General features: G+C 38.2%; 12 protein-coding genes and 4 pseudogenes across 13 annotated transcripts; 3 read left to right on the top strand and 13 right to left on the bottom strand.

Moving 5' to 3' along the window:
* Positions 1-3897: 3897 nt before the first annotated feature.
* LOC148929764 (bicyclo-germacrene synthase-like) lies at positions 3898-6256 on the bottom strand. The gene is made up of 7 exons (XM_089069672.1): positions 6131-6256; positions 5774-6050; positions 5322-5700; positions 5014-5229; positions 4774-4915; positions 4362-4610; positions 3898-4176 (listed from the first exon to the last, which is right to left on the bottom strand). The coding sequence occupies exons 1-7, from the start codon at positions 6254-6256 to the stop codon at positions 3898-3900; spliced, it is 1668 nt and encodes a 555-aa protein (XP_088925798.1).
* Positions 6257-10249: 3993 nt separating this feature from the next.
* On the bottom strand, positions 10250-17842 carry LOC125197069 (putative inactive disease susceptibility protein LOV1). The gene is made up of 3 exons (XM_089057016.1): positions 17818-17842; positions 16452-17210; positions 10250-12006 (listed from the first exon to the last, which is right to left on the bottom strand). The coding sequence occupies exons 1-3, from the start codon at positions 17840-17842 to the stop codon at positions 10250-10252; spliced, it is 2541 nt and encodes an 846-aa protein (XP_088913142.1).
* A 2521-nt stretch (positions 17843-20363) lies between these two features.
* LOC148929763 (bicyclo-germacrene synthase-like) lies at positions 20364-22895 on the bottom strand. Its single transcript, XM_089069587.1, has 7 exons — positions 22770-22895; positions 22237-22513; positions 21788-22166; positions 21480-21695; positions 21245-21386; positions 20826-21074; positions 20364-20642 (listed from the first exon to the last, which is right to left on the bottom strand). Exons 1-7 carry the CDS (start codon positions 22893-22895, stop codon positions 20364-20366), a joined length of 1668 nt encoding a protein of 555 aa, XP_088925713.1.
* Positions 22896-25705: 2810 nt separating this feature from the next.
* LOC148929762 (uncharacterized) lies at positions 25706-26383 on the bottom strand. The gene has a single exon (XM_089057015.1). It carries the CDS (start codon positions 26381-26383, stop codon positions 25706-25708), a length of 678 nt encoding a protein of 225 aa, XP_088913141.1.
* A 2175-nt stretch (positions 26384-28558) lies between these two features.
* Positions 28559-31771, bottom strand: LOC148929761 (putative inactive disease susceptibility protein LOV1). The gene is made up of 2 exons (XM_089057014.1): positions 30988-31771; positions 28559-30559 (listed from the first exon to the last, which is right to left on the bottom strand). Exons 1-2 carry the CDS (start codon positions 31769-31771, stop codon positions 28779-28781), a joined length of 2565 nt encoding a protein of 854 aa, XP_088913140.1. The 3' UTR covers positions 28559-28778.
* Positions 31772-47193: 15422 nt separating this feature from the next.
* Positions 47194-48912, bottom strand: LOC148929760 (disease susceptibility protein LOV1-like; annotated as a pseudogene).
* Positions 48913-49378: 466 nt separating this feature from the next.
* LOC148929759 (disease resistance protein RPP13-like) lies at positions 49379-50215 on the bottom strand. Its single transcript, XM_089057013.1, has one exon. The coding sequence runs from the start codon at positions 50213-50215 to the stop codon at positions 49379-49381; it is 837 nt and encodes a 278-aa protein (XP_088913139.1).
* A 4796-nt stretch (positions 50216-55011) lies between these two features.
* LOC148929758 (bicyclo-germacrene synthase-like) lies at positions 55012-57569 on the bottom strand (annotated as a pseudogene).
* Positions 57570-60706: 3137 nt separating this feature from the next.
* Positions 60707-62309, top strand: LOC148929757 (uncharacterized; annotated as a pseudogene).
* Positions 62310-65836: 3527 nt separating this feature from the next.
* LOC148929756 (disease resistance protein RPP8-like) lies at positions 65837-68962 on the bottom strand. Its single transcript, XM_089069857.1, has 2 exons — positions 68177-68962; positions 65837-67732 (listed from the first exon to the last, which is right to left on the bottom strand). The coding sequence occupies exons 1-2, from the start codon at positions 68955-68957 to the stop codon at positions 66003-66005; spliced, it is 2511 nt and encodes an 836-aa protein (XP_088925983.1). The 5' UTR covers positions 68958-68962; the 3' UTR covers positions 65837-66002.
* Positions 68963-77083: 8121 nt separating this feature from the next.
* LOC148929755 (bicyclo-germacrene synthase-like) lies at positions 77084-81556 on the bottom strand (annotated as a pseudogene).
* Positions 81557-84467: 2911 nt separating this feature from the next.
* On the bottom strand, positions 84468-89290 carry LOC125193437 (putative disease resistance RPP13-like protein 3). Its single transcript, XM_089069856.1, has 3 exons — positions 89253-89290; positions 87477-88330; positions 84468-86550 (listed from the first exon to the last, which is right to left on the bottom strand). Exons 2-3 carry the CDS (start codon positions 88315-88317, stop codon positions 84722-84724), a joined length of 2670 nt encoding a protein of 889 aa, XP_088925982.1. The 5' UTR covers positions 88318-88330; positions 89253-89290; the 3' UTR covers positions 84468-84721.
* An 8644-nt stretch (positions 89291-97934) lies between these two features.
* LOC148929754 (putative inactive disease susceptibility protein LOV1) lies at positions 97935-101214 on the bottom strand. The gene is made up of 2 exons (XM_089069506.1): positions 100416-101214; positions 97935-100001 (listed from the first exon to the last, which is right to left on the bottom strand). The coding sequence occupies exons 1-2, from the start codon at positions 101203-101205 to the stop codon at positions 98203-98205; spliced, it is 2589 nt and encodes an 862-aa protein (XP_088925632.1). The 5' UTR covers positions 101206-101214; the 3' UTR covers positions 97935-98202.
* Positions 101215-105678: 4464 nt separating this feature from the next.
* On the top strand, positions 105679-106053 carry LOC148929753 (uncharacterized). The gene has a single exon (XM_089057012.1). It carries the CDS (start codon positions 105679-105681, stop codon positions 106051-106053), a length of 375 nt encoding a protein of 124 aa, XP_088913138.1.
* Positions 106054-106138: 85 nt separating this feature from the next.
* LOC125195631 (disease resistance protein RPP8-like) lies at positions 106139-111067 on the bottom strand. 2 transcript variants are annotated; one of them, XM_089070059.1, is made up of 3 exons: positions 110955-111067; positions 108785-109581; positions 106139-108319 (listed from the first exon to the last, which is right to left on the bottom strand). In XM_089070059.1, the coding sequence occupies exons 2-3, from the start codon at positions 109566-109568 to the stop codon at positions 106590-106592; spliced, it is 2514 nt and encodes an 837-aa protein (XP_088926185.1). In that variant the 5' UTR covers positions 109569-109581; positions 110955-111067; the 3' UTR covers positions 106139-106589. The 2 variants fall into 2 exon arrangements, with proteins under 2 accessions (XP_088926185.1, XP_088926186.1); XM_089070060.1 differs by lacking the exon at positions 110955-111067 and having other exon boundaries at positions 108785-109345; positions 109452-110688.
* A 3237-nt stretch (positions 111068-114304) lies between these two features.
* LOC125191889 (uncharacterized) lies at positions 114305-116014 on the top strand. Its single transcript, XM_048089316.2, has 3 exons — positions 114305-114943; positions 115025-115690; positions 115777-116014. The coding sequence occupies exons 1-3, from the start codon at positions 114305-114307 to the stop codon at positions 115873-115875; spliced, it is 1404 nt and encodes a 467-aa protein (XP_047945273.2). The 3' UTR covers positions 115876-116014.
* Positions 116015-125283: the final 9269 nt, after the last annotated feature.

Raw genomic sequence — 125283 nt, 5'->3', positions numbered from 1 at the left:
TGATTTTTCAAGAAAAACGTGGGTATACTTCTTGAAGCAGAAATCAGAAGCATTTGACGCATTCAAGAAGTTCAAGGCTGCCGTCGAGAAAGAAAGCGGTCTACAAATCAAAGCAATGAGGACCGACCGAGGTGGAGAATTCACATCTAGGGAGTTTCAAGAGTTTTGCAAAGAAAACGGAATTCGGCGGCTATTGACGGTCCCAAGATCCCCCCAGCAGAATGGAGTTGCCGAACGAAAGAACAGGACTATCGTCGAGATGACTCAAAGTATGCTGAAGACGAAGAATTTGCCCAAAGAGCTATGGGCAGAAGCAGTGGCGTGCGCCGTATACCTGTCTAACAGGTCTCCAACAAAAAGTGTCTGGGGAATGACTCCTCAAGAAGCTTGGAGCGGGAGAAAACCAGGGATCGCCCACTTGAGAGTGTTCGGGAGCAAAGCTTATGCACATGTACCGGATCAAACGAGGAGTAAACTCGATGATAAAAGCAAGCCATTCATCTTCATCGGGTATGACTCTAACACTAAGGGCTATAATTTGTATGATCCAACTTCGCAGAAAACCATGATTAGCCGAGATGTGGAGTTCGATGAAGAAGGAGTATGGGATTTCGGCTCAGACAATGACTTCACCTTCATATCACCATTTGGAGAGCAAAGAACAGGTGAGCAGACCGGAGAGGAGCACCAAGAACAAACAACTCCACCTACATCTCCCACATCAGCTGTCAGAGACTCGCCACCATCTTTCTTGAATGAAAGAGCCACATAACGCATACGAAGTTTGGATGGAGTGTATGACGACACAGAAAGGTTAGAAGATCTCACCTTACTTTGTCTATTTGCTGATTGTGAACCAGTTAGCTTTGAAGAAGCTACAACAAGTGAAAATTGGCGAGTCGCGATGGATGAAGAGATCAAAGCCATCGAGAAGAATGACACGTGGGAGCTAGTGTCACTACCAAAGGGACACAAGTCCATTGGAGTCAAGCGGGTGTACAAAATCAAGAAGAATTCCAACGGTGAAGTTGAAAGATATAAAGCTAGACTCGTCGCAAAAGGATATAGCCAAAGAGCTGGAATCGATTATGACGAGGTATTTGCTTCTGTCGCTCGCTTGGAAACTATTAGACTAATACTATCTCTTGCAGCCCAGAATAGATGGAAGATTTATCAAATGGATGTAAAGTCGGCTTTCTTGAATGGATTTTTTGATAAAGAAGTCTACATCAAGCAACCTGATGGTTACATGGTGAAAGGCCAAGAAGACAAAGTGTTGAGGTTGAAGAAAGCCTTGTACGGGCTAAAGCAAGCACCGAGAGCGTGGAATACCAGGATCGACAAATATCTTGAAGATAACGGCTTCACCAAATGCCCACATGAGCACGCGCTCTATGTGAAAAGTAAAGGAAATGATATCTTAATAGTGTGCTTGTATGTGGATGATCTCATTTTTACAGGAAACAATCCAAAAATGTTCGAGGAATTCAAGAAGGCCATGACTAAAGAATTTGAGATGACAGACATCGGGCTGATGGCATACTACCTCGGAGTGGAGGTAAAGCAACGAGAAGATGGAATATTCATTACACAAGAACACTACGCAAAGGAGATCCTGAAGAAGTCCAAAATGAAGGACTGCAAACCAATCAATACACCGGTGGAATGCGGGATCAAGCTATCAAAGAACGATAAAGAAGAAAATGTGGATCCGACGCTATACAAGAGCTTGGTTGGAAGCCTACGGTACTTAACTTGCACAAGGCCAGATATATTGTACGCTACAGGACTCATAAGTCGCTACATGGAGAATCCAACCACTACCCACTTCAAGGCAGCAAAGAGAATACTTCGATATCTCAAAGGTACGATCGACTATGGCCTATTATATTCAGCTGCTAACGATTATAGACATGTTGGCTACAGTGATAGTGATTGGGCTGGAGACAACGATGACCGAAAGAGTACAAGTGGATATGTGTTTTACATGGGAGACACAGCCTTCACTTGGATGTCTAAGAAGCAGCCCATTGTCACATTATCAACATGCGAAGCCGAATATGTGGCAGCCACCTTCAGTGTTTGTCATGCAGTATGGCTCAGAAGTTCATTATCGGAGCTCAGGTAGCCACAAAAGGAGCCAACAACTATTTGTGTGGATAACAAGTCGGTGATTGCGCTATCCAAAAATCCAGTATTCCACAACCGAAGCAAGCACATCGACACCCGCTGCCACTACATCAGAGACTGCGTTGCAAATCAGGAGATCCAAGTCGAGTATGTGAAATCGCAAGATCAAGTTGCCGATATTTTCACAAAGCCCTCAAGTACGAAGACTTTATCAAGATCAGGAGGTTGCTCGGAATGACAAATCAAGTTTAAGGGGGGGTATTGGAATAAATAATTAAACTTGATTTTGTAGTAGAATTATCTAGATATTAGTAGGTATTAAAATATTTAGATATTTTAAGAGAATTCTCTAGATTATAGATATTTTGTAGAATTCTCTAGAATTAGGATGTATTAAAATATTAAGATATTTTAGTAGAATTTCCTAGAATGTTAGGAAAATAACTAGATTTTTATGGAGAAAAAATCTAGATATAAAATATTATAGAGAATTCTAGAATATGAATTGAATCCCTATAAATAGGGGAGAGTTGTAACATTTTGGATAAGTTGAGAAGTTGTGAAGTTGAGAAAGTTTGAGAAATTGAGTGTTCTTTCCTTCCCCACATCAAAACATCTCCTAAACCATTTCCTAAATATTCCACCCATCCTCCTCCCAAATATTTCCTCCAAACTAAATTATTCCTCCAACATATATCCTATATATTTCCAATAGATGTCAATGTAGCCCGCAACCAGTGGGCTGGCCCGAATAGCCCGCTAAATTTATAGGGTTATGGTCGAAAATTTTTAGCCCGGTAAAAATAAAATCCGATAAGCCCGCACCCGATTAACCCGCAACACGTTAGGGCCAGGCCTGAAAACCCGATGGGCTGGCCTGATAACCCGCTAAAATTTATATTTTTCAATTTTTTACTCCTAATTCAACACTTCGTTGACTAATTTTATGACATAGATAACTAAAAAAAGATAACTTTCAATTTTATGGTAAATATATAAATTATATATTAAATTTTTATTAATATAATAATTGTTAAATAAATTAATCTCACTAAAAGAATATTTAAATTTTTAACATGCATTAAAATTTCACGAAATATCAAAAATATTAGTATTTTATGATTGAGTTTAAGCATATATATCAAATTTATCATAATTAAATATTTTATATTTTATAAATATAACTAATTTTCATCATGATTTATTGGATTGTTCGAGCCTTAACCTTATCGGTAGCAACCCGATTAACCCGTCGGGCGAGCCCGAAACCCGAGCTTTTAGGGTTAGGGCCGAACTTTTACAACCCGAAAGAAATCACAACCCGGCAAGCCCGCACCCGATTGACCCGCAACCCGAGTAGGGTTGGCCCTAAACCCGATGGGCCAGCCCGATTGACGTCCCTAGTGATTAGGTATGTCGTTAGAAAGATAGAGACATGTTTTGGTTTGTTGTCTAAAACATTACATCGTTCATAGAGACGATGAAGCCTAACATAGTTAGGTAGGTCGATATATCATTAACATTCTCCTTTAAGAAAAAGAGAATACAAGTAATAAAATTAAACATAAAATCAAATTAAATCTCAAATTGATATACAGTCCAAAGTTTGGTATTCATTTTGATATAAATTAAACTTCAGCTGCCATTATGATACATGAGTCATACTTTGATAACCATTTATGAAATTAACCACAATCATAGTAGTACATTTATTTGTGTAATCTTTTATTGAAAAGCAGTTACATAATAACTCCAAGATTCATGTCTTCAAATTGTCACGGCCTCGACAAGCACTAGCTTTACCCATTCTTTGCATTTGTTGGGATCGGAATAGCAATCCGCGTCCGAATAGAGAAGGTGTACGACACGAGCAAGATTGACAACGCGCGTGAGGATTGGAATGGATGCCGGTGTTGGCTCAAGGAATTCTTGATTCATATCTTTCCATGCGTTCTTCACTCGTTGTTTAAGCTGAGCACAAGCATCATCCTCCGACACGCCATATTGTTTCATGTAGCAATGTATTGCTGAGGGTTTCTCCTCATACTACATGAATTAAATCCATAAATAAGACACAATGCAAATGTAACATATGCATAACACATGCATATGTTATAGTACGTGCTTAGCGCCTAAGCACTAAAGCGCGCACACACATGCTTAACACAACCAATAAGAAATTTTTGGTTTAATTTATATACTACACACACACATATATATACACGACATACCTCGTCTCCAACTAAGTCATCCATTAATCGACCAACTACGGATGATGCTCGTACTATTAGAGGTTCCTTTGTAATCCAATCGAAATCTTTTTGACTAACTTGATCTCCCATACCCACCAAAGAAGTTGTTGATGCCATCATGTAACCAGCAGACTCGAGGGACACTTTCATATACTCGTCTAGTGTTGGAATATAATTATTATACAACCATTTCGCCTCCTCAAAATATGCCATTGCTAACTTTTTCATCTACAAACAAATTCAAAAACCTCGTTAAATAAAATGTTGGCAAATTGTCAGAAAAACCATAAAATTTGGTCATGAATATTGTTTAGGGTTTAGGGATTAGTTAAATTTTGACCAAACTTCATGATTTTTTTGACAGTTTCGTTTACTATGGAAAGATGAATACTTCTTGTGACGCATATTGGACGCGGTATGATTCTTCGATTTTCTCCATTTCATCTTCTATTTCAGTATAAGTATCAATAAGGCTTCGGTAGCACATTTGGATGTATGGTGGTGAACCCTCCAAGGTCTCATTAACATCCCAACTGAAAGAAGATAATAAAAACACATTTGTTAATTAGGTCAAATTTATTCAAAACAATTGTACTAGTATGTAAAAACTAACTGAAAATTTGCATCCAACCATTGAACACTGTCTGTTAGAATCTGTAGTTCATCTAGCGTTGCATATTCATACGTGTCGTCAAGAATCGAAGCCATACAAATGGCTTTCAGTAATATTCTTCTTGCTTTAGCATAGCTTGGCTCAAAGAAGACTCCTACCATCCGCAGGTACAATTCTGTAACCCTATCTCTTGCATAAGGCATTTTATTCTTCACGTCCAATTTCTTCCACCACCTATTTCAATTAAATGGAATATAAATTTAAATAACTGCAATCAAATTATAGAATTATAATAAAATGAAATCACAATAATTAAATATATGTACCTTGTAGCATCACTAAGCTCTCTCTGGTGCATCTTTTGCACTAGATTGAAATCCAATTTCGCGAAATTCAGTAGTATTTCATTATGTGACTCGTCTTCTTGGTACACGGAAATGAACTTTCTGGCACCTAGTCTTGTGACACTCAACCGGTTTGGCATCCTCAGAGCTTCGTTAATACGTTTGGAGAGAGACACATCAGCCTCCATATTTTGGAGTGAAGCATGAAGATGAGACGAACAAAACCCTATTGCTTTGTCCAGAATTTCCTCGTCGTGTTTGAGAAGATGAGCCGCCTCGTATAAGCTCAACAAACCTTCAACGTTGTTTTTCAGTGACGCCCCATAATTTCCTTCTTCATCAGTGAATTTGCAAAACACATCTGTTGAAGTAAACTAGTTAGTAATCATATTTCTCAACGAGAAAGGTGTGGTTGTAGCATGTAAGAATCTTACCACATGGGATGTTGTAACCTTGTTGTCTAAGCAAACGAAAGCGAAGTGCCACAATGCGTAGATCATCATTGTCTTTGCTATTTTGCTGCATGTAACTGTCATGAATATATTTCAAGGATTCCGCGACTTCTTTTTCAAAATGGTATTCCACACCCAGGCGCTGGATCTCATCGATGAGTTCCAGTTTAGACGATGAATCGTTTGGAGTTTGAGTTAGCATTTTTCTGACCAGTTCTTTCTGCTTTGCGAGCTCTTCTTTTTCAGCATCAGTGATTTTCTACAAAAATAATAAGTACATTAGAATTATACTATAACACACTATATGAAATAACAATTGTTATGTAATTAGATATATACCGTGTTATCGGAATCATATTTAAGAAAGAAGTCTCCCCAAATGGAAGGATGAAATGTCGCAGATTTGCGAATTTCATCTAAGCTCTTGCCGTTCTTGATTGGAACAAGTGGTGAACACATTTCCATCTTACTGTATATATGTTTCTAAGAAAATGTTTGTGTGTGTGAGTGAGAGAGAGAGATAGATAGATGGCCGATGATTTGGTGTTTCATTTGAAGAATGTGAAGGTATTTATAGGTCTTCGTTGGTGTAAACTCTACTCAAAATAACTTTTTTTATTGCTTAGTTCTCCTTCTCAATAGATGCTTATATTCATCGTGTTTCTTTCTTGGATAGCGGTAGTTTTGTGGCGTTCTTTCTTATTAATTTATCAATAAATTAGGTGCATGTGTAAAGATATGATTGTTTAGATAAAATAAAAAACAGAAGATTTGTTCTTTCTTATTAATTTATCAATAAATTAGGTGCATGTGTAAAGATATTATTGTTTAGATAAAAAAAAACCTGTTTATTTTGGCGTTCCATGCCTTAATTTTTATATGTTCACGTCTCTCTGTCGGAGCATTATAGTATTACTACATTGTCAGGTGTTTATTTGGGGTCCAGCACCATCTTATTGACTGTTTTATTACTATCTAAATTATTATGTGTCTTTCTTGTTCTTGTCTCAACCGAATTTAGAAGTATAACAAAGACCAAATTTAACCACAAGATCTTGTAATCTAATGGACAATAAAATATTTTGTTAGTTATTTTATGGTCATTTCCATAATGATGTACATTCAATATAATAATTGTTGTAATGCAAATGCAAGATGAAGTACTGTCAATGTTATATATCTTCGAATTAATTCGAATCTGTTGAAATATATCCGTATCAACTTCCCAATGTTGAAATACACGTTGTCTTCTTTTCTAAACTATTTTGATCTCACATAGGGTGTTGGAGGAAAGTTAGAGGGTGTATATAATTCCTGTCCCCTTTTTATCCCTTTTTGTAGTGACCTAAAAACAAATTCGTCAAAGCGGACAGTATCAAACTAATGTTACAGTCAACGATCCTAACAATAATATCCTTGTTGGTGTGGAAAAATGTGTTGACTTTTACTAAAAAGGAAAATGATTTTATTACTATGGAATGTACCAAAATGGCAAAATGACTCTATTACTATGGAACGGAGTAAGTAGTATTTAGGTGTCTTTTACTTTCTACATTCAATTCTTTTTCTTATTAAAATATAGTAGTATTCAGGTGTCTTTTTCTTATGATGCAAAAACTTTAGAATTAAGAATGTAACGAATGACAAATTTTCTTAAGAATATACCAACCGTTATATCTGAATTATATTTGAGAAAGAATTCTCCCCAAATGTCGGATTTCCGAATTTCATCTAAGCTCTTGCCATTCTTGACCGGAACCGGTGGTGAACATCTTTCCATCTTACTCAGAGCTTCTAAGCAAATGTGCTTGTGTGTGAGAGATAGAGAGGAGAGTAGATGATTGGTGCTTTATTTGAAGAAAACATGAAGAAATTTATAAGATTTTGTTGTCCCAAACTCTACTTTTTTTCAACACTCTTAACAATATTCCAAAACACGAAATCCATATGCTTAGTTTGTCGTATTTCCATCTCATAGTATCCTTGGGAAGGAATATGCCACATGCATAAGTGAATCACTTATAACAAAATTATCATTAATATCACATTGTATAGCACGAGATAACCCTAAATAAGATAATTATTTGGACGTTAATTATGCATGTATCCCATTTTCTCAATAAATTATTTGGTCATTAGCATTTGAATTGACATTCAATTAAGTGTGTTGTCGAAATTCCTAAAACGGACGTTGCTTCTCATTGAAAACAATGAGTTTATTTATTGCAGGCTAACTATTTTTTTAATATTTATTCTATACTAATTAAAGTCTATTTGGATTTGACTATTAGAGTATCATATAAAGAAACTCTCTCAATATATAACAAAAAATAAACAGAGTTTTCCAACAAATATTTATCAAATGCTTCATGATGCAATATCCATAAACTTGAATTTTCGGCAAAAATAATATTAAGTTGCAATAGTTCTTCCAATATATTGTTAATTGAATATGTAACATACTTGCATTAATAAACAAGGTTTGAACATTAGCATTATAACCATTGGAATCTTTCCAACGACAAGTTGTAGCGCAACTTCAGTTTTGACTAAGTGTAGATAGCGACTTTTATTTTTAATTTTCCTCTTGATTGTGTAAAATAAATTGCTACATTTATTAATATTAGTAGTCTTTTATGTAACAACCTAGTTTTGAAATGGTTCCCATTAGGTTATTCCATCAATTGGAAAGTGACGTACATCAATTGGATCACTTATAAACTACTGTCCCTCAATATATAATTTTGCAACTCGCATGAATTAATTGAACCATCAAATTTACCTAATTCAAACATGCAACAAGGTGATGGTATACGCTAACGATCATCTTCATAAATCCTATACTGTTACATGCTAGACAATGTAAGGAATTTCAGTACAAAACGCCTCAAATAGCAAGAAATCGTTTGCTCCTCTTTTTCCTCGACATCACAATGCATCATGCATATCGTAAAGTCCTCAACAGATAAATTACCGTTACAGAGATATAATGAAATAGAAATTAAAAAGAAATACTATAGTGAAATTACGGAAATTATTAAAAAACTCAAAAAAATTACGAGTTGTTAAACAATGCCAGATGATCAAAACCATGAGTTTGGCTTGTCAACCAGTTTTCCAAGCACCGCACAAATTTTTATTCATTCCCACACAATTGCATATTGGGCGGTGTCGATCGATGGACTTGATGAAAGATTACTTTAAATGTTGAGGATTGTTTCCTTGTTTAGTTATATGCTGATTCACTTTCCTAGATTAGAGTGCGCATGAGTCCTATAAACAGCTCCTCTTTAAAAGAGCTAGATATCTCGGAAAATTAAGTGTATTAGGATGGTATCAACCGAAGGCCTCTTTGGAAGTTTATCTTGGCCTCTTCGAAGGATTGTTCTTCTTTTATATTGAATTCCAGTTCTTGTTTTGCTTTGGCCTCCCACTCCATATTACAACCTGAATTATACACGTGTAGTTCTCATTGCTTCATTTTTTATTTACAGTATAATTCACTTTTGGTTACTTGTTCATAAGTGTTGCTCGTTAGATTATGGATTTGCTCAGGGCATCTATGATTTCCCAGACTCCGTTGTCAGATGTCTTACTCAATAAATACATTCTATATGTCCTCGATCCTCTGCAGTCTCGATCAACCTGTATCTGATGTGATGGAATTGGAGATGGAAATTGGCTTGGAAGAGGTAAGTCAATTTGTATTCTTGTTCCATTCATCCACAAAATAAATAGATGTGATTGGAGATGAAATTCTTGGTTGCAGGCTTTAAGCATATTGAAAGTTTCTCTAACATCGAATTCTGCTTTGACCAAAGGTCTACTGAATTGCTTACCAAGCAAACAATCAAAGGTTCCCTTTCGACTTTCATAGGAATAATTTCGACTTTCGAATTCTGGTTTTAAAGCAAATTTCAAAGCAGATTCTAGCTTGTATTACCCTTTATTTGTAGGATATATGTGCTTCTTTGTGTAAATTGAGGCCGAATTATAGTGTTTTAAAATCTTTTCAGGAGAAGGAGAAAAGTATGACGACGTGTACTTCAGATTAGTTAGTTTGAACTGGGTTTATGTTATACAATTAAAAACTCGGAGTTAGAACAGTTTGAATGCACTCTGTTTAATCTAAAATCTGATAGCAATAGGATCTTCTAACATGATGAATTGATATGACATTGTTAAGATTGTATAAATTTATTTGTCTCTTGCTTCCTTAAACACAACTAGATCCAAAGAAAAAAAACCGACAAAGAAACTCCGGAATAGGAAAAGGATTAACAAATGAAATAAGGAAACTAAAACCGACTCCATCCTAAGCTAATATGGACTTGCTTCAGCTCAACACAATTGTGAAATATAAAGCGACCTTCTTGCTTGACGTTGGGGTCGAATTTTCTGGCAGTTGATGTGAGAGCCGATGAGCAAGCTTGTGGTTGTTCAATGTGGTTGACCGAATTATGGACTGATATCCACTTCCACTATTTTAGAGACCAAACCTGAATTTTTGATCTTTGTTGCAATGTGTTTGGTTGTTACCATCGTAAACTTTTGCAGACGACGCATCGACCGAATTTCTTGTGGGAGTGTCTCTAGATGTGGACAATTCATGATTTCTAGTTGCTCAAGGTCAGCATTTTCACATTCTTCAAATCGTACTTCTCTCAGATTCCACAACTCACTGATGCACAAGATTTGAAGTTTTCTCATCTTGAACACCAATTCTCGACCATTGTATGCATTCCGCAGTTTGAGGCGCCTTAGGTTGGACAACTCCTTTAGTATTGGCATGTGGTTTTCATCAAGACAAGTATTTACCAAAGCCAAGTACTTTATGTAACCAGGGAAACTATCAGCACTTGGTAGCCTAGCTATGCATCCATCAAGCCTCAGTGTGCTTATGCTGTAATGCCTACGTAGAACACGAATCTCGTCCAAACAAGACATCATTCTGAAGCGAAACCCTCTCAAAATAAGGTGAGTAAGTTCCTTTAACTTATCTAGTGCTGGAAAGAGCTCGCTTACATCCGAGTTTTCATCAATTTCTTCAATACCCAGTTTATACAGCCTAGTCATCTTCTCCAAGTTCGAGGCTTCATATGTCCAAGAATATATAGACATGAAGGTCAGGGTCTCAAGATTTTGTAGTGCATCTACTTCCAAAGGCTTCCAGTAAATTACATGAGACATGTAGAGATGACGAAGGCTGCTCATATCCTTGATAATATCCGGCACCTCCACCATAAAGTTTAAAGCTATATCCAGAACCTCAAGCCTTTTCAAGCCCCCCAACGAGTGTGGGATCTCTTCCACATAATTGTTTCTCAATCCCAAATACCTTAACTCGGTCAATGTCCCGATAGATTCTGATAAAGTCTTCGCCCCAAAATCTTCCATGTCGAGTATTTTGAGGAGTTCAAAACTCTTCCAATAAGACTGGCCTGCGTCGTCCAAGTATCGACCACCTCCATGGAAGATGAGAGAAACAAGATACTTGTCTTGATTCGTAGAGTGATTAAATTTGTCTTGATTTGTGGAGTGATTAAACTTGGCTCTGCCACAATGAATAACACGATGGCAAGGTCTCTCTAAGGGTCGATTATTTCCATTGTTCCTTAAGATCTCAAGGCCTATTTCCTCCTCTGCTTTTTTGATGGATAGCATGTGTAGTAGAGGATTCATGCGACACCTTTTCACTCTATAGATTTCTGGGTACGGGTGGACGACTTCAATAATGGATTGACCAGCTAACATGGCACATACTGTATCTCCGGTTCTTAGTCCATTTGCAGCCCAAATATGGTGCAACTTCTCTTCTCTCATTATTGCATTTTCCTTAAAAAAGGACATATGCAAGAAACATGCCTTCAGTTCTTCATCCAATTCAAGATACACCGGTTCCAACAATTTCAATGTTTTACTCAAATTAATTGAATCAAAAAATTCTTCCCATTCAATCCCTAAAAGTCTTTGCTTTGCTTTCTCCTTTCCAACATCTATTATAGCTATTGGCAAACCCCCACATTTCTTCAGCATCTCTTTCGCCTTCCTCTCCAACTCCTTTGAGAATTTGTTGTCATCACTTGTAAATTTATTAATTGTTTGCAAAAACAATTGCCAGCTCTTATCATAATCCAAAGCATTCATCTCATGAGTGTAAATCTCTTCATAGTCAATCTGATGGCAACTGGTGATCAACAATCTACATTCATGCCCTGATTATATACCATGTTAAGAACTTAATGCAATAAGGGAGACAAAGAAGGATGTTGAAGTGTGAAATTAGGAAATCCTACATTGAGCGTGTACATATACTTCTGAAGAATTAGTTTTTGTTTCGTAACGTATTTTGACTGAGTTAAATATGGGCCGAAACATATTGTCAGAACCAAAAGCTAACACACTTTAAATGTGTAGGACCAAAATGGTTTTTTATGCAATTGTACAAGACCAATTTTGGAGTTTAGTCTTTGATATATTAGTGTTGGAAATATATAGGATATAAGTTGGAGGAATAATTTAGTTTGGAGGAAATATTTGAGAGGAGGATGGGTGGAATATGTAGAAAATGGTTTAGGAGATGTTTTGATGTGGGGAAGGAAAGAACACTCAATTTCTCAAACTTTCTCAACTTCTCAAATTCTCAACTTCTTCAACTTGTACAAAATGTTACAACTTTCTCATATTTATAGACATCCCCTTCCTATTCTAGAATCATCTACTTCATAATTTTATATTCTAAATATCTAGATTTTTATCTATAAAAATCTAGATATTTCTTATATAAATATCTATTAATCTAGACTATTCTCCCTAAATATCTAGATATTCTCCTACTTAATACTTTTATATTCTAAATATCTATATTCTAGAGAATTCTATCTCTAGTTAATTCTACCAAAATATCTAGATATTTCTCTCCCCCAATTCTAGATAATTCTACATAATATCTAGATATTTATGATATCTAGATAATTCTACTACAAAAATCAAGTTTAATTATTTTTATTCCAACACCCCCCCCCCTTAAACTTGATTTGTCATCCCGAGCAACATCCTTAACTTGATAAAGTCTTCGTACTTGAGGGGCTTTGTGAAAATATCGGCAACTTGATCTTGCGATTTCACATACTCGACTTGAATCTCCTGGTTTGCAACGCATTCTCTTACGGTAGCGGGTGTCGATATACTTGCTTCGGTTGTGGAACACTGGCTTCTTGGTTAGTGCAATCGCCGACTTGTTATCCACACAAATAGTTGTTCGCTCCTTTTGGCCACCCGAGCTCCGACGTGTCATTATTCTCTTTGGCTTGATCTCTTCATCCATCGCAACTCGCCAAATTTCCCTTGTTGTAGCTTTTTCTGGTTTACAATCAGCAGATAAGCAAAATAAGGTGAGATCTTCTAACCTTGGGGTGTCATCATACACTTCGCCCAAACTTCGTGTGCGTTGTGTTGCTCTTTCATTCAAGAAAGATGGTGGCGAGTCTCTGACAGTTGATGTGGGAGATGTAGGTGGAGTTGTTTGTTCTTGTTGCTCCTCTCCCGTCTGCTCGCCTGTTATTTGATCTCCAAACGGTGGTATGAAGGTGTAGTCATTGTTTGAGCCGAAATCCCATACTCCTTCTTCATCGAACTCCACATCTCGGCTAATCATGGTTTTCAGCGAAGTTGGATCATATAACTTATAGCCCTTAGTGTTAGAGTCGTACCCGATGAAGATGAATGGCTTGCTTTTATCATCGAGTTTACTCCTCGTTTGATCCGGTACATGTGCATAAGCTTTGCTCCCGAACACTCTCAAGTGGGCGATCCCTGGTTGTTTCCCGCTCCAAGCTTCTTGAGGAGTCATTCCCCAGACACTTTTTGTTGGAGACCTGTTAGACAGGTATACGGCGCACGCCACTGCTTCTGCCCATAGCTCTTTGGGCAAATTCTTCGTCTTCAGCATACTTTGAGTCATCTCGACGATAGTCCTGTTCTTTCGTTCGGCAACTCCATTCTGCTGGGGGGATCTTGGGACCGTCAATAGCCGCCGAATTCCGTTTTCTTTGCAAAACTCTTGAAACTCCCTAGATGTGAATTCTCCACCTCGGTCGGTCCTCATTGCTTTGATTTGTAGACCGCTTTCTTTCTCGACGGCAGCCTTGAACTTCTTGAATGCGTCAAATGCTTCTGATTTCTGCTTCAAGAAGTATACCCACGTTTTTCTTGAAAAATCATCAATGAAAAGTAGGAAATAATTATTTTTACCGAGGGAGCTTGGCTTGATTGGTCCACACACGTCTGCATGGATTAACTCCAATGGCTTTTGAGCTCTCGAACTTGACTCCTTTGGGAACGGCTTTCTGAAGTGCTTCCCAATTAAGCATCCTTCACAGAGTTGATCGGGGTGCTCAATGGGTGGTAATCCTCGTACCATTTCTTTATTTGATAGCAATTTCAAGCTACCAAAATTCAGGTGCCCAAATCGAAGATGCCATAGCCAAGACTTATCTTTATAACATGCTTGAAGGCACTTCACCACATCATTTTGAACATTTAATAAAAACATCCTATTCTTGGACATAGGCACTTTGGCAATTAATTCATTTTTGCCATCTCTTATTGAAAGGCTATAATCTTTCATGTGAATGTTATAACCTTTCTCTAAGAGTTGTCCAAGACTCAGTATATTGTTTCTCATGTTGGGCACGTAATATACGTTAGAAATAAAATCATGAGCTCCATTCTTCAAACGAATTAGAATCTTGCCTTTTCCTTTAACTGGAATTTTAGATTCATCACCAAAGGAGACGTTACCACTTACTGATTCATCAAGCTCCACGAACATGCTCCTGTTTCCGCACATATGATTGCTCGCTCCCGTGTCGAGGTACCACATATCATCTTTTCTTCCAGCTTCTCCTTTATAAGCTAGAAGAACACATCCATTTTCTTCATTCGTATTCTCCACGTAATTGGCCTTCTCTTCAACTTTTGATTTTTTCTCTCTGCACTCGGAAGCATAATGCTCATATCTATGACAATTATAACACTCTATTGAAGATTTATCGTACCTCGATTGTGGATTGCTCCTTCCTCGTCCTATATTTGGGAACTCCTTTCTTTCTTCATTGTTGGAAAAATATCCTCGTCCACGTCCACGTCCATGAGCATATCCTCGACCACGACCACGATCTTGTCTTTGTCCGCGACCTCTTCCTTGTGGGCCACCACCATTACTCGAGCTTTCTTCTTTCTCCTTTGGGCTTACTTGCAACTTCAAAAGTTGCTCCAAAATTTCTTGTTTCTTCTTTTGTTTCTCCTCATATGCTTGTAGCGAACCCAATAAGTGATCGATGGTCATTTCCTCCAAATCTTTTGTTTCTTCTATTGTAACTACTATGTGCTCAAAATTAGGGGTTAGAGAGCGCAATATTTTCTCCATGATTCTAACATCCTCCAATTTTTCACCATTTCTTTTCATTTGATTTGACACCGCCAAGACTCTTGAAAAATAATCCGAAATTGATTCGGACTCTTTCATATGTAAAGATTCAAATTCCCCTCTTAAAGTTTGGAGGCGTACCTTCTTTACTCGCTCCGCACCAACACATAGCCATTCTTCCACGCTTCTTTGGCGGTGCTTGCACTCGAGATCTTCTCGAAATCGTCGTCCCCTAGAGCTTGGTAGATGAGATAGAGAGCCTTCTTGTCTCTCTTTCTCGCATCTCGCAATCTATCCCTTTGTTGTTGGGATAGATTGGTCTCATCTTGCGGCTCCTCGTAGCCATTCTCCACGATCTTCCAAACGTCGTGGGCTCCTAATAACGCTTTCATCTTGATACTCCAATTATCGAAACTGCTCTTATTGAGCATGGGGACTTGGAACGACGACAAGTTAGCCATACTACAGGTAGGAACTTATGGCTCTGGTACCACTTTGTTGGAAATATATAGGATATAAGTTGGAGGAATAATTTAGTTTGGAGGAAATATTTGAGAGGAGGATGGGTGGAATATGTAGAAAATGGTTTAGGAGATGTTTTGATGTGGGGAAGGAAAGAACACTCAATTTCTCAAACTTTCTCAACTTCTCAAATTCTCAACTTCTTCAACTTGTACAAAATGTTACAACTTTCTCATATTTATAGACATCCCCTTCCTATTCTAGAATCATCTACTTCATAATTTTATATTCTAAATATCTAGATTTTTATCTATAAAAATCAAGATATTTCTTATATAAATATCTATTAATCTAGACTATTCTCCCTAAATATCTAGATATTCTCCTACTTAATACTTTTATATTCTAAATATCTATATTCTAGAGAATTCTATCTCTAGTTAATTCTAACAAAATATCTAGATATTTCTCTCCCCCAGTTCTAGATAATTCTACATAATATCTAGATATTTATGATATCTAGATAATTCTACTACAAAAATCAAGTTTAATTATTTTTATTCCAACAATTAGTTCAACCAATTATATGTCTAATATGATAAGTTTTGTGGGTGACAGGTAGAATTATATTAAAACAACATAAATTATAATCTAGTTTGAAAGATTTCTATGCCTTGTAAAAGCATTTCAAAATCTATTTCTATCTATAAAGGTGAATAAGTTTAAGCATGCAGAATTAATTCTAACATAAAAAGTAAAGAAGCATACTTGGCTTTGAGAGGCGTGCAAGGTCTAGCAAGGATTCGTAGAGCATTTCTGGCCGCACGTTGTCGAGAACTATAAACCATGGCGGCATTTCTTCCAGGTGCCGGAGAAGCATCTGTTGGAGACTCTTGTTGTCCATCTCCTCCGGAAACAACGAATCTTCATCAAGTGTCACCAACTGGCGTATCAGTTCCACAAGCACCTCATGTTTACTTGTGTAACTAGAAAGGCTTACCCAAGCACGGCCCCGCTTGAATTTTTCAATGACGGCCGCATGCTTGTATACTTGTCTCGCAAGAGTTGTCTTTCCTATACCAACCATGCCTTTGATAAGAATAGGCATATGAATAAGCCACTCCTCTTCACTAAGAATCACTTTAAACATAAGCTGTTGCACGTCTTTCTCCAAGCCCACCACGACACCTTCGTCTCCTTCTTCTCCACCACTTTGTGAACTACTCACCGCCTTACCAACTCCAAACTCCATCATGCGCTTTTTCATCTCCCTCAGCGCATCTAGGTCCTCGGAGATATCATAAGGGCTCAGCCGCGATTTGTGTTCGGCTGAAACTTGAGCCACCTCAGCAAAGTCAGCTAGCAAATATTTTAGCCTGCTCATCTCTTCAGATTTATTGTCTCTGAAGAAGTCCAACATCATTCCGAGCTCTTTTATTACCTCTTTCAGGGCTACTAGTGTTTCAGGCTCGTAATCAATAAAGTCATCAGTCCTCGGTAACTCGATCAGAAAGCTCTCCAGTTCCCCTATCAGAAAGCCTTCGTTTTGAAAGTTGAGTATATATAAATATTACTACCTTGTAATTCAAATCACATTATGAACTTTTTGCTAAGTTTGGTTGTTACCATCTTTAACTTCCTCATATGCTTTATTAATTGTTTAGCATAAAAAAATAATATGCCATCTGTTCCTAAAAAAGAGACAATATTTGAAACGATGTGAGTTTTAATGCACAATTGATAAAGTAAGAGAGAAATAGAAAAAAAAAAGTGGTTGTAGTATTATTGGAGAATATTTTTTAAAATAAAATTGATTTATTTTTAAGGGACGTTCTAAAATGACAAATATGCTTTATTTTTAAGGGATGGAAGGAGTGTTAAATGGGTGGCTTAGACAAGTAGATTCAGCCACTTGCTATTGTTATTAGTAGATAGATTTATAATTTTATAATGTGTAATCAAATTAAATCCCAAATTGATATAAAGTCCAAATTTTGATACAAATTAAACTTTTGCTGCCATTATGATGTTGAATATTGGTGGACTATATTTTGTTGGATTTGTGTATTTATTCAGTTGGGCTGACCCTGATTGATTTAATGCAGAGGCCCAATGTTTGAGGTCCATCACTTACCTAGCTGCACCGATGGCTGCCACATGGATGTTTCACCCGGATCTTGAGTTGGGGCCGTTGGATCCAGGGTTGTGTATTAAGTGAGCATCGCCTCACTTCAGTCACTTATTCTAGACACTTCTCTCTCTCTCTCTCTCGTTCCTGAGACTCTCTCTGCATTCTCTCTTCGTTCTCTCTCTTCACTTATCAGGCTATTTCGCCGGTGAACTCCTCAAATCTTCAGTTTCCTCCGATTAATCCTTGTTTTAGTAGGATCTATCGATATAGATCATGAGTTTGGAGACTTTCTCAGTTTCCTTCGGAGTGTTCGGTCAATTCTAACCTAGGGTTGGAATCTGACGAAGTTTGGTGTTGAAGAAGTGAGAACTTGTGAAGACCTTGTGAGTTCTGTGAGTTTAGGGTTGTGAGCTGAATAGGCGGATAGATTCTGGTGGTTGTGAGCTGAATAGGCGGTTTGGTGGCAGTCGGTGTAGCTAGGGTTTCTGACCTAGAGTTTGACGGTTTCCCATCTTGTGACTTGTGGTAGAAGCGTGTGGGGAGGTCCTTGTTAGGTTTGGTATACTGAAAAGCATGTTTCGAGCAAGTTTCGCTCGAATAGAATCTTGCTTGTATACGTAAAACTCTATAATCCACTTTTAACCCGATTCAGTATTATTCGAGCAGTTTCGCACGAATAGAATCAATATATTATTACATTGTGTTTGCTTGTGTATTTAGAAGATGTTTTATAAACATTTGAATGTATAAGAAGCAAACAAAGTCTAAGTCTTTTGCTTAGTAGACTGGTTGTGGGCGTCGTCCACTTTAAGGTAACACAGTCGGTTCTATGCAATGCTTTGCAAAAGAAAAAGAAGAATTTCACAACCCAGATAGGCTTAGACTACCTATCGTGAAAGGTTGCAATGTCAGTCCGATTATTTCTAAGCCTTTCTGAAATAAGATGACGTTGGTGTGGTATAGCACTGAATGGATCTAAAAGCAAGACGTGTCTTTATGCTATCTACTGAAAGACTAGGTCTTGATAAATGACTATTTCTTAATCTACATACGTTAGCATTGAGCATACAGTATTGATTATGCACTACTTTGACTTATCAAATTGTGCGGGTTTTTCGCAACCCAATAATCCTGATATATTGGGTAGTGGTGATTAATATGTAGCGGTGCTAGGATTGCTATTATGTTGAATCGTGCGTGAGGTGAGTCTCATTTGATAATGTCCTCAAGAGGAGCTTGAACAAGGTTTTATTATTCGGAAAACTGGCCAGTTGGAGTTTTATTACTCTATGAATAATAAGTAAGTGTTTCTTGCTAAGTCCACTCTTGGAAATTAATAAGATGTTAATTAATTAAGTCCATAGCAGACATTAATTAATTAATGGACATTTATATTTTAAGCGCAGGAAATAAATAATATAAATAATAGAAACCCGGATTACTTGTAATTTCGGATTTGGATGGGGAGTGCAATATTACTTCTGTAGTGGCTGCTCGTAATATTCCAATATAAGCTTGTATTAAATTGTGGGTTCAATTTAATTAGTAAAAAGCTAATTGGGCAAGCCCATATCCAAAACCTTCCATAGATCCCTGTCTGGGCCCAAAAGGAACTTAATATAAATAGGAGAATAAATGAGACAGAATGATCACAATTTTGATTCTCAAAATTTTTGAAAATTTTGAACTCTCCAGCTGAAGGAGATTTCGAATTCTACTCCTATTCCCAAAAGGATTTCTTCTGTCTTCTTTATTTAAGTCCTAGTATTCTAGTGAGATCAGCCCACACTGATATTGGAATACAGTTTGGGAACTAGAGAGAAGATCCGTGGTCTAGTATTGAAAATCATCACGTGGAGAAGGCGCAAGCAATCGTCGATTATTTGGAGAATCAAATCGGTAACTCTAAACCGTAGAATTCATGTTTAGGATTTACTTTCTTTGAGCATGAATTTATTTGCGTTCTAGCATGCAATTATCTGTTTAACATGTGAATTGATTGATCCCATAATCGGTCAAATAGATCCTTATCTGATTTATTTGTTTTGTACAAGTCTTCCGCTGTGCAAGGGGCTCCAAACCCCAACAGTCCTTGGCCTGGTAGTCACTGTTGTTACCTAAGCTATATCCTTACTTGTTCTTTCTTGGTTACTGGTTGTCTATTTCTCTTGTTTAGATCCGAGTGGATCTTGTGTTTGGTTTACTAATACTTCTACTTAGTGTGCAGATAGTCGAAGGAGCTGGAGCCTCAAATCTGGTAGAAGACTTGAGAATAGCTAGGGTTTCGATTAGTCAGCTCTATAATAAGTAGACTTGTATTCGTGTTTTCCCTTTGTATCTTGGCTTGCATTTTTGAGATTAGTCATCTCAGATCAATATCAATAAAAGAGGTAACGGTAATTAGTGAATCCCGAGTGATTTGATCCCTACATGATACATGAGTCATACTTTGATAACCATATATGAAATTAACCCCAATCACAGTAGTACATTTAATTGTATAATCTTTTATTGAAAGCGGTTACATAATAACTCCAAGATTCATGTCTTCAAATTGTCACGGCCTCGACAAGCACCATCTTTACCCATTCTTTGCATTTGTTGGGATCGGAATAGCAATCCGCGTCCGAATAGAGAAGATGTACGACACGAGCAAGATTGACAACACGCGTGAGGATTGGCATGGATGCCGGTGTTGGCTCAAGGCATTCTTGATTCATATCTTTCCATGCGTTCTTCACTCGTTGTTTAAGTTGAGCACGAGCATCATCCTCCGACACGCCATATTGTTTCATGTAGCAATGTATTGCTGAGGGTTTCTCCTCATACTACATGAATTAAATCCATAAATAAGAGACAATGCAAATGTAACATATGCATAACACGTGCATATGTTATAGTACGTGCTTAGCGCCTAAGCACTAAAGCGCGCACACACATGCTTAACACAACCTATAAGAATTTTTTGATTTTATATACGATACACACGCACATATATATGTACGACATACCTCGTCTCCAACTAAGTCATCCATTAATCGACCAACTACGGATGATGCTGGCACTATCAGAGGTTCCGTTGTAATCCAATCGAAATCTCTTTGACTAACTTGATCTCCCATACCCACCAAAGAAGTTGTTGATGCCATCATGTAACCAGCAGACTCGAGGGACACCTTCATATACTCGTCTAGTGTTGGAATATAATCGTTATACAACCATTTCGCCTCCTCAAAATATGCCATTGCTAACTTTTTCATCTGCAAACAAATTCAAAAAACTCGTTAAATAAAATGTGGGTAAATTGTCAGAAAAACCATGAAATTTGGTCACGAATATTGTTTTTAATATTAATGTTGCGGGATTCGTTAAATTTTGACCAAACTTCATGACTTTTTGACAGTTTAGTTTACTATGGAAAGATGAATACTTCTTGTATTGCATATTGGACGCGGTATGATTCTTCGATTTTCTCCATTTCATCTTCTATCTCAGTATAAGTATCAATAAGGCTTCGGTAGCACATTTGGATGTATGGTGGTGAATCCTCCAACGTCTCATTAGCATCCCAACTGAAACAAGAAAATAAAACACATTTGTTAGGTCAAATTTATTCAAAACAATTGTAATAGTAAGTAAAAACTAACTGAAAATTTGCATCCAACCATTGAACACTGTCTGTTAGAATCTGTAGTTCATCTAGCGTTGCATATTCATATGTGTCGTCAAGAATCGAAGCCATACAAATGGCTTTCAGTAATATTCTTCTTGCTTCAGCATAGCTTGGCTCAAAGAAGACTCCTACCATCCACAGGTACAATTCTGTAACCCTATCTCTTGCATAAGGCATTTTATTCTTCACGTCCAATTTCTTCCACCACCTATTTCAATTAAATGGAATATAAATTTAAATAACTGCAATCAAATTATAGAATTATAATAAAATGAAATCACAATAATTAAATATAAGTACCTTGTAGCATCACTGAGCTCTCTCTGGTGCATCTTCTGCACTAGGTTGAAATCCAATTTCGCAAAATTCAGTAGTATTTCATTATGTGACTCGTCTTCTTGGTACACGGAAATGAACTTTCTGGCACCTAATCTTGTGACACTCAAGGGGTTTGGCATCCTCAGAGCTTCGTGAATACGTTTGGAGAGAGACACATCAGCCTCCATATTTTGGAGTGAAGCATGAAGATGAGACGAACAAAACCCTATTGCTTTGTCCAAAATTTCCTCGTCGTGTTTGAGAAGATGAGCCGCCTCGTATAAGCTCAACAAACCTTCAACGTTGTTTTTCAGTGACGCCCCATAATTTCCTTCACCATCAGTGAATTTGCGAAACACATCTGTTGAAGTAAACTGTCAGTAATCATATTTCACAACGAAAGGTGTGGTTGTAGCATGTAAGAATCTTACCACATGGGACGTTGTAACCTTGTTGTCTAAGCAAACGAAAGCGAAGAGCCACAATGCATAGATCATCATTGTCTTTGCTATTTTGCTGCATGTAACGGTCATGAATATATTTCAAGGATTCTTCAATTTCTTTTTCGAAGTGATATTCCACTCCCAAGCGTTGGATCACATCGATGAGTTCCAGTTTATACGTTGAATCATCTGGAGTTTGAGTTAGAATTTTTCTGACCATTTCTTTCCGCTTTGTGAGCTCTTCTTTTTCAGCATCAGTGATTTTCTACAATGGAATGAAGAGATATATATGATTGATGAAGGAAATATTCAAGACAACAATTAGAGATTATTTACTTTCCCTTTAATGTATAATGAGAATTGGATGTAACAAAGTTGGTTATCTAATAGTACAATTGGTGTACTTTATTTTCTACATTCAATTTTTTTTTTTAGTTTTATCAAAATGTAGTATATTATGATGCAAAAACATTAGATTTAAGAATGTAATGAATGACAAATTTTCTTAAGAATATACCGACCGTTATATCTGAATTATATTTGAGAAAGAAGTCTCCCCAAATGGATGGATGAGCTTTTGCGGATTTCCGAATTTCATCTAAGTTCTTGCCATTCTTGACCGGAGCCGGTGGTGAACATCTTTCCATCTTACTCAGATCTTCTAAGCAAATGTGCTTGTGTGTGAGAGATAGATGAAGAAACATGAAGGAATTTATAAGATTTTGTTGTCCCAAACTCTACTATTTTTTCAACACTCAAATAATATTCCAAAACACGAAATCCATATGCTAAGCTTTATTTAATTTGTCGTATTTTCCATCTCACAGTATCCTTGGGAAGGAATATGCCACATGCATAAGTGAATAACTAACAAAAATTATCATTAATATCAGTACATTGTATAGCACGAGATAACCCTTATAAATAAGATAATTATTTGGACGTTATCTATGCATGTATCCTATTTTCTCAACATATTATTTGGGCATTATGAGAACATAATTTAATCCAAAATCTCTTCTAAATAATACTAGTACTAGAGTAGCTGTGAATTGACTCGATTAAATTGTGTCGTCGATCGAAATTCTTAAATTGGATGTTGCTTCTCATGGGATACAATGATTTAATTATTGCAGGCCAACTATTTTTTATTATATTTATTCTATACTAATTTAAGTCTACTTGGATTTGACTATTAGTGTACCATATAAAGAAACTCTCTTAAACAAAAAATAAACAGAGTTTACCAACAAATTTTTATCAAATGCTTCATGATGCAATATCCAGCTTGAATTTTCGGCAAAAAAAATAAATAAAAAAAATACTTAAGTTGCAATAGTTCTTTCAATATATGTAAAATACTTGCATTAATATTAAACAACGTTTGAACATTAATAGCATATAACCATTGGAATCTTTCCAACGACAAGTTGTAGCGCAACTTCAGTTTTGACTAAGTGATGATGCCGACTTTTATTTTTAATTTTCCTCTTGTGGAGTAAAATAAATTGCTACATTGATTAACATTAGTAGTCTTTTATGTAACAACCTAGTTTTGAAATGGTTCCCATTAGGTTGTTACATCAATTGGAAAGTAACGCACATCAATTGGATCACTAAACTATTGTCCCTCAAATATAATTTTTGCAACTCGCATGAATTAATTGAACCATCAAACTTACCTAATTCAAACGTGCAACAAGGTGATGGTATAGGCTTATGATCATCTTCATAAATCCAAGATTGTTACATGCTAGACAATGTAAGGAATTTCAGTACAAAACGCCTCAAATAGCAAAAAATCGCATGCTCCTCTTTTTCTGCGACGTCACAATGTATATCGTAAAGTCCTCAAAAAATAAATTACCGTTACAGAGATACAACGACAAAGAATTTTAAAAGCAAAACTATAGTGAAATAATGAAAATTATTGAAAAAACTCGAAAGAAATGACGAGCCTCTTAAACGATGTCAGGTGATCAAAACCATGGGTTTGACTTATCAAACAACCTGATAGAGATCATGATCTCCATTATCTCTTGAAGATCATTTTCATTATTGTGGAGATTGATGAAAGATTACTTTAAATGTTGAGGATTGTTTCCTTGTTTAGTTGTATGCTGATTCACTTTCCTAGATTAGAGTGCGTATGAGTCCTATAAACAGCTCTTCTTTAAAAGAGCTAGATATCTCGGGAAATTAAGTGTATTAGGACGGTATCAACCGAAGGCCTCTTTGTAAGATTATCTTGGCCTCTTCGAAGGATTGTTCTTTTATATTGAATTCCAGTTCTTGTTTTACTTCCACCTCCCACTCCATATTACAACCAGAATTATACACGTGTAGTTCTCATTGCTTGATTTTTTATTTACAGTATAATTCTCTTTTGGTTACTTGTTCATAAGTGTTTCTCGTTAGATTTGGATTTGCTCAGGGCATCTATGATTCCCAGACTCCGTTGTCAGATGTCTTACTCAATAAATACATTCTATATTTCCTCGATCCTCTGCAGTCTCGATCAACCTGTATCTGATGTGATGGAATTGGAGACGGAAATCGGCTTGGAAGAGGTATGTCAATTTGTATTCTTGTTCCATTCATCCAAAAAATAAATAGATGTGATGGAATTGGAGATGAAATTCTAGGTTGCAGGCTTTAAGCATATCATCGAATTCTGCTTTGACCAAAGGTCTACTGAATTGCTTACCAAGCAAACAATCAAAGGTTCCCTTTCGACTTTCATAGTATTTTAAGTGTTATACTAGTTCTAAAGCAAATTTCGAAGTAGAGGGGAAAAAACAACAAGATCCAGGGAATAAAACCGACAAAGAAAATCCGGAATAGGAAAGGGATTAACAAATGGGCCACTCACCCCTTAAAAGGCCTCATAAGGGGGAGGGTTATGCATCCTTATATAGAAGAGATAGGATGCATAACCCTCCCCCTTACGAGGCCTTTTAAGGGGTGAGTGGCCCATTTCTAATATGGTATCAGAGCGGGCCCAAGTCGATGATGGATTTCTCTTTATTTCTTATCTACCTCACGAGTGGAAAACCGATGTCCTTTCCGGCCCACATCGATGATGGTTCTCTCTTATCTCTTGCATTGCCCACTGTTACAGACGTGCTCCGTAACGAGGCCGGTTAACTAACTTCTCGGAGGGATAAGGTGATCGAACCTTCGACGTTCTCGAAAGATGGACCACGAATTGCTGATTTTCGGACGTTCTCCGACGAACAACAACTAGGGACGAAAGATAATATTCTTGTTGCTCAAAACAAGTTTAGGAAAAGTATTTCATTGATAATTGATTGATTCCAAATGATAACAAGATGACCTATTTATAAGTCTAGAATTCTAACCTAACTTATTGAGCAAGAAAATAAATATATATGGGAATGATATGGTGAATCAAAATTAACTAAATAGAATAATATTCTATGGATATTCCCTAATACTAATATGTAAAGGATGATCGTATCAACTCCCCCACGGTTGAAATCCACCTTGTCCTCAAGGTGGGAACTACGAAGAAACTAAGAGAGTTGAAAGCCGACTTTGGCGAGGCATCTCCTCCTGGATCAAACACACACCGAACAGCTGAGCGTCTCCCTTCATCACCTCCGTAAAAAATCAATATAGGCAGACTGATGTGTTCATCCAAATTCAATGCTAAAATGGAAAGCTCCGCCACACATCCCTGAATGTGCAAACACAACTTGTTATTTCGCGGAGGAATCAACCTTGCATCGGCGTTGAGCGATGGTAATCGAGGATTCATATTTGGAACATCACTGACACTCAAATCCACATAGACACAAGCAAGTCCCTGCGAACCGGTGTGAGCATCTCCTGTCTTATCCAATTCTTCCGCTTGTAACTTAAGCACATCCTCGAACAACCTTCGCTTCTCTTCCAGTTCCACTTGACTGTCCTGCTTCTTCATATCAAATCCAGCCTTATTGTCATCAACAAGGTTTTGAATCTCCATGCTCTCTCTCTTGCTCGGCTTTTTAGTCAACACAATGAAATCGTTTTCTTTCGTCGCTAAACCAGGTCGAAGGGCTTCAACTGTATTCTCTTTCTCGAGCAGCTGCAAAAAAGTGTTATTGACCTCTTCTTCTCTTTTGGCCATATAGTCATTCCACAAACTAGTAAATACGATCAACTTCTCCTCCCTCTTCTCTTCACAATTATGCGAATCAATTTCCCACTCATTTTTCCTTGAGCTTGAGACACCCGCTTGCAGTTGATGAGGAGAGGCGCATAATGGAGCTTTCACGGACAACGATAGCAAGGGCTGGCAAGGACTCAATGCGGCGTAGGGCGGAAGCTCTATAGTCGATGTTGTACTTGGCTGTTTTAGCGGATGATCTGACTGCAGCGGTGGCTTCTGGTCGAGCACGAGCTGCGGTCGTGTGGGGGTACGGGAGCTTGGGAACGTGGGTCGCTGGTTCTGGTTTTGGGGCTGCTGGCACAGCAGGTCTGGTGGAGTCGGCTGTGGCGGAGGTTCTGGCAGCGGGGAAGTGCGAATATCTTCAATACGGCAACCGGACGTTTGGGAGGGTGGACACCAGCAAGTCTGCCTTTTCGCATCCAGAAATTGCTGCTGATGCGATTCTGGAGAAAACCAACCCGAGTTCGGGCTTTGACGTGCGCAATGCGGCTGTCGGAGTGGCCGTTCCTGCTCCACAAACTGATCCCTAGAGGGGAAGGCATTGCGCGGCGGCTGATAGGCATTCTGTCGGGTGGAACACCGGCGAGCAGGTAGCGGCTCATATGCGGCCCGACCGAACTGTTGCCGATAGCCCGGAGGGTCCCAGCAAGGCAGCGAATAGTACCGCAGATCTTGAGCCGGCTGTGGCTGTGGCTCCGGCAGCGGACGAGGGCAAAGCTTTCTGCGGGAATCGGAGCACGCATAGGGCTGCTGTGTATATGTTGCTTTTGACGTATGCAAGTTTGTAACACGCCGTTCGATTTTGTCACAACGTGATTCCAACCTGGAGATAGCGGCATCCAATTGATCGAACAATTGTTCATAACGCCCCAATCCGGTGTAGTTGCGTGACATGATGACGTTGAACGGCGGCGGTGAAGCTCGGGGCTGACTTTTTTTCTTCGGTATTTGGGGAATATGGATGAATAAGATGGACGATTTGGTGTGGCTGTGGGGTAGTGCAGAGGCTGATTTTTTTTTTTTTTTTTTTTTTTTTGATATTGGTGAATAATTTGGGGATATAGATGGAACTAAGATATAGGAAGAGTTCGGAATGAAAGCACCAGTTGTTACAGACGTGCTCCGTAACGAGGCCGGTTAACTAACTTCTCGGAGGGATAAGGTGATCGAACCTTCGACGTTCTCGAAAGATGGACCACGAATTGCTGATTTTCGGACGTTCTCCGACGAACAACAACTAGGGACGAAAGATAATATTCTTGTTGCTCAAAACAAGTTTAGGAAAAGTATTTCATTGATAATTGATTGATTCCAAATGATAACAAGATGACATATTTATAAGTCTAGAATTCTAACCTAACTTATTGAGCAAGAAAATAAATATATATGGGAATGATATGGTGAATCAAAATTAACTAAATAGAATAATATTCTATGGATATTCCCTAATACTAATATGTAAAGGATGATCGTATCACCCACCCACGTGATGGAAGACCGATGTCCTTTCCGGCCCACACGTGAGGGGGCGTGTTAAATTCTCTCAATTCTGTCCCACACCGACTTGGTGATGATCCAATCTAATCTATATAAGTGTGGATAACCCTCCCCCTTATGAGGCCTTTTAAGGGGTGAGTAGCCAATTTCTAATAAAATGAAATAAGGAAACTAAAACAAACTCCATTCTAAGCTAATAAGGACTTGCTTCAGCTAAACATAATTGTGAAAGATAAAGCGGCCTTCTTGCTTGACGTTGGGGTCGAATTTGCTGGCAGTTGATGTGAGAGCTGATGAGTGAGCTTGTGGTTGTTGGATATGGTGTAAGCGAAGTGACCTCCTGTTAAGAGGTTTGAACTCTCAACAAGGATACGAACGATAACATGGAGTCGCAAGGACGTAGAATCTCGACGATCAACCCAAATTGACAGATTAGTAGAGAAAATAAAAGACAAAAATAATGCAAAGTTGTTATTTCATAGTAGGGAATAGAGAAACAACACGGCCTTTAAATACTAAGGACCCTAGGGTTGATTCGACCTACGATTCGGGAAAGAATCAATAAAGAAAACCCGAAAAGGAGCTTTAATTATGCTCGACCCAAAAATAGTGTTTAATTTAAAGGAAACAATCTAAGCAGAAAATAATTAGCAAAACTAGATTATGGAAATTAACTAAATAAAGTCTTCTAGATGCTTTGGCTTCTTCCGAGCTCGTTAGAGTCGTGATGGCCTTGCATCTGTTGATTTCTCTGGAGCCAATCTCTCCACGGTGTCGTAGACGCTTCCGGCTCCAGCTCCGGCAATGACGACTCTTCTAACTCGGCTGCAACCACTGATCTCGTATCCACTTCAAATTATGGACTGATATCCACTTCCACTATTTTGGAGAGCAAGCCTGAATTTTTTATCTTTGTTGCAATGTGTTTAGTTGTTACCATCTTAAACTTTTGCAGTGAACTCATCGACTGAATTTCTTGTGGGAGTGTCTCCAGATGTGGACAATTCATGATTTCTAGTTGCTCGAGGTCAGCATCTTCACATTCTTCAAATCGTACTTCTCTCAGATTCCACAACTCACGGATGCACAAGATTTGAAGTTTCATCATCTTGAACACCAATTCTCGACCATTGTATGCATTCCGCAGTTTGAGGCGCCTTAGGCTGGACAACTTCATTAGTATCGGCATGGGGTCCTCATCAAGACAAGTATTTACCAAAGCCAAGTACTCTATCTCGAGAGGGAAACTATAGGCACTTGGTAGCCTAGCTATGCATCCATCAAGCCTCAGAGTGCGTATCTCTTCAAGCCTCAGTGTGCATATCTCGTTATGCCTACCTAGAACATGAATCTCGTCCAAACAAAACATCATTCTGAAGCGAAACCCTCTCAAAATAAGGTGAGTAAGATTCTTCAACTTAGCTAGTGATCGAAAGAGCTCGCTTACATCCGAGTTTTCATCAATTTCTTCAATACCCAATTTATCTAGACTAGTCATCTTCTTCAAGTTCGAGGCTTCATATGTCCAAGAATATATAGACACGAAGGTCAGGGTCTCAAGATTTTGTAGTGCATCTACTTTCAAAGGCTTTCTGCAAATCACATCAGACATGTAGAGATTACGAAGGCTGCTCATATCCTTGATAATATCCGGCACCTCCACCATAAAATTTAGAGCTATATCGAGAACCTCAAGCCTTTTCAAGGCCCCCAACGAGTGTGGGATCTCTTCCACATAATTGTTTCTCAATCCCAAATACCTTAACTCGGTCAATGTCCCGATAGATTCTGATAAAGTCTTCGCCCCAAAATCATCCATGTCGAGCATTTTGAGGAGTTCAAAACTCTTCCAATAAGACTGGCCTGCGTCGTCCAAGTATCGACCACCTCCATGGAAGATGAGAGAAACAAGATACTTGTCTTGATTCGTAGAGTGATTAAATTTGTCTTGATTTGTGGATTGATTAAACTTGGCTCTGCCACAATGAATAACACGATGACGAGGGCTCTCTAAGGGTCGATTATTTCCATTGTTCCTTAAGATCTCAAGGCCTATTTCCTCCTCTGCTTTTTTGATGGATAGCATGTGCAGTAGAGGATTCATGCGACACCTTTTCACACTATACATTTCTGGGTACGGGTGGACGACTTCAATAATGGATTGATCAGCTAAACGGCCACATGGTATAAATCCTGCTTCTACACCATTTGCATCCCAAATATGGTGCAACTTCTTTTCTCTAATTATTGCATTTTCCTTACAAAAGGACATATGCAAGAAACAAGACTTGAGTTGTTCATCCAAGCCATTATACATCGGTTCCAACAACTTCAGTGTTTTACTCAAATCAATTGAATCAAAAAGTTCTTCCCATTTAATCCCTAAAAGTCGTTGGTTTGCTTTCTCCCTTCCAACATCTATTATAGCAAGCGGCAAACCCCCACATTTTTTCAACATCTCCCTGCCCTTCCTCTCCAAGTCCTTTGAGAATTTGTTCTCATTACTTGTGAATTTATCAACTATTTTCACAAACAATTGCCAACTCTTATCAGAATCCAAAGCTTTCATATCATGAGTGTAAAACAGCTCTTTTTGAATCTGATGGCAACTGGTGATCAACAATCTACATGTATGCCCTGATTATATACCATGTTAAGAACATAATGCAATAAGGGAGACAAAGAAGAATATTGAAGTGTGAAATTAGGAAGTCCTACATTGTGCGGTTACATATACTTCTGAAGAATTAGTTTTTGTTTCGTAACATATTTTGATTGAGTTAAATATGGACCGAAACATATTTTCAGGACCGAAAGCTAACACACTTAAAATGTGTAGGACCAAAATGATTTTTATGAAATTTTACAAGACCAATATTAGCTCAACCAATTATATGTTTAATGTGATAAGTTTTGGTGGGTGACAAGTAGAATTATATTAAAACAACTTAAATTATAATATTGTTTGAAATTGTAAAAGCATATTAAAATCTATTTCTATCTAAAAAGGTGAATAGGTTTAAGCATGCAGAATTGATTCTAACATAAGAAATAAAGAAGCATACTTGGCTTTGAGAGGTGTGCAAGGTCTAGCAAGAAGGAGTTGAAGCACATTTCTGGCAGCACGTTGTCGAGAACTATAAACCATGGTGGCATTTCTTTCAGCTGCTGGAAAAGCATCTGTTGGAGACTCTGGTTGTCCATCTCCTCCAGCCACAACGAATCTCCATCAAGTGTCACCAACTGGCGTATCAGTTCCACAAGCACCTCATGTTTACTTGTAAAACTAGAAAGGCTCACCCATGCACGGCAGCCCTTGAATTTTTCAGTGACGGCCGCATGGTTGTATACTTGTCTAGCCAGAGTTGTCTTTCCCATACCAACCATCCCTTTGATAAGAATAGGTTTATCAATAAGCCACTCCTCTTCACTAAGAATCACTTTAAACACAAGCTGTTGCACGTCTTTCTGCAAGCCCACCACGACACCTTCGTCTCCTTCTCCACCACTTTGTGAACTACTCATCGCCTTACCAACTCCAAACTCCATCATGCGCTTTTTTATCATCCTCAGCGTATCTAGATCCCTGGAGATAGCAAAAGGCCACAACTGCGATTTGTGTTTCGCTGAAACTTGAGCCATCTCAGCAAAGTCAGCTAGCAAATTTTTTAGCTTGCTCATCTCTTTAGATTTATTGTCTCTGAAGAAGTCCAACATCATTCTGAGCTCTTCTATTACCTCGTTCAGGGCTTCTAGTGTTTCAGGATAGTTATCAATAAAGTTCATCGGCAACTCAATCAGAAAGCTCTCCAGTTCCCCTATCACCCCTAAGATGATGGCCTCCGACATGCTTATTGGCAAACTGCACGTACGAAAATTGACATTATTTACTCTGTAATGGTTATCTCAGATTTTGCTTCATTTTTACCAAATGGATATTTTAGTAATATTAACTCTGAAGAAAAGCACTAAGATAATATTAACTCGTAAGGAGTTAGGGGAGTTAGGGTCAGCTTCTGATATTTCTTTTTCCACTGAAGGATTGGCACGGAGTATAACAAAATTCTTTACTAGAAGAACATCCTCGCGTACATCCAAAGGGATAGCTGCAAACAAGTTTACACCAAGTAGTTACAAGTAGTTTGTGGTTGTTTGTTAGACGTACACATTTGTGATATTTTACTAAATCTATTTAATTTTTAATCAGTTTTCTACATTTAAATGATTATGCATTTAAATTTATCTTAAATCCAATAAAAGATAATATAATCATAATCATAATTAGATATATATTTAAAATTTCAAAATTATTTATGCAAGAATCGGACGAAAAGGTGGCATTCTTGGAAGGGGTTCGCGAGAATGAATAATGGCGTCAGTGAGTTTTCTGTTCTGTTCGCGCTGGTTTAATATTCTGCTGAGACACGCATTCTAAGAATGCGTGTTTAATAGTTTTGTTCTGTTTTGTTGCGTGATCTGTTGAGACACGCGTGTTTAAATACGCATTCCAAGAATGCGTATTTAAACACGCTTTCTAAGAATGCATATTTAAACACGTATTCTTAGAATGCATAACACCCATTGCTAGAAAAAAAAAAAAAAACCACCCATCCATGGAAGCAGTTTTCTAGAACCACCTATTTATAGAATTTTGCCGCAGCGAGAGCCTTGCCTCCGAGAGATCGACTCAAGCCACTTTAGAAGTTCTCAAACTACGTCGCTAGGTAGTGACGTAACTCTTTAGTTAGCAAGCCTTTTCATGTGTTCTTTTAATTAACGCTTTTATTGTATTTTTTCGAATTGTTTTGGTCGGGCGTTTTATAAGCCCCGTTCGGATTTTCTTAGTTGGTTCTTTCCCGGACTTGTAGGTTAAGTCGAACCAATCCTAGGGTCTTAGTATTATAAAAAGGGCTATTTCATTAAACTCATTCAATTAATGAAATCATTTTTACGGCCCAATAGATTGAGCAACAAGAAACTCTTCCTCACAAACGCTGCCGACGAGTAACTCACTCGCGCTCAGCTCCTCTCACCGGAAAACACCGCCGACCAAAACCTCTTGGGCGCCGGATTGTCTACGGTTTTCGTTTCTTGTGCGTGGAATTGAAACGTTAAGGAAATTGATCTTTAACAACCGATGCTTTTCATATCGAACTCACTATGGCTGGAACGGAAGAGGCTTGCCCTCCGTCGGCTCTTCTTACGGGTGGTAACGCTCAAGAGTTGGTGCTCGGGTCTCGGGGCCGTAACAAGACAGGGGTACGCCGTAACCCTAACGATCCCAGACCGCCGCCTAGGGACGACATCGACACTCTTCCACAGCCAACTGGCGACGACGGGTGTTTCTGACCCGTTTGAGCAAGGGTTTGACAGAATTATGGCGCGATTTGACAAGCTGGAATTTCATCTGGAGTCGACCGATAGGCGTGTTGATAATTTGGAGACACCCGCCGTCCCCAATCCAGATCCACCGTATATTTCTGACGAGGGTCCTGATGATGATGATTGGGGGCGTAGTGATTTGGGTGCAGGAGACGTGGACACCAACCCCCGGTTTTTCATCCACGGTCGTCGCGACTGTGGTGGGGAAGGCCATCCGATTAGGGGAGCGTATCGCGATTCGCATCGCCGTACCACACGAACCGCCTCTTGTCAACCGATGGCGGATTTCCGCCTTTCTCACCCATGTCCCAGGCTGCGTACTAGTTGGGATAGGCCAGCAGGGGAATACCAGCGTGATCTGGACAGGGGTTTCCATGGGTATCGCCAACCAGGGATGGATCCAGAAAATGATCATTGCAGGGGCAAAAATACATGTGGGATATTTGAAGTAGTTGAGGAGGGGCATTTAAAGAAGAAACTAATATTAATTTTTTTCTACAAAAAATTTTAAACATAGATATAAAATTTTGAGGGAGGACATTTGCCCCTCCTGCTTGCACATTAGATTCGTGCCTGTCGCCAACCAATGAGTTGGGACTCACCCCGTCACGCGATAGGCCTCAGGACCTTAACATGAAGGCCCCACGTTTTGATGGGCTAATGCGACCAATTGGATTTCCACGATGGAATATTATTTTGACCATTTGCAGATGCCGGATCAAGAGCGACTACACTACGTGGTCATGCTTTTCCAACCACCGGCAGCGGAATGGATATTTAACTATCGGGCCAATAACCCCTTCGTATCGTGGCAGGAATTTTTGGAAGACGTTCGCCACAGGTTTGATCCCCAAAGCTTCCGCAATTATACTGGCCCTTTGTCGAAATTAGTGCAGATAGGTACGGTAGCAGAATACCACAACACGTTTGAACGCTACTTTAATCGCGTGGAAGGCTTATCCGAGAGGGCCCTGATCCCTATTTTTATAACTGACCTGAAGGAACCGATACAGGAGAAGGTGGAACTACAACAACCTTCGTCCTTAGCGGAAGCAATGGCATTAGCCATGTGATTGGCGGCTTCTCGGGAGGAATGCCAGGCTCATGAGTCGCGAGGTAAATGGCATAGTAAGGACAGCAGGTCGTTCACCCCTGCGAGGGTCAGCCGAGTTCCTACCGGCGGGAACGAATGCCAGAGAGTCGGCCAAACCGGGTTTCCGCCCCATTCGTGTTTCAAATGCAAAAAAGGCGGAACGGTCGCGAAAGGGCCTATGTTACCATTTTCCGGAGAAATGGGTGCCGGGCCATGTCTGTAAACAAAAGATCTTATCTTGTGTGGGCGATGAGGAGGAGGACGCCACCTCAGACCGGTCTGCGTCAAGTGACGACGAAGAGGCAGTTATCACTGCCGATTTATCTCATTTGCATGCCTTGGCAGGGGGCAGCAAGTCTCGACCTTTTAATGTCATTGGGGCTATTGGGACGACAAATGTCAGCATTCTCATCGACACGAGAAGCACTCATGACTTTCTCCACCCCCGAGTTGCGGAGCAGCTGCAGTTGGCGCTGACCCCTATTCGCCCATTCCGTTGATTTGTTCTCATGTGGCTTGAAGGACAAAGCTCTCCATGCAAGGGATTGATTTTCTGTTGGATCTACATATTATGGAAATCCACGGACCGGATATTGTGTTGGGAATGGCGTGGTTGGAGTCACTAGGAAAGGTGTCCACGGATTTTGTGGGGAAAACCTTGGAGTTTCATCGCAATGGGATCCCGATGGCTCCGCGAGGAATCCAACCGACTCCTCGATTAATCTCTCTCCAGTCCCTAGCGATGTTGGCTGCCCATTCCCCGGCTCATGAATTTTATGAGATCATCCTTGTGGAGACGAATTACAGTCTCTTATGTCAGCAGAGGCCGAGGACTTTCCGGTAGACACACTGGCGAAAATCAGGCAGGTGCTGGAAGGATTTTGCCAGGTTTTCATCGTGTCGTCCGGTATGCCTCCGCGTAGGGACTTTGACCACCGTATTCATCCGTTACCAAATTCTAAACCGGTAAATGTCCGCCCTTATCGCTACCCATATTTTCAGAAAAATGAAATTAAGCGACAGGTGCGAGAGATGCTCGATCAAGGCATAATCCAGCGCAACCAGAGTCCTTTCTCCTCATCGGTTCTGTTTATCCGTAAGAAGGACGGAACCTTTAGGTTCTGTATTGATTACCGGGCTCTCAATTTAGCCACAGTTCCTGATCACTTTCCGATACTGACGGCGGATGAATTGTTCAACGAATTGGGGCATGCCAAGTTTTTCACGAAACTGGATCTCCGGTCAGGTTACCACCAGATCCGGATACACGAGGCGGATGTGTTTGTAAAACAGCGTTCCGGACACACGACGGGTACTTTGAATTTTTGGTGATGCCCTTCGGCCTCACAAAAGCTCCGTTGATGTTCCAAGCAGCAGTGAACGGTATTTTTCAATCGTTATTGCGCAACTGTGTCATTGTTTTTTTCGATGATATATTAGTGTACAACGCGACGTTGGAGGATCATTGCAAGCACCTAACCGAAGTCCCGTCCTTGCTGCAAACACATGAATTCTTCGTCAAATTATCAAAATGCTCGTTCTGCAACACTACGGTCGAGTACCTGGGCCATTTAGTGTTGGACGGTATTCTTAAGGCGGATCCGGCAAAGATCGAGGCAATGACATCTTGTCCTCCGCCTAAAAATGTGAAGCAGTTGAGAGGTTTTCTGGGATTAACAAGGTACTATCGCTGATTTGTGGCTAACTATGTTGTAATCGCCGCACCCCTCACAGAGTTACTCAAGAAGGACATGTTTGCCTGGTCACCTGCTGCAGAGACGGCGTCGCAACGCTCAAGTTGGCAATGACGTCAGCCCCGGTGTTAAGCCTTCCAAATTTTGATAAACAATTCTGTATTGAAACCGACGCGTTTGATGTCTGGGCATTGGGGCTGTGTTGATTCAAGATAAGCACCCAATTGCGTATTTTAGTAGGAAGTTGGGTCCTTGCAGGCGGGTGGCTTCAACATATCACAAAGAGTTTTGTGCGATTGTGGAGGCCATTCAAAAATGGCACCAATACTTGCTGGGCAGGGTGTTAATTATTTGTTTTGACCAAAAGAGTTTGAAAGACCTTTTGCAGCAGGTTGTGCAAACTCCGGATCAACATTTCTATGTTCGCAAACTAATAGGTTTTATGTTCACAATTGAATACAAGAAGGGGTGTACCAACAGAGCTGCAGATGGGCTTTCTCGACGGGAGGAGAATGCTCAGGCAGGGGAGGTCGCGGATGACGACGGGGCTCTCCTGGCCGCGGTCGCCCAGCCCATTCCCAAGCTGCTGGACATGTTGCGTGCAAAAGCAGCAACGCTGCCGGACCTGTGCGCGCTGGTGGAACAGATTAGGACCGGTTCAGCGCCGCCACATCTGTCGTGGGTCGATGGGTTAGTCAATTTCAACCGCCGAATTCTCCTCAGCTCGGATTCGAAGCTTAAAGTTCAGCTGCTGACGGAGCACCACTGCACGCCCATGGCCGGTTACCTGGGCTTTGAACGAACTTTCAAGCTTCTCTCTGCGGGTTTCTACTGGCCTAGGATGTGTAAAGACGTGAAGAAATTTGTTGAGTATTGCACCGTGTGTCAGTCGAATAAATACTCCACGCAGAAACCTGCAGGCTTACTGCAGCCTCTGCCAATCCCCTCACAGGTATGGGAGGTGGTGGTGGATCGCTTGTCAAAGTATGCCCACTTTGCACCCTTACCGACACGATTCGATGCGCTGCGGGTGGCGCATCTATTTATTAACACTGTGGTGCGACATCATGGGTTTCCCAAGACTTTGGTCTTTGACAGAGATTCGGTCTTCTTGAAAGCGACTTGTGAGGAGATGCTTCGGTTGAGCGGCACAAAACTAAATTTCTCCACAGCATACCACCCCCAGTCTGAAGGCCAAACGGAGGTCCGTAACCAGGGCTTGGAACAGTATCTGCGAGCCTTTACTGCGGACAGGCCATCCAAGTGGTGCAATTTCCTACCTTGGGCGGAGTTGGCTCTAAATTGCTTTCATAATGCCGCTATAGGAATGACTCCGTTTCAGGTACTCTATGGTCGCGAGCCGCCGTTGGTAGTCGCTACTCCACCATCAAATCAGACACCCCCCCCCCATCAGGCAGCGGGGTCAACTGCTTGCTAAATTGCGGGCAACTCTCGAGGAGGCCCAGTAGAGGATGAGAGATTCCGCGAATAGACGTAGACGTCATGTAGAATTTGAAGTCGGAGATTTGGTTTGGCTAAAACTACAACCGTATCCCCAGCACTCAGTTGCGAGGCCATTGTCGGCAACGCTGGCACGGAGGTTTTATGGGCCCTTTGAGGTCACCGAGAGGGTCGGCCCGGTTGCGTACCGCCTCCGTCTACCCGAGGGGTGCAGGATTCATAACGTGTTTCACGTTAATTTGCTTCGTGAATTTATTGCCAGGGATAATGCGCCCCCAACTGTAGAGCTTCCAAAGGAATTCTTGGGTGATAGACCCATTGTGAAACCGGTCAGTTTATTGGAGTCTCAAACGATGTGGCATGACGGGAAGCCAGTGGAGCACGTCCTCGTGCGGTGGTCGGATGGCACTGAATCTGTGAGCTAAACTCAAACATACAAAAAAGTCAACATTGTCATGCTAAGAGTTGGAGCCAACCAAGTGCCATCTATCAATTTTCTAGAAGCATGAAGTAAGAAGACAATTTCATTTTGAATTTGTGTTGTAATAGTCACCGTAAGTTTCTTGAAAAGAGGAACAAAACCTCATCTTTTGTTTTGCTACTTAAGTCGGTCAAGGTGAGGGAACCGACATAGTTAGTCTATAAATATGTATTGCCTATAGACATTTTAAAAAGTATTAGAAAAGAGATTAAGCTTTCAATATATATAAGTCCTCCACTACTTTTGTGAATTCTCTCTCCTCGTATTGTAATCTATTAGAAATTCCATCTCCTTTTATTTTAACAAAGTGGTATCAGAGCCGATGGCGAGCACCAGCGTGGCGTCAATGGGGCATCTGCCGCTGCCCCGTCTTACCAAGACGAACTACGACAATTGGAGCATTCAAATGAGAGCACTTCTTGGCGCACAAGATGTGTGGGAGTTAGTCGTGACCGGTTACGAAGAACCGAGTCAAGATGAAATCGAGGCCATGTCTGCAGCTCAGACAAGGGCATGGAGGGAGAAGCGTATGAAAGACAAGACTGCTCTATATCTCATGTTTCAAGCCGTAGATGAGTCCGGCTTTGAAAAAATTGCCGGTGCCACGACATCCAAACAGGCATGGGAGACATTGCAGAAAGTGTTCAAAGGCGCTGACCGAGTCAAACAAGTACGACTCCAAACCTTGCGAGGTGAATTGGAGGCCATGAAGATGAAAGAGACAGAAGGAGTTTCTGATTATATCACTCGTGTCCAAACGGTGGTAAATCAACTCAAACGCAACGGTGAAAACCTAACCGATGCCAGGGTCGTAGAAAAGATTCTACGATCATTAACAGAGGATTTTGAGAACGTGGTGTGTGCAATTGAAGAATCAAAAAATGTAGAGGAGATGACCATTGATGATTTAGCTGGATCCCTGGAGGCACACGAACAAAGAAAGAAAAAGAAGAAACAAGAATCACTTGATGAGGCCTTGCAAGCCAAGGCGACAATTAATGAAGAAAAAGCCATGTATGTGCAGCACGATCACCAAGAAAGAGGAAACTTTGGAGGTCGCGATACTGGTTATGGAAGAGGCTACGAGAAAAAGAACAACCACGATGAAAGACAGCAACCAAATCAAGCTCAAAATTGGCGTGGTGGAGGAAGAGGTCGTGGTGGCAGAGATGGTCGAGGTCGTGGGAGAGGTGGCCGTTCATACCGTCCCAACGTTGATTGTTACAATTGCGGCAAACATGGACACTTTGCAAGAGATTGTAGATCTCCGAGACAAGAAGAAGAGAACATGAATCTCGTGGCTGAAGAGGAAGAAAAAGAAGATGGCGTTCTCATGATGGCATATGATGACACCATTGCTGATACTGATGCAGACACGGTGTGGTATCTTGACACCGGTGCCAGCAATCACATGTGTGGGCGCAAACATCTCTTCACGGAGATGGAAGAAATTAAAGATGGGCATGTATCATTTGGTGATGCCTCAAAAATCGAAGTAAAAGGTCGAGGTAAAATCAGTTTCTTGCATAATGGTGAAGAAAGTACTCTTGAAAATGTGTATTATGTGCCGAATATGAAAAGCAATATTCTGAGCATGGGACAATTAATGGAGAAGGGCTACTCTGTATTCATGAAAGATCAAATGATGCAATTGAAGGACAAAAGAGGCTACTTAATTGCACGTGTTGAAATGGCCAAGAATCGAATGTACAAACTCAATTTGCGAAATGTTGAAGAGAAATGTTTGAAAATCGACATGACGAACCAAGCCTCACTATGGCACTTACGGCTTGGGCACTTGAACCAAGACGGCATTAGAAAACTTGCAAAAAATGGTATGGTCCATGGGCTACCTGATATAAATTACTCGAGATCATTCTGTGAAGGATGTGTCCTCGGCAAACAAGCAAGAAGTTCCTTTCCTAAGAAGGCGGAATATCATGCGAAGAATATTCTCGAGATGATACATACAGACATATGTGGTCCAATCACACCCGAGTCATTTGGAGGAAAGAGGTATTTCATCACTTTTATCGACGACTGCACAAGGAAGACGTGGGTATACTTTCTTAAAGAGAAATCTGAAGCACTCGAAACTTTCAAGAAGTACAAGATGATGGTTGAAAAGAGAACGACCTGCAATATTAAGGCGTTGCGGTCAGATAGAGGTGGTGAATACATGTCAACCGCCTTCACCAAATTCTGTGAAGAACAAGGAATAAAAAGATATCTAACAGCGCCCTACTCGCCTCAACAAAATGGTGTAGCAGAAAGGAAGAATCGAACCATTCTCGACATGGTTCGGTCAATGTTGAAAACCAAAAATATGCCAAAAGAATTTTGGGCGGAAGCAGTGCAATGTGCAGTGTATGTACAAAATCGATCTCCTCATGCAAGGCTGATGGATCTGACACCTCAGGAAGCATGGAGCGGGATAAAACCGACAGTGTCACATCTCAAGATATTTGGTAGTGTAGCCTATGCACATGTACCGGATCAAAGAAGAACCAAGTTAGATGATAAAAGCAAAAGTTATGTGTTCATCGGGTATGATGAGAAAACGAAGGGCTTCAGACTATTTGATCCAAATGAGAAGAAGGTAATTATAAGCAGAGATGTGCATATAAATGAAGAAAGTGTGTGGGATTGGAACAACAAAAAAATTGTAGTACCTGAAGAAACAGAGCCATCAGCCTCTACACCAATGATTAGACGGACAAATCACTCAACAACAGAAGATGAAGAAGAGCCAAGGCAACCAAGAATGAGGAATTTGCAAGATCTTTATGATACAACAGCTGAAGTACATCTAATATGTCTGCTAGCAGATTCTGAGGATATTATTTTTGAAGAAGCGGTGAGAAATAAAAAATGGCGAGCTGCAATGGATGAAGAAATTGCTGCTATTGAAAGGAATGACACTTGGGAAATGGTAGAATTGCCGGAGAATCATCAACCGATAGGAGTTAAGTGGGTATACAAAAAGAAGATGAATGCTGAAGGAAAGATTGAAAGATACAAGGCGAGACTCGTTGCAAAAGGGTATCGACAAAAGGCCGGGATCGATTATGATGAAATCTTTGCCCCAGTTGCGAGAATGGAGACAATACGACTTCTAATATCACTTGCAGCTCAATACAAGTGGTCAATATATCAAATGGACGTGAAATCAGTATTTCTAAACGGAGTGCTTGAAAAAGAAGTATATGTGGAGCAACCACCCGGGTATATGAAAGTCGGAAAGGAGACAAAAGTGCTAAAATTGAAGAAGGCGCTCTACGGACTGAAACAAGCACCACGAGCATGGAATACCCGAATTGACACATATCTCAGAAAAAACAGGTTCGTGCAATGTCCGTATGAGCATGCACTTTATGTGAAAGAGAAGGAGGGTAACTTGTTATATGTTGCTTTATATGTTGATGACCTTATATTCATGGGGAATAATGAGACAATGATAAAAGAATTCAAAGAGGTCATGGCTCGAGAATTCGAGATGACAGACTTGGGATTGATGAAGTACTTTCTTGGGCTGCAAGTTAGACAAGATAAAACAGGAGTATTTGTATCCCAAGAAGCATATGCGAAAAGTATCCTGAAGAAAAATAAAATGGATGATTGCAACCCCGTATCAACACCAATGGAGCTCGGAGCAAAACTTTCTAAGTTTGAGGGAGGAGATCAAGTAGATGCCAACAAATATCGAAGCTTAGTTGGAAGCTTGAGATATCTGACATGTACAAGACCTGACATTTTATATAGTGTTGGCGTAGTGAGTCGATTCATGGAAGAACCAAAGTACTCGCATTGGAAGGCAATCAAGAGAATTCTGCGATACATCAAAGGAACAGAGACACACGGATTGTTTTATTCAGAGTCAAGTGAGTACAAATTAATGGGCTACTCTGATAGTGATTGGTGCGGAGATGTAGATGACCGGAAAAGCACTTCAGGGTATGTATTCTATCTCGGAGAGACAGCTTTTACTTGGGCCTCCAAGAAGCAACCAATTGTGACGTTGTCAACATGTGAAGCAGAGTATGTAGCAGCATCATGGTGTGTTGGACATGCAATTTGGTTGAGAAATTTGTTACATGAACTAAAACTCCATCAACATGACGCAACAGAAATCCGAATCGATAATAAATCAGCAATTGAGTTAGCAAAGAATCTGGTGCATCACGAGAGAAGTAAACATATAGACGTTCGTTTCCATTTCCTTCGAGAACATGTCAAGAATAAAGATATACAAATGAGTCAAGTGGCGAGTCGAGATCAAGCAGCAGATATATTTACGAAGGCTTTACCAGCGGAATTGCTTATCAACAACAAGACGAAGATCGGGATGAAAGATAGAAGAGATTTGAGTTTAAGGGAGGAATTTGTGAGCTAAACTCAAACATACAAAAAAGTCAACATTGTCATGCTAAGAGTTGGAGCCAACCAAGTGCCATCTATCAATTTTCTAGAAGCATGAAGTAAGAAGACAATTTCATTTTGAATTTGTGTTGTAATAGTCACCGTAAGTTTCTTGAAAAGAGGAACAAAACCTCATCTTTTGTTTTGCTACTTAAGTCGGTCAAGGTGAGGGAACCGACATAGTTAGTCTATAAATATGTATTGCCTATAGACATTTTAAAAAGTATTAGAAAAGAGATTAAGCTTTCAATATATATAAGTCCTCCACTACTTTTGTGAATTCTCTCTCCTCGTATTGTAATCTATTAGAAATTCCATCTCCTTTTATTTTAACAGAATCTCCATCGGGGGAGCCTCTGGAGTCTATCCGGAAGCGCTTTCCGTCACTCTCCCTTGAGGACAAGGAGATTCCCAACCAGGGGGGAGTTGATAAGAGTATGCCCAGCCACTCCGACGAGCCAAGCGAAGCAGAGGAGGAAGAGGGGACCGAAGCTCCATCCACGGAGGCATACCAGCCGGAGAGGGAAGAGCCGCAGCTGCAGCAGCCAACTGGAACAGCAGCGAGAGCCTTGCCTCCGAGAGATCGACTCAAGCCACTTTAGAAGTTCTCAAACTACTTAGCGACGTAACTCTTTAGTTAGCAAGCCTTTTCGTGTGTTCTTTTAATTAACGCTTTTATTGAATTTTTTCAAATTGTTTTGGTCGGGCGTTTTATAAGCCCCGTTCGAGTTTTCCTAGTTGGTTCTTTTCCGGACGCATAGGTTAAGTCGAACCAACCGGTCTTAGTATTATAAATAGGGCAATTTCATTGAACTCATTGAATTAATTAAATCATTTTTACGGCCCAATAGATTGAGCGACAAGAAACTCTTCCTCACAAACGCTGCCGACGAGTAACTCACTCGCGTCACCTCCTCTCGCCGGAAAACACCGCCGACCCAAACCTCCAGGGCACCGGATTGTCTACGGTTTTCGTTTCTTGTGCGTGGAATTGAATCGTTAAGGAAGTTGGTCTTTAACATGTGTTTGGTTCATGAGATTGAATCCCTCAACTAGATTATCACGTGATAATTAGTTATGGCCAACCCCCTCCAACTAAAATAGTCTCACAACTTAATCCTAGATTATATCTTCGTATTATTTTAACTAGCAAACCGAATATATTTGTAGGGTCTACGAATATATTAGATCCAGATCCATATCTAGATCCGGATTATTTCTTTTTCAAAATTAATCTTACAGAAATCTGCATGATATCATAATCAATTAATTAATTATTAGTTAGATCGTTATTAGTTATTAACACTATATTCCATACAAATTACAAAATCCAAAATATGTCATAAAATGAAAACTGATGATATAAACTCCAACCATGAAATGAAACACAAAAGCATATAATCTACTTAAAATAAAACTGATAGTTTTTTTTACTAAATTAAGATTCTAGTGTTTCCCTTTAATTTTATTAGATACTTTAATTCACTTAATCAAAAGCTTTGTGATCCTTATTCCTTGGTATAACTCTACTTTCAAATCAAATCAACATTAAAAATATAATCTAAACTATATGGATCTGAATCTAAAAAATTATAATCAAGATCCAAACCATATCCTGAATTTGGTCCTAAAAATGAAGCAACAAATAACAAACCTTAAGAATATAAAGAAGTTCCCAAACTTGAAGGGATTTTGATTGAGATTTATATGCTTGTAATATAGTAAATCTCCTCAACTCATTTCACCCAAACATGCAGCACAAATATATGAAGGAAAGGATTTCAAAAATCTATGTAAAACAATAATCATAAACATGGTGAATTATGAAACAATTCAAAGAGAAAATACCTTTTGCGATTATTACTTCTTATCTTCGTCGGCGACTGTGAATTGAATGGAAAAGTTTGTGAGATTCTGGATGGGATTTCAACTACAAATTCGTGGACTTAATATGGTCAAATTGATTGGGAATAAAAAAAAATTGATTATCTCAGAGTATAATATTATAAACCATGTGAAAGGAAGAAAATAAATGCAGGCACCATTATTTATTAACTAATATCGAGTGCATTAATTAGTCCTTGACTTTAAATATTATAATTATACCATCGACCATGAATTAATTCATCAAACAGTAAATTTAATTGTGATTAGGTAAATCTTTATTCTACACCATTTATTGATCGATGATACCTCTAAACTTAGATATTTTTAGATAATTACGATCATAATCCGTTTATGTGTATGGTTTCAATTGTACAAGAATTATTGGCTCGAAAATCAGTAGTTTCCTTATAATTGCGTTCATTCTCCTTAGATTGTTACATAAAATTTCTCTCTTTTACTTTTGCATTGTACAACGCTAGCTTTGTACCATGATATCTTCAATCCTCTTCACCATGATTTCCTCAATCCTTTGCTGATTTGGCGACTGATATAATTTGTATAGACTTTCCAAGGTTGATTGCTATAAAAACCTGTAGAGGAAGAAATCATCTCTTAATACGACTCAGGAAAGACCCGACAATAAAAAGGAGTTATTTGAAGACACACATTGGAAAAGAAGCATAAAATACAAGCGACAACTTCAAATTATGGATCAAATAATTCCAAGGAAAATATACTCAACTGAATGGTAGAGTGTGAATCTTTCTAAAGTTGAAAGAGATTTAAACTCTATTTAGACAAGTTTTAGCAAGTTAATTATTTGGGAGTAATAAAAAATTAATCAATCAACCACTACCTGACGAAGAACAATAAACTAATAATAATAAAAAAAAATATTGTCAGCTCATATTGGGGTTTTCGATGGCATAATTTAATCTAAAGTCTCCTCGAAATAATAATAATTATAATGAATTAAGTGTGAAGGATTAATCAGCTTAATGAAGTATGCAGCATCAAGGTGCATGCCAGCTATTTTGTTAATTATTTAATCCTAATTAAGTACTACTACTAGGATTTGATTTTGATCAAGTCTCTCCGAGTAGAATCTCACTCTCACTCAATGAAGATATTTCAACAAAATATTACTCACTCCAGCCTCTAAAAATGAAATCTTTTAAAATGACAGAAATTTTATTGCAAAATTGAAAAAAAAATTAAGTCATTCACACCTGTGTCTCAATACCGTCTCATCCTTTAACTATTCATGGGTCCCACTGCACTTTTTACCTCATCTCTTAACTAAAAGACAACACATGCATCCATCCATCTCTTAATCATCTCATCCCTTAACTATTCATTTAATTTCATTTTTTATTTTATTTCCAACAAATTCAATTAATATTTCATTGAAATATTAAATTAATACTAATAATTCATAAAATCATTAAAAACCACGAAAATTACAACATCCGAAAATACGAATAGATTTGCTTCTAGCGATTCTTCCATCATTCGACGCATTTACTCGAATGGATCCATGAATGGATTAAATTTAGAGAAGAATAATGTTTTGAGATGAAGAATGTAGAGTGTTTGAGTGAGAATAGTGTAACGACCCGCTATTTTAGGGTATAATAATAATGGCGATCGCTATCTAGGAAGACTTAAATGCAACAAAGATCATAGGCTAGTGTCTCATTTAAAGGTAATTTACTAGAGCATTTAATGAACAATTAAGTAGGGGAAAAATAATGCCTTAGCAATGAAATCCAACAAAAGGTTATCACAATAAATGCTCCGAAATAGCAAAAGTTCCAAAATAATCTCATCTGTTTCATATCCAAAATACTCCCACGAAATAAAAGAATTTAACCCAACCAAAAGATCACAAGTTTTCATATTTTAGCAGAAGCGACCAAGAGAGAAGTGAAGCTATGTATGGAGACACAACGACACTTAAAGTTTCAACAGATCATGTTATTATTTCCTACTCAACACCGCCGCCCGCTCGTCACCCTCAACCTGCACATAGGGAAAACACATGCAGGGCTGAGTACTATAATCATACTCAGTGGACTCATTGCCGAAAACAATTTTATCAAAAAAAAATAGTTATCATGCCATTTTCAAGTGTCCATCGGGGTTTTATCTTTAGAAAGGCATGAGGCACCACAATATATTATTTATCAAATATCACGGTCGCGCAACCATTTTTCACATCGACGTTTACCGTATCCTCATTCTACATGACAAGGAATGCGGCCGCTGATCCAGGTCACTAGACCGGCCGACCCGTATGCCAGCACTCGGTCTAACATTGGTGTACACTAACCCAAGTAGAGTTTGCGGCTCTACAAGGATCCGGATTCGATTAAATCAATAGTGGCATAGCCACGAGGGATAGGCACGACGAAACAAATCAAGGCATGATAACACATATTTCATTCTCATCAATATCAGTTTAGGACAATGTCCTTATTTTAAAAGAAAGCCCACCTCGTCGGCTTAGCTCGAAAGTATTCTCTTCTCCTCGTTTATCACGCTGAAGCGCGAAGTATCACCTTTAAATTAGGCGTATCACAAATCAGTTTCGAACATTGATTCAAATCATGCATGTTCCTACGTTTCCCTTTTTCCCATCGATAAATCTTTAATATCATCATCCAAAATCAACGTACGATTAGTATATCGTTTTTATTCGAATAACAACTCCAGATTCACCATTAAATCGTGTCACACATGAGTGTTCTACACACACCACACACGCAAACGAACACAACACATGTGCACGCCTTCCGAGGCGTGCACGCACACACACACACTCGGTCACACACACACACTTATCACCTTCAAATTATGGACTGATATCCACTTCCACTACTTTGGAGAGCAAGCCTGAATTTTTTATCTTTGTTGCAATGTGTTTGGTCGTTACCATCGTAAACTTCTGGAGATAACGCATCGACTGAATTTCTTGTGGGAGTGTCTCCAAATGTGGACAATTCATGATTTCCAGTTGCAAGAGGCCAGCAAATTCACATTCTTCATATCGTACTTCTCTCAGATTCCACAACTCACTGATGCACAAGATTTCAAGTTCACTCATCTTGAACACCAATTCTCGACCATTGTATGCATTCCGCAGTTTGAGGCGCCTTAAGTAGGGCAACTCCATTAGTATTGGCATGGGGTCCTCATCAAGACAAGTATTTACCAAAGCCAAGTACTCTATCCAATAAGGGAAACTATAGGCACTTGGTAGCCTAGCTATGCACCCATCAAGCCTCAATGTGCGCATCTTTCTACACCAATGTAAAACATGAATCTTGTCCAAACAAGATATCATTCTGAAGCGAAACCCTCTCAAAATAAGGTGCTTAAGTTCCTTCAACTTAGCTAGTGATGGAAAGAGCTCGCTCGCATCCGAGTTTTCATCAATTTCTTCAATACCCAATTTATACAGACTAGTCATCTTCTCCAAGTTCGAGGCTTCATATGTCCAAGAATATATAGACATGAAGGTCAGGGTCTTAAGATTTTGTAGTGCATCTACTTCCAAAGGCTTTCTGCAAATCACATCAGACATGTAGAGATAACGAAGGCCACCCATTTCCTTGATAATATCCGGCACCTCCACCATAAAGTTTGAAGCTATATCCAGAACCTCAAGCCTTTTCAAGCCCCCCAACGAGTGTGGGATCTCTTCCACATAATTGTTTCTCAATCCCAAATACCATAACTCGGTCAATGTCCCGATAGATTCTGATAAAGTCTTCGCCCCCAAAATCTTCCATGTCGAGTATTTTGAGGAGTTCAAAACTCTTCCAATAAGACTGGCCTGCGTCGTCCAAGTATCGACCACCTCCATGGAAGATGAGAGAAGCAAGATACTTGTCTTGATTCGTAGAATGATTAAATTTGTCTTGATTTGTGGAGTGCTTAAACTTGGCTCTGCCACAATGAATAACACGATGACGAGGGCTCTCTAAGTGTCGATTATTTCCATTGTTCCTTAAGATCTCAAGGCCTATTTCCTCCTCTGCTTTTTTGATGGATAGCATGTGTAGTAGAGGATTCATTCGACACCTTTTCACTCTATACCTTTCTGGGTACGGGTGGACGACTTCAATAATGGATCGGTCAGCTAAACTGGCACATGGTTTAGTTCCTGTTCTTACTCCATTTGCAGCCCAAATATGGTGCAACTTCTCTTCTCTCATTATTGCATTTTCCTTAAAAAAGGACATATGCAAGAAACACGACTTAAGATGTTCTTTCAAGCTATTATACATCGGTTCCAACAACTTCAATGTTTTACTCAAATCAATTGAATCAAAAAGTTCTTCCCATTCAATCCCTAAAAGTCTTTGCTTTGCTTTCTCCCTTCCAACATCTATTATAGCTATCGGCAAACCCCCACATTTCTTCAGCATCTCTTTGCCCTTCCTCTCCAACTCCTTTGAGAATTTGTTGTCATCACTTGTAAATTTATTAATTGTTTGCAAAAACAATTGCCAGCTCTTATCAGAATCCAAAGCTTTCATCTCATGAGTGTAAAACATCGGTTGTTTAATCTGTTGGCAACTGGTGATCAACAATTTACATTTATCCCCTGATTATATACCATGTTAATAACTTAATGCAATAAGGGAGACAAAAAAGGATATCAAAGTGTGAAATCAGGACGTCCTACATTGTGCGTGTATATATACTTCTGAAGAATTAGTTTTTGTTTCGTAACGTATTTTGATTGAGTTAAATATGGACTTAAACATATTTTCAGGACAAGTTGACACACTTAAAATGTACAGGACCAAAATGGTTTTCTATGCAATTGTACGAGACCAATTTTGAACTTTAGTTTTTGATATATTAGTTCAACGGGGTGCGTTATATTGCTAACTATTTAAGTTGCTAACTCTGCTAACTCGTCAATGCAGTGTATTAAGACAGTGACATTAAACCATAATATCAACACAGTATATTGAAGTTCAACAAAATTATGTTTAAGCATGCAGAATTGATTCTAACATAAAGAGTTAAAGAAGCATACTTGTGCCTGTGATGAATGCAAGCTCTACCAATATGGATGTGATGAAGCCCATTTGTGGCAGCACGTTATCGAAAACTATAAACCATGGCGGCATTTCTTTCAGGTGCCGGATAAGCATTTGTTCGAGACTTTGGTTGTCCATCTCCTCCAGCAACAACGAATCTCCATCAAGTGTCACCAACTGGCGTATCAGTTCCACAAGCACCTCATGTCTACTTGTAAAACTAGAAAGGCTTATCCATGCACGGCAACGCTTGAAATTTTCAATGATGGCCGGATGGTTGTATGCGTGTCTCGCAAGAGTTGTCTTTCCCATACCAACCATTCCTTTGATAAGAATATGTCTCTGAATAAGATACACCTCTTCACTAAGAATCACTTTAAACACAAGCTGTTGCACGTCTTTCTCCAAGCCCACCACGACACCTTCGTCTCCTTCTTCTCGAGCACTTTCTGAACTACTCCCCACCTTACCAACTCCAAACTCCATCATGCGCTTTTTTATCTTCCTCAGCGCATCTAGGCCATCGGAGATATCATAAGGCCTCACCACATCTAGGTCCTCGGAGATATAAGGTCTCGGCCACGATTTGTGTTCCGCTGAAACTTGAGCCATCTCAGCAAAGTCAGCTAGCAAATTTTTTAGCTTGCTCATCTCTTTAGATTTATTGTCTCTGAAGAAGTCCAACATCATTCTGAGCTCTTCTATTACCTCGTTCAGGGCTTCTAGTGTTTCAGGATAGTTATCAATAAAGTTCATCGGCAACTCAATCAGAAAGCTCTCCAGTTCCCCTATCACCCCTAAGATGATGGCCTCTGACATGCTTTTAGGCAAACTGCATGTACGAAAATTGACAATATTTACTCTGTAATGGTTATCTCAGATTTTGCTTAATTTTTACCAAATGGATATTTTAGTAATATTAATTCGGAAGAAAAGCAATAAGATAAATTCGAAAACAACTCTATTAAATAGGAAGCTAAAATCAAAACTAGTAGTCTCTGTCCCAACTAAATTAGTCGTATTCCTATTTGAGATGTCCTAACTAAACTGAATCATTTATTTTTTAACAAAAAATAACAATAAAAATCCAATCACTTCTACTGTATTTCATCATTTACTTTACTCCATCTCCATCTCTCCTACTTTTCAACACAATTTATGAATATGTTGAATATTTGTGCCCAAAAGTTTTGTCTCAAATTAGTTGGGATGGAAGGAGTATTTAAAAACCAAATTTCGTTGGGGTGCTCAAGATCTCCACTTAGCTCAAATGACAATGGGTCAGATGTAGATCTACTCTTGCAAAATCCCAATCTAATACAACTCTTTTATGTATTGGTTAAGATTTATCGGGACTTAAAAAATAGGACTTGGGTCGAGATCCAAAATATCCATGTGTCCCCATGAATGTGGACTTGGATCCAAATGAAATAGTTTGTACTAGTAGTTTTGAAGGGGAAAGAAAGAAGTCTTATAATATATGTTGTACTCATATTATAACTTATAAGATTCAGTATCGGATCCCGATTCATAAGATTTGTAGGGTCTATGAATACATTAGATCCAGATCAAGATCCGGATTATTTCTATTTCAGAATTAATCTTACACAAATCTGCGTATATCATAATTAATTAATTAATTATCAGTTAGATCATTATTAACACTATGTTCCATACAAGTTACATAATCCAAAATATGTCATAAAATGAAAACTGATGATATAAACTCCCAACCATGAATTGAAACACAAAAACACATATTCTACTTAAAATAAAACTGAAATTAGTGTGCTTGTGTTGACTTAGTGCTAGTGTGGTTAAGGTCCGATGCGAAAGGTCTCGGCTTTGTGATCCATATTCCTTGGTATAACTCTACTTCTGAATCAAATCAACATCAAAAATATAATCTAAATTTAAATGGAGCTGGATCTCAAAATTTATAATCAAGATCCAAATCATATTTGAATTTGGTCATAAAAATGAAGCAACAAATAAAAAACCTTCGCGTTCGGTTGCCATGACTAATAATCATGAGACTATCCATCTAGAATTAGGATTAAGTTGTGGGATTATTTTAGTTGGAGGGGAGGCTATGACTAATTATCATGAGACTATATTATGAACCAAACATGATACATATGTAATCATGGGATCTAGTCTTGCCAACCGAATTACACCCCCTAAGAATATAAAGGGGGTTCCCAAACTCAAGGGCTTTTGATTGAGATTTAATTATATGCTATGTAATATAAGTAAATCGCTTCAACTCATTTCACCCAATCATGGAGCACAAATATATGAAGGAAAGGATATCAAAAATCTAAGTAAAACAACATATAATCATAAACATGGTGAATTATGAAACAATTCAAAGAAGACAAAATACCTTTTGCGATTATTTCTTCTTCCTCTTTTTCTTCTTCTTCTTCTTCCCATCTTCGTCGGCGACTGTGAATTGAATGGGATAGTGTGTGAGATCTTTCAGATTCTGGAAGGGATTTCAACTACAAATTCGTGGACTAAACTATATATATATTCAAAGGAAGGTAAAGACAATGGAGTACTCCCTCCGTCCCATTGAAGATGACACTTTCCTTTTTAGTTTGTCCCAATCAAGATGACCCATTGCTTAAAATGGAAACCCCTTTATCTCTACTTTATTCCTTTATCTTACTTTACTCTCTTCACTTAACACACAAAATAAAGTTGCATAAAATCCCGTGTCGTCCAAGAAAGGGGTCATCTTCCTTGAGACGGAGGGAGTACTTTTTTTTTTTTTTTGATCTGTCTCGATTCGATTTTTGGATTCAATCAGTATATTTTTTGATATATCTTCGAGCAATTGAGTGGTAGAGTGCAAATCTAATCAATCAGTATCTTTTTGATACATCTTCGACCAATTGAATGGTGGAGTGTAAATCTTTCTAGAGTTGAAAGAGATTTAAACTCAATTTAGACAAGTTTTAGCAAGTTAATTAATTGGGAGTCATAAAAAATTAATCAATCAACCACTACCTGACGAAGAACAATAAACTAATATTAAAAAAAAAAATAGTCAACTTATATTGGTGTTTTTGATGGCATAATTTAATCTAAAGTCTCCTCGAAATAATAATTATTGTGGATTAAAAGTGAAGTATCAATCATCTTATTAATGAAGTATATGCAGCATCAATGAAGGTGCATGCCAGCTATTTTGTTAATTATTTTATCTTAATTAATTACCACTACTAGGATTTGATCAAGTCTCTTCAATTTCAATGAAGTTATTTTCAAACAAAATATTACTCACCTCCAGCCTCTAAAAATAAAGAATTTTAAATAATAAATATTCTAATATAAATCGATAAAATAAGCGATTGGGAAAAAAGAAAAGTGTGTTAATAGATTATAGGTCATATCTCATTAGAGAGAGAAATTTCTTAAAATAAAAAAGTTTTTACTTTTAGGAACCGGACCATAAAGGAAAAGAGCTTATATTTTTAGAAGATTGATTGATGGGGTACTATTTTTATACAAAAATGAACTACAAAAATGGTCTTTGAACTATGGGTTTATCTCACTCATAGTCCCTAGAGTTTAAAAATATCACCAGACATTCCTGGACTAAGGGTTTATCTCGAAAATGGTCCTTTTTCACTGGTTTCGGTCGAAAATACCCTTTTGGAGGGTTTTAGGCAATTTGGTCTTTTTACACTTTTAATATTTTAAATCTGATATTATTTCAGTTATCTACTAAATCTGATATTATTTCAAAATTATCATTATTCACTTTGTTTCTTTATTTCAATAATTGATTTAATTTTATAAAATTAAATTTTAAATTTCAATAAATTTTTTAAATTACAAAATTATTAAATAACAAAAATTAATAGTCATAATCAATATTTGATAGTGTCTAATATTTAATCAAACGCCTTAGTTTTAATCAATATTTAATAACTTTAATCATAAATAGATCATATAACACGATTTATTGAATCATGAAATAAATATGCATCTAATGTAAGACTAATATAATTTTCGTTTATTAATTTAAAAACAATCAAAATTTACTAGAAAATTTCAATAAAATACTCCTATATAAAAATTTTCATAGGATCAAATTTTTAGTCAACTTCATAATATTTAATCACAAGCAATTATAACAACCGAACGAAGACTAAATAGAATAGATCTTATCTTTTCACCATGAACAATATTATTTTTATGTACTTCTTCAATTCATAGTTTTAAATAATGAAAATTAATAGTTTAAATCAATATTTATAGTGTCCATGAATTAATAATTTTAATTAAAAAAATTTATTGATATTTAAAAATTGAAATTTTAAATTTAATTTTATAAAATTAATCTAATATTGAATAAAGAAACAAAGTGAATGATGATAAAAGGAAAGAAGAATGATAATAGTGAAATAATATCAGATTTAGTACATAACTGAAATAATATCAGATTTAAAATGTTAAAAGTGTAAAAAGACCAAATTGCTCAAACCTCCCAAAAACTCCCAAAAGGGTATTTTCGACCGAAAACAGTGAAAAATGACTATTTTCGAGAAAAACTCTTAGTCCAAGGATATCTGGCGATATTTTAAAGTTCAGGGACTATAGACGAGATAAACCCATAGTCCAGAGACCATTTTTTTAGTTCACTTTATTATAAAAGTGTCAAATATTAATTCTAAAGATTCCTTCATTTTGAAAGTTGAGTAGATATAACTATATTACTACCTTTTAATTCAAATCACATTATTATCTAAATTCTTTGACTCTCATAGCTCTTAAATTAAGAAGACAATGGTGCAATGAAATGCAGCGAGCTACAGTTGGTGAAAAGGGTGGACTACAACAGAGCTAGTATTACTAAAAAAATGAGATTATTGGTGGTATACAATAGCTAGTTAGTTGGTTTATCATTTCCGGATTCTTTTTTTTTTTTTTTTTGGTGGTATACTCTATGTTCCTCAATTTATGGCCTAGTTGGTGAAAAGGGTGGACTACAATAGAGCTAGTATTATTAAAAAATGTTTTGGGTGTATATTGGCACATGAGTTGTTTTATTATACCAAATACAACAAAACAGGTTAGGCCTTATTATATCATGGCCCAAGCCAAAGCCCCAATTCATATGAATTTTATTTTTACAAGTATTATTAATTTTATTTATACACGTATTATTCCTCTTTGTGGAGGCGCCACCGCTTACCACCTGAATGCTGCCACGCCGCCAGCAATTCGTTTGATGATTCAATAAATTTCATTGTGATTAGATATGTCGTTAGAGATATATTTTTCAGTCTAAAACATTATATCGTTTAGGGAGACGATGAAGCCTAACTTAATTAGGTAAGTCGATATATCATTAACATTTTCCTTTAAGAAAAAGAGAATACAAGTAATAAAATTAAACATAAAATCAAATTAAATCTCAAATTGATATAAAGTCCAAAGTTTGGTTTTCATTTTGATAGTATTTAAACTTTAGTTGCCATTATGATACCTGAGTCATACTTTGATAACCATTTATGAAATTAACCCCAATTATAGTAGTGCATTTATTTGTATAATCTTTTATTGAAAGCAGTTACATAATAACTCCAAGATTTATGTCTTCAAATTGTCACGGCCTCGACAAGCACCATCTTTACCCATTCTTTGCTTTTGTTGGGATCGGAATAACAATCCGCGTCCGAATAGAGAAGGTGTACGACACGGGCAAGATTGACAGCGCGCGTGAGGATTGGCATGGGTGCCGGTGTTGGCTCAAGGCACTCTTGATTCATATCCTTTCATGCGTTCTTCACTCGTCGTTTAAGCTGAGCACGAGCATCATCCTCCAACACGCCATATTGTTTCATGTAACAATGTATTGCTGAGGATTTCTCCTCATACTACATGAATTAAATCGATAAATAAGAGACAGTGCAAATGTAACATATGCATAACACGTGCATATGTTATAGTACGTACGTGCTTAGCGCCTGAGCACTAAAGCGCGCACACACATGCTTAACACAACCAATAAGAAATTTTTGATTTAATTTATATACTACACACACGCGCACACACACACACATATATATACGACATACCTCGTCTCCAACTAAGTCATCCATTAATCGACCAACTACGGATGATGCTCGAACTATTAGAGGTTCCTTTGTAATCCAATCAAAATCTTTTTGACTAACTTGATCTCCCATACCCACCAAAGACGTTGTTGATGCCATCGTGTAACCAGCGGACTCGAGGGACACCTTTATATACTCGTCTAGTGTTGGAATATAATTATTATACAACCATTTCGCCTCCTTAAAATATGCCATTGCTAACTTTTTCATCTGCAAACAAATTCCAAAAACTCGTTAAATAAAATGTGGGCAAATTGTGGAAAAACTATGAAATTTGGTCATGAATATTTTTTTGTCATGGGTAATTATGAGCAAATCCAAATTTCATTTAAATTTTGACCAAACTTCATGACTTTTTGACTGTTTCGTTTACTATTGAAAGAGGAATACTTCTTGTATTGCATATTGGACGCGGTAAGATTCTTCGATTTTCTCCATTTCATCTTCTATCTCAGTATAAGTATCAATAAGGCTTCGGTAGCACATTTGGATGTATGGTGGCGAATCCTCCAACGTCTCATTAACATCCCAACTGAAAGAAGACAATAAAACACATTTGTTAGGTCAAATTTATTAAAAAATTGTACTAGTAAGTAAAAATTAACTGAAAATTTGCATCCAACCATTGAACACTGTCTGTTAGAATCTGTAGTTCATCTAGCGTTGCATATTCATGTGTCTTCAAGAATCGAAGCCATACAAATGGCTTTCAGTAATATTCTTCTTGCTTCAGCATAGCTTGGCTCAAAGAAGACTCCTACCATCCACAGGTACAATTCTGTAACCCTATCTCTTGCATAAGGCATTTTATTCTTCACGTCCAATTTCTTCCACCACCTATTTCAATTAAATGGAATATAAATTTAAATAATTGTAATCAAATTATAGAATTATAATAAAATGAAATCACAATAATTAAATATAAGTACCTTGTAGCATCACTGAGCTCTCTCTGGTGCATCTTCTGCACTTGGTTGAAATCCAATTTCGTGAAATTCAGTAGTATTTCATTATGTGACTCGTCTTCTTGGTACACGGAAATGAACTTTCTGGCACCTAATCTTGTGACACTCAAGCGGTTTGGCATCCTCAGAGCTTCGTTAATACGTTTGGAGAGAGACACATCAGCCTCCATATTTTGGAGTGTAGCATGAAGATGAGACGAACAAAACCCTATTGCTTTGTCCAGAATTTCCTCGTCGTGTTTGAGAAGATGAGCCGCCTCGTATAAGCTCAGCAAACCTTCAACGTTGTTTTTCAACGATGCAACATAATTTCCTTCACTGTCAGTGAATTTGCAAAACACATCTGTTGAAGTAAAGTGTTAGTAATCATGTTTCTCAACGAAAGGTGTGGTTGTAGCATGTAAGAATCTTACCACATGGGACGTTGTAACCTTGTTGTCTAAGCAAACGAAAGCGAAGAGCCATGATGTGGAGATCATCGTTATCTTTGCTATTTTGTTGCTTGCAAATGTTATGAATATATTTCAAGGATTCTTCAATTTCTTTTTCGAAATGATATTCCACTCCCAGGCGCTGGATCACATCGATGAGTTCCAGTTTATACGTTGAATCGTCTGGAGTTTGAGTTAGCATTTTGCTGACCATTTCTTTCTGCTTTGTGAGCTCATCCCTTTCAGCATCAGTGATTTTCTACAATGGAATGAAGAGATATATATGATTGAAGGAAATATTCAAGACTACAATTAGAGATTATTTACTTTCCCTTTAATGTATAAAGAGAATTGGATGTAACAAAGTTGGTTATCCAATAGTACTCCTTAAAGTTTTAAGGTGTCTTTTATTTTCTACATTCAATTTTTTTTTTTTTATCAAAATATAGTACATTATGATGCAAAAACATTAGAACTTAGAATCTAATGAATGGCAAATTTTCTTAAGAATATACCAACCGTTTTATCTGAATTATATTTGAGGAAGAAGTCTCCCCAAATGGATGGATGAACTCTCGCGGATTTCCGAATTTCATCTAAGCAAGCCGTTCTTGACCAGAACCGGTGGTGAACATTTTTCCATCTTACTCAGAGCTTTTAAGCAAATGTGCTTGTGTGAGAGAGATAAAGAGGAGAGTACGTAGATGATTGGTGCTTCATTTGATAAACATGAAGGAATTTATAAGACTTTGTAGTCCCAAACTCCACTATTTTTTCAACACTCTTAACAATATTCCAAAACACGAAATGCATATGCTTAGTTTTATTTAATTTGTCGTATTTCCATCACATAGTAAGTATCCTTGGGAAGGAATATGCCACACACACATGCATAAGTGAATGACTAACAAAATTATCATTAATATCAAATTGTATAGCCTAAATAAGATATTTATTAGCAAGTTATCGCTATATTCTATTTTCTCAATAAATTATTTGGGCATTGTGAGAACATAATTTAATCGAAATTATTTGGGCAATATCCTAGTTACTTAGATTAGCTATGAAGAGCAATCATTTGAATTGACTTTCGATTAAATTGTGTCGTCGAAATTCTTAAAACGGATCTTTCTTCTCATGTGCAGGCCAACTATTTTTTTAATATTTATTCTATACTAATTAAAGTTTACTTGGATTTGACTATTAGTGTACCATTTAAAGAAACTCTCTCAATATATAACAAAAGATAAACCGAGTTTACCAACAAATTTTATCAAATGCTTCATGATGCAATATCTATAAACATGAATTTTCGGCAAAAAAAAATACTTAAAGTTGCAATAGTTCTTTCAATATACTTGCATTAATGCTCAGTCTGTCCGCCATTTATAGTCCTATTTTGATTCGGCATGAGTTTTAAAAAATTGTTTGACTTTGTGAAGAAAAATGGGAAAATGAGTTAGTGAAAAGTAGACTTCACTTTTATATACTCCCTCCGTCCCAAGGAAGATGACCCCTTTCTTGGGCGGCACAGGATTTTATGCAGTTATATTTTGTGTGTTAAGAGGAGAGAGTAAAGTAAGAGAGATGGAATAAAGTAGAGATAAAGGTGTTTCCATTTTAAGTAATGGGTCATCTTAGTTGGGACAAACTAAAAAGGAAAGTGGGTCATCTTCAATGGGGCGGAGGGAGTATTAGTTTTATAAAGAAAAGTGAGTGTAATGAGTTAGATGAATGAGGGTTTCCTTACCTAAATTAATGGGACGAAAAAAAAGCAAATGAAGCTTTAAATCATGGACATACTAAAATAGCAAAACGAGACATTATTTGACAGACCGGGGAGTATGGCATTATTTGACTAAGTGATGATGCCGACTTTTACTTCTAATTTCTTCGTGTAAAATAAATTGGTACATTGATTAATATTAGTAATCTTTTATGTAACAACCTAGTTTTGAAATGGTTATCATTAGGTTGTCACATCAATTGGAAAGTGACGGACATCAATTGGATCACTAAACTATTGTCCATCAAATATAATTTTGCAACTCGCATGAATTAATTGAACCATCAAACTTACCTCATTCAAACTGCAACAAGGTGATGGTATAGGCTTACGAATTACTATCATCTTCATAAATCCAATATTGCTACATGCTAGACAATGTAAAGAATTTCAGTACAAAACGCCTCAAATAGCAAGAAATCGTATGCTCCTCTCTTTCCTCTTTTAACTATTACGCAATCCATCCATAAAAGGTTAGGCCCAAGCCCAACTAGCTAGAATTATACACGTGTAATTCAATTCTCTTTGCTTGATTTTCATTCACAGTATAATTCTCATTTGGGGAGGCGCCACCACCAGAACTCCGGCATCATCTGCTGAAACAATAAATTTAAGGTAAGTCTTTATTCTACATCATTAATTGATCGATACATCTTGATTCAGATGTTTTAGGCATGATTAACCAACAATAACCATACACAATTGTACTTGTTTAGATAATTATGTTTATGATCATAATACGTTTATGTTTATGGCTTCATTTGTACAAAATGGCTCAAGAAATGAGTGGTTTCCTTATTGCATTCACCCCCTTAGTTATTCATATGAAATTTCTAACTATTACTTTTACATTTTACAATCCTAGCTTTGCTAAAAGATTCTTTGATGTGTAGAATCACAAAAAATGTCTGATGAAGAAGAAAAGATCTCAATGAAAGTGATAATAAATAAGGAGAAAACTAGGGTGCTATTTGCTGAATCCAATGGGCGATTTCGTAGATATTTTGTTAAGCTTCTTGACATTGCCATTAGGGCGAATCACGAAGGTTTTGGAGAAACACTATGGAGCAGAAGAGAAACCTGTAAAGGAAACTAAATGTTCGACTCTTAAGCAAAAATAAAATAAAGACTAAGGCCTATTTGGCGACAAAGTCGTGGAGGCGATTTGGAGGCTTCAGCTGCTCCCTCGGAAGTAGCTTTCTTCCCTCCACGATCAACTTTGATGTCTCTTCCTTCTCCAGTTCCTCCGACTCATCTCCCACCAACTCCTCAGCCGTTGATGTCGTCTCTTCCAGCCTTTTCTCTGACGACGTCACCAACTCCTCTGTTGGTGGCGTCTGCTCCAACGTTTCCTCCGATGGTGTATCCTGCTCCTCTCCAGCTGGTGTGTCCGTCCGTAACAGGTTACCTTTCGAGTTCCATAGTATTTTAAGCCTTATATTAGTTCTAAAGCAAATTCGAAGTAGATTCTAGTTTGTTTTACGCTTTATTTGTAGGATAAATGTGCTTCTTTGCGTAAATTGAGGCCGAATTATATTGTGTTTTATAATCTTTTCAGGAGAAGGAGAAAAGTATGACGACATGTACTTCAACTTGTTTAATTCAGATTAGGTAGCTTGAATTGGGTTTATGTTATACAATTACATACTCGGAGTTGAAGAGTTTGAATGCACTCTGTTAATCTAAAATCTGATAGTAATAGGATCTTCTAATATGATGAATTGATATTAACAGAATATGATGAACAGTTTGTCGGTTGTTTTCTCTGGATCTTGTTGTTTAATTGTCTCTTGCTTCCTAAAACAACAAGATCTAGAGAAAAAAACCGACAAAGAAAATCCGGAATAGAAAAAGGATTAACAAATAAAATAAGGAAACTAAAACAGACTCATCCTAAGCTAATAAGGACTTGCTTCAGCTATATTGTGAAAGATAAAGCTGTGAGCTAAACTCAAACATACAAAAAGTCAACATTGTCATGCTAAGAGTTGGAGCCAACTAAGTGCCATCTATCAATTTTCTAGAAGCATGAAGTAAGAAGACAATTTCATTTTGAATTTATGTTGTAATAGTCACCGTAAGTTTCTTGAAAAGAGGAACAAAACCTCATCTTTTGTTTTGCTACTTAAGTCGGTCAAGGTGAGGGAACCGACATAGTTAGTCTATAAATATGTATTGCCTATAGACATTTTAGAATGTATTAGAAAAGAGATTAAGCTTTCAATATATATAAGTCCTCCACTACTTTTGTGAATTCTCTCTCCTCGTATTGTAATCTATTAGAAATTCCATCTCCTTTTATTTTAACAAAGTGGCATCAGAGCCGATGGCGAGCACCAGCGTGGCGTCAATGGGGCATCTGCCGCTGCCCCGTCTTACCAAGACGAACTACGACAATTGGAGCATTCAAATGAGAGCATTTCTTGGCGCACAAGATGTGTGGGAGTTAGTCGTGGCCGGTTACGAAGAACCGAGTCAAGATGAAATCGAGGCCATGTTGCAGCTCAGACAAGGGCATGGAGGGAGAAGCGTATGAAAGACAAGACTGCTCTATATCTCATGTTTCAAGCCGTAGATGAGTCCGGCTTTGAAAAAATTGCCGGTGCCACGACATCCAAACAGGCATGGGAGACATTGCAGAAAGTGTTCAAAGGCGCTGACCGAGTCAAACAAGTACGACTCCAAACCTTGCGAGGTGAATTGGAGGCCATGAAGATGAAAGAGACAGAAGGAGTTTCTGATTATATCACTCGTGTCCAAACGGTGGTAAATCAACTCAAACGCAACGGTGAAAACCTAACCGATGCCAGGGTCATAGAAAAGATTCTACGATCATTAACAGAGGATTTTGAGAATGTGGTGTGTGCAATTGAAGAATTAAAAAATCTAGAGGAGATGACCATTGGTGATTTAGCTGGATCCCTGGAGGCACACGAACAAAGAAAGAAAAAGAAGAAACAAGAATCACTTGATGAGGCCTTGCAAGCCAAGGCGACAATTAATGAAGAAAAAGCCATGTATGTGCAGCACGATCACCAAGAAAGAGGAAACTTTGAAGGTCGCGATACTGGTTATGGAAGAGGCTACGAGAAAAAGAACAACCACGATGAAAGACAGCAACCAAATCAAGCTCAAAATTGGCGTGGTGGAGGAAGAGGTCGTGGTGGCAGAGATGGTCGAGGTCGTGGGAGAGGTGGCCGTTCATACCGTCCCAACGTTGATTGTTACAATTGTGGCAAACATGGACACTTTGCAAGAGATTGTAGATCTCCGAGACAAGAAGAAGAGAACATGAATCTCGTGGCTGAAGAGGAAGAAAAAGAAGATGGCGTTCTCATGATGGCATATGATGACACCATTGCTGATACTGATGCAGACACGGTGTGGTATCTTGACACCGGTGCCAGCAATCACATGTGTGGGCGCAAACATCTCTTCACGGAGATGGAAGAAATTAAAGATGGGCATGTATCATTTGGTGATGCCTCAAAAAATCGAAGTAAAAGGTCGAGGTAAAATCAGTTTCTTGCATAATGGTGAAGAAAGTACTCTTGAAAATGTGTATTATGTGCCGAATATGAAAAGCAATATTTTGAGCATGGGACAATTAATGGAGAAGGGCTACTCGGTATTCATGAAAGATCAAATGATGCAATTGAAGGACAAAAGAGGCTACTTAATTGCACGTGTTGAAATGGCCAAGAATCGAATGTACAAACTCAATTTGCGAAATGTTGAAGAGAAATGTTTGAAAATCGACATGACGAACCAAGCCTCACTATGGCACTTACGGCTTGGGCACTTGAACCAAGACGGCATTAGAAAACTTGCAAAAAATGGTATGGTTCATGGGCTACCTGATATAAATTACTCGAGATCATTCTGTGAAGGATGTGTCCTCGGCAAACAAGCAAGAAGTTCCTTTCCTAAGAAGGCGGAATATCATGCGAAGAATATTCTCGAGATGATACATACAGACATATGTGGTCCAATCACACCCGAGTCATTTGGAGGAAAGAGGTATTTCATCACTTTTATCGACGACTGCACAAGGAAGACGTGGGTGTACTTTCTTAAAGAGAAATCTGAAGCACTCGAAACTTTCAAGAAGTACAAGATGATGGTTGAAAAGAGAACGGGCTGCAATATTAAGGCGTTGCGGTCAGATAGAGGTGGTGAATACATGTCAACCGCCTTCACCAAATTCTGTGAAGAACAAGGAATAAAAAGATATCTAACAGCGCCCTACTCGCTTCAACAAAATGGTGTAGCAGAAAGGAAGAATCGAACCATTCTCGACATGGTTCGATCAATGTTGAAAACCAAAAACATGCCAAAAGAATTTTGGGCGGAAGCAGTGCAATGTGCAGTGTATGTACAAAATCGATGACCTCATGCAAGGCTGATGGATCTGACACCTCAGGAAGCATGGAGCGGGATAAAACCGACAGTGTCACATCTCAAGATATTTGGTAGTGTAGCCTATGCACATGTTCATCGGGTATGATGAGAAAACGAAGGGCTTCAGATTATTTGATCCAAATGAGAAGAAGGTAATTATAAGCAGAGATGTGCATATAAATGAAGAAAGTGTGTGGGATTGGAACAACAAAAAAATTGTAGTACCTGAAGAAATAGAGCCATCAACCTCTACACCAATGATCAGACGGACAAATCACTCAACAACAGAAGATGAAGAAGAGCCAAGGCAACCAAGAATGAGGAATTTGCAAGATCTTTATGATACAACAGCTGAAGTACATCTAATATGTCTGCTAGCAGATTTTGAGGATATTATTTTTGAAGAAGCTGTGAGAAATAAAAAATGGCGAGCTGCAATGGATGAAGAAATTGCTGCTATTGAAAGGAATGACACTTGGGAAATGGTAGAATTGCCGGAGAATCATCAACCGATAGGAGTTAAGTGGGTATACAAAAAGAAGATGAATGCTGAAGGAAAGATTGAAAGATACAAGGCGAGACTCGTTGCAAAAGGGTATCGACAAAAGGCCGGGATCGATTATGATGAAATCTTTGCCCCAGTTGCGAGAATGGAGACAATACGACTTCTAATATCACTTGCAGCTCAATACAAGTGGTCAATATATCAAATGGACGTGAAATCAGCATTTCTAAACGGAGTGCTTGAAAAAGAAGTATATGTGGAGCAACCACCCGGGTATATGAAAGTCGGAAAGGAGACAAAAGTGCTAAAATTGAAGAAGGCGCTCTACGGACTGAAACAAGCACCACGAGCATGGAATGCCCGAATTGACACATATCTCAGAAAAAACAGGTTCGTGCAATGTCCGTATGAGCATGCACTTTATGTGAAAGAAAAGGAGGGTAACTTGTTATATGTTGCTTTATATGTTGATGACCTTATATTCATGGGGAATAATGAGACAATGATAAAAGAATTCAAAGAGGTCATGGCTCGAGAATTCGAGATGACAGACTTGGGATTGATGAAGTACTTTCTTGGGCTGCAAGTTAGACAAGATAAAACAGGAGTATTTGTATCCCAAGAAGCATATGCGAAAAGTATCCTGAAGAAAAATAAAATGGATGATTGCAACCCCGTATCAACACCAATGGAGCTCGGAGCAAAACTTTCTAAGTTTGAGGGAGGAGATCAAGTAGATGCCAACAAATATCGAAGCTTAGTTGGAAGCTTGAGATATCTGACATGTACAAGACCTGACATTTTATATAGTGTTGGCGTAGTGAGTCGATTCATGGAAGAACCAAAGTACTCGCATTGGAAGGCAATCAAGAGAATTCTGCGATACATCAAAGGAACAGAGACACACGGATTGTTTTATTCAGAGTCAAGTGAGTACAAATTAATGGGCTACTCTGATAGTGATTGGTGCGGAGATGTAGATGACCGGAAAAGCACTTCAGGGTATGTATTCTATCTTGGAGAGACAGCTTTTACTTGGGCCTCCAAGAAGCAACCAATTGTGACGTTGTCAACATGTGAGGCAGAGTATGTAGCAGCATCATGGTGTGTTGGACATGCAATTTGGTTGAGAAACTTGTTACATGAACTAAAACTCCATCAACATGACGCAACAGAAATCCGAATCGATAATAAATCAGCAATTGAGTTAGCAAAGAATCCGGTGCATCACGAGAGAAGTAAACATATAGACGTTCGTTTCCACAAGTGGCGAGTCGAGATCAAGCAGCAGATATATTTACGAAGGCTTTACCAGCGGAATTGCTTATCAACAACAAGACGAAGATCGGGATGAAAGATAGAAGAGATTTGAGTTTAAGGGAGGAATTTGTGAGCTAAACTCAAACATATAAAAAGTCAACATTGTCATGCTAAGAGTTGGAGCCAACCAAGTGCCATCTATCAATTTTCTAGAAGCATGAAGTAAGAAGACAATTTCATTTTGAATTTATGTTGTAATAGTCACCGTAAGTTTCTTGAAAAGAGGAACAAAACCTCATCTTTTGTTTTGCTACTTAAGTCGGTCAAGGTGAGGGAACCGACATAGTTAGTCTATAAATATGTATTGCCTATAGACATTTTAGAATGTATTAGAAAAGAGATTAAGCTTTCAATATATATAAGTCCTCCACTACTTTTGTGAATTCTCTCTCCTCGTATTGTAATCTATTAGAAATTCCATCTCCTTTTATTTTAACAAAAGCAGCCTACTTGCTTGACATTGGGGTCGAATTTGCTGGAAGTTGATGTGAGAGCTGATGAGCGAGCTTGTGGTTGTTGGATGTGGTGTCAGCGAAGTGACCTCCTGTTAAGAGGTTTGAGCTCTCAACAAGGATACGAATGATAACGTGGAGTCGCAAGGACGTAGAACCTCGACGATCAACCCACATTGACAGATTTGTAGAGAAAATAAAAGACAAAAAATAAGGCAAAAGTTGTTATTTCATAGAAGGGAAAAGAGAAATAACACGGCCTTTAAATACTAAGGACCCTAGGGTTGATTCGACCTACGATTCGGGAAAAAATCAACAAAGAAAACCCGAAAAGGAGCTTTGATTATGCTCGACCTAAAAATAGTGTTTAATTTAAAGGAAACAATCCAAGCAGAAAATAATTAGAGAAAAACTAGATTATGGAATTAACTAAATAAAGTCTTCTAGATGCTTTGGCTTCTTCCGAGCTCGTTGGAGTCGTAATGGTCTTGTATCCGTTGATTTCTCTAGAGCCGATCTCTCCACAGTGTCGAATGACGCTTCCGGCTCCAGCTCTGTCAACGACGACTCTTCTAACTCGGCTGCAACCACTGATCTCGTATCCACTTCAAATTATGGACTGATATCCACTTCCACTATTCTGGAGAGCAAGCCTGAATTTTTGATCTTTGTTGCAATGTGTTTGGTTGTTACCATCTTAAACTTCCTCAGATCATCCATCGACTGAATTTCTTGTGGGAGTGTCTCCAAATGTGGACAATTCATGATTTCTAGTTGCCCGAGGAAAACAATTTCATATTCTCCAAATTGCAGTTTTCTCAGATTCCACAACTCACTGATGCACAAGATTTCAAGTTTTCTCATATTGAACACCAATTCTCGACCATTGTATGCATTCCGCAGTTTGAGGCGCCTTAGGTAGGGCAACTGCGTTAGTATTGGCATGGGGTCCTCATCAAGACAAGTATTTACCAAAGCCAAGTACTTTATCTCATGAGGGAAACTATCGGCACTTGGTAGCCTAGCTATGCATCCATCAAGCCTCAGAGTGTGTATCTTTTCACGGCTACGTAGAACACGAATCTCGTCCAAACAAGACATCATTCTGAAGCGAAACCCTCTCAGAATAAGGTGATTGAGTGTCTTCAACTTAGCTAATGATGGAAAGAGCTCGCTTACATCTGAATTTTCATCAATTTCTTCAACACCCAATTTATACAGACTTGTCATCTTCTCCAAATTCGAGGCTTCATATGTCCAAGAATATATAGACATGAAGGTCAGGGTCTCCAGATTTTGTAGTGCATCTACTTTCAAAGGCTTTCTGCAAATCACATCAGACATGTTGAGAAGACGAAGGCCACCCATTTCCTCGATAATATCCGGCACCTCCACCATAAAGTTTAAAGCTATATCGAGAACCTCAAGCCTTTTCAAGCCCCCCAACGAGTGTGGGATCTCTTCCACATAATTGTTTCTCAATCCCAAATACCTTAACTCGGTCAATGTCCCGATAGATTCTGATATAGTCTTCGCCCCAAAATCTTCTATGTCGAGTATTTTGATGTGTTCAAAATTCTTCCAATAAGACTGGCCTGCGTCGTCCAAGTATCGACCACCTCCATGGAAGATGAGAGAAACAAGATACTTGTCTTGATTCGCAGAGTGATTAAACTTGGCTCTGCCACAATGAATAACACGATGACGAGGGCTCTCTAAGGGTCGATTATTTCCATTGTTCCTTAAGATCTCAAGGCCTATTTCCTCCTCTGCTTTTTTGATGGATAGCATGTGTAGTAGAGGATTCATGCGACACCTTTTCACACTAAACATTTCTGGGTACGGGTTGACGACTTCAATAATGGATTGATCAGCTAACCTGGAACATGGTGCATAATATGTTTCTACACCATTTGCAGCCCAAATATGATGCAACTTCTCTTCTCTCATTATTGCATTTTCCTTAAAAAAGGACATATGCAAGAAACACGACTTGAGTTGTTCATCCAATTCAAGATACATCAGTTCCATCAACTTCAATGTTTTACTTAAATCAATTGAATCAAAAAGTTCATCCCATTCAATCCCTAAAAGTCTTTGCTTTGCTTTCTCTCTTCCAACATCTATTATAGCAAGCGGCAAACCCCCACATTTTTTCAACATCTCCTTGCCCTTCCTCTCCAACTCCTTTGTGAATTTGTTCTCAACACTTGTAATTTTATCAACTGTTTTCAAAAACAATTGCCAGCTCTTATCATAATCCAAGGCTTTCATTTCATGAGTGTAAACCTCTTCATGGTTAATCTGATGGAAACTGGTGATCAACAATCTACATCTATGCCCTGATTATATACCATGTTAAGAACTTAATGCAATAAGGGAGACAAAGAAGGATATTGAAGTGTGAAATTAGGAAATCCTACATTGTGCGTGTGTACATATACTTCTGAAGAATTAGTTTTTGTTTCGTAACGTATTTTGACTGAGTTATATATGGGCCGAAACATATTGTCAGAATCAAAAGCTAACACACTTTAAATGTGTAGGACCAAAATGGTTTTTTATGCAATTGTACGAGACCAAATTTGGAGTTTAGTCTTTGATATATTAGTTCAACCAATTATATGTCTAATATGATAAGTTTTGTGGGTGACAGGTAGAATTATATTAAAACAACTTAAATAATCTAGTTTGAAAGATTTTTATGACTTGTAAAAGCATTTCAAAATCTATTTCTATTTATAAACGTGAATAAGTTTAAGCATGCATACTTGGCGTTGAGAGGCATGCAAGGTTTAGGAAGAAGGATGTGAAGCGTATTTCTGGTAGCATGTTGTCGAGAACTATAAACCATGGCGGCAAGTCTTCCAGGTGCTGGTAAAGCATCTGTTTGAGACTCTGGTTGTCCATCTCCTCTAGCAACAACGAATCTCCATCAAGTGTCACCAACTGGCGTATCAGTTCCACAAGCACCTCATGTTTACTTGTAAAACTAGAAAGGCTTATCCATGCGCGGCAGCGCTTGAATTTTTCAATAATGGCCGGATGGTTGTATGCTTGTCTCGCGAGAGTTGTCTTTCCCATACCAACCATGCCTTTGATAAGAATAGGCATATGAATAAGCCACACCGCTTCACTAAGAATCGCTTTAAACACAAGCTGTTGCACGTCGTTCTCCAAGCCCATCACGACACCTTCGTCTCCTTCTTCTCCACCACTGTGTGAACTACTCTCCGCTGCCTTACCAACTCCAAACTCCATCATGTGCTTTTTTATCATCCTCAACGCATGTAGGTCATTGGAGATAAAATCAGGCCTCGGCACCGATTTGTGTTCCGCTGAAACTTGAGCCACCTCAGCAAAGTCAGCTAGCAAATTTTTTAGCTTGCTCGTCTCTTCAGATTTATTGTCTCTGAAGAAGTCCGACATCATTCTGAGCTCTTTTATAACCTCTTTCAGGGCTTCTAGTGTTTCAGGCTTGTAATGAGAAAAGTCATCGGTCGTCGGCAACTCAATCAGAAAGCTCTCCAGTTCCCCTATCACCCCTAAGATGATGGCCTCTGACATGCTTATTGGCAAACTGCACGTACCAAAATTTACAACATTTACTATGTAAATGGTTATCTCAGATTTTGCTTCATTTTTACCAAATATCATATTAACTCTGAAGAAAAGCACTAAGATAAATTCGAAAACAACTGTATTATTTGTACCCGCTAAAATCAAAAAAGTTTAAACAAAAAAGTCAAAACTAGTACCCGCTACGTCCCAACTAAGATACTCGTATCCTTTTTTAGATGTCCGAACCAAATTGAATCATTTCTTTATTTAACAAAAAAAAAAACCATCCAATCACTTCTACTATATTTCATCATTTATTTTTCTCTCTCTCCATCTCTCCTACTTTTCAACACAATTTATGAATATCTTGAAAAGAGTATTTTAAAACCAAATTCGGTTGGGGTGCTCAAGCTCTCCAGTCTCCACTATGCTCAAGATGACAATGGGTCAGATGTAGATCCTAAAAAATAAGACTCGGGTCGAGATACAAAATATCCATGTGTCCCCATGAGATCCAAATGAAATAGTAGTTTGTACTAGTAGTTTTGAAGGGGAGAGAAAGAAGTTTTATGTTAAACTCATATTATAATATAACTTATAGGGTCTGTTCGGTTTGCAAGACTGTATCTCAAGATTAAATATGTAGTGTGTTTGGTTCATGAGATTTAATCTCTCAACTCAATCCAAGATGGATTATCACGTGATAATTAGTTATGGCCAACCCCCTCCAACTAAAATAGTCTCACAACTTAATCCTAGATTATATCTTCGTATTATTTTAACTATCAAAACCAAATATATTAGATCCAGATCAAGATCTAGATCCGGATTATTTGTATTTCAAAAATAATCTTACACAAATCTGCATAATATCATAATTAATTAATTAATTATCACTTATATCATTATTAACACTATATTACATACAAATTACATAATCCAAAATATGTCATAAAATGAAAACTGATGATATAAACTCCAACCATGAAATGAAACACAAAAGCATATAATCTACTTAAAATAAAACTGATAGTTTGATTTACTGAATTAAGATTCTAGAGTTTCCCTTTAATTTTATTAGATACTTTAATACACTAAATCAAAAGCTTTGTGATCCATATTCCTTGGTATAACTCTACTTCCAAATAAATTTAATATAATCTAAACTATATCATATGGATCTGGATCTTAAAAATTTATAATCAAGATACAAATCATATCCTGAATTTGGTTGAGATTTGTATGCTATGTAATATAGTAAATCTCCTCAACTCATTTCGCCCAATCATGCAGCACAAATATATGAAGGAAAGGAAAGGATTTCAAAAATCTATGTAAAACAACATATAATCATAAACATGGTGAATTATGAAACAATTCAAAGAAGAGAAAATACCTTTTGCGATTTGTCTTCTTATCTTCGTCGGCGAATGTGAATTGAATGGAGAAGTGTGTGAGATTTTGGATGGGATTTCATCTACAAACTCGTGGAATTAATATGGTCAAATTGATTGGGAATAAAAAAATATTTGATTAGCTCAGAAGTATAATATTATAAACCATGTGAAAGGAAGAAAATAAATGCAGCCACCATTATTTATTAACTAATATCGAGTGCATTAATTAGTCATTGACTTTAGAAATTAACAAATCAAGATGACTTAGGCCATCCGCCATCCGCAACGCGGTCTCTTATCCGTCTCATCTCTTCACTATTCATGGCCCCACTGTACTTTTCAGCTCATCTCTTAACTAAGAGACAGCACCTGCAACCCTACATCTCTTAACCATCTCTTAACCATCTCTTAACTATTCATTTTAATTTCATTTTTTATTTTTAATTCCAACAAATTCAATTAATAAAAAACACACTTCATTAAATAAAATAAAATTACAATTTAAATACCAAAAAAAATAAAAAAGACATAATTAAAAAACTAGAAATTACAAATTGCACACTTAAACTCAAATAAAAAAAAATGGAGACAAATAAGCAGAAGAAGGAGTTCTCTAGTGACGATCATCTAACGGTTGCCAAATTTTGCCCAAATGTGCTCCATTAGATCCTCCTGGAGTTGGGCGTGGGCGGTAGAATCACGTGTCCTTGCCCGAATAGACAACCGCTCTTGCAAAGACGGATGCACTGCCGTTCGAGGCGGACTACTTGCGGTTGAGCTTCCCGGGGTTTCAGGGTCGAACCAATTTCCCGCCTCAGCTCCTTCGTCGGCGACAATCATGTTGTGCAAGATTATGCACGTATACATGATGTCGACCATATTCTCCATAAACCACTGTCGAGCCGGGGCTTTGATAATGTTGAATCGAGCTTGGAGAACCCCGAACGCTCTCTCCACATCCTTGCAAGCAGGCTCTTGCTTCTGCGCAAAAAGAGACTGCTTTTCGTCCGCAAGCCTGTTGAACGTCTTCACGAAGGTTGGCCACTTCGGATAGATGCCGTCGGCAAGATAGTACCCCATTTTGTACTGGCGATTGTTAGCGACGAAGTTGATGGCCAGCGCTTTACCATTCAGAACTTCAGCGAAGAGGTCGGAGTTGTTGAGCACGTTGACGTCGTTGTTCGAGCTCGGGACCCCGAAATACGCATGCCAAATCCATAGCCAGTAGTCGGCGATGGCCTCGAGTACAACGGTGGGGTGGGTGCCTTTGTGGCCGCTCGTGTATGACCCCCTCCACGCCACAGGACAATTCTTCCATTGCCAATGCATGCAATCGACACTCCCGAGCATCCCGGGGAATCCGTGCACTTGTTCGTGAAGACGGAGCAGAAACTGAAAATCTGCGGTGGTTGGCTTCTTCAGAAATTCAGCGGTGAAGGCTGCCCGGACGCCTTTGCAGAAGTTCAACAAACAAAGTCTCCCAGTGGATTCTCCGACGTGCAGGTATTCGTCGAACGCATCCGCCGTTTGTCCAGTAGCAAGCTGACGGATCGCCGCAGTACATTTCTGGAGCGTCGTGTGGCTAGGACGGCCAACAGCGTCGAACCCTTCTCTGAAGAACTCTTCCCGTGCCGCCAATGTACTCGCGATATGCAAAAATAGCGTGCGTCGCATACGGAAACGGCGACGGAAGTAGATATCTCCCCACACCGGGTTCGGACTGAAGTAATCACGTTCCAACCTTGCGGCGGCTTCCTCCCGGTTACGGTGGATGTATGTCCGGCGTCGCCTAGGAGGCGCGACGGCTTCCTCCTCCCTACGTCGATCTTCTTCTAGCGATTCTTCCATTATTCGACGCATTTGCTCAAATGGATCCATAATTGATTAAATTTGGGAGAAGAAAAAAATAAAGGAATGATTTTATAGAAGTGATTGGAGAGGAAAGAAAGAGAGATTAGAGAATAGATGTGTGTTTGTGTGTAAAATGGAGAATGGAGAAGAGTATATATAGAATATAAAAAAAAAAAATTAAAAATTAAAAATTAAAAATATGACCGTTCAACGGTCATATTACCGTTTTTTTATTAATTTTTTTTTTTTTTGAAAAATCTGATTTAAAAAAAAAATGAATTATGACGTCATAATTACGACGCCCACTCGCGGGCCGGCGAGTGGGCGTCACGCAATGCTCCCGCGCGCGCCACGTGGCGCCTGGCGCGTGTCCCGCCAGCTCGAGGCATGCCTCGCCGGGACGCGTCGGCCGACGAGATGTCTCGTCTCCTTGGGACGAGACGGGTGCCGCAACGCCGTCTCGTCGAGACGAGACCGAGCCCGCAACGAGACAGCGTTGCGGATGCTCTTAGCCACACCTAAGTCAGCATAATTATAATTATACCAGCGTTGTGGATGCTCTTAGCCACACCTAAGTCAGCATAATTATAATTATACCATCGACCATGAATTAATTCATCAAACAGTAAATTTCATTGTGATTAGGTAAATCTTTATTCTACACCATTAATTGATCGATGATACCTCTAAACTTAGATGTTTTTGGATAATTACGATCATAATCCGTTTATGTTGCTTATGGTTTCAATTGTCCAAAAATTCTTGGCTCAAAAAATCAGTAGTTTCCTTAGAGCACTCCCAATGGTTTGGGGATAAACTCCCTTATTTCTCCCTAACTCCTGCCACATCAGCGCCACATCAGCACCAAAATTTATCCTCAGTTTTTAGCCAACTTTTAGCCAACCTCTGCAATGGTTTCTCCCTTATTTCTCCCTTATTTCTCCCTAACTCAACATTTCATTTTTACATCATCACTAATTTAATTGTTTTATTTTTATATATAATAAAGCTAGCTTATTTAATTTATAAGATAAAACAAATAATAGTAATAAAGTTCGTTGTATTAAACACGGGTACACATTACAACGAAGAAAATTAAAAAAAAAAAAAAAGTACACGAATGGAAAAAAAAATCAAAAAAAAATTCAAAGAAAAAAAAATTCAAGGGCGGTGGGCGCGGTTTCTATTTGCCCACAATTCTTCGATGATATCGTGTTGTAGTGCTTGATGGGCCTCCTTCTGGTGTATGTCCATGAACGCCTGGAACCGTTCATGTTCGTTGTGCGGTACACCCTGGCGGGCGGACTCGGTTGAGACACCGTGACTCGATGATGCAACACTTGGGTCGTTGGTGACGTCGAGGACACCTTCGTGTTCATCATCGATGATCATGTTATGCATGATGATGCACGCATACATGATATCGGCAATATCCCCCTTGTAGAAAAAGCGCGTCGGGCCCTTTACCAGTGCAAATCGCGATTGGAGCACCCCAAATGCCCTCTCCACATCCTTGCGCGCAGACTCTTGTGCTCGGGCAAAATACCTTCTTCTATCTCCGAGTGGACATCTGATCGTCTTCAGAAACACGGGCCATTGCGGATAGATGCCGTCAGCCAGGTAGTACCCCATGTTATGCACATTGCCATTGGCCGTGAATTCGATGGAGGGGCCTAACCCGTTGATCCGCTCGTTGAAAAGGGGCGAGGAATTGAGAACATTTAGGTCGTTGTTCAACCCGGCTATACCAAAATAAGCATGCCAAATCCAAAGCCGTTGGTCGGCAACGGCTTCAAGAATGATGGTGGGATGCGTACCTTTGTAGCCGGTAGTGAACTGGTCTCGCCACGCGGTTGGGCAGTTCTTCCACTGCCAGTGCATACAGTCGATGCTGCCGAGCATCCCCGGAAAGCCGTGGGTCCTCCAGTGCTAATCCAGTAGGAACTGGCAGTCAGCTGCGTCCGGCGAGCGAAGGTAGTGCTCCCCAAATATCTCTCGCACGCCCTGACAGAAATTCTTCAGGCACTCGTTGCCAGTCGTCTCGCCGCATTGCAGATACTCATCGAACATGTCGGCGGACCCTCCGTATGCCAACTGCCGGATGGCAACAGTGCATTTCTATAGGGGCGATAGTCCGGGCTTCCCTGCTGCGTCTCGCTGGAGCCGGAACTCGGGGTAACGCGCGGACAACGCATTAACAATGCGCAGGAAGAGGGAGCGGCGCATTCTGAACCGGCGACGAAATACATCTGCCGGATAACGTGGTTCCTCCGCGAAATAATCGGCGAACAGCCGATCGTGCGCACCAGTGTGGTTGCGAGGGATGTATCGGCGCCGCCGGCGGATTGGCCGTTGGGGGGGTGGCTGCTGCATTCGAGCGATCTCGCTTTGTATGCGGCGGGAGATATAGTTGTTGATTGGGTTGTTGGCGAAACCCGCTACATCCCATCCGGTGGGAGCGGGAGGTACCTCTTCTTCGGAAGAAGAATGTGATATTTCCTCGTCGGACGGAGCACGAGACGATGAATCAGAACTCATTTAATAAAGATGGAGAGAAAAAAGATTGAAAATTTGTGTGAATGAAGTTTGTGGGTGATGAATGGAGGAAGAGGATGAAATATTTATAGGGGTGGAAATTAGAATATGACCGTTGAGGAAAAAAAAAAAAAAAATTGATCATCGCCGGATTATCGCCGAACAGCTCCCCACAGTGGCCGGCGATGATCCGGCGATAGCCCGGCGTTAAAACGCCGTTTGGCGTAATTTTGGTAGGAATTTCGCCGGATTATCGCCAAACTCCTCCCAATGGCCGGCGATAAGTCGGCGATATCCGGCGAAAAATCGCCGGATTTTCGCCGTCGCCATTGGGAGTGCTCTTATTGCGTTTTATAAAATTTCTCCTTTAACTTTTGCATTGTACAACGCTAGCTTTGCTAAAATAATATTGCATGTGTAGAATCACCAAAGAAGTAAAGATCTCAATGAAATTGATGATAAACAAGGAGAAAACTAAGCTTCTTGACATTGCCATCAGGGCGAATTGTGAAGATTTTGTTAAGCTTCTTGACATTGCCGAATCCAATGGCGATTTCGTGGATATTTTGTTAAGCTTCTTGACATTGCCATTAGGGCGAATTGTGAAGATTTTGAACAACTACTATGGAGCAGAGACGCCTATTATAGGATGCTTAAACACACACTGTGTTAGTACAAACCTATCACACATCGGACATTTGAGGGAAGTTGGAAGGTGCTATAATTCCTGTCCAACCCAATAAGTTTGAGGCCTTTTGGGAGTGACCCAAAAACAAATCTGTGCAGGCTTGACCCAAAGTGGACAATATCAAACTAATGTTTATTGACACCGACATTCCTGACACACAGCAATAGTGTAGCGAATGTCGGTGCTCTAAGCTTAGATTCACGGGCATAGTTTATGATGATCGTGCTGTTTGTGTTTGCGGATTTGTTATACAAAGAGATGCAAGCCGGAAGCTATCTCAAGCGGATCGTAGCAACAGATTATTTACTTTAAATACAAGCAACAACTTCAAATTATGGGTCAAATAATTCCAAGGAAAATATACTCAATTGAATGGTACGTAGAGTGTAAATCTTTCTAGTGTAAATCTTTCTAGAGTTAAAAAGAGATTAATTAAACTCAATTTAGACAAGTTTTAGCTAGTTAATTATTTGGGAGTAATAAAAAATTAATCAATCAACCACTACCTGACGTAGAACAATAAACAACAATAAAAAAGTTTAGACAGCTTATATTATTGGGGTTTTCGATGGCATAATTTAATCTAAAGTCTCCTCGAAATAATAATAATTAGAATTAATTAAGTGTGAAGGATTAATCATCTTAATGAAGTATGCAGCATCAAGTTGCATGCCAGCTATTTTGTTAATTCTTTTATCCTAATTAAGTACTACTAGTAGGATTTGAACAAGTCTTTCCAACTTCCAAGAAGAATCTCTCTCAATAAAGATATTTTCAAACAAAATATTACTCACTCCACCCTCTAAAAATGAAATATTTTAAAATGACAGTAATTTTAATGTAAAATCGATAAAAAAAAGTTAATAGCAAAAATGTGTATTAATAGATTATGGATTCTACTTTATTGGAGAGAAAAAAATTTCTTAAAACATAAAGTTTTTTTAGGATAAATTAAATTAAGAAGACAATGGTGCAATGAAGTGCAGTGATCTAAACTAAAGTTGGAAATCCTACACCTTTTTTTGGCCTAGTTGGTGAAAAGGGTGGACTACAACAGAGCTAGTATTATTAAAAAAATGTTTTGGGTTTATATTGGCACATGAGTTGTTTTATTATACAACAAAACAGGTTAGTCCTCCTTATATCATGGCCAAGCCCAAGCCCAATTCATATGAATTTTGTTTTTACAAGTATTATTAATTTTATTTATACACGTATTATTCCTCTTTGTCGAGGCGCCACCGCTTACCACCTGGATGCCGCCACGCCGCCAGCCATCGTTTGATGATTCAATAAGTTTCATTGTGATTAGGTATGTCGTTAGAAAGATAGAGATATATTTTGTTTTGTTGTCTAAAACATTACATCGTTAACGATGAAGCCTAACTTAGTTAGGTAAGTCAATATATCATTAACATTTTTCTTTAAGAAAAGAGAATACAAGTAATAAAATTAAACATAAAATCAAATTAAATCTCAAATTGATATAAAGTCCAAAGTTTGGTATTTCTTTTGATACAAATTAAACTTTAGTCACCATTATGATACATGAGTAATACTTTGGTAACCATTTATGAAATTAACCCCAATCATAGTAGTACATTTAAATGTGTAATCTTTTATTGAAAAGCAGTTACATAATAACTCCAAGATTCATGTCTTCAAATTGTCACGGCCTCGACAAGCACCATCTTCACCCATTCTTTGCATTTGTGGGGATCGGAGAAGGTGTACGACACGAGCTAGATTGACAACGCGCGTGAGGATTGGCATGGATGCCGGTGTTGGCTCAAGGCATTCTTGATTCATATCTTTCCATGCGTTCTTCACTCTTTTTTTTAAGCTGAGCACGGGCATCATCCTCCGACACGCCATATTGTTTCATGTAACAATATATTGCTGAGGGTTTCTCCTCATACTACATGAATTAAATCGATAAATAAGAGACAATGCAAATGTAACATATGCATATGTTATAGCGCTAAAGCGCGCACACAACTACGGATGATGCTCGAACTATCCGAGGTTCCGTTGTAATCCAATCGAAATCTCTTTGACTAACTTGATCTCCCATACCCACCAAAGAAGTTGTTGACGCCATCATGTAACCAGCAGACTCGAGGGACACCTTCATATACTCGTCTAGTGTTGGAATATAATTATTATACAACCATTTCGCCTCCTCAAAATATGCCATTGCTAACTTTTTCATCTGCAAACAAATTCAAAAAAGTCGTTAAATAAAATGTTGGCAAATTGTCCGAAAAACTATGAAATTTGGTCATGAATATTGTTTAGGGTTTAGGGATTAGTTAAATTTTGACCAAACTTCATGATTTTTTTGACAGTTTCGTTTACTATGGAAAGATGAATACTTCTTGTGACGCATATTGGACGCGGTATGATTCTTCGATTTTCTCCATTTCATCTTCTATTTCGGTATAAGTATCAATAAGGCTTCGGTAGCACATTTGGATATATGGTGGTGAACCTGATACGATCCTATATCATAGGATATTCCAATTATTTAGTGTCCTATTTATTCTCCATATCTTTTCCATTTATATTTAGATATTTGTTTCTTGTTCAATAAGTTAGGGTAGTAGTATCTTATTATTATAAATAGGAGAGATTATATCATTGTATCGGGGAATCAATTATCAATGAAATACTTTTCCTAAACTTGTCTCGAGCAACAAGAATATTATCTTTCGTCCCTAGTTGTTGTTCGTCGGAGAACGTCCGAAGATCAGCAATTCGTGGTCCATCTTTCGAGAACGTTGAAGGTTCGATCACCTTATCCCTCCGAGAAGTTAGTTAACCGGCCTCGTTACGGAGCACGTCTGTAACTGGTGCTTTCATCCCGAACTCTTCCTATATCTTAGTTCCATCTATATCCCCAAATTATTCACCAATATCAAAAAAAAAAAAAAATCAGCCTCTGCACTACCCCACAGCCACACCAAATCGTCCATCTTATTCATCCATATTCCCCAAAAACCGAAGAAAAAAAGTCAGCCCCGAGCTTCACCGCCGCCGTTCAACGTCATCATGTCACGCAACTACACCGGATTGGGGCGTTATGAACAATTGTTCGATCAATTGGATGCCGCTATCTCCAGGTTGGAATCACGTTGTGACAAAATCGAACGGCCTGTTACAAACTTGCTGGCGTCAAAAGCAACATATGTACATCAGCCCTATGCGTGCTACTTTTCCCGCAAAAAGCTTCGCACTCGTCCGCTGCCGGAGCCACCGCCACAGCCGGCTCAAGACCTGCAGTACTTTTCGCGGCCTTGCTGGGACCCTCCGGGCCATCGGCAACAGTTCGGTCGGGCCGCATATGAGCCGCTACCTGCTCGCCGCACTTTCCATGAGTACTCGGCATATGCACAGCCAACCTACACCAACATGGATTCCTCCTATGCGCTGCCGAGGCAGTACACGACCTCGAATTTCGGGCAACCGCCCTATTTGTCAGACGAGTCCCCGCGAAAGCCCTACACCGGATCTCACCCAGGGCAGCATGAGGATCAGCCCACGCCGCCCCCATACCGGCCACCGCATTCACCTACATGTTGGGAGTCACCGCAATGTGTTCCATCAATCCCTCTTGGTTGTTTGCCACCTCATGTCGTGGAATCCCGAAGCCTCTCACGTCCTTTTCTCCGTCAAGATCCATCTAGCCCCTCGCTACCTGTTGTCGTTGCTGCCCCGCCTTCAACTCCACCAGCACCGTCGTGCTGCCCTGACATCAGTAGAGATGAGGGTGAGTTGTTACACGATGACCCGCCCCAACCAGCCCCATTTTCGCAGCTGTACAACTCAGATATTAGTGAAGAAGAGGAAACATTGCTAGAAGATAAAGAGGAGGATGGTTCTATTGGTGAGGTGGAGAAGAAAATCGCATCGTTCAATGTTTCTCAACTGTCTTCGAAGGATGTTGAAAATTGTTGGTTTAAGAGAGGAGGTGCTTGCACTGGTGTAAGGACAATTGCCTATATCCATGTGGATTTCTTTGATGGTGATGTTCCAAGTACTGTTCATCGTTCGACATCACTCGACGTCGATGCACGATTCATCCCTCCGCGCAATGACACACCATATTTGAGCATTCTTGGTGGTGATAAAGGAAGACATTCAGCTATTGATATGTGTTTGATCCAGGAGGAGACGCCTTGCTAAAGCTTTTGCTTTCAACTCTCGTCAATGGTTCGTGGTTCCCACCTTGAGGACAAGGTGGATTTTAACCGTGAGGGAGTTGATACGATCCTATATCATAGGATATTCCAATTATTTAGTGTCCTATTTATTCTCCATATCTTTTCCATTTATATTTAGATATTTGTTTCTTGTTCAATAAGTTAGGGTAGTAGTATCTTATTATTATAAATAGGAGAGATTATATCATTGTATCGGGGAATCAATTATCAATGAAATACTTTTCCTAAACTTGTCTTGAGCAACAAGAATATTATCTTTCGTCCCTAGTTGTTGTTCGTCGGAGAACGTCCAAAAATCAGCAATTCGTGGTCCATCTTTCGAGAACGTCGAAAGTTCGATCACCTTATCCCTCCGAGAAGTTAGTTAACCGGCCTCGTTACGGAGCACGTCTGTAACAGAACCCTCCAAGGTCTCATTAACATCCCAACTGAAAGAAGACAATAAAAACACATTTGTTAATTAGGTTAAATTTATTCAAAACAATTGTACTAGTAAGTAAAAACTAACTGAAAATTTGCATCCAACCATTGAACACTGTCTGTTAGAATCTGTAGTTCATCTAGCGTTGCATATTCATATGTGTCGTCAAGAATCGAAGCCATACAAATGGCTTTCAGTAATATTCTTCTTGCTTTAGCATAGCTTGGCTCAAAGAAGACTCCTACCATCCACAGGTACAATTCTGTAACCCTATCTCTTGCATAAGGCATTTTATTCTTCACGTCCAATTTCTTCCACCACCTATTTCAATTAAATGGAATATAAATTTAAATAACTGTAATCAAATTATAGAATTATAATAAAATGAAATCACAATAATTAAATATAAGTACCTTGTAGCATCACTGAGCTCTCTCTGGTGCATCTTCTGCACTTGGTTGAAATCCAATTTCGCTAAATTCAGTAGTATTTCATTATGTGAAATACGTTTGGAGAGAGACACTCAAGCGGTTTGGCATCCTCAGAGCTTCGTGAATACGTTTGGAGAGAGACACATCAGCCTCCATATTTTGGAGTGAAGCATGAAGATGAGACGAACAAAACCCTATTGCTTTGTCCAGAATTTCCTCGTCGTGTTTGAGAAGATGAGCCGCCTCGTATAAGCTCAACAAACCTTCAACGTTGTTTTTCAGTGACGCCCCATAATTTCCTTCACCATCAGTGAATTTGCAAAACACATCTGTTGAAGTAAACTAGTTAGTAATCATATTTCTCAACGAGAAAGGTGTGGTTGTAACATGTTAGAATCTTACCACATGGGACGTTGTAACCTTGTTGTCTAAGCAAACGAAAGCGATGAGCCATGATGTGGAGATCATCGTTGTCTTTGCTATTTTGTTGCTTGCAAATGTTATAAATATATTTCAAGGATTCGTCAATTTCTTTTCCGAAATGATATTCCACTCCCAGGCGTTGGATCACATCGATGAGTTCCATTTTATACGTTGAATCGTCTGGAGTTTGAGTTAGCATTTTTCTGACCAGTTCTTTCTGCTTTGCGAGCTCTTCTTTTTCAGCATCAGTGATTTTCTACAATGGAATGAAGAGATAGATATGATTGAAGGAAATATTCAAGGCTACAATTAGAGATTAGTTATTTGAGAAGGTATTATACCTTTTCCCATTTTGAAGAGGTATCTCCAAATCTTATTACGACCATATTTAGGTGTCATTTATTTTCTACATTCAATTCTTATTTTTCATCAAAATATAGTACATTATGATGCAAAAACTTTAGAATTAAGAATGTAACGAATGACAAATTTTCTTAAGAATTTACCAACCGTTACATCTGAATTATATTTGAGAAAGAAGTCTCCCCAAATGGATGGATGAGCTTTTGCGGATTTCCGAATTTCATCTAAGCTCTTGCCATTCTTGACCGGAACCGGTGGTGAACATCTTTCCATCTTACTCAGAGCTTCTAAGCAAATGTGCTTGTGTGTGTGGAAGGAATTTATAAGATTTTGTTGCCCAAACTCTACTATTTTTTCAACACTCTAACAATATTCCAAAACACGAGATGCATATGCTTATTTTGTCGTATTTCCATCTCATAGTATCCTTGGGGAGGAATATGCCACATGCATAAGTGAATCAGTTTAACAAAATTATCATTAATATCACATTGTATAGCCCGCGATAACCCTAAATAACATTTTCACACATTTCCTTTTTAGTTTGTTTCACAAAAGGTGTCACGTTTTCATTTTTGAAAAAAGTTCTCTCTTTCACCTGAATATAAAAATTATATTTTCTGTCTCCATTTAACACACAAAATAAAACCTCCTAAAATCTCGTGCCGTCTCACAAGTGTGACATCTTTTGTGGGACGGATGGAGTAATAATTTGGACGTTAATTATGCATGTATCCCATTTTCTCAATAAATTATTTGGGCATTATCATTTGAATTGACTTTCAATTAATTGTGTTGTCGAAATTCTTAAAACGGATGTTGCTTCTCATTGAAAACAATGAGTTTATTTATTGCAGGCCAACTATTTTCTTAATATTTATTCTATACTAATTAAAGTCTACTTGGATTTGACTATAAGAGTACCATATAAAGAAACTCTCTCAATATTATAACAAAAAATAAACAGAGTTTTCCAAGAAATTTTTATGAAATGCTTCATGATGCAACAATATCCATAAATTTGAATTTTCGGCAAAAATAATATTAAGTTGCAATAGTCTTCCAATATATTGTTAATTGAATATGTAACATTCTTGCATTAATAATAAACAAGGTTTGAACATTAGCATTATAACAATTGGAATCTTTCCAACGACAAGTTGTAGCGCAACTTCAGTTTTGACTAAGTGATGATGGCCACTTTTATTTTTAATTTTCCTCTTGTGTAATATAAATTGCTACATTTATAAATATTAGTAGTCTTTTTTTGTAACAACCTAGTTTTGAAATGGTTCCCATTAGGTTGTTACATCAATTGGAAAGTGACGTATATCAATTGGATTTGTGAAATACTGTAATGAAATTATGAAAATTATTGAAGAAACTAAAAAATATGACGAGCCTGTTAAACGATGTCAGATGATCAAAACCATGAGTTTGACTTGCCAACCCGTTTCGCAAGCATCGTGCAATTTATGCGTTTTGGGAAGTGTCGATTGATGGAATTGCATATCACCCCCTTATACTCGGTGACAAAGTAGGAAATATTAGGGGGTGTTCGGTTGACAAGACTAAATCTCATGATTAAATATGTATCATGTTTGGTTCATAAGATTGACCCCCTCAACTTAATCCTAGATGGATAGTCTCATGATAATTAGTCATAGCCTTCTCCCTCCAACTAAAATAATCCTACATCTTAATCCTAGATGGATAGTCTCATGATAATTAATCATGACAACCGAACGCCACCTTAAAGAATATGCTGTCAATTTAACTACTTTAATTTCAAAACAAAGTGATTATACTTATTTTGAGACGAATTTAATTTTTTGACTTGATAAAATCCCAATCTATCATTGCCCCATTCGAATAGGACTGACTTGATTTTAAATGGGCGGCCCAATTAACATCTCTAATTTCCACCCATAACCGGTTAGGCCTATAACATGGCCCAAGCCCGCCCAACCAACCAGAATTACGTGTAATTCTCATTGCTTGATTTTTTTATTTACAGTATAATTCTCATTTGGGGAGGCGCCACCACCAGAACTCCGGCATCATCTGCTGAAACAATATATTTCATTGTGATAAGGTAAGTCTTTGATCTACATCATTAATTGATCTATACCTCTTGATTCAGATGTTTTAAGCATAATTAACCAACAATAACCTTATACAATTGTATTTGTTTAGATAATTATGATTTTGATCACAATCCGTTTATGTTTATGGCTTCATTTGTACAAAATGGCTCGAGAATATAGTGGTGTCCTTACTGCATTCACCCCCTTAGTTATTCATATGAAATTTCTAACTACTTCCTCCGTCCCACAAAAATTTGTGTCATTTTTCCATTTCCGTCCGTCCCACAAAGTTTGTTCCATTTCACTTTTTACCATTTTTTGTAGTGGACCTCATATTCCACTAACTCATCCCTACTCACACTTTATTATAAAACTAATACTTTTAAAGTAGAACCCACATCTCACCAACTTTTTCAACCCACTTTCCATTACATTTCTTAAAACCCGTGCCGGGTCAAAGTGGGACTATCTTTATGGGACGGAGGGAGTATTACTTTTACATTTTTACAATCCTAGCTTTGCTAAAAGATTCTTGGATGTGAAAATCACCAAAAATGTCTAATGTTGAAGAAATAAAGATCTCCCTGAATGCGATGATAAATAAGGAGAAAACTAGGGTGCTATTCGCCGAATCCAATGACGATTTCTCGTAGATATTTTGTTAAGCTTCTTGACATTGCCATTAGGGCAAATCGTGAAGGTTTCGGTGAGGTGAATCTTAATCTTTCATTTGACAATTTCCATCAATTTTGTGGTTACTTGTTCATTAGTTTTTCTTGTTAGATTATGGATTTGAGCAGAGCATCTATGATTTCCCAGACTCCGTTGTCAGATGTCTTACTCAATAAATACATTCTATATTTCGTCGATCCTCTGCAGTCTCGATCAACAGATGATGATTCCTGTATCTGATGTGATGGAATTGGAGATGGAAATTGGCTTGGAAGAGGTAAGTCAATTTGTATTCTTGTTCCATTCATCCACAAAATAAAATGAGTTTGCATCTCTGTCACAAGTTAAGATGGAATTTCTAACATCGAATTCTGCTTTGACGAAAGGTCTAGTGAATTGCTTATCAAGAAAAAATCAAAGGTTCCCTTTCGACTCTCCTAGTATTTTAAGCCTTATACTAGTTCTAAAGCAAATTTCGAAGTAGAGGGAAAAAAACAACAAGATCCAGGGAATAAAACCGACAAAGAAAATCCGGAATGGGAATAGGATTAACAAATGAAATAAGGAAACTAAAGCAGCCTTCTTGCTTGACGTTGGGGTCGAATTTGCTGGCAGTTGATGTGAGAGGTGATAGCGAGCTTGTGGTTGTTGGATGTGGTGTCAGCGAACTTCGACCGAATTATGGACTGATATCCACTTCCACTATTTTGGAGACCAAGCCTGAATTTTTTATCTTTGTTGCAATGTGTTTGGTTGTTACCATCTTAAACTTTCGCAAACGACGCATCGACTGAATTTCTTGTGGGAGTGTCACCAGATGTGGACAATTCATGATTTCTAGTTGCTCGAGGTCAGCAATTTTAGCTTCTTCAAACCGTACTTTTCTCAGATTCCACGACTCACTGATGCACAAGATTTCAAGTTTTCTCATCTTGAACACCAATTCCCGACCATTGTATGCATTCCGCAGTTTGAGGCGCCTTAGGTTGGACAACTTCATTAGTATTGGCATGGGGTCCTCATCAAGACAAGTATTTACCAAAGCCAAGTATTCTATCACACGAGGGAAACTATGGGCACTTGGTAGCCTAGCTATGCATCCATCAAGCCTCAGAGTGCATATCTTTGTACTCCCATGTAGAACACGAATCTCATCCAAACAAGGCATCACTCTGAAGCGAAACCCTCTCAGAATAAGGTGATTAAGTTTCTTCAACTTAGCTAGTGATGGAAAGAGCTCGTTTACATATGAGTTTTCATCAATTTCTTCAATACCCAATTTATACAGACTAGTCATCTTCTCCAAGTTCGAGGCTTCATATGTCCAGGAATATATAGACATGAAGGTCAGGGTCTTAAGATTTTGTAGTGCATCTACTTTCAAAGGCTTTCTGCAAATCACATCAGACATGTTGAGAAGACGAAGGCCACCCATTTCGTTGATAATATCCGGCACCTCAACCATAAAGTTTAAAGCTATATCGAGAACCTCAAGCCTTTTCAAGCCCCTCAATGAGTGTGGGATCTCTTCTACGTAATTGTTTCTCAATCCCAAATACCTTAACTCAGTCAATGTCCCGATAGATTCTGATAAAGTCTTCACCCCAAAATCTTCCATGTCGAGTATTTTGAGGAGTTCAAAACTCTTCCAATAAGACTGGCCTGCGTCGTCCAAGTATCGACCACCTCCATGGAAGATGAGAGAAACAAGAAACTTGTCTTGATTCGTGGATTGATTAAATTCGTCTATGCCACAAATGAGGTGTAAGATAAGAGCAACAAGATTTTTGTCTTGATTTGTGGAGTGATAAAATTTGTCTTGATTTGTGGAGTGATTAAACTTGGCTCTGCCACAGTGAATAACACGATGACGAGGACTCTCCAAGGATCGATCATTTCCATTGTTCCTTAAGATCTCAAGGCCTATTTCCTCCTCTGCTTTTTTGATGGATAGCATGTGCAGTAGAGGATTCATGCGACACCTTTTCACTCTATACATTTCTGGGTACGGGTGGACGACTTCAATAATGGATCGATCAGCTAAACTGGCACATGGTGTAGTTCCTGTTCTTACTCCATTTGCAGCCCAAACATGGTGCAACTTCTCTTCTCTCATTATTGCACTTTCCTTAAAAAAGGACATATGCAAGAAACAAGACTTCATATCTTCATCCAATTCAAGATACATCGATTCCAACAACTTCAATGTTTTACTCAAATCAATTGAATCAAAAAGTTCATCCCATTCAATCCCTAAAAGTCTTTGCTTTGCTTTCTCCCTTCCAACATCTATTATAGCTATCGGCAAACCCCCACATTTCTTCAGCATCTCTTTCGCCTTCCTCTCCAACTCCTTTGAGAATTTGTTGTCGTCACTTGTAAATTTATTAATTGTTTGCAAAAACAATTGCCAGCTCTTATCAGAATCCAAAGCTTTCATCTCATGAGTGTAAAACAACTGTTGTTTAATCTGATGGCAACTGGTGATCAACCATCTACATTGATGCCCTGATTATATACCATGTAAAGAACTTAATGCAATAAGGGAGACAATGAAGGATATTGAAGAGTGAAATTAGGAAGTCCTACATTGTGCTTGTATATATACTTCTGAAGAATTAGTTTTTGCTTCGTAACTTATTTTGATTGAGCTAAATATGGACCGAAACATATTATCAGGACCAAAAGCTAACACACTTAAAATGTATAGGGCCAAAATGGTTTTTTATGCAATTGTACTAGACCAATTTTGAACATTAGTCTTTGATATATTAGTTCAACCAATTATATACTCCCTTCGTCCCATTAAATATGAAACATTCTGTTTTCGGCACACGATTTTATGTAGTGTTGTTTTGTGAGTTAATGAAGAGAGAGTAAAGTAAGAGAGAAGAAAAAGTACAGAGAATTTTCATATTTAGAAATGTTTCATTTTTAATGGGAAACCCAAAAAAGAATCTATATGATAAGTTTTGTGGGTGACAAAGTAGAATTATATAAAAACAACTCAAATTATAGAGTAATGGTCAATTTTGGTCTTAAACATATTACCAAAATACGAATTTGGCCCAAGACATTCACTTTTTGAAAAACGTGTCCATAACAAATGAAAATGCTGCCGGAGTATACCTTTTTTTGACGGTTCCGTAAAAAAACTAACGGTCAAACAATGGTATAACGGACAAAAAAAGGACCACTCCGACAAGGTTTTCATTTGTTATGGACCTGTTTTTCAAAAAGTTAATGTTATGGACCAAAATCATATTTTTGTCATATCTTTAGGACTAAAATTGACCTTTACTCTAAATTATAATCTAGTTTGAAAGATTTCTATGCCTTGTAAAAGCATTTTAAAATCTGTTTCTATCCAAAAAAAAGGTGAATAAGTTTAAGCATACAGAATTGATTCTAACATAAAAAGTAAAGAAGCATACTTGGCTTTGAGAGGCGTGCAAGGTCTAGCAAGAAGGATTCGAAGAGCATTTCTGGCCGCACGTTGTCGAGAACTATAAACCATGGCGACATTTCTTTCAGGTGCCGGAGAAGCATCTGTTGGAGACTCTGGTTGTCCATCTCCTCTAGCAACAACGAATCTCCATCAAGTGTCACCAACTGGCGTATCAGTTCCACAAGCACCTCATGTCTACTTGTAAAACTAGAAAGGCTTACCCATGCACGGCGGTGCTTGAATTTTTCAACGACGGCCGCATGCTTGTATACTTGTCTCGCAAGAGTTGTCTTTCCCACACCAACCATGCCTTTGATAAGAATAGCTTTATCAGTAAGCCACCTCTCTTCACTAAGAATAACTTTAAACACAAGCTGTTGCACGTCTTTCTCCAAGCCCACCACGACAACTTCGTCTCCTTCTTCTCCAGCACCTTGTGAACTACTCACAGCCCGGTTACCAACTCCAAACCCCATCATGCGCTTTTTTATCTTCCTCAGCGCACGTAGGTCCTTGGAGATAGCATAATGGCTCAGCCGCGATATGTGTTTTGCTGAAACTTGAGCCATCTCAGCAAAGTCAGCTAGCAAATTTTTTAGCCTGCTCGTCTCTTCAGATTTATTGTCTCTGAAGAAGTCCAACATCATTCGGAGCTCTTCTATTACCTCTTTCAGGGCTAGTATTTCAGGATTATTGGTCCTCGACAACCTGATGGTCAGGTCTTCTAGTGTTCTAGGCTCGTAATAAATAGAATCATCGGTCCACGGCAACCTAAGCATATAGTTCTCCAGTTCCCCTATCACCCCTAAGATGATGGCCTCTGACATGCTTATAGGCAAACTGCACGTAAGCAAAATTGACAATATTTACTCTGTAATGGTTATCTCAGATTTTGACTCCTTCCGTCCCGCTTTAACAGTCTCATTGACTTTTTTGCAATCTTTTTGTGAAAATGATAAAAAATAGTTAAAGAGGAGAAATGTTAAACAAAGAGAGAGAATAATATAGAGAATAATATAGAGAATAATCTTATCTACATTATTGTTTCTCTTACTTTACCATTTCTCCACTTTAACTATTTTTTATCATTTTTACGAAAAGAGGGTAGAAAGACTGATAAAGTGGGACGGAGGGAGTATTTTAGTAATATTAACTCTAAGAAAAGCACTAAGATAAATTCGAAAACAACTCGATTAAGTTTTCCAGGGTCTACAATTTTATTAGATCCAGATCCAGATCCGGATTATTTATATTTCAAAATTAATCTTACACAAATCAGCATAATATCATAATTAATTAATTAATTATCAGTTAGATCATTTTTAACACTATATTCCATAAAAATTATATAATCCAAAATATGTCATAAAATGAAAACTGATTATATAAACTCGAACCATGAAATGAAACACAAAAGCATATAATCCACTTAAAATAAAACTGAAATTGAATAAATAAACTTAAAGTGGTGTAACAAGACAGTGATCTCAGCACATAATCAAGATCCAAATCATATTTGAATTTGGTTCTAAAAGTGAAGCAACAAATAAAAAACCTTAAGAATATAAAGCAAGTTCCCAAACGTGAAGGGATTTTGATTGAGATTTATATGCTATGTAATATAGTAAATTTCCTCAACTCATTTCACCCAATTATGCACCACAAATATATGAAGGAAAGGATTTCAAAAATCTATGTAAAACAACATATAATCATAAACATGGTGAATTAATTATGAAACAATTCAAAGAAGAGAAAATACCTTTTGCGATTATTTCTTCTTATCTTCGTCGGCGACTGTGAATTGAATGGAGAAGTTTGTGAGGTCTTTCAATTCAGCCACCATTATTTAATAAGGACTCACTCCCCTCCGTATAAAAAAAATAGAGCATATTTATTATTCTTGACTGTCAACGACTTCTCTCTTACCTTTTTTTTTACTCTCTTATTAATAATATAAACCATTCCACTGACACTATAATTTTCTTTTTTTCCTTCTCTCATCCTTTAGATAAATTAGTCTTTTAACTTTAACATAAATTAGTCTTTAACTTTACATAAGTTAGTCTTTAAAAAATTAGTCTTTAACTTTAACATAAATTAGTCTCTTTAACTTTAACTTTAAAAATTAGTCGTTAACTTTAACAGAAATTAGTACTCTTTAACTTTAAAACAAATTAAGATGACTCAGCCACACCTAACCTAGCATAATTTAATTAATTGGGAGCAATAAAAAATTAATTAATCAACCACTACCTGACCAAGAACAATAAACTAATAATAGAAAAAGCTTTATTGGGGTTTACGATGGCATAATTTAATCTAATGTCGCCTAGAAATAATAACTATGGTGGATTAAGTGTGAAGTGGAGTATCAATCATCTTAAACTCCGATGCAGAATCAATGTGCATGCCAGTCTCTCCAACTTCCAAGAAGAATAATTCGATGAAGATATTTTCAAACAAAATATTACTCAGTCCAACCGGAAAAAAAAAAAGTTTGAAATGACAAAGATTTTAATATTATAAAATTATTGAAATAAGAGATTGATAGAAGAAATAAAAATGGATTAAGTAGATTATGGGTCCTATCTTATTGGATTAGTAGATTATGTCCTATCTTGTTAGAGATAGAAATTTTTTAAAATATAATTTTTTTGTTTTTAGAAGGAATTAAAAAAAAAATTCTATTTTAAGGAAACGGATCGAAAGAATACTATTATTAAAAAATGTCAAATATTAATTCTAAAGATGCCTTCGTTTTGAAAGTTGAGTATATATAAATATGTACTGCCTTGTAATTCAAGTCACATTATTATCTAAATTCTTTGGCTTGCATAGCTCTTAAATTAAGAAGACAATGGTGCAATGAAAAGTAGTGAGCTAAAGTTGCAAAACGGAAATAAATGTTATTTAGAGGTGAAAGACTAAATTAATTTTGATTAAGATAAAAAGATTAAATTATTTAAAAATTTAAAGATAACTAACTATTTTTTAAAATATTTAACTTAAATTTAAAGATAGCTTTAAGATGAACTCGAATATGAAGCCTTTGGTCTTTGTTTCTAGTACTACATTACTATCAGACCACTCACACACATAAACTTTTTTTTTTTTTATGAGTGAATGAATATAAATTTAAAGGCGGCGTAGATTAATGGAAAACCTTTTTTTATGAGGCACTATTACGCACTATAAACTCACTCACACTTAACCATACACTCTTCTTTAACTTAAATAATACTCCTTATTCCCACTTTTCATTTTCCACTTCACTTTGAAATTCCATCAAATATATAACAACAAACGAAGTATTTGTACATCAAAAACTCAGGCATATCCGAGGGAACATGATAAAGATAGAACAATATCAAGTGAATACAAAAACATCACCAAAAGGTGAGAAAACCGACAACACCCTAGGCTATCCGTCTAAACCAGTGTGGCGGTGATACGACCTCAATCAGTAACGCCACGCCGGAGGATGAGCGGGAGCTGCATGAGCCCATGCAGCTGGACACTTTGGAGCAGGAGGTGGTTGGAGAACCAGCAAAGAGAGGAAGAACAAAGATTAGAGAGCCGAGAAAGGAGCGCCCAAGGAGAGACGCTCCTCGACCTGCGAAGTATCGAGATTTCGTCTCACACTAGCGATAGTTTGATGCTTGATTTGTTTTGATTTGTTTTGATTTGTTTTTATTTTATTTCCTTATTTGCAGAACTATTTTCCTTTAAAGATAGAGTCAAATCTTTTCGGGTTTTCTTCTTGATTCTTTCCCGAATCGTATGTCCGAATCAAGTAGGGGGAATTCTATAAATTATAGAATTCCCTTAGATCGAGTCATTGAGAATTAAAGTAATAAACACACTTTTTCTCATCTTGGTTCTCTTAAAACCCTAGCCTCACGGTAGGGTTGGTTTTACTGTTTCTTGTTCGCAAATTTATCGATTACGTGTGCTCGCTAAAGCCGGTAGGAACTCGCTTCCTATCAACTGGTGCTTTCTTGAGTCTCTCTTCCCCCGCGCACCGTCACCGATGCCAGAGGAGACGGGTTCGTCGGAGCCGCCTAAGGAGTTCACACTCAATGAGGTTGGTCGGATGGTTTATGACATCACAATTCGACTTGCCAACGATGAAAAGAAGATCCAGGCAAATCGATTCGCCCATGAGTCGTTCGAGAGGCAACAGACGTCTCTCAATAAGGGCGTGGAAGACCACATCACCTGTTTGCAGATTGCGGTCGAGGATTTAAGGAAAAAGCCGCCGGACAGCGCGGCGACGGTGACTGCATCTAGACCGCGGGGTTGGTCGCTGCCTCGTTCGGTCCTCGTCAAGCCAGTAGGGTTCGATGCGGAGGCTTGGCCGAAACTTAAAGTTGAACCTCCACGTTTCAGCGGTGATGGGGTGAATTTATGGATAAAAAAGGTTCAGAAGTATTATAATCACAACTTTACCTCCTTGGCGGACAGATTGTACCTCACGGAATTTTTGTTGGATGACTCGGCGGCGGAATGGTTTGGATTTTGGGAATCTAATAGCAAAGGCCGAGGCTGGGAGGATTTTTTGTTAGACATTAAACGACGTTTTGACCCCGACCTATATGAGGATTATGTTGGTCGCCTCGCGTCGCTTCGTCAGACAGGCTCGTTGGATGACTACCTAGCCGAATTTGAACCTCTGATCCGGAAGGTCTCGAACGTGGGAGACAACACATTGACTTCCCTCTTTATCGCGGGACTAGCAGCCTCTCTGAAACACGAGCTGCTGACCCGTCACCCGTCATCATTGAGCGACGCTATCGCTCTTGCCCAACAGCTAGCGGCCTGCCAAGCCGCTGTAGTTCAGTCGATCCCCAGCAGTGGCCGGCCACAGTGGCAACGGCGTGACCAGCGTTCTTCGGCCAGCGGCAACCCGGGGAGTCTCAAGCTTCCGGAGGGTCCTAAGCCGTTTCCTCCCCAACCAAAACTGCAGCGGGAGGGCGGTCCTCGTGATTATCCGGTCGTCCGCATATCAGCAGCCGAGAGAGCCTACAGGACAGCTCGCAATCTCTGCTGGTATTGACCTGAGAAATACACCCAGGGACATGTTTGTGCCAAGAAGTTTTATGTCTTGTTAGGGGAGGACAGTGACGACGATGAGGATCACAAGGATGACACTTATACCGAGGAGGAGGGGGTCAATATGGCGATCACCGGTGATGTGTCTCGGATCTTCGTCATCGGCCCAAAGCTCAAGCCCCGCTCGATTCGTCTGACAGGCCACATCAGGGATACAGCACTATCCGTACTGATTGACGGGGGCAGTACACACAACTTTATCAAACCCTCCGTCGCGGAAAGGTTATGTCTTCCACTCCATGTTATCTCTCCGTTTCGGGTATTTGTTGGTAATGGGGCATCTATGCGCTGTGACTATGTGAGTTTGAGCACTCCACTTGTAATGCAGGGACACTCTTTCAAGATTGATCTTTTTCTCCTCCAGGTCGAGGGCCCGGATGTTGTGCTTGGGGTTCAGTGGCTTCAGGACTTAGGGGATGTGACGAAGAATTACAAAACGCTATAGATGAAGTTCGAGCTCGATACGGGTCCGATCTGCCTGCAAGGGGAAGATACGCCCCCGAGACGGATCTCGTGCAACAACTTATTCTCCCTGATCGCTCAGGAACCGGAGGCCCAACTGTTCGAACTGCTCCAGGTAGACCGCTCCGCGGTGACTGACAAAGCCACTGTCCTGCCGGTTAATCCGCTACTGGCTGAGACTCTAGCCGCTTTCGAGTTAGTGTTCGCCGTCCCATCAGGCTTACCTCCGTCACGCCGCTGGGACCATCGGATTCATCTAGCGTCGTCAAGTAAGCCTATCAATGTTCGGCCTTATCGATACCCACATTTTCAGAAGGCAGAAATTGAGAGGCAGGTCCGGGAGATGCTACACCAGGGTGTAATACAGCAGAGCACAAGCCCTTTCTCGTCCCCGGTGTTATTGGTGCGCAAAAAGGATGGCACGTTCCGTCTCTGTGTGGATTACCGCGCTCTGAACTCGGCGACGACCCCGGACCATTTTCCGATCCCTACCGCGGATGAGTTGTTTGATGAGTTGCACGCCGCCAGGATTTTCTCCAAATTGGATCTCCGCTCCGGGTACCATCAGATCCGCATGCATATGGACGATGTTCACAAAATGGCATTTCGCACGCACGATGGCCATTTTGAGTTCCTCGTTATGCCATTTGGGCTCACAAATGCCCCGTCAACTTTTCAGGCCGCTATGAACAGTATATTCCGGCCATATCTGCGCAAGTTTGTGATTGTGTTTTTTGATGATATTTTGGTCAACAGTGATTCGATGGACTCCCACACTCGGCACCTCACCGAGGTTTTGTCGACCCTTCAGGCAAACTCTTTCTTCATCAAGCAATCCAAATGTGCTTTCGGTGTAGCCATGATCGACTATCTGGGACATATCATTGCAGCGGGCGAATTACATGCAGACCCGGCCAAGATTGAGGCCATGGTAAACTGGCCGCCGCCCGCGAATGTCAAGCAACTCCGGGGTTTCCTGGGATTGACAGGTTATTATCGCCGTTTCGTCAAGCATTATTCTATCATCGCGGCCCCTATGACTGAACTTTTGAAGAAGGATTCGTTCGCCTGGTCGGAGTCGGCTTTGAAGAGTTTTATGGATTTGAAGAACGCGATGAGCTCGGCGCCCGTCCTACGCCTGCCTGACTTTTCGGCCCTTTTTGTCATTGAGACGGACGCGTCAGATTTTGGGATTGGAGCCGTTCTGATGCAGAACAATCATCCCATTGCTTATTTCAGCAAGAAGTTGGGGCCTCGCCGGCGCATGGCTTCTACGTATCACAAGGAACTCTACGCTATTGTGGAGGCAGTGCAGAAGTGGAGACAGTATTTGCTTGGCCGCGAGTTTGTGATTCGCAGCGATCAGCGGAGCCTTAAGGAATTGTTATCCCAAGTTGTTCAGACTCCCGATCAACAATTTTATGTACGGAAACTTATGGGATTCAAGTTCTCTATCGAGTACAAGGCTGGTGCGGCTAACAAGGTGGCCGATGCTTTGTCCCGCCAGATCCAGGGGCCTGGTCCTGAGATCCCGTGACTTTTGGAGCTTTACACTCGTCCGATACCGGCGGTTTTGGAGGTGGTTCGGGCGGAAAATTCTTCGCTGCTGGATTTGATTGAGTTGCATGCGGCGGTGGCGGCTGGGACGGGACCTAAGCATGTATCCGCCAATGTTGGGTTGCTTTATTTTAAACGTCGCCTGTTTGTCAGTCAGCACTCGGCGACCTGCAGGACAATTTTAGAGGAGTGCCACGACGCACCGGCAGCGGGCCATCCGGGGGAGCGTCGGACCTTCGCCCGCGTCGCTTCTCTATTTTATTGGCAAGGTCTTCGCCGGGATGTTCGTCGTTATGTGGCCGCTTGTTTTACTTGTCAAGCGACGAAGTATGTCCGTGATAAACCAAACGGTCTGATTCAGCCGTTACCGATTCCCAATATGGTGTGGGAGGCGGCATCCATGGACTTCATTGTGGGGCTTCCCCCTTCATTCGGTTATACGGGCGTTATGGTGGTCGTTGATCGTCTCTCGAAGTATGCGCATTTTGGTGCTTTGAAATCGGGGTTCGATGCGCCGACAGTGGCACGACTTTTTATGGATACGGTGGTGAAATTGCACGAGTTTCCGAAGAGGCTTCTTTCGGATCGCGACTCGATTTTTATGAGTGAGTTTTAGGATGAATTGTTGTCTCTCAGTGGTACAAAGTTGGAATTCACGACAGCTTATCACCCGCAGACGGACGGCCAATCTGAGGTGACGAACCGCGCTCTGGAGTAGTATTTGCGTGCGTTCGTCTACGAGCGCCCAAAGCGCTGGTTCGCGCTACTTCCATGGGCTGAATTGGCTCTTAACTGCAGTGTGAACTCGAGCATTGGAATGTCGCCGTTTCAAGCTCTGTATGGTAGGGAACCGCCTAGTTTATTTGACACATATGCGCAACCCTCGCATAACGTGGAAGTGGCGGAGTTGTTACACGAACGAGAGGAGACTTTACATGCTTTAAAGCAACGTATTCGGCAGTCGCAGCAGTCTATGGCGGAGTTTGCTAATCGTAGGAGGAAGGATGTGGAGTTCAAGGTAGGGGACTCGGTTCTCCTTAAGCTCCAACCGTATCGGCAAAAATCGGTTGGCAGACCGCTCTCTAACAAGCTGGCTAGGCGGTACTATGGCCCTTATGTGATTCTGGAGCGCATTGGGAAGGTTGCTTACCGTTTACAACTTCCAGCCGACAGCAAGATCCACAATGTTTTTCATGTTTCCTTGTTGAAAAGGTACATCCCAGACCAATCTGTGGGGTTGGAGTTGCCGCCGATTTTCAAGAAGAGTCAGCCGCGGGACATTCCGTTGGAGGCGTCTCAGAGGCGCGTGGTGTTGGTCGACAAATTGCCGCAGGTTCAATGGCTGGTGCGGTGGGCGTCGGATGTGAATGCTCAACCGTCGTGGGTTTCCGAGGAGCTACTTCGCGCTCATTTTCCACATTTGCAGCTTGTGGACAAGGCTGCTGTTAACAAAGGGGGAGTTGATACGACCTCAATCAGTAACGCCACGCCGGAGGATGAGCGGGAGCTGCATGAGCCCATGCAGCTGGACACTTCGGAGCAGGAGGTGGTTGGAGAACCAGCAAAGAGAGGAAGAACAAAGATTAGAGAGCCGAGAAAGGAGCGCCCAAGGAGAGACGCTCCTCGACCTGCGAAGTATCGAGATTTCGTCTCACACTAGCGATAGTTTGATGCTTGATTTGTTTTGATTTGTTTTGATTTGTTTTTATTTTATTTCCTTATTTGCAGAACTATTTTCCTTTAAAGATAGAGTCAAATCTTTTCGGGTTTTCTTCTTGATTCTTTCCCGAATCGTATGTCCGAATCAAGTAGGGGGAATTCTATAAATTATAGAATTCCCTTAGATCGAGTCATTGAGAATTAAAGTAATAAACACACTTTTTCTCATCTTGGTTCTCTTAAAACCCTAGCCTCACGTTAGGGTTGGTTTTACTGTTTCTTGTTCGCAAATTTATCGATTACGTATGCTCGCTAAAGCCGGTAGGAACTCGCTTCCTATCAGGCGGGCCTCATTAAAACCCCTTGAGGGAAAAACCCCGTGGGATAAAAGAGTACCCTGACGAGTAGCCCAAGATGCGCCTAAGAGAAAAAGCCGAGCCTCCAAAAGTCGAAAACGTCATGATCATGAATCGGGGAGGTGCTGGACGACTTGTTCTTGTGAGAACCAAGAATAAAGTAGAGTGTACGTGGCTTCCTTAATCTGGAAAATCACCCGAGTCTCGTCCCATGCTTTGCCGTAAAAAATAACTGCATTTCGACCCTTCCAGATCATAGCTACTGTTGCCTGAGGGCAACCCTTCTCGCTGCTTGAACAATTGCCGAACCCCGGCAGTTTCTTCGTGCCCATTTGATGACGCTCTTGATTGTGATTTATCTCCGAGTTATGCCCAGCCATAACATAATTTTTCCCCAAACTGCCCAAGTCTTCCGGCACATGAAGAAAAGATGGGTTGCACTCTCGTCTTGTGTTCGGCAAAGGGGGCAAGTTCGTTCAATGTTGAGGAAGAGCAACCTGTCTCTTAATGAATCATTATCCAGTTCTTCTATAGACGAAAACTCCCATCTCTTCGTGATTAAGGTAAGTTATCAATCGACAAAAACTTTTTTAAATTGTTGCATTTATGATTTTGCCTGGATTGTTAAACTAGATCGATTTATTGCATTTATAGCATCACCAAAATGTCTGCTGAAGAAGGAGAAGTAACGTTCTCACTGAAAGTGTTGATAAACAAAGAGAAAACTAAGGTGTTATTTGCAGAATCCGACAGCAATTTCGTAGATGTTTTGTTAAGCTTCTTGACAATGCCCTTAGGAAGAATCGTGAATGTTTTGGAGAAACATTATGGAGCAGAGACACCTAACATAGGATGCTTAAACACTTTCTACAATAGCGTTGCGAATCTCGATCGTTCCCATTTTTGGACAGAGGGTGCTAAGAAGATTCTGCTTAATCCAACTTCTTCGTTTGATTCCGATTGTACAAGACTAAAGCTTGATGTTAGTGATTCCAATACCGAATATTTCTATAGTTGTAATCGTTGTGATGATAGATTCCCCAGCACAAGCATCTACTATAATCAAAATTCCAAATGTATAAAACATGCAATTTAAAAACATAATTTGCATGATTCACATTGAAAACAAGTCAAATCTAGTCCTTAAAAACATGCGAAATTCGTGTTTGACAACCAAAGGTCTACTGAATTGCTTACCAAGCAAACAATCAAAGGTTCCCTTTCGACTTTCATAGTATTTTAAGCCTTAGACTAGTTCTAAAGCAAATTTCGAAGTAGAGGGAAAAAAACAAGAAGATCCAGGGAATAAACCCGACAAAGAAAATCCGAAATAGGAAAAGGATTACCAAATGAAATAAGGAAACTAAAATAGACTCCTTCCTAATTAAGCTAATAAGGACTTGCTTCAGCTAAACATAATTGTGAAAGATAAAGCGGCCTTCTTGCTTGATGTTGGGGTCGAATTTGCTGGCAGTTGATGTGAGAGCTGATGAGCGAGCTTGTGGTTGTTGGATTTGGTGTAAGCGAAGTGACCTCCATTTTAACACAAATATCCACTTCAAATTATGGACTGATATCCACATCCACTATTTTGGAGAGCAAGCCTGAATTTTTTATATTTGTTGCAATGTGTTTGGTTGTTACCATCTTAAACTTTTGCAAAAGACTCATCGACTGAATTTCTTGTGGGAGTGTCTCCAGACGTGGACAATTCGTGATTTCTAGTTGCTTGATGTAAGGATTTTCAAATTCTTGAAATCGTAATACTCTCAGATTCCACAACTCACTGATGCACAAGATTTCAAGTCCACTCATCTTGAACACCAATTCTCGACCATTGTATGCATTCCGCAGTTTGAGGCGCCTTAGGTTGCGCAACTCCATTAGTATTGGCATGGGATTTTCATCAAGACAAGTATTTATCAAAGCCAAGTACTTTATCCCCAAAGGGAAACTATTGGCACTTGGTAGCCTAGCTATGCATCCATCAAGCCTCAGAGTGCGTAGCCTATTACGCCTACATAGAACACTAATCTCGTCCAAACAAGACATCATTCTGAAGCGAAAGCCTCTCAAAATAAGGTGCTTAAGTTTCTTCAACTCAGCTAGTGATGGAAAGAGCTCGTTTACATCCGAGTTTTCATCAATTTCTTCAATACCCAATTTATACAGACTAGTCATCTTCTCCAAGTTCGAGGCTTCATATGTCCAAGAATATATAGACATGAAAGTCAGGGTCTCAAGATTATGTAGTGCATCTACTTTCAAAGGCTTTCTGCAAATCACATCAGACATGTTGAGAAGACGAAGGCCACTCATTTTCTTGATAATATCCGGCACCTCCACCATAAAGTTTAAAGCTATATCGAGAACCTCAAGCCTTTTCAAGCCCCCCAACGAGTGTGGGATCTCTTCCACATAATTGTTTCTCAATCCCAAATACCTTAACTTGGTCAATGTCCCGATAGATTCTGATAAAGTCTTCGCCCCAAAATCTTCCATGTCGAGTATTTTGAGGAGTTTAAAACTCTTCCAATAAGACTGGCCGGCATCGTCCAAGTATTGACCACCTCCATGGAAGATGAGAGAAACAAGATACTTGTCTTGATTCGTAGAGCGATAAAATTTGTCTACGCCAATAATGAGGCATAAGATTTGAGAAATAAGACTTTTTTCTTGATTTGTGGAGTGATTAAACTTGGCTCTGCCACAATGAATAATACGATGACGAGGGCTCTCTAAGGGTCGATTATTTCCATTGTTCCTTATGATCTCAAGGCCTATTTCCTCCTCTGCTTTTTTGATGGATAGCGTGTGTAATAGAGGATTCATGCGACACCTTTTCACTCTATACATTTCTGGGTACGGGTGGACGACTTCAATAATGGATCGATCAGCTAAACTGGCACATGGTGTAGTTCCTGTTCTTACTCCATTTGCAGCCCAAATATGGCGCAACTTCTCTTCTCTCATTATTGCATTTTCCTTAAAAAAGGACATATGCAAGAAACAAGACTTCATATCTTCATCCAATTCAAGATACATCGGTTCCAACAACTTCAATGTTTTGCTCAAATCAATTGAATCAAAAAGTTCTTCCCATTCAATCCCTAAAAGTCTTTGCTTTGCTTTCTCCCTTCCAACATCTATTATAGCAAGCGGCAAACCCCCACATTTTTTTAACATCTCCCTGCCCTTCCTCTCCAACTCCTTTGTGAATTTGTTCTCAACACTTGTAATTTTATCAACCGTTTTCAAAAACAATTGCCAGCTCTTATCATAATCCAAAGCTTTCATCTCATGAGTGTAAGACAATCGTTCAATCTGATGGCAACTGGTGATCAACAATGTACATCTATGCCCTGATTATATACCATGTTAAGGGAGACAAAAAAGGATATTGAAGTGTGAAATTAGGAAGTCCCTACATTGTGCGTGTATATATAATTCAGAAGAATTAGTTTTTGTTTCGTAATGTATTTTGACTGATTTAAATATGGCCGAAACATATTGTCAGAACCAAAAGCTAACACACTTAAAATGTGTAGGACCAAAATGGTTTTTTATTCAAATGTAGGAACCAATTTTGAACTTTAGTCTTTGATATATTAGTTCAACTAATTATATATCGAATATTAAAACAACTTAAATTATAATCTAGTTTGAAAGATTTCTATGCCCTAGTAAAAGCATTTCAAAATCTATTTCTATCTATGAAGGTGAATAAGTTTAAGCATGCAGAATTGATTCTAACATAAAAGGTTAAAGAAACATACTAATGTGTGAGAGGAATGCAAGGTCTAGCAAGAAGGATTTGAGGCGCATTTGTGGCAGCACGTTGTCGAGAACTATAAACCATGGCGGCATTTCTTCCAGGTGCCGGAGAAGCATCTGTTCGAGACTCTGGTTGTCCATCTCCTCCAGCAACAACGAATCTCCATCAAGTGTCACCAACTGGCGCATCAGTTCCACAAGCACCTCACGTCTACTTGTAAAACTAGAAAGGCTTATCCATACGCGGTGCTTGAATTTTTCAATGATGGCCGGATGGTTGTATGCCTGTCTCGCAAGGGTTGTCTTTCCCATACCAACCATGCCTTTGATAAGAATAGGTTTATCAATAAGCCATATCTCTTCACTAAGAATCACTTTAAACACAAGCTGTTGCACGTCTTTCTCCAAGCCCACCACGACACCTTCGTCTCCTTCTTCTCCAGCACTTTCTGAACTACTTACCGCCGCCTTACCAACTCCGAACTCCATCATGCGCTTTTTTATCATCCTCAGCGCAGTTAGGTCCTCGGAGATACGATATGGTCTCAGTCGCATGTGTTCAGCAAAAACTTGAGCCATCTCAGCAAAGTCAGCTAGCAAATTTTTTAGCCTGCTCATCTCTTCAGATTTATTGTCTCTGAAGAAGTCTGACATCATTCGGAGCTCTTTTACTACCTCTTCAAGGGCTTCTAGTGTCTCAGGCTTGTAATAAATAAAATCATCGGTCGTCGGCAACTCAATCAGAAAGCTCTCCAGTTCCCCTATCACCCCTAAGATGATGGCCTCTGACATGCTTATACGCAAACTGCACGTACGAAAATTGACAATATTTATCTCAGATTTTGCTTCATTTTTACCAAATGGATATTTTAGTAATATTAACTCTGAAGAAAAGCACTAAGATAAATTCGAAAACAACTCGATTAAGTTTTGTAGGGTCAACGATTTTATTAGATCCAGATCCAGATTTAGATCCCGATTATTTCTATTTCAAAATTAATCTTACACAAATCTGCATAATATCATAACTAATTAATTAATTATCAGTTAGATCATTATTAGCACTATATTCCATACAAATTGCATAATCCAAAATATGTCATAAAATGAAACACAAAAGCATATAATCTACTTAAAGTGATTTAACAAGACAGTGATCTAAGAAACAGCAGTTGATGTGAACGAAATTAAATGAAGTTCCAAACCAAGCACTGATCTAAGAGTTTTCCCTTTAATTTTATTAGATATTTTACTACACTCATATTCCTTGGTATAACTCTACTTCCAAATCAAATCAACATTAAAAATATAATCTAAATTTAAATGGATCTGGATCTCAAAAATTATAATCAAGATCCAAATCATATTTGAATTTGGTCCTAAAAGTGAAGCAACAAATAACAAACCTTAAGAATATAAAGCAAGTTCTCAAACTTGAAAGGCTTTTGATTGAGATTTATATGCTATGTAATATAGTAAATCTCCTCAACTCATTTCACCCAATTATGCACCACAAATATATGAAGGAAAGGATTTCAAAAATCTATGTAAAACAACATATAATCATAAACATGGTGAATTAATTATGAAACAATTCAAAGAAGAGAAAATACCTTTTGCGATTATTTCTTATCTTCACCGGCGACTGTGAATTGAATGGAAAAGTGTTTGAGATCTTTCAGATTCTGGATGGGATTCCAACTTCAACTTCGTGGACTTATGGTCAAATTGATTGGGAAGAAAATAAAAAAAAATGATTGGCACAGACAAGTATAGTATTATAAACCATGTGAAAGGAAGTAAAATAAATGCAGCCACAGTTATTTATAGACCATATTTATCATTTTTTATTGTCTTAAAAAATAGAGCATATTTATAAAATGAAAATTTTCAACAATTCTTTTTTACATTTTTTCATTTTCTCTTACTAATAATATGAACCGTACATTTCATTAACACTGCGTCTCTTTTTATTCCCTTGTCTCTTACTTTAGATAAATTAGTCCTTAAATTTACATAAATTATTCTCTTTAACTTTAACTTCATAAATTAGTCTTTAACTTTTACATAAATTAACAAATTAAGATGACTCAGCCACACCTTACCCAGCATAATTTAATTAATTGGGAGCAATAAAAAATTAATCAATCAACCACTAATAATAAAAAGTTTAGTAAGCTTTATTGGGGCTTTCGATGGCATAATTTAATCAAATGTCGCCTCGAAATAATAACTACGGTGGATTAAGTGTGAAGTGGAGTATCAATCATCTTAAATCCTATGCAGCATCAAGTTGCATGCCAGTCTCTCCAACTTCCAAGAAGAATGTCGATGAAGATATTTTCAAACAAAATATTAATCACTCCAACCGTAAAAAAAAAAAAAAAAAAAAAAAAAAAAAAAACTTTCTGAAATAACAAAGATTTTAATATTATAAAATTGTTGAAATAAGAGATTGATAGAAGAAAAAAGAAATGGATTAAGTAGATTATGGGTCCTATCTTATTAGATTAATAGATTATGAGTTATAGCTATCTTGTTAGGGAGAAATTTTTTTTAATTTTAGAACGAACTAAAAAGAAAAATTGTGTTTTTAGAAGATGGATCGAAGGGGTACAATATATTATTAAAAAAAATGTCAAATATTAATTCTAAAGATGCCTTCGTTTTGAAAAGTTGAGTATATATAAACAGGGTAGTGATAAAATGAAAACTTAAATACTGTACAAACTCAAAATTCTTCAATACAGTTTCAATACAATATCAACATAGTATAAAATTTCAAGATTTTAAGAGCATCCACAATGGCTTTAGGCTAGCCACAAACTCCTTCTGCCACATAGGCTAGCCATAGGCTAGCCACAACAATCAAAATTAAAAAACAACTAAATTTACGGAATAAACACAAAATACAGAATTAAATTTACGACACATATACGGGAAAATTCATTAATTTCATTAAAATAAAAAAAAGTACATTAATTAAAAAAAGTTACATAATAAAAAAATACATAAAACAAAAAAAACTATCGTCGTGCAGTCCTCCGCGACCACAACTCTTCAATTAAATCTTTTTGGAGTTAAATATGTGCATCCACTTGGCGCATGTCGGCATGTGTCTGGAGGCGGCCGATTTCATCGTGAGGTACCCCCTTCGTACGTTGGGGGTGGCTACGCCGTGGCTTGGACCGGCTTCATCGTCATTGGCCCAACTTGTCAGTTGTACACCTTCATCTTCGACTATTATGTTGTGCATGATAATACATGCGTACATTATAAAAGCAATGCAATCGACATGCCACAAACGCGTTGGACCCTTAACTGCCGCCCATCGAGCCTGGAGCACACCAAATGCACGCTCCACGTCCTTGCGTGCCGACTCCTGTCGTTCCGCAAATTAGGCCTTCCTGCGTCTTCACAAAGATGGGCCACCTATGGTATACCCCATCCATGAAGTAGTAGCCCATATCATGCTGGTTGCCGTTGCCGACAAAACTGATGGTCGGACCGACGCGTTGAACAGGAGTGACGAGTTGAGGACGTTGAGGTCGTTGTTCGACCCGGCTACCCCAAAATACGCCTGCCAAATCTACAGCCGATAATTAGCTACGACCTCGAGGATCATCGTGGGATTCTTTCCCTTGTAGCCGGTGGTGTAGAACCCCTTCCAGACAGCGCGACAGTTCTTCCACTTTCAATGCATAAAATCTATGCTGCCTAACATCCCCGGGAACCCATGCTTCTCCCCATACATCTGCATCAGATCCTAACAGTCTACCAGGCTGGGTAGGGCTTCGAAGATATGGTCCTTAAATATTTCAATGACGCCCTCACAGAAATACTTCAAACACTGCAGGAGGACAGTTGTCTCACCGATGTGGAAGTACTCGTCCCACATGTTTGATAGCTGCAGTGCACTTTTGTATAGTTGTGTGGCCGGGTCTGCCCGCCGCGTCGTACCTGAACTGGAAACAATTATATCGACGCTCTAAAGCGTCAACGATACGCATAAATAACTCCCAATGCATCCTAAAACGCCGCCTGAAAAGGTTGGCCCCAAACCGCAGCTCCGGAGCGAAATAGTCGTCATATAGCCGCTGATGTGCAGCTTGGTGATCCCGTGGACAACCGGTCAAGGTCGAGGTACCAGCGACTGCAAGGCCCTTTGTAACAGCCACTCTGCCTCGCGGGTCGTATAGGCCTCTAACACTTCCAACACTTTTCGTTCAAACTCCTCCTCGGCATCCCTAGCACTACTACCACTACCACCACTACCATCCGCGTTACTCATTTCGCGTTATTGGTCTTGTACAGAAATTAAGAGAGAGAGAGAGTTCGTTAAAACAAGCGGTGCAAATGAAAATGACGTTCAAATCGTGTATATATAGTGTTTCGGATATTAAATTATAAAAATAATGCGCTGGCCGATTACTCGCCGATCGCCAGCCTACAATGGTGGCGAGCGGATCGGCGAGCGCTCGCCGATTCCATGCTAGCCGCTAATAATAGTTCGGCGAGCGGACCGGCCAGCGCCAGGAATCGGCTAGCTGGTCGTTCGCCGACCATTGTGGATGCTCTAATGTCAACACAATATCAACACAACATAAATCATTGACTACCGTTGAAATTCTGTTGACATTTTTCAATGATCCAGATCATAGTTTTGAGTTTGTACAATATTTAAAATTTTCATTTGATCACATCCCTATATAAAATATTACCTTGTAATTCAAATCACATTATTATCCAATTTCATCCAATTTCTTTGGCTTGCCTCTTAAATTAAGAAAACAATGGTGCAACGAAATGTAGTGAGCTAAAGTTGCAAAATGGAAATAAAGGTTATTTAGAGGTAAAAAATTAAATTAATTTCGATTAAGATAGAAAATTAAATTATTTAAAAAATTTAAAGATAACTAGTCTATTTTTGAAAAAAAATTAATTTAAATTTAAAAGCACTCTTCTCTAAACCAATTTTCTTTATTCCCACTTTTGATTCTCCACTTTACTTTGCTGACCACTTTTCATTTTCCACTTCACTTTGAAATTCCATTAATTTTCTTTTACAGCGTCTCTTTACATTATCAAGTTCTTCAATAGCCGAAAACCCCCTTTTCCAATAATCTCTTCGTGATTAAGGTAAGTTATCAATCAACTAAACCTTTTTCAAATTGTTGTATTTATGAATTTTTTGGCCAGAAATGTCAAACACACTTGTGATTAATTTAAATTAGATCAATTTATTGCATTTATAGAATCACCAAAATGTCTGCTGAAGAAGGAGAAATGACGTTCTCACTGAAAGTGTTGGTAAACAAAGACAAAACTAAGGTGTTATTTGCAGAATCCGATAGCAATTTCGTAGATGTTTTGTTAAGCTTCTTGACAATGCCATTAGGAAGAATCGTGAAGGTTTTGGAGAAACATTATGGAACAGAGACACCTAACATAGGTTGCTTAAACACTTTCTACAATATCGTTGCGAATCTCGATAGTTCCCATTTTTGGACCATTGGTGCTAAGAAGATTCTGCTTGATCCAACTTCTTCATTCGACTCCGATTGTTCAAGACTAAGACTCGATATTAGTGATTCTCAACCTGAATATTTCTGTAGTTCGTTGTGCAGTTGTGGTATTTGATTCCCGAGCGTAAGCATCTACTATGATCAAATTACCGGTTGCGTTGGTTGTCAATGGGAAAAGGTTCTAGTAAAGTAAATCAAGCTGATCGGAAGGGCGGAGTGTTTGCCTCAGACACGACAACTTTCGCCATCACTGATTCGACTTACGAACCGGGAAAGAATCAACAAAGAAAACCCGGTAAGGAGCTTATAGATCCGCTCGACCCAAATAATTAAAGTCTAATGTTTAATGCAAAAATAATAATAAAACTTATAGTTCCATAATCAGAATAAAAGCAAAAACTAACTGAGAGACATAATCTCCCAACCACTCCGGTGGACGCTCACTCCCCTGCACTATTTCCTGTTCGTTCACCGGAAATGCATCAGCTGTGGCTTCGCTCCCCTGTTCTGGTTCCTAAGATGTTGGCATTGTTTGAGCTGCGGTTGTCTCCGTATCAACGAATTGATGTGAGAGCTGATGAGCGAGCTTGTGGTTGCTGGATGTGGTGTTAGCGAAGTGACCTCCATTTTAACACAAATATCAACTTCAAATTATGGACTGATATCCACTTCCACTATTTTGGAGAGCAAGCCTGAATCTTTGATCATTGTTCCAATGTGTTTGGTTGTTACCATCTTAAACTTATGCAGATAACTCATCGACTGAATTTCTTGTGGGAGTGTCTCCAAATGTGGACAATTCGTGATTTCTAGTTGCTCGAGCTGTGCAATTTCACATTCTTCAAATCGTACTTCTCTCAGATTCCACAACTCACTGATGCACAAGATTTCAAGTTGCCACATCTTGAACACCAATTCTCGACCATTGTATGCATTCCGCAGTTTGAGGCGTCTTAGGTAGGGTAACCCCATTAGTATTGGCATGGGGTCCTCATCAAGACAAGTATTTACCAAAGCCAAGTACTCTATCTTAAGAGGGAAACTATCGGCACTTGGTAGTCTAGCTATGCATCCATCAAGCCTCAGAGTTCGTATCTCTTCACGCCTATGTAGAACACGAATCTCGTCCAAACAAGACATCATTCTGAAGCGAAACCCTCTCAGAATAAGGTGATTAAGTTTCTCCAACTTAGATAGTGATGGAAAGAGCTCGCTTACATCCGAGTTTTCATCAATTTCTTCAACACCCAACTTAAACAGATTAGTCATCTTCTCCAAGTTCGAGGCTTCATATGTCCAGGAATATATAGACATGAAGGTCAGGGTCTCAAGATTTTGTAGTGCATCTACTTTCAAAGGCTTTCTGCAAATCACATCAGACATGTTGAGAAGACGAAGGCCACCCATTTCCTCAATAATATCTGGCACCTCCACCATAAAGTTTAAAGCTATGTCGAGAACCTCAAGCCTTTTCAAGCTCCCCAACGAGTGTGGGATCTCTTCCACATAATTGTTTCTCAATCCCAAATAACTTAACTCGGTCAATGTCCCGATAGATTCTGATAAAGTCTTAGCCCCAAAATCTTCCATGTCGAGTATTTTGAGGATTTCAAAACTCTTCCAATAAGACTGGCCTGCGTCGTCCAAGTATCGACCACCTCCATGGAAGATGAGAGAAACAAGATACTTGTCTTGATTTGTGGAGTGATTAAACTTGGCTCTGCCACAATGAATAACACGATGACGAGGGCTCTCTAAGGGTCGACTATTTCCATTGTTCCTTAAGATCTCAAGGCCTATTACCTCCTCTGCTTTTTTGATGGATAGCATGTGTAGTAGAGGACTCATGCGACATCTTTTCACTCTATACCTTTCTGGGTACGGGTGGACGACTTCAATAATGGATCGATCAGCTAAACTGACACATGGTGTAGTTCCTGTTCTTACTCCATTTGCAGCCCAAACATGGTTCAACTTCTCTTCTCTCATTATTGCATTTTCCTTAAAAAAGGACATATGCAAGAAACATGACTTCAGTTGTTCATCCAAGCTATTATACATCGGTTCCAACAACTTCAATGTTTTACTCAAATCAATTGAATCAAAAAGTTCTTCCCATTCAATCCCTAGAAGTCTTTGCTTTGCTTTCTCCCTTCCAACATCTATTAAAGCAAGCGGCAAACCCCCACATTTTTTTAACATCTCCCTGCCCTTCCTCTCCAACTCCTTTGTGAATTTGTTCTCAACACGTGTAACTTTATCAACTGTTTTCAAAAACAATTGCCAGCTCTTATCGGAATCCAAGGCTTTCATCTCATGAGTGTAAACCCGTGGTTGATCAATCTGATGGCAACTGGTGATCAACAATCTACATTTATGCCCTGATTATATACATTGTTAAGAACTGAATGCAATAAGGGATACAAAAAAGGATATTGAAGTGTGAAATTAGGAAGTCCTACATTGTGCGTGTATATATACTTCTGAAGAATTAGTCTTTGTTTCGTAACGTATTTTGATTGAGTTAAATATGGACCGAAACATATTGTCGGAACCAAAAGCTAACACACTTAAAATGTGTTGGACCAAAATGGTTTTTTATGCAATTGAACGAGACCAATTTTGAACTTTAGTCTTTGATATATTAGTTCAACCAATTATATACTATCTAATATGATAAGTTTTGTGGGTGACAAGTAGAGTTATGTTAAAACAACTTAAGTTACAGTCTAGTTTGAAAGATTTCTATGCCTTGTAAATGCATTTCAAAATCTATTTATATTTCTAAAGGTGAATAAGTTTAAGCATGCAGAATTGATTCTAACATAAAAAGTAAAGAAGCATACTTGTGTCTGTGACTAATTTAAGGTCAAGCAAGAAGGATGTGAAGCACATTTCTGGCAGCACGTTGTCAAGAACTATAAACCATTGTGGCATTTCTCCCAGGTGCCGGAAAAGCATATTTCCGAGACTCTGGTTGTCCATCTCCTCCAGAAACAACGAATCTCCATCAAGTGTCACCAACTGGCGTATCAGTTCCACAAGCACCTCATGTCTACTTGTAAAACTAGAAAGGCTTACCCATGCGCAGCAGCGCTTGAAATTTTCAATGACGGCCGCATGCTTGTAAACTTGTCTTGCAAGAGTTGTCTTTCCCATACCAACCATGCCTTTGATAAGAACAGGTTTATTAAGAAGCCACTCTTCTTCACTAAGAATCACTTTAAACACAAGCTGTTGCACGTCTTTCTCCAAGCCCACCACGATACCTTCGTCTCCAGCACTTTCTGAACTACTCACCGCCTTACCAACTCCAAACTCCATCATGCGCTTTTTTATCGTCCTAAGCGCATCAAGGTCCTCCAAGATAGCATAAGGTCTCTGCCCCCATTTGTGTTTTGCTGAAACTTGAGCCATCTCAGCAAAGTCAGCTAGCAAATTTTTTAGCCTGGTCATCTCTTCAGATTTATTGTCTCTGAAGAAGTCTGACATCTTTCTGAGCTCTTTTATTACCTCTTTCAGGGCTTCTAGTGTTTCAGGCTCGTAATCAATAAAGTCATCGGTCTTCGGCAACTCAATCAGAAAGCTCTCCATTTCCCCTATCACCCCTAAGATGATGGCCTCTGACATGCTTATAGGCAAACTGCACGTACAAAAATTGACAATATTCAATCACTTCTACTGTATTCCATCATTTACTTTACTCTCTCTCCATCTCTCCTACTTTTCAACACAATTTATAAATCTTCATGCCCAAAAGTTTTGACTCAAATTAGTTGGGATAGAGAGGGAGTATTTAGAAACCAAATTCCGTTGGGGTGCTCAAGCTCTCCACTAGGCTCAGGATGACAATGGGTCAGATGTAGATCTACTCTTGCAAAACTCAATCTAATACAAGTCTTTTATGTTTTCGTTAAGATTTACCGGGTCTTCATGTTTTGGTTAAGATTTACTGGGTCTTAGAAAATAAGAGTCGGGTCGAGATCCAAAATATCCATGTGTCCCCATGAATGTGGACTTGGATCCAAATGAAATATGTACTTTGTAAAATTTTGATATAGTTTATACTAGTAGTTTTGAAGGGGAGAAAGAAGTCTTATGTTAAACTCATATTATATGGAGTGTTCGGTTTGCAAGATTGTATTTTGGGATTAAAAATGTAGTATCTTTGATTTATGAGATTCAATCCAACAACTAAATCCTAGACGGTTAATAATGAGATAATTAGTCATAGCTACACTTATATGACTAAAATAATCTCACAACTCAATCCTAAATTATATCTGGTTACTATTTTATCTAGGAAAGCAATCACCAACCTATAGTTATATAAGTTTGAAATATATTAGATCCTGATTCATAAGATTTGTAGGGTCTACGAATCTATTAGATCCAGATCTAGATCCGGATTATTTCTATTTCAAAATTAATCTTACACAAATATACATAATATCAAAATTAATTAATTAATTATCAGTTAGATCATTAGTAACACTATATTCCATACAAATTACATAATCCAAAATATGTCATAAAATGAAACTGATGATATAAACTCCAACCATGAAATGACACACAAAAGCATATAATCCACTTAAAATAAAACTGAAACTGAATAAATAAACATAAAGTGGTGTAACAAGACAGTGATCTAAGAAACAGCAGTTGATGTGAACGAAATTAAATGAAGTTCCAAACCAAGCACTGATCTTTACTGAATTAAGATTTAAGAGTTTTCTGGATATTCCTTGGTATAACTCTACTTCCAAAAGGACCAAAACAAATCAACATTAAAATTATATTATAAATTTAAATGGATCTGGATCTCAAAAATTATAATCAAGATCCAAATCATATTTGAATTTGGTCCCAAAAATGAAGCAACAAATAAAAAAACTTAAGAATATAAAGCAAGTTCCCAAACTTGAAAGGCTTTTGATTGAGATTTATATGCTATGTAAAACAACATAATCATTAACATGGTGAATTTGAAACAATTCTAAGAAGAGAAAATACCTTTTGCGATTATTTCTTCTTAACTTTGTCGGCGACTGTGAATTGAATGGAAAAGTGTGTGAGATCTTTCAGATTCTGGATGGGATTTCAACTACAAATTCGTGGACTTATGGTCAAATTGATTGGGAAGAAACTATAAAATTGACCGGCAGTTGGCACCATTATTTATTAAGTATCGAATGCATAAATTAGTCTTTAACTTTAAAAATAAACAAATTAAGATGACTCAGCCACACCTAACCCAGCATAATTTAATTAATTGGGAGCAATAAAAAATCAATCAATCAACCACTACCTGACGAAGATCAATAAACTAATAATAAAAAATAGTTTAGTAAGCTTATATACTGGCATTTTCGATGGCATAATTTAATCTAATGTCGCCTCGAAGTAATAACTATGGTGGATTAAGTGTGAAGTGGAGTATCAATCATCTTAAATTCCTATGCAGCATCAAGGTGCATGCCGGTGTCTCCAACTTCCAAGAAGAATTTCGATGATGATATTTTTAAACAAAATATTAATCACTCCAACAGCAAAAAGTAAATTTTTTTGAAATGACAAAGATTCTAATAGAGTATAATCATCCGTCGGTCCTTTGCATATAACCAATTTCTAATTTTGGTACAGAACATTCACTTTTTAAAAAGTAAGTCCAAAACAAATGAAAAATAGTATCGTTTGTATCCTTTTTTGACGGAACCGTCAATTCTCGACGGTCAACCGTCAATTAGCGAAAATTTTACCCGATTAGCTTATTTTAATTACTGTAGCTAATTGAATTTTTTTTTTCGGCTTTTACATTTTTAAATCCTAAATGAAAATACTCTAATATTAAACACAAAATTCAACACTCATTTCATTCAAATTTCTCCTACTCTTTTCTCCCGATCATTCTTCTTCTTCCTCCTCAAGAACCCTAATTCTTTTCTCCATCTCTTCAACAACCAACCACCTTCGAACATGGGCCGTTCGACGTGTAGCCGGAATTCCGTCGACGTCGACAGCAACTGCAACCGCGTTTGTGACTTCGGAGACTTCCGATTTAGCTACGCTTTCTGCTATTGTAAGAAGACGGCGACGCTCCGTATTGTCACCGGACAAGGCAAATCATCGAGAGGGAAACTTTACTTCGTATGTGAGAGGAAGGAATGCACTTTCTTCAATTGATGCGAGATAATCGTGATGTCGAAGCTCATGCCTCTTCTTTGTCATCCTCAGTCGGTGGTGCCGATTTTGAGGAGCTGGCTTTGAATTTGACCGAAATTAAGAAAAAAATCCAGAAATTAGTGAATGTTTTGAGCTTTGTTCTTTGTTTTGTTGTTGTTGCAACACTTTTGTGTATATTCAAGTAATTTGATGTAGTGTTTGCAGAGTGAATTGTATTTGAATTTTGAAGTAGATAAGTAATTTGAATTTGTTGTCATTGTAACATTGTTGTTCGTATTTGAATTTTGAAGTGAATCGTTCATAATCTTCTTAGAAAAATCGCCAGAAAACCCTAATTGGACAATCGTAAAATATAAGACAAAGTAGTCCTTCATATAAATTTTGTACTTCCATTTGGTCCTGAACATTTATGCACACCAATTGCAGACTTATAGGTACAAAATTTTGTAAGTGATGTTGGTTCCATACATTATGGGATTGTTTCTTCGTATGTGATTGTTTCTTTGTCGACTATGTCAATAAACTGATATCAAATTGAACCAATAAATGGACAACAAAATACAATACAAAGTGGTCCTTCATATTCATTTTTTACTTCGAATTGGTCCTGAATATTTACACGATCAAAAAGCCATAGGCATAAAGTACTGCATCAAAAACAACAGAGTCTCATTGTCATAAGTCATTTACACCTGATACACGCTAAAAAACAACCACAGTTACATCCACAAAAAGATATTGTCGTCCACTGAAGGACTAGGGTTCATTTTTCGACTTGCTTCCTCGTCGTCTTCAACTTCTGGAATCGGAGAACAACGGACATCTGGAACCGGAGGAGAAGAACTAGGGTTTGAACCCACAACGTCCGACGAAGCCGACGCTCCTTGTTTGTCAGGCATACGTCCTTCTGCCGTCTTCCTCTTTCTCGAGTATGTGTGTTTCACTCACCGAGACCGTTGGCGTGACGGAACAGTGAGTTAGGCGTAATCCAACTCATGACAACTAACAATAATCGGTCAAAATCGGACTTCTTGGTCGGAATCGAAGCTAGGGTTCTTAGGAGAGGGGCGCGATAGAAGATAGAAAAGAGAGTGACTTTTCGTGATTTTCAGACTTAGAAAAATTTGGAAGAATGGAGGGTTTTAATTTTGGAAGAAAGAGGAGATTTGTTTCTTTATTTCAAATTCTAATATTCAATTATTTAGCAAAATAATTAATATAATATTAACCAACTAATAATCTCAGATTAAGTCTAAGTTGGTCAAATTTTCGCTAAATGACTGTTGACCGTCAAGAATTAACGTTTCCGTAAAAAATGGACGCAAACGATACCATTTTTCATTTGTTTTGGACTTACTTTTTGAAAAGTGAATTTTCTGGACTAAAATCATAAATCGGCCATATGTTAAGGACCAAAATAGTACTATACTCATTCTAATAATATAAAATTGTCGAAATAAGAGATTGATAGAAGAAAAAAAAATGCATTATGGGTCCTATTGTATTATAGATAGAAATTTTTTAGCATAGAAAATTTCTATTTTCAAGATATGGATTCGAAGGGATACTATTATTAACAAAAATGTCAAATATTAATTCTAAAGGTGCCTTCGCTGTCAAAGTTGAGTATATATAAATATTACTATCTTAGTAATTCAAATCACATTATTATCTAAATTCTTTGGCTTACATAGCTCTTAAATTAAGAAGACAATGGTGCTATGAAATGCAGTGAGCTAAAGTTGCATAATGGAAATACATATTTAGAGGTAAAAAAGTAAATTAATTTCGATTAAGATAGAAAATTAAATTATTAAAAATTTAAAGATAACTAGTCTATTTTTGAAAAAAAAATAATTTAAATTTCAAAGCACTCTTCTCTAAACCAATTTTCTTTATTCCCACTTTTGATTCTCCACTTTACTTTGCTGACCACTTTTCATTTTCCACTTCACTTTGAAATTCCATTAATTTTCTTTTACAGCGTCTCTTTACATTATCAAGTTCTTCAATAGCCGAAAACCCCCTTTTCCAATAATCTCTTCGTGATTAAGGTAAGTTATCAATCAACTAAACCTTTTTCAAATTGTTGTATTTATGAATTTTTTGGCCAGAAATGTCAAACACACTTGTGATTAATTTAAACTAGATTGATTTATTACATTTATAGAATCACCAACATGTCTGCTGAAGAAGGAGAAGTGACGTTCTCACTGAAAGTGTTGGTAAACAAAGAGAAAACTAAGGTGTTATTTGCAGAATCCGACGGCAATTTCGTAGATGTTTTGCTAAGCTTCTTGACAATGCCCTTAGGAAGAATCGTGAAGGTTTTGGAGAAACATTATGGAACAGAGACACCTAACATAGGATGCTTATACACTTTCTACAATAGCGTTGCGAATCTCGATAGTTCCCATTTTTGGACAGAGGGTGCTAAGAAGATTCTGCTTAATCCAACTTCTTCGTTTGATGACGATTGTACAAGACTAAAGCTTGATGTTAGTGATTCGCCACATGTCTTTTTCAGGAGTTGGGATTGTTGTGATATTCGATTCCCGAGCGTAAGCATCTACTATGATAAAATTAGCAATTGCATTTGTTGTCGATATGGTAATGGTCCAATGCAAAGATATGTTGTTAAAGTAAATCAAGCTGATCGAAGGGGCGGAGTATTTGCCTCAGACACGACAACTTTCGCCATCACTGATGATCTGCAGATAGTGCCTAATCCAATCGGGCTCGTGCAAATGGTTAACATTCTCAACATCACAGGAACAGAAGGGGCTGAGATGCTAAATGTGACTTTTGGGCTTAGTGAGGTGAGTCTTGACTCTTGTTGTTGCATTTGACACCTTTTTTTTCATTTTTGTGAGCACTTGTTGATGTATTGTTCTTGTTAGATTATGAATTTGTTCAGAGCATCGATGATTTCTCATACTCCGTTATCAGACCTCATACTCAACAAAACTAGACATATGAACTTTGTAGAGGTAGAATCTGGATTTGGGACTTCACCAACTCATATTGAAAAGGAAGAAACTCTCAACTCTAAGAAAATGATATTGAAGGTTGTGGTTCACAAATCGACAAAAAAGTTGTTGTTTGCTCAAGTAAAGCAAGATTTTTTAGAGTTCCTATTTAGTTTGCTCGTCATCCCACTTGGAGGAGTTGAGTGTCTTCTCGAAGGCAAGTCTTCTATCAAAGGTATCGACAACTTGTACAAGAGTGTTTCCGATCTTATAGATGATGAGTATTTCATGTCTTCAGATATCAAAAGCAGGCTAATCAAACCTAAGCTAACTCATGGTTATATATCCGAAAACATCATGTTACCTCTCGTTGAGGAAAACTTGCCTGATTCATATAATGAAAGGATATCAATGTTTTCTTCGAGACATTTTCCTCAAGGAAAGGGAAATTATATCAAGGGACCAAGAACATATCAGGTGATGGATGATTTAACTGTGATGCCTTTCTATATTTCCTCGATCCTTTGCAGTCTCGGCCAGCAGATGATTCCAGTATCTGAAGTGGAGGAACTAGAGATGGAAGTTGGCTTGGAAGAGGTGACTAACTTTACTTGAATACTTTTTTTCTTCATCCATATGATATAAGTATATGATCACAAGTTGAGACAAAATTCTTGATCCAGGCTTTAAGCATATTGAAAGCTTCTATAACAACGAATTCTGCTTTGACCAACGGTCTACTGAATCGCATATCAAGCAAACAACCGAAGAAAGAAACATGACTCCAATCCCGGGCTTTCAATCCCTTTTTTTTGCTTGTCTTTCATTTAAGCAGTTGTAATTGCTTTGAGCCCTTGCAATCTCTTACTGTTTTGGTGTGCAATTTTTTTGTATGGTATTTAAACATTTAATGATGCATCATGTATACTTTTGTTTGCTAATGACAATATTTTGAACTTGCAAATGCTACTTTTTTTTGGTATATTCATTACTATGTGCCTCAATTTATGGCCAAGTTGGTGAAAAGGGTGAACAATGCAACAGAGCTAGTATTATTAAAAAATATTATGGGTGTATATTGGCACATGAATTGTTTTATCACACCTAACACAATAAAATAGGTTAGGCCTTATTATATCATGGCCCAAGCCCAACTCATTTGAATTTTATTTTTACAAGTATTACTAATTTATTTATACACGTATTATTCCTCTTTGTGGAGGCGCCACCGCTTACAACCTGAACGCCGCCGCGCCGCCAGCCATCGTTTGATGATTCAATAAATTTCATTGTGATTAGGTATGTCGTTATTCAACATCATTAATTGATCGATGATACCTCTCAACTTAGGAAATATGTTATTCATACACCTATTATTCCACAATACTATCATCTTCTCGGAGTTGGGAATGTCTTCCTTTTTAATCTTAGTTAGTGAAGTCCTAAATTCAGATTCTAATGTCACAGAGTTCATCTGCTTTGTTTTATCGAGTAAGAGGCTGACAACGGAGTGTGGGAAATCATCAATATCCTAAGCAAATCCATAATCTAACAAGAAATATACCACCTCCGTCCCCCAAAATTTGCTACACTTTGACCCGACACGGGTTTTAAGAAATGTAATAGAAAGTGAGTTGAAAAAGTTGGTGGAATGTGGGTCCTAATTGTAAAGTATTAGTTTTATAATAAAATGTGAGTAGGAATGAGTTAGTGGAATATGGGGTCCACTACCGAAAATGGTAAAAGTGAAGTGTATCAAATTTTCAGGGACGAACCGAAATGGTAATATGTATTAAATTTTCAGGGACAGAGGTAGTATATCAACGAGTGAACACAAAATTGAACCAAGTTGTCAAACTCAAATGCAAGATCAAGACTCGCCTCATCGAGCCCGAGAGCTACATTTAGTTGCTCTGAACTTTCTGTGATGTTGAGAATGATGACTGTTTGCACCACTGATGGAACTAGAAACTTAAGTACCTAACGGAGACAAGGGCGGATCTAGCTTATGGGAACATGGGGCAAATGCCCCTTCTCATCCATTCAATTCCTTAGATATTTATACATGGATATCTAATTATATACTTTAACCACTGCCCCTTCTCAAATACATAAATTTTTCCTATGTACTCCCTCCGTCCACCAAATATAGTCCTATTTCTGGACGGCACGAACTTTAATGAAAAATTGGTAAAGTAATAGAGAAGAAGAAAAAATAGGTAAGTAATGTGGGATAAAAAGTGGATAAAGTATGAGAAAGAGAAGAAAAAGTAGGTACAATAGAAGAGAAAACTCTCCATTATTAGAAATTAGACTTTGTGGATATTTTAAAATGTCAAAATTGAACTATTTTTCGTGGATGGATGGAGTGTTATATTTTTGCCCCTCCTCCAATAAAATTTTGGTTACGCCCCTAAAGGAGCCGGTGCTAAAATTGAATAAGGCAGTGTAGTGCCGACAACGCTTCCATATTAGGAAACTTCTGTTTCTCTAATGATGTGGACCCATTTTTATTAACACACTTTTTCTTTCTATTAATTTTATTACTTTACCAATTTTGAATAAAATATTTTTGTTATTTCAATAGTTCATATTTTTAAGAAATGTAGAGAAAGTAATATCTTTTTATGTTAACGTAGATACTTAGAGATTGTGATATTGTATGAGTATTACAAACTGATAAACTGAATGCTAAGTAATTCGTGTATAAATATTGTATAGAATCTATAGATTCAATAAATTAATAGCGTATTACAGCATTATATAAAATGGCACATTAATAGACTATATTTGCAATTTTTGGTTCTCCACAAAAAATAGACCAAGTTTTAAAAAGGACCCCACATTTGCTATCTAACACAATTAAAACACTACTATCACATTCTACTTATTTTTTCTTCTCTCTTACTTTACCAATTCCATATTAAAACTCGTGTCATTCACAATACGATCTATTTTTCGTGGACGAAGAGAGTAATAATTAAAGAAGTGTAAATATAGAATATATTGTTAAGAAAAAATAAAATTTTAAAAATAAAATAGCCCTACTCAAATCCCGAAAACTTTGTTAAGAATAAAAGAATAAAAAATAAAAGCGCCCCTACTATCTGACATTTAAAATGCACAAAATTTATAAACAAAATAATCCATAGGAAAATACCTCTCTGTCCTCTAACCTTTGTTGATAGAAATAATCCATAGGAAAATACTAGACCATTATGGGGTCAAATGGTCTAGTGTTTAGATCTATATTCATTTTTTTTCATTAACAAATCAAGATGGATTCAAACCTGTGACCTTTGATGATAGAAATAATTTTGGTATGTTAAGATTGATTAATATTTGAAGCAAAAAATAAAGGAGATGAGTGTCATACCTGGGACAAGAGGCAGATTATGGACTGCATCTGATTCCTCCCAACGGAATCTCCAACGAAGGCCAAGGACTTTCCCCGGACGACATCGAGGAACTGGTAGAGGTTGAACAAGGGCAAATCGCTGCCGTCGGGCTTCCAGCGCCACTTGATGAAGTCGGAATCGGGGCGTCCGTATTGCATGCATGTGCTCAGTATTAGAAATGGGACACTCACCCCTTAAAAAGCCTCATAAGGGGGAGGGTTATCCACACTTATATAGATTAGATTGGATCATCACCAAGTCGATGTGGGACAGAATTTAGGGAATTTAACACGCCCCCTCACGTGTAGGCCGGAAAGGACATCGGTCTTCCATCACATGGATAGGCAATGCAAGAGATAAGAGAACCATCATCGATGTGGGCCGGAAAGGACATCGGTCTTCCACTCGTGAGGTAGATAAGAGATAAAGAGATAACCATCATCGACTTGGGCCCGCTCTGATACCATATTAGAAATGGGTCACTCACCCCTTAAAAAGCCTCATAAGGGGGAGGGTTATCTACACTTATATAGATTAGATTGGATCATCACCAAGTCGATGTGGGACAGAATTTAGGGAATTTAACACTCAGCACGTCTTGTTGGTGTAGTACGGAGCCTCCGGATTCGGGATCCAATCCCCGCTGAAGATATCGCATTCTTCGTGGCTGTCGACTATCTTGATATCTTGCGCCGGAGGATTAATATTGTTCGTTGATGGGCATAGAGGGAGAGGAGTGTTGACTGATTGCGGCCACTAGTATTATTATTATGGCTGCTGCTGTTGCTATCCAAATTTTGGGCTTTTCGAATGGGGAGAAGATCCATTTGGAGTTGGTTGAGAAATGTCTTTGGCAAGAATAGATAGATAGATGGCCTTGTTTATATGTTGTGTGTGTGAGAGAGAGAGGGCAATATGGGGAGTAATTGTTTGGTTGTGTTTTTGGAAATAGAATAATATCGAGGTCATTGTAGATGAGTGTGCGTTTTCATAATTAATTAATTAGCATCATATTTTCTATTATTTCGGCTAATAATTTATTAGCGCTTAGTTTTGTAGTATGTGATATAATTAGTAGGGCATGTGATGGAACAATTCCAACTAATTAAATTGGAAAGCAAATTGCACATTTTGGAGTTTAATGAATTGGGATAGAATGTTGTTTTTTTTTGGAAAAGAGAAAATTTAAATTGTAAAATTCGTGGACGTGAAACATGTAATTTCAATTTCAAGATTAGTTCAACACACGTAAATTTTGCGCAAGAGCTATTCGAGGGGTCAACCTTGAAAATGATTTGGTAGCAACACCTCTCTATCTTTTAAGAGTTTGTTCGTTTAGTTGTTTTTGTTTTTGTTTTTATTTTTATTATTGTTTTTTGTTTTGTAATCTTTTTTGTGCTCAAACTTTTGAGAGGAGCCCTCACCGAATTATTGCTATAAGAAATTCCATTGTGTAACCAAATTCAAGCATGTCACGGTACTAAACTACTAATAGATGTGTTGTATGTCTTGTTGCATTTAGATAAGATCGAATACGCATAGATAATTAAATGTTACTCCCTTTGATCTATTTCCGTTGTGCATTTTATTTAACTGAGGGTAAATTCGATTATTTATCTAAAAAAGGTCGATCATGATAAAAAAAAATAGGCTTTACTGATATATTTTTTCATCAGTGAACCTCAAAATATCCATCTGAAAAGGCTTTACTCATCGATGCACAAAATGTCGGGAAAAAAATGTGATAATTGCCGCATTTTCTCATTCTCTTCATACTATCTGAGGGCCTCCATCTTCAACATATGAAGCAAAATATCGGCCCATGAATCAATCGGGCCGGGCAAGCACCAATGCACAGTCATTGTACAATAGCGATTTTCGTAGTAGACAGTGTTGCGGTTGAACCAGTGGCCGGCGTTGATGATGAGGTAGTCGAAGCCGTGGATTTGATTGGTCCATGACTCGTTGAACTCGTCAGAGGTAGAGGTTGAAGAGGCCTATGTTGGTAGGCCCGACATCGTCTCTCACGCCGGACCGGACGAGGAACGGCGACCAGAAATAAGACATTGTAAAGTTGTAGCTCACGTACTTCCAATGCTTGAAATGATCGCCGGGCGTCGGGGAGACGTCGATCGGGTACTCGACCTAGTCGTCAAAGTCAACATGTCAATATTTGACTTATGTTTCGAAATTAATCACTTTATCATCAGGCCAAGTGAAATTTACCCAAGCATACAAGTGAAGCACATATATTTTACAAAAAAAAATGGTCATAAACATTCGCTAAATTCTGATTTTGCATGTTAGCTTTAAAATCCACCTATAAATTATTATACTATTAACTCCAATATAGCTTGATTAATGTAACACATAATTCAACAAATGAACCTAAAATGTGACATTGTTTTTATTGATGTTCTATAATATCATGTAAATAAGTAATTAAACTATATTTGCACTGAAATTTTGATTCGCAAAATTAAAATAAATCAATAATTTGGTTGCAAAATTAAAACATATCTGGGCGAGAGTTAAAAGGAATTTAGGCAAATTATCTAGTACTTATATCATAATCAAAATTACGTAAACAAGAACAATTAGGTGCAGTTATTATTACTACTTGTATTTAATGGTAATTTTGCTTCAATTAGGTTGCGATCATGTAGAATAATGAGTTACACAAGCACAATGCAGCAGACGATGGCTGAGTGCGGCGGAGTTTGGGTGGCGGGGCTGTAGGGCTAGGCTGTGGGACGGCGGGAAGCGGTGGGATTGGAATTTCAAAGTGAAGTCGAAAAGGCGCTATACATGCATGCATAAATATATGTGGATTTTAATTTCTTTATTAAATTAAATAAATGCTTTGTTGCATAGAATAAGACAAATTGAGGATAACACGCGTTTTTTTAACGTGTGATTGGTAAAACAAGAAAAAAGTTTTAAAAAAAATAGTTAAAATATATACTCCACTTTATGATGTAACTAAGTTACTATCTCTCTACTTTAACTATTTATGACTCTTTCCGTTCTGTGGTAGTAGAGGCGTTTCTTTTCGGCACGAAATTTAAGATAAATTGTGTTAAGTGGGTTAAATAAAGGAAGAATAAAGTAAAAAGTGAAAAAGGTAGATAGATGAAGAAAGAATAAATTAAGAGGGAGTAAAGTAAGAGATAAGAAATGTGTTGACTTTTGCTATAAAAGGAAATGACTCAACTACTATGGAATGTATCGAAATGGCAAAATAACTCAAGTACCGCGGAACGGAGGGAGTATCATTTTTACAAAACGAGTGCAGAAAATGAAATGACTCAACTACCGCGGAACAGAGGGAGTAATAGATAACGAGATTCATAAATGATACTGCCTCCGTCCCGGCTAAGATGACACATTGCTTAGCCGGCACGGGATTTTAGGAGTTATTGGTTAAAGTGTTTAATTGGAGAAAGAATGTGGGTGTAAGTATTAAAGTAGAGAGATAAAGAAAGATGGATATTTTAATAAGAGTGAGAAAAAGTGGTTGAGTATATTAATTGGAGAGAGAAAGTTACCAAAAAAGGAAATGTGTCATCTTAGTTGGGACAAACTAAAAAAGAAAACGTGTCATCTTAAATAGAACGGAGGGAATAAATTAAAGAGAATGAACAAATATTTCTTAAATATATATAGACTATTTCTATGAGATTAGATGGAAAAAATAATTCAATTTATTTATATGGGATGGGGTAAGTATTTAACAAAATCATTCAAATCTACATAGTTTTCTAAATTCTAATTACTTTAATTGTACTGTACTTAACTAGTCTCATACTTTTTGGATCACAACGTAAAAATGAATTCTTCAGTAAAGGTATCGTTAAGTTACCATGATTTATTATTATATAATCATTTATTTAGAATTAAATTATGAAATTATTTTAATTAGAGAAATGAATAGGACTCATTATCATACAATTATATTTAAGTAATGAGATTCAATTTCATTAACCAACTCATTACAATGTATATCAATTTGTTTATAACTTATACCATTATGATCCACCATTACAACTCATCACTAATAATAATATGGGTCATACTATCCACAAAATTACTTTAACAGTTACTTCCTTGTCCCATCTCAAGTGATTGTCTTTCGGCACGTGTCTGGGGAAAATAAGTATAATAGTTAAAGTAAAAAGAAAGTAAATTAAGTAAGAGAATAATGTATATATGACTCTCTTCTATATCATCCTTTCTCATACTCCCTCCGTCCCAAGGAAGATGACCCCTTTCTTGGACGGCACGGGATTTTATGCAGATAATTTTTGTGTGTTAAGAGGAGAGAGTAAAGTAAGAGAGAGAGAATAAAGTAGAGATAAAGGTGTTTCCATTTTAAGTAATGAGTCATCTTGGTTGGGACAAACCAAAAAGGAAAGTGGGTCATCTTCAATGGGACGGAGGGAGTACTTTACTTTCTCTTCACTTTACTAGTATTTATTATCATTTTCGCAGAGCAACGGTTAAAAAGAAATCAATCGTTTGAAATGGGACGGAGGGAACATTTTTTTTCTTCTCTCTTACTTTACAATTGTGCATTAATTCTGTGTCATTTTCAAATATACAGATTTTTATAGTATGGAGAGAATACATATTTAATCATAAGATATAATTTTTCAAACCGAACTTTATCTTTTTTTCCTCGAAACAAGCATTATTGTAATTTTAAAAAAAATTATACGCATAGATTTTTTTAAAAAATAGAATATGATGGCAAACAAATGATAAACAATACTACTAGTACATTAGTTTAGGACGGTGTGTGAACTTTAAAGCCTCGAGAAAATTGCTTTATATTCTTTGAGGTAGTTTGATTTGTAAGATTATATAGTGTTTGATTAATGAAATTAATCTCACAATTTAGATGCATAATAATATAATAATTAGTTATAATTAATTTTTTTTAATTAAAATAATCTCATAATTCAATACTAGATTATATTTTGATATTACTACTTTATCTAGAAAATCAAACTATCACCCTGAAAAATTTTATTCGTAGTATATGATTTGGATCCATATAATCTAATTTTTTATATCCAGATCCAACCTGAATCCATTTAATTTTGATTATGTATGATTTGTACTCTATTTTTAATGTGGATTTGATTTGGAAGTAGAGTTATACCAAGTATACTAATCAGGATCACAAAGCTTTTGATTAAGTATATTAAAGAATCTTATTAAAGAAAAAAGATAAATTTATAAATTATATACACATAATACTCTTTAATTTAGAGTACATTTTTGGGACATAACTTTATGACAAATGTGTACTAATTGTGATTAGTTTTGTACATTAGCATTTTAAGGAAAAATATCACTGATTTAGATTATGAATTAACTATGATACTCCCTCCGTTTCTAAACAATATGCACTTTGAGTTCGGCACGAATTTTAATGTAAAATTAGTAAAATAAGTGAGGGGTAGAGAGAAAAAGTAATTAAAGTATTGTTAGTGGAGAATGAGTCTCGCCTCATTAGAGAGAGAAGACTTTCCTAAATTAGAAAATGCATATTCTTGTGGGATAGGATATAAAGAAAATTGCATATTCTTGTGGACGGAGGAAGTAATATTTTCTCCGTCCGTGAAAAATATGAACTACTACTCCCTTCGTCCCTGAAATTTTGTCACCTATTTCCATTTTCGTCTGTCCCTCAAAATTTGTCACCTTTCACTTTTGCCATTTTTTGTAGTGGACCATACATTCCACTAACTTATTCACATTCACATTTTATTACTCCATCCGTTCCATAGTAATGGAGACATTTTTTTTTGCACGGAGATTAAGAAAAATTGTTTTAGGTGAGTTAAGTAAAGGGAGAATAAAGTGGAAAATTAAATAGAGAGATGAAGAGAGAAAAAAGTAATAGAAAGTAAAGTAGGTGTAGAAAAATATGTTGACTTTTACTAAAAAAGGAAATGACTCTATTACTATGGAATGTACCAAAATGACAAAATGACTCTATTACTATGAAACGAAAGGAGTATTAAACTAATATATAAAAGTAGGACCAACATTCCCCTTATTTTTTCAACCCACAATCTATTACATTTCTTAAAACCCATGCCGGGTCAAATGGTGACGAATTTTGGGGGACGGAAGGAGTATTTCTTTTTTAGTCCATCCTTGAAAAGTATAATTTTTTTACTTTTGGAAACTTTCTTCTCCGTAATCAAGTGTGACTCAACTCCATTAAAATGTAATCCCTCCGTTTCTTCATAGTTGAGTCATTTTACCATTTCGAGAAGTTTCTTCATAGTTGAGTCGTTTCCTTATATGGTAACTTTTTCCTCTTTCTTACTTTACTCTCTCTTACTTTATTCTCTCTACTTTATTCACTTTATACTTTATTCTCTCTACCTTTTTCCTTTTTCTTACTTTTTTTATCTATTTATTTAACACACCCAACATTCATTTCTAAAACTCCGTGCCGAAAAGTTCCGCCTCAACTATGAAGAAACGGAGGGAGTACTTTTTAATTACTTTTCTTTCTATCTCTTACTTTATCAATTATTATGCATTACAATCCGTGCCGAACCCAATGTTCATATTTTTTAGATACGGAGGGAATATTAATTAACGGTTATATAATTAAGTTACTATATTTAATGTATAGTAGGAGTAGTACTCCCTCCGTTTCACTATAGTTGAGGCGGAACTTTTGGGTTCGGAGTCTAAGAAAGGGATGTTGAGTGTGTTAAATAAATAGATAAAAAAGTAAGAAAAAAGAAAAGGTAGAGAGAATAAAGT

Source organism: Salvia hispanica, chromosome 4, assembly GCF_029641045.1.
Source record: "Salvia hispanica isolate PSC_SH4W2 chromosome 4, Shi_PSC_v1, whole genome shotgun sequence".
Classification (NCBI taxonomy): Eukaryota; Viridiplantae; Streptophyta; class Magnoliopsida; order Lamiales; family Lamiaceae; genus Salvia; species Salvia hispanica.
The sequence above is the reverse complement of the archived record's forward strand: the minus strand, read 5'-3'. Positions and strand labels throughout refer to the sequence as shown.

What these genes read in the sequence shown, in the direction of transcription:
- LOC148929764 (XM_089069672.1), bottom strand. Translation starts at nt 6,256, where the DNA reads ATGGAAATGTGTTCACCACTTGTTCCAATCAAGAACGGCAAGAGCTTA. An exon ending in AATATGATTCCGATAACACG is followed by an intron (nt 6,051 to 6,130) that starts GTATATATCTAA and finishes TTATTTTTGTAG; the next exon opens with AAAATCACTGATGCTGAAAA. An exon ending in AGGTTACAACATCCCATGTG is followed by an intron (nt 5,701 to 5,773) that starts GTAAGATTCTTA and finishes TTACTTCAACAG; the next exon opens with ATGTGTTTTGCAAATTCACT.
- LOC125197069 (XM_089057016.1), bottom strand. Translation starts at nt 17,842, where the DNA reads ATGTGGCAGCCATCGGTGCAGCTAG. An exon ending in GCAGCCATCGGTGCAGCTAG is followed by an intron (nt 17,211 to 17,817) that starts GTAAGTGATGGA and finishes GCTTTCTGATAG; the next exon opens with GGGAACTGGAGAGCTTTCTG. An exon ending in TGCACGCCTCTCAAAGCCAA is followed by an intron (nt 12,007 to 16,451) that starts GTATGCTTCTTT and finishes GTATATAATCAG; the next exon opens with GGCATGAATGTAGATTGTTG.
- LOC148929763 (XM_089069587.1), bottom strand. Translation starts at nt 22,895, where the DNA reads ATGGAAAGATGTTCACCACCGGCTCCGGTCAAGAATGGCAAGAACTTA. An exon ending in GAGCTCAGTGATGCTACAAG is followed by an intron (nt 21,696 to 21,787) that starts GTACTTATATTT and finishes TAATTGAAATAG; the next exon opens with GTGGTGGAAGAAATTGGACG. An exon ending in TCCAATATGCAATACAAGAA is followed by an intron (nt 21,075 to 21,244) that starts GTATTCATCTTT and finishes ATTTGTTTGCAG; the next exon opens with ATGAAAAAGTTAGCAATGGC.
- LOC148929762 (XM_089057015.1), bottom strand. Translation starts at nt 26,383, where the DNA reads ATGGCCAAAAGAGAAGAAGAGGTCAATAACACTTTTTTGCAGCTGCTC.
- LOC148929761 (XM_089057014.1), bottom strand. Translation starts at nt 31,771, where the DNA reads ATGTCGGAGGCCATCATCTTAGGGGTGATAGGGGAACTGGAGAGCTTT. An exon ending in TGCACACCTCTCAAAGCCAA is followed by an intron (nt 30,560 to 30,987) that starts GTATGCTTCTTT and finishes GTATATAATCAG; the next exon opens with GGCATACATGTAGATTGTTG.
- LOC148929759 (XM_089057013.1), bottom strand. Translation starts at nt 50,215, where the DNA reads ATGTCAGAGGCCATCATCTTAGGGGTGATAGGGGAACTGGAGAGCTTT.
- LOC148929756 (XM_089069857.1), bottom strand. Translation starts at nt 68,957, where the DNA reads ATGTCAGAGGCCATCATCTTAGGGGTGATAGGGGAACTGGAGAGCTTT. An exon ending in CTTCTTCCTAAACCTTGCAT is followed by an intron (nt 67,733 to 68,176) that starts GCCTCTCAACGC and finishes GTATATAATCAG; the next exon opens with GGCATAGATGTAGATTGTTG.
- LOC125193437 (XM_089069856.1), bottom strand. Translation starts at nt 88,317, where the DNA reads ATGTCAGAGGCCATCATCTTAGGGGTGATAGGGGAACTGGAGAACTAT. An exon ending in TGCACGCCTCTCAAAGCCAA is followed by an intron (nt 86,551 to 87,476) that starts GTATGCTTCTTT and finishes GTATATAATCAG; the next exon opens with GGCATCAATGTAGATGGTTG.
- LOC148929754 (XM_089069506.1), bottom strand. Translation starts at nt 101,205, where the DNA reads ATGTCAGAGGCCATCATCTTAGGGGTGATAGGGGAACTGGAGAGCTTT. An exon ending in TGCATTCCTCTCACACATTA is followed by an intron (nt 100,002 to 100,415) that starts GTATGTTTCTTT and finishes GTATATAATCAG; the next exon opens with GGCATAGATGTACATTGTTG.
- LOC148929753 (XM_089057012.1), top strand. Translation starts at nt 105,679, where the DNA reads ATGTCTGCTGAAGAAGGAGAAATGACGTTCTCACTGAAAGTGTTGGTA.
- LOC125195631 (XM_089070059.1), bottom strand. Translation starts at nt 109,568, where the DNA reads ATGTCAGAGGCCATCATCTTAGGGGTGATAGGGGAAATGGAGAGCTTT. An exon ending in TAAATTAGTCACAGACACAA is followed by an intron (nt 108,320 to 108,784) that starts GTATGCTTCTTT and finishes GTATATAATCAG; the next exon opens with GGCATAAATGTAGATTGTTG.
- LOC125191889 (XM_048089316.2), top strand. Translation starts at nt 114,305, where the DNA reads ATGTCTGCTGAAGAAGGAGAAGTGACGTTCTCACTGAAAGTGTTGGTA. An exon ending in TGACTTTTGGGCTTAGTGAG is followed by an intron (nt 114,944 to 115,024) that starts GTGAGTCTTGAC and finishes TGTTCTTGTTAG; the next exon opens with ATTATGAATTTGTTCAGAGC. An exon ending in TGGAAGTTGGCTTGGAAGAG is followed by an intron (nt 115,691 to 115,776) that starts GTGACTAACTTT and finishes TTCTTGATCCAG; the next exon opens with GCTTTAAGCATATTGAAAGC.